The following is a 125,362-nucleotide window of genomic DNA, read 5'->3' as shown; positions in this document are numbered from 1 at the left end:
TTTTTTTTTTTTTCTTTTTTAAATACACATACAGTACCAGACATACTCTGAAAGACTGGAGGACACAGACAGGAAGACCCAGTGCTAGAGGCTAGAGATGAAAAGACAACTCATAGAAGGATAAACAGAGAAATATGACACAAAGTAGAATGATATTGGTATAGAAAATCCAAAGTTTGTAGAAGAACACTAAAGAAGAGATAGTTTTCTGAAGGAAAAGTTTACATGGAAGAGGTGATACCTCAAGGACAGGCCCTAAAGATAAAGAAGCATTTCAAGGTGGACATATGGAAGGACACATTCCAGATGTGGGGAATAGTCTGTACAAATGCAGAGGGAGATGAGGAGGAAGCTTCACAGTTTGTGATGAGAAATGAAATAGAACTAAAAAGGTAAATTGAAACTAGATTATGAAGGGGCCTCCAGTGCGGGCTGAAAAGTTTTTAAGCAAAAGAGTGATCTGTGTGCAACAGGATTATTTTGACAGCTGAATAAAGGATCTGCGTCCTGCACCTTCCCCCAATCCTTGTCATCAATTTGGAGGACACACACAAATTCTGCAAGTCTCCCACGGAAGGAAAGACACATATGGGTGGCAGGAATACAGAAAAGCAGCATAAAAAAGGGAGAGCTGTGCCCTCAAAGTCAGGAAGCTTGAGTTCTAGAATCAGCTCTCCTACTAATTAATTGTGTGCAGTAAGGGGAGTCACTCACCTTTCTGAATCGGTTTCCTCCTCGGTAAAATAAGAGGCTTTGAACTAGATGACTACTAGAGGTCCTTCCAACTATTAACACTCTACTGACCTTCAGGGAAAGAAAGGCCAGGACACAGGTGTGGGGAATGCTTAGAAATAACCAGGAAATAAAAAGAATAGGGCGAGAATCCTCCATACGGAAAAAGTGCGGCAGTTTGCAAAGTAGGAACGACCTGAAATCAAACTGGATCCCAACAACAGGAAAGGGAATTCCTGTGAAGGAGGAAGGGCCCCAAAGATTGAGGGGTCTCCATGAGGCCGCAGGAGAAAGAAGCTGTCAGCGCCGGGGCCCCCCGGGAGGTGGAGCCTCGGTCCCCGCGTGCATTGTCCCCGGGAGCCATGTTTCTTCCTGCCCGGCTTTCCCAGATGGCGGCCCCGCGGAGAAGGAAGCCCGGCGTTAGGGGAGGGCGGCTGCCCGGAAGGGAGGGCCGCCCCGCGGAAGGAGGGTGCGGGCCCAGGCGAGGCCCGGGCCGGCCGGGGCAGCAGCGCTCCCTCGGCGTGGGACAGTACGAGCGGCTGGGGGAGGGGCGAGGCCTGCGGGCAGGGCCGAGGAAGCGGCGGCCCGCGCTGGGAGACGCGGGCGGGGAGGCCCCAGCAGCAGAGAGAGAAGGACGACGTGGTCGGGCGGCCGCGGGAGCACAGACGCGGTGGTTCACCGGCCTTCAACCGCCCGGGGTCCCGGGAGCCCCAGGGCCCCACCAGGCACGGAGAGGATGCGTGGAGGGCCAGCGTGGATGGGCCTCCCGCCGGGGCCGAAGGCGGCGGCGGCAAGGGCCCCCAACCGCTGGGCTGCCGGAGCGCGGCGGGACATGCCTGCCCACCCCGGGTCAGCCCCTCACCCTGCCCTGGGCTCACTCACCGTTGGCCCGTTTGAGGGCGTTTTCCGGCCTCTGGAAATAGGCCGGCATCTTGGCGGCGGGGTCAGCTCACGCGGCGTTCGGCGGCGGCAAGGAGGTGCTCCTTGTGCCGGACCTGGACGGGGTACGCGTCCGCGACCTCTTCACCGGCTCCGCGGGCGGAGGGTCGGAAGAGGGGGGCGGCGGAGATAAGGGGAGAAGAGTCGGCGAGCAACACGCGCTCCGCCAGCGCCCCAGCCTGCCAGAGACGGAAAGGAATAGCCCACGTGACCCCCGCCGGGCGCCACCGCCTCCCAGGCCCCGGATGTGCCGGCGCGCCCGCAGTGTTCGACGCCTGGCCCCATCCCCGCGCCGCGCCGCACGCTGACGTGATGGCGTCACGCGCCTCTGCTTACGTGGCCGAGGGCCTCGGAGGGCTTCACGTGGGACTGGGAAAGCGTGGGTTGGCTTTTCGGGCTCTACTTTCAGGAGCGCGGGCTTTCATTTTCGTGACACTTTAAAAGCTCGTAGGCCGGCATTCGCAAAGAAACTTGTTTAAACAATCCCAAGTGTTAGATTAAACGGATGGAGGTGGTGCTTCAGCTAAGACTGCAACATATGTGTGCCTGTTTTAAACTACACGTTGCATTATAGTCATTGGTGTTATCTCTTCTAAAAGAATGTGAGGCTCCTTCAGGGCCTTGTCAAGTCTTTTTTATTTTATCTTTGTACGCAGACACCTTCCTGTCACGGTTTGGTTCGCGGTGCACCCGTAGGGGTGGGGTTCTGTTACCCCTAAACTAAAAAATCAAGTACTTTTTTCAATGAGAAGTCACTCTCCAAAGAGTGAATAAGCCCAGTACCCAAGTGTTTGAGATAGAGTGAGGAATGATGGACAGAAAGTAGTTTCATGTACAGTTCTCTCTTGTTCCACATTGTATATAGAAATACTTATTTTATTGGTCATTGTTAAGGTCAGAATAAAAAAAGTTTTTTGTAATTTTTTAAAAATTACAGTTGTTTTTTTTAAACAGCATTAGGCTAAGTGTTGAATGACCATTGTTTCTAACTTGGCTCTGCCCCTTACACTGTTGTGTGTTCTTGGCCTCTGGCTTCCTTACCAACAAGGGAAGGTGATAATGTTGGCACCTGAATGACAAGTGAAATAATGAAATATGAAAAAAATTTTTTAAGTACTTTAATAGAAATCAAAGGTGATATTAGGTGACCTTCACTAAAGTCCTCCTTCAATGTTACTTTGTGGTAGAGATGTGACTGTGGGGCAATGGAAAACAAAGTCTGAAAGATCCTACCAAGCTGGAAAGGCATTGAATTTGGATCCAGGAACAGACTATACTTACGTGATTGGAGGCCTAGTCAGCTCAATTTGAAGAGGCCCATCCCTAGACTCGTGGTAGAGTAATTAGTTTTTCAGTCACAAGAAATCTCCAAGACCATCTACTCATTCACAGAATTTGCAGTTGTTGATTCTACCTCTGCATCTTTTATATCCATCCCCTTCTTTCCATTTACGTAGCTGCCACCCTATCTCCCAGTTGGAAATAACCTCCCAATTGGTCTCCTGCTTCTAGTCTGACCTCTCCATCCTTCATAAAGCTGCTAGGTAATTTTCCTAAAGCACAGGTATGATTGTGTCATTGCTTTCCTCAAGAATCTTCAGTGACTCCCTTCTAGCTTGAGAAGTTACAGAGGTGTAATTCCCTAGCAACCCAAACCAAATTAAAATGGAACTGGGAAATGCTTAACAAAAATAAATAAAAATACAATACAACAGAGATAATAGTTAATTTGTGGTTTTCTAAGTCAGTATGCCTCCAGGGATCCATTTCTATTTGAGTTTGACAGCATTACTCTAGGATAAAAAATTGCTACTGTTTAGTCCAACTTTTCCTGACCCTATTTGGGGTTTTCTTGGCAAAGATGAAATAGTTTGCCATTTCCTTCTTTAGTGGATTAAGGCAAATTAGAGGTTAAGTGACTTGCCCAGAGTCCCAAAGCTAATAAGTTTCCCAGGCCAAATTTGAATTCAGGAAGAGAAATCTTCCTGACTCAAGGCGCAACACTCTATCCACTAAGTGACCCACTTAGCTGCCTAGGATAAAATACAGACTCTTTAATTTCACTTGAAAGACTCTCACTATATGTCTCTAGTTTAATTTCCCAGACCTACTTCACATTACTTCCCATCAAGGACTCTGCTGCATTCCAAGAGTGTGCCTATCGTTTACCCCAACTTAGTGTTTCCTCTCCCACCTCCAAACCTTTTCACTGCTGTCCTCTGTCTGGAATTAATCAATCAGCATTTATTAGGCACCTATATAGAGCAAAGACAGAGCTAAGCACTGGGGATACAAAAACAAAAAGGAATTATTCTGTTTCTTTTTGTGTACCTCTTAAGATCCTTAGCTTCCTTCTGGGTTTGACTGTTACACATTGTCCTACCCAGAAGGCTTTCCTGATCCTCCTAGTTCTTAGTGCTCTCTCTCCTCAAATTCCCTTGTTTGTTATTACTTATCTATTTACATATTGCATCCCAAAGAAGTCTGTAAGGTGCCTATAAGGGTCCATTTTTTAGTTGTTGTCTTTCTGTTCCCAATGAATAGTGTAGTAGTGGCTTTCACATACTTAATAAATGCTAATTGAATTGAATTAAATTTGAATTTCCTGGTAAACACCTAGCATATGCCCTTAGACAGGCATGAGATACTTGATAGATGTTTGTTGCATTGAACAAAATACAAAGTAATTGAAACTTACAAGTGCACAGCAGAGAACAAAAGAAAATTTACAAGGAAGCAAAGAAAAAATGGACAGCTCTCAACACAACACATGTAGTATTTATCATACATGCTTTCTTGAAATGAAAATTTATTGCTATATATTTTGAATCCTCTCTTATGTTCTGCTGTGCACGTGACATGTTTTTGTTTCCCTTTTCTTACTTTGTATTTAAGTTCAATATTTAAGTGTATAATATGTTTCTTTTTCTTTTCTCTATTCTGTATCGAGTTCTGGTGTTTGAGTCTAAAATTTTTTTAAAAATCTAAAAAAAAAAAGAAACTTACAAGAGAAATAAGGTACAGTGAAATCTTACCAATTCAGATTGGGAAATAATATTAATCTCAGCAAACTACGATCTATGTTCAATGAATAATAATAGCTGGCTTTTATAAAGGATTTAAGACAATACTAGAAAGTAGTTGCTATTATTATCCCCATTTTATAGATAAGGAAACTGAGGCAGACAGAGGTTAGATAACTTACCCAGTTTCACCTAGCTTCTATGTTTCTGAGGCAGGATTTGAATTCAAGTTTTCCTGATTCCAGATCTAGTTCTCTATTCATCATGTCACCAGCTGCCACAAATGAGTGTGGTATGCTGGAGTTGGAGAGATAAAAAAAAAAAAATAGCAACCACAGCTCATATATAGTTTACAACGTGTTTTCCTAAAAGCAATTCCTCTGTAAAGTAAGTTGTACAGGTATTAACTCCCTTTTAAGTAGGACACAATTAAGGCTCGGAGAGATTAAATGGGTTGTTAAATGTCATACAGCACATTACAGTCAGGCCTCACCTTTTCACCAACTGTCCAACATGTCTAAAATGCACACCCTTTGCACCTCCACCTCTTAGAATCTCTAGTTTCCTTCAAAGTTCAAATCAAGTACTCTCCCTTATGAAAAAGGCTTCAGTTAGTGTCTGCTCTCTCTCTCAAATTATCTCCTAGGCACTTACTAGTTTACCTGACATATACTTCAGTATGATGTACATTTTTTGAGAAAAGGTACTATTTTCCTTTCTTGTCTTTTTATATTTGTGCTTTGCACATAGCAGACTTAAATGCTTGTTGAATTGCACTGAATGAGTGGAATCTAACAGACACAAAATTGGGGTGGGGGAGGGAGGGGAGAATAGGTATCTGAGTTGGCTGGTTTCAATTGAATTGCAACTCCAAACCGAGTTTTGTTTATTTCAACTATTTCAACAGATTTAAATGAGTCCTAATATAGCAGGAACTACTGGTCTTTCTCTCCTTCGTATGCAGTAATGCTGAGGAAACATGTGGTTTACTCCTCCCCCTCTTACTTCTATGTTTATGGAATCAATCCCAGGTAATTTCATAACCTCAACCAGTTGTCTGAAAGGGAACTGAAAGTGACCTGAGACAATGGGAGAAAAAGTGGGTGCTCTTCTAATCCTCTAGAGTTGTGGGAGTCCTAGAGTTATGGGAGGTTCTCCACCTGAATGCTGGAGAAGAAAACATATCAGACTGTGAGTAATAACTATGATTCGTAATGGAATTGGAGAAAGGCAGCTTCTTGCAAAATGCAAGGGGTAGGGTTTCCTGACCCCAGTGAGAGCACCAAATTTAGAATTAAAACTGTAACTCATCTGTAAAAAGGAGGGATTGGGGGCAGCTAGGTGGCACAGTGGATAGAGCACCGGCCCTGGAGTCAGGAGGACCTGCGTTCAAATCCAGCCTCAGACCAAACACTTGACACTAGCTGTGTGACCCTGGGCAAGTTACTTAACCCCAATTGCCTAAAAAAACAAAACAAAAAAAAAGGAGGGATTGGAATAGATCAGTGGTACCCAAAGTATTTTATTCTAAGACCTCTTTCAACAACAAGGAAATTGTGTTATAGAACCCCCAGGGTCATTTACTATGCTACTTATGATATTCTGCAATTATTTACTGCTTAAGGTGTCACTAAAGAATGTTTAGTATGGTCCTCTTGGACTGTTGTCACAAACCCCTAAAGGGTCTGAAAACCACTAAACAGGAAACCACTGAAATAGATGATTTCTAAGGGTTTCCAGATCAAATTCTTTACTCCTATAATTTCTCCTGAAGATTGCAGTTCTTGCAGCTCAAACCATGACAATATTCTCCTCATGATGCAATATAGCTGTGAATCATGAAACACCACAGTCTCAGAAGAATGAAAATTGTAGGTAAAATGGAAAGATGCTTGGTGGCTGTTGTAAGTAGGGTTCAGTATATGACTAACAACTTGTACATCATAATAGCCTAAAAAGCCTTATCAGTGGCTTGTATGACTGCAAAAGAGGTGGGCTGGTCATATTGTGAGAGTGAGGAAGAATATATGAACAGCTAGGGCACTGTACTATGACCCATGAAAGAGGAAGAAGACTTTCTGTTCTTCAGGCAGAGCCTCTGTGGAGCATTTATGGAAGGTTGGGAACAAGAATCACACACAGTCAGAAGACATGAATGGGTTGAGATCTGCCTGAGTAGAGAGACATTCCTGATGACAGCTGGTGACAGCAAGAATCCATTGAACTATATATGTCTGTTTTTGCTTTTATTTTTTATGATGTCTTTTCTGCCATATATTACAGACTCCACTCCACATAATTCCTAAAACTGAACTCATAATTTGGTATTTGTGAGCACCTCCAACCCTGGGAAAAATAAACGAGAAGAAGTTTAGATAAAAGCATCAAGAAGTAATAAGAGGCTGTAGGAACTGTTTTATAGGACAAGATCAAGAGCAGTGTGCCTGTGATGATTAAGTCAAGATTAAAGAGATGGGCATGATATAAATATTTCATTACATGTAAGAACAATAAAGGAAGGAATATTACTTGTCTAAAAACAGAACAAAAATAAGAAAATAAAATGTAGTCAAAGAAACAATTTCATTTGCTTGAAGCACCACGCTTCTTTAACTCACCTGAAATCCTTGGGGTTCATTTAGTATTTTCTGAAGCCCCTGCAAAGAGATGGAATGCTCATATACTTTTGATAAAATGATGGTTCAACCTCAGATCAGAAAAGGGAGTTGCAACCATACATTTCTGGAGAGGAGGAGGCGGGGAGAGCTGGGACAAGAAGTGAGGGGGAAATGGAGATGCAAGGCCACCTCTCTCAAGCAGACACAAAATCTTAGCAACAAGAAGAGGGGAATGTCAGCAGCAATTGGACTGGGTTTCACAGAATATATGAAGGCATCTCCTCTCCAGTAGATTGCCATAGATTGCTAATTCTATTTTAGTTTTTAGGAGGTTACAACCAAAGATATGCAACCAACTAATACCTGGCAAGCAGAATAAACATGATGACATGCACTGTGGCTTTGGGTGTGGTTTGCAAGTTAAAGCATCAGTTAAAAAGATCTTAAACATTATGATTAGCAGGGAACTCTTTTTTGACAGGGCTATTAGATAGGTGGCTCAGGGAAATACTACAGACCTAGCATCACCTGGATTTCATCAGCACTTACTAGACTTATTCTGCTTAGGGTCAGAGGATAGAGCCAGAAACAATAGGAAGAGGTTATGGAAAGAAAGATCTCAACTCAGTACAGTATGAGGAATTTTCATCCTAGAAAGCAATGCAGCAATATAGGTTAGTGAACTGGCCTTCTGGCCAGGAAAATCTGAATTCGGGTCCTGTTTCTGACACATTCTGGCTGCATGAACCTAAGCAAGGGACTCAGTGTGTCACTATCATAATCAAATGTCTAAGATTCTTTTTTTATTTTTATTTTTGATTTATTTTGATTTATCAACAATCACTTCCATATGCTTTTGAGTTTAAAATTTTTCTCCCCCTTCTTCCCTACCACCCTCCCCAAGACAGCGAGCCATCTGATATAGGCTATACGTATACATTCCTATTAAACATATTTTCACATTAGTAATGTTGTAAGTAAGAATTAGAACCAATAAGAGGAACCACCAGAAAGAGAAAATGAAACTCAACAGAAGAAAAAAAAATCCATATGCATTCAAACTCCATAGTTCTTTCTTTGGATGTGGAGAGCATTTTCCATCACGAGGCCTTTGGAGATGTCTTAGATCCTTGTATTGCTGGGAAGGGTTAAGTTTATCAATTTTAGTCATTGAACAACGTGGCTGTTATTGGGTACAACGTTTTCTTGGTTCTGCTCACTTCACTCAGCAGCAGTCCATACAAGTCTTTCCAGGTTTTTCTGAAGTCAGCCTGTTCATCAATTCTTATAGCACAATAGTATTCCATTACATTCATATGCCACAACTTGTTCAGCCATTCCCCAATTGATGGGCATCCTCTCAATTTCAAATTCTTTGCCACCACAAAAAGAGCTGCTATAAATATTTTTATACATGTGGGTCCTTTTCCCATTTGTATGATCTCTTTGGGATATAGCCCTAGAAGGACTATTGCTGGGTCAAAGGGTATGCACATTTTTATAGCCCTTTGGGCATAGTTCCAAATTGCTCTCCAAAATGGTTGGATCATTTCACAACTCCACCAACAATGCATTAGTGTTCCAATTTTCCCACATCTTCTCCAACATTTATCATTTTCTTGTTTTGTCATCTTGGCCAATCTGATAGGTGTGATGTGGTACCTCAGAGTTGTTTTGATTTTTATTTCTCTAATCAATAGTGATTTAGAGCATTTTTTCATATGACTATAGATGACTTTAATTTCTTCATCTGAGAAGTGCCTGTTTATATCCTTTGCAAAAGTCTAAGACTCTTAACTTGCAGAGAAGATGCCAAATTGTATTGGTAGATTGTATGAAGAATAGAGCAGAAGGTGTACTTTAGGGATGAGTTAGAAATAAATTTGTTCAAGTGGGATAGAGGCTAGGTCTTAGGAGACCTTGCGTGCTAGCTAGGTGTAGAAATGTAGTCTTTAAACTGGAGAAATTAGGCAGCCATTGAAGATTGTAAGTAAAAGAATGATGCAATGGTATTCAAGAATAATCTGGTAACGGGATCTAAGATGTTTTAGAGATGGGGAGAAACTTGAATAAGGGAACTTTCTAGGTGGCCATTGCAGGAATCCTGTAATGTTGTGATAGGGATATGAATTAAAGTAGTGGAAGTAGAAAAAAAGAGGAAGGATAGATATGAAGGATATTTCAAAGGAAAAATCAACAGAAGTTTGTAATTTCCTCAACTTGGGGGACGAAAGAGCAGAATATAGTGATAGACTTGGAATCAGGAAGACCTGGGTTGAAAACTATTCCTAACATTTATTAGCTGTGTCAATCAGTCAATAAACATTTATTAAGCACCTACTATGTGCCAGGCATACATAGAAAGGCAAAAGACAATTCCTGATCTCAAGGAGCTAACTATCTGATAGGAAAGACAACATGAAAACGACTACGTACAAAAAAGCTATGTACAGGACAAATAGGAAATAATCAATTAAGGGAAGGCACTAGCATTTTGGGGAACTGGGAAAGATTTCCTATTAGAAGGGGGGATTCTCTCTGAGCCTCAGTTCCCTCATTAGAAAAATTGAGATAATACCTTACCTCACAGGATATTGTGAGTAAAATGAGATATGTGTTTTACAAAACTTAAAGGTTTATATAAAAGCCAGAAATCATGAATTGAAATGACTTTAAGGTTTACGAAAGTAGGAGTCTCTCTCTGAAGAGAGAGAGATTAAGAAGAACAAGTTTGTGAGGAAGATAATGAGTCCACTTTTGGATACAATGAGCATGAGATGATATTTGGTATGTTCTCTGTATCTCTTATGGGCACTCAAAAGGGAACTGTTGATATAACAACATTGCCCAAATAATTAAAGCTATTAACTTTAATACGTATAAGCCTGGCAACTTTTTGACATATCAGATAAGAAAACTATTTGCTGCTTATTATCACTGCATTTAGCACCCAAGGGCATAACTACTACAAGTCATATGTGTGCTCTAAGCAAGGTTTGAAATTTATTCTCTCTTGAGTTTAAAAATTATGTTCCTGTGTCTTACTATCTGCTAGAGGCACTTCATATAGTATTTCTGACTTGACAACACAAAATATTTATGAAGCATGAAAAACATTTTCTGGAATTAAAATATATATATTTATTTTTTAAAAATCATTTTAAAATGTATCTTTTGGCAACTTGCCCACCCCTTACTCTCTGCTGTACCCAAAGGTATGATACCAAGGAACTGGTAGATACTATAGAACATATTACTCCAGGTTATAAAGGTATATTCTCTACATTTTCAGAGAAGGCTAACGTGAGAATTGTTTTTGCCAGACTATGGAGATACATACCAAGGGATTTGTTTTAGAAGGTTGCTTGTTTTACTTTGCTTGTGCCTGCTATTTGAAAAAAATAAAGCAGAGCAAGAAAGGGAACAAAATTAAGAATATTGGCCTTGAACCAGATGAGCAAGGTTTGAGTTGTGACTCTACCTCTTGATAGCTGGATGACCTTAAACAACTCACTCCATCTCTGCAGGCTTCAACTTCTGCATCTGAAAAGTGGGAGTAATACTTTAATACTTTTAATAACCTGTACTATAGGTCATAAACTTTTCTATTCTATCTCCAGTACTCAGTTACCTAAGATCTGGGAAAAAATAAACAGAACGAGCAAAAAGAAATAGATGAACCCCATTGCACATGACTCCAACTACATAGTATATAGTCAACCTAAAATTTGACATATAACATCCAGAAACCAGAGCCAAAAGTAGCCAAATCTTGTGACCAGTCAGTCATAAGGAATGACCTACTTGACCCAGTACAGTAGAGAATTGATCCAGCAGCAAAGACACTGTGTCCTGCTTATGGGGGGGAGGGCAGGTAGTAATGGAACCTTACTCTCAGTGGGAATGTGTTAAAGACGGAACAACATATATATCTACAAGGGCATAAAGGTCTTCTAAATTCAGAAAGAAATAAGAGGGCAAGGTGATAGGGTTGGGAGAAGAAGATAAGAGAGGGACTCTTAGAGGGGTGGGTAGGTTAAGGAATAGGAAGGCAAGGTAGCCAGTAGAAGTAAAGTAGAGAGGTGAGGAGGGATAGAGTAAATAGGTGAGAAGGTGAGGAAAAATAGGAAGGAGGAAAATATAAAACAAATAATTGTAGCTTAGAATGTGAATGGGATGAATTTACTCATAAGACAGAAATGGATAGCAGATTAAAAATTTGAATTCAACAAATATGTTGCTTTCTGGAAATGCTATAAAAATGAGAAATACATGCAAAGATAAAGGGCAGGAGTAGCATTTAGTATGTAAAAAAAGCAGGGATAGTAATCATGGTCTCAGATAAAGTTAAAATAGATTTAATCAAAAGTGAAAAATAGAGAAACTTAGCAATGTTATTCAACATCGTTTTAGACCATTTAAAATACCTACATAATAAAAATGCCAGAGTGTATACCTGCCAAAACAGACACAGGAACTATATGAACCTAAACATAAAACACTTTTTATACAAATAAAATTAGATCTAAATAACTGAAACAGTATTTATTGCTCATGGGTAGGTAAAGCCAATATAATTTTTAAAATGGCAATTTAACCTAACTAATCTATTTATTCAATGTCATCCCAATGAAATTACTAAAAAATTAGTTTACTGAGTTAGAAAAAATAATAAAAAAGTTCATTTGGAAGAACAAAAGGTCAGGAACTTCAAAGAAACCAGGGGAAAAAAGATATAAAGGAAATGGATTCAGCAGTATCAGACCTTAAACTATATTATGAGGTGAGAGCATTGTTGAAGTGTAAAAAGAATAATTTTGATTATTTTAAGTTAAAATTTTCTTGCATAAATAAAACTTATGCAGCCAAGAATAGAAGGAATGCAGAAAATTAAGGGGAAAAAACCTTCATAGACAGTCTCTCAAAAAAGATGTGATTGGGTTGGAATATTGCTGTGGTATAGGAAATGATGAGTAGGTTGATTAAGAAAAACATGGTAAGACTTGGATTTATGAAGAAAGATGCTATGTACCTTCAGAGAAATGGATGACAGGTAAAAATAAGCATAGTATGGTCTTACATATATGTATATGAGTGTGTATATGTATACATGTATATATGTGTATATCTATAGATATCTATGTGTGTGTGTGTGTGTGTGTGTGTGTATATATATATATATATATATATATATATATCTCCACACTTAATTGTAGCCTTCTTTAGGGTGGTGGGAGGAGGAAGGGGGAAAAATAAAGTAAAAAGTGCTTAGCAGAGAACAAAAGAAAACAAAGAAGGAAGCAAAGAAAAGTTGAGCAGCTGTGAAAACAAAGTGTAGTTTTATTACATAGGTTTTCTTGAAATGAAAATTTATTGTTTTATATATATATATATATACACAGCAATATTTTTTACCTTTTCTTTTCTCATTTTGTATTTAAGTTTAAAATAAAAAAACAACAAAAAGTCAATTGATGTGTATGCCTGCACGCATGTGTGTGTGTGTGTGTGTGTGTGTGTGTGTGTGTGTGTGTGTGTGGAGTCTTTATCCTGGATATAAACGTATACTCTTTGTTAAGAGTAGTTACTAGAAGTTACTCTTTCTGGTTATTGCCCTTAATTTATTTACCCAGTAAAAGGCCCTTTCTCCATTTTGTCCTGAACAATCCCATTTCAATGCTTGCTATATAAAAGACCATTGCAAATAGTGAATAGTGAGTAAACACAAAAACAGACAGCAAACAGAAATCAGACAAGTTCCACAGACTAGAATATAGCAGAAAATACTTAAGGGTGGATGAGCTCTTTAGATGCAAAATGAGATTTCGTTCAACCAGTAGAGAAGCCTTGATCTTACCTAAGAGAAAACTTCCCAGGGGCTTTAGAGAGGCAACCTGGAAATCAAGGACATGTTGAAGTACCTGCTCTTCTACATGTCTGCTGCTTCTCAAAGACTTTTTGCTCTTTTGTTCCCCAAAGAGAGTCTGAAACCATCTGTTCTCTCCATTGAAGAAGGAATCAAGAATGTCTCTCCTCTCCAAAACTCTCTATAAGCCTCATGTAGGCACACAGTTTCCTGTCGTCATTGTCTCCACCAATTTGAGACCACAATCCAAGATAATTCCAAAAGACTCATGATGAAAAATGCTGTCCACCTCCAGAGAGAGAACTGATGAACTCTGAGTATGGATTGAAGCCTGAAAAGAGAGAGAGAGATTAAGGTTTTAGTCTTTACCTTGCCACTGGATCAGACAAGGGAATAAGCAGTTATATAGCACCTACATTGTGCCAAGCACTGTGCTAAGCACCTTTTACAAATATTATTTCAGCTAATATTATTTCATAGCTAGCTGCTATGATGGTGGCTAATAACTCTCTAAGCCCCAATTTTCTCACCTGTAAAGTAAGGGATCTATGCTACATGATTTCTAAGGCTCTTTTCCAGCTCTATAATCAATGATGTCCAAAGGTAGTTGGAGATTGGAGAGCATTTGGACTGTGTGCCAAGTTAAGTCAGAGGCTTACTCATACATTATCTCTCCTTGACCACAGAGGTGTTTATACAAGACTAATTCTATATGAAGACAAAGAAGTCTGTAATCTGCTATGGAGGGAATATCACTGAGAAAGATAACAGATCCTTTAAACATCTATAAGTACTATTCAGGAAGGGTATATGGGGTGTTCAGGGAGGACTAGCACCCCTGATCTGGGGATTTGCCAAACCCTTTTCAGTAAAAGCTGCTCATTTACCTTTGGTATCCATCTGTCACTCAACTCTTACCTTTGGCTCCAAGCAGTAGCATGAGGCAGTGGCCACACTCTGGTAAAACCATTTCAGTAGATGGGCTAAACCAGGTTGAGGGTAACCAAAAGACCTCAAACCAGCTGATGAGTTAGGCCGATGTCTATCCCAAGCATGTAAAGACTTCCTTGGAGGGAATGGGTGGATGAGAACAATTTGTTCCAATGGCTATGAAGAGAGCTGAAGCAGGTGCCATGGAGCAATTAGAGCTCAGTCAGGTATTAAAGATGCCAAAGTAGTCTATTGCATCCTGGGCCATCACCAGTCCTCTTGACTTTTGTCCTGCCACTGGACTTCAGTGACTCAGGAAGAGAGGGTGAGGGCAATGACATTGTGCAATTCTGCCTCACTTAAATCCTTAAATCCTCACTTAAATCACACACAAGTCAAGACATCCTCTGTGATGTCATTGGTCCCTCAGGAACAGGGAACAAGCCTTACTACAGACTGAATCTTCAACCTGACACCTTTATTTTGATTTGTTGCCAGCTAATGTGCTTTAAGGCAGGTAGGGTAGAGGAAGGGGCTAGAAGAAAGAATTCAAACCAAAAAGATTTATCATACTCTTAAATATTTTATTTTTAAAACCTGGCCAGGGTACAAACACCAATGGTGGACATTTTAGTTTTCCCTGGGATCCAATATTCTAATACTTAAAATCGAAGTCCTACTCAGTCCCCAATTTGTGCCTTCCATTTGTAGCAACTCAAGAAGGGAGCAGGATGACCCTTTACAAATTTCAGCACACTCATTTGCAGTATTTATTTGAGAGAATAGCCAGAAGATCTAATAACAACGGTGACAACAATAATGATAATTACAGAAGGGTTATCCTTAAGGAGCCTTATACTTAGCAATTAATGTATATTATGCAGGTGAACAGCAGAAGCCACATAGCATATTCTTGACGGCTGCAAATTTTAGCACCTATCAAATGCCTAGCAAGATGTGACTTAGTGGCTAGAATTATACATCAAAACTTTGTTGCTTTTTTTCCCACAGATTGACAGATAAATCCTCATGTTTCAGATGCAGGTTTCATAATGTCCCAGAGAATGCAACCAGTAACAGGACAGAAACTGGACCATTATCACAGACTTCAGAACTATTGTCCACAATTACCTAGCCAAAAAATAGATTCATTAAAAATTTAAGAGAAACATTTTTAATAAATGTCACCATCCCAAGTACCCCCAATCTCTAAGCTACATGGGACAAATATATAGAGATCCAAATTACATAGGAACTGACTGAGGCCCACGCATCCTGGTTGAATTGTTTCCTACTGGACTTTGTACTGAGGATGCTCACAGAGCACCCATAGAAGATGAGCTTATATGCTAATACTTTCATTCAGCTACAAAAACTAGTTGTTATCCTCCTGTGCAATAGTCCTTAGAATACTGAATACGAAGGAATAAAAGCAGGATAAAGGCTTATCCCAGGAAAGTTTCTATCATAACTTCATTGGAAAAAATTAGAACAAGGTAACACTGTGACTACTGCTATGATTTCTATGATGACAGCAATTACTACTACTGCTAAAGCAGGTAGGTACAGTGAATGAAGTGGTAGCCTCCAACCCAGGACGATCTGGGTTTATTGTCTAGGGATCTCCTCTGGCAACTTTGTAACTCTCAATACTATAAGTTGCAGAGAAGGTACATCGACAAAGAAAGTTAGTCACTTGGAACTCCCTACATAATGAAATCATTGATCTGGTTAATAATTATAAGAAGAGCAACAACAGAAATTACAGAGGGGAAGGGAACAAACAATTTATTTATTTTATGTTTAATTTGATGTTTTTTTCCCTAATTACATGTAAAAACAATTTTTAACATTTGTTTTTAAAAAATTTTTGAGTTCCAAATTTTCTCCCTCCCCACCCTTCCCATTGAGAAAGCAAGTAATTTGATACAGGTTATACATATACAGTCATACAAAATATATTTTCATGTTAGTCATGTTGTGAAAGAAAACACACACAATAAACAAGAAAAAAATAAAGGAAAAGTATGCGTCAATCTTCATTCAAATTCCATCAGTTCTTTCTCTGAAGGTATATAGTTTTTTTCATCACAAGTCCCTCAGAGTTGTCTTGGATCATTGTATTGCTGAGAATAGCTAAGTCATTCACAGCTGATCATCATACAACATTGCTGTTACTTGTACACTGTTCTCCTGGTTCTGCTTACTTCATATCAGTTCATATAAGTCTTTCCAGGTTTCTCTGAGAGCATTCTGTTCATCATGTTGTACAGCACAATAGTATTCCATCACAATCATATACAACAACTTGTTTAGCCATTCCCTAATTGATGGACATCCCCTCAATCTCCAACTCTTTACTGCCACTAAAAGAGCTACTAGAAACATTGTTGTACATATAGGTTCTTTTTCTTTTTGTTTTTTACCTCTTTGGGATACAGACCTAGTAGTAGTATTGCTTGGTCAAAGGGTATGAATGGTTATATAGCTACTGGGCATAGGCTATATGGGATACGGCATAGGGGAATAAGCATTTATTAAGTACCTACTATGTGCCAGGCACTGTGCTAAGTGAGTGCTTTTCACAAATATTCTCTTGTCTGATCCTGACTACCATCCTCCAAGGTAGGTGCTACTATTATCCCCATTTTATGGTTGAGGAAACTGAGGCAGACAGAAGACAAGTGACTTGCCCAAGGTCACACAGCTGGTAAGTGTCTGAGGCTGGACTCAAACTCAGGTCTTTATGACTCCAGGCCCTGTGCTGTCTCCATAGCGACACCTAGCTGCTCCACTGAGTGACCTAGAAGGAATCTGGACTTGGGGATTATACAAGGGACTAGCAGAAACTGCAACACATCACTACTGGCTACAGAAATTTAGCACCAATTGAATACCTAGTACGACATGAACTAGAATTGTGTGGCTAGAATCATACATTAGAATGTTGTTACCTTTTATACAAGAGACAGGATAAATCTTGCAACATAAGTATTGACCTCAAAATATCACAGAAAACTCAACCAATAAATTGTACTCCAACTAGACCATTATTACAGATCAATTCAAGTCTACATTGTCCTCCGCCATTGACTCTCTTGTCCTCTTTGGCCTACTCTGATGATGTAGCAGGGCCATTCTCCCACATGAAGCATGCTCAGAGTTGCCACTCCTGGTTCCCAGGACCACATGGAGTTTTGAGGATAGTTTGTGGTTATGAAGTGGTCCAGCTCAGAAAGGACTTTGCATTTCAATTTGAAGTAGTAAACCCTGAGAAATCCTTTGATTGTTTTCCCAACCTAGGGACAACAGATGGGTTTGGCTATCACCCTCTTGAGTGGCTAATAGTCCCTGTGCTTTTACTCTCTTGTACAGAGAGTGCCCTTTCTCCTCCCTCACCCCAGACCCACAAGGAGCTCAGACTCTACTAGATAAGGTTGGACCTGGGAATGACAGTGCTTCCTTTCTTTGTGATTCCTTTCCTGAGTAAGTAACTGAACACAGTTCTCAGGGTGAGGAATCCAGTCTGTCAGGTGACCTTGGGAGTCTGAGATTGGTTTGGAAGTCCTGGGTCCAATGAAAGGAAGAGTGGTATGGTGGCAGGGAAAACTTCTTCACTGGAGAAGAGGACCACTAACAACGGGTGTGGCTCAAGCCATTATGTACCAGAAGTGGTTTGGACAGTGAAATGTAATTAATTGGCCTTATGTTCTGATGAAGTTTAATTATCAGCCTCTCAGTGGAGTGTAGTTAAGTTTTTCAGTACTGGTTTGCTTGTTCTGTCAAATGCATGCTTCTGAGTGTCTTACGTTTAGCATTAGTTTTATGTGTAAGAATAAATTTCCTGTTTAGATCCAAATAGAATCTTGAGTATCTTTTTTTTTTTAATTCTTTCTTTTTTGGTGGATGCCTCAGTCTGTGAACAATAAATAAAACCATCCCCTTCCAAGGTATTGGGTTGGGGTTTACTGAGTTAAGCACAACCTGTCTCATTAGAAGCAAGCTTTCTTAGAAGTGAACTTCTTAAGAACAGAGTTCTAGGTGCAGAACAGAGTGGGAACAGTACTTTCTGCACAGTGGCAGTCGAGTAGTGAATTTTCCAAGCCTGTTTACATCTTCATTTACTCTCCTTTACTCTGGGTCTTTAAGGAAGAGAGGGCCTTCTCCTAGCCTAGGACTTTATTTCTGCAGTAAATATAATCCTCTCCCATCTCCTCTTCTAGGAGTGATTATCTTATCTGCAGTCTCTCCCTAGGTAGAGGTTGGCCTCTAGTCAGCAACTCTCAGGGTGGCAATTAGAAGCTCAGTGCCTTTATTCCTTTTTACAATTGCACTCCTTTCCCTCCCACAGGAGGGACCAGTAGCCCTCTTAATCAAAAGTCTTCCAGGCCTCTCCATTGATTATAGGAAGAGGGGGAGGGGGAACCCCAGGAGGGTAAGTGGAGTAAAGAGAGGCAGTCAAGTCAGAAAACATTTATTAAGTGCTTAAAAGGTATCAGATACTCAGATAAACCCTGGAGATACAAATAAAGACAAAAAACAAACCAAACCCAGTCCCAGCTCTCAGGCTCTCTCCTCTAAAGGAAGAGACAACTTTGGGCACCTCTGCCTCACTCATACCCAATTCATGCACAAATCAAGAAATCACCCTCATGATGTCATTGGTCCTCTTCAAGAAAAACAGATGAACCACCACCATCACCACCACCACCACTAAGGGTTTGGCATGAAGTCTCAACATAGAAAGAAGGACTTTCAGAGCAGGTGTTGTGAGTTAAACCTTGTCACACATATTTCTTACATGTGTGCCTCCCTACAATTACGGTCTAAGTTTAAGTTACTCCTTCCATGGATGCTGTGAGTATTTGTGGCAAGGAGTGAACCAGGTTTTTAGGAGAATACTTTATATTAACTGTCTTTACCATGTCATCTGAGAATAGTATTAACTGCCTTCTGGGGATCTAACATGTCAATTCAAGCAGAAATTGGGGAATGCTGCTATTTCTTCTTTTTCTTCTCCTTTTCCTTCTTCTTCCTCTTTGTTTCTTTTTTTTCCCAAAAAACTGGGACAATTTACTTTTTGTTCTGACCAATTTTCATTTTTGCTTTCTGAAATATAGCTCTGGAAAGACAGACTTTTAAAAAGCCCATTGTGTTTTGCCTTTAAACCTAAATCACTCTGGCTTTCATTGAATGGGCAAGAATAGCCCTAACCTAAGCCTCAGTGGCTCATTGTTTAGTTTTTGACGTGTAAGTAGCAATTGTTTTCTGTTCTGACTGAAACTCTTGAGAGTCTTTCCCCTCGGATTGATATCTTTGTGATGGTAAATTGAGCCATCTTTTTGTCTCAACCCTTACCTAGCCCTTAGTCATTGAATAGGTGTGGCCTCAGACAAACTGAGACCTGGGAAAGACTTTATTTTGGATTGGCCAAGTTCACCCACTGTGTCCTGGGTTTTGTTTTTTTTTTTTTTTATTAGAGAAGTTATCCTCCACATTAGTGGAGGAAAAAAGGGCTTTTTAGAAAAAGCCTTTTTATTAGAGAAGTTATCCCCTGGGGAAGAAAGGGCTTTTAAAGAAGTAAAATGATTGTTTCTCTTTTAAAAATCTTCCTGTGTACTTTATTAAAGAGTCTAGAAAAGCAGAATTTCATGAATTCTGTTTTTTAGTAGTACCTTCCTTGAAAAAAAAACAGGGAGAAAGACTTTATCAAAGTGTGTCTATCTTAAAAAACATGCAAAGTGCACTTTAAATGGGTGAACCCAATTGGCAAATTAGGCTAAAGGAATTTGATATTGTTACTAAACTATACTTTTTTGTTGATAAAATTTCAAATACATTATTACAACTACTAAACAGAATAATTAATTTTAGGTAAACAATAGGACCCTAGCCACCAGACTGTCATAAATTGTAAATCTAATAGAGGAGACTGATAATATCCCAACTTCTAAATCTCCTAATGACATAATAAGGTAGACAGTTAAAAAAAATAACTTCCTGTTGTAAGAGAAAAAGCAGAGAACCTTTAAGATACCAATTTCTATGACATTCCTGTGCCAGAGTTAGGCCTTGGCCATGAAACAGGTGGGTGAACATGTTTCCGGCATAAAAAAGGTTATCTTTGAGATGAAGATAGATGACTTTTTCTCCAAGGTCATCAATGAAGAAGTAGGAGGGACTTTAAACTTTGGAGTTGTGCTCAGTAAATTACATTTGAGTTTACTTGACTCTCACTTAAAAAAAAAAACCCAAAGGGGCAGCTAAGTGGCGCAGTGGATAGAGCTCAGGTCTTGGAGTCAGGAGGACCTGAGTCCAAATCTGGCCTCATATACTTGATACTTACTAGCTGTGTGACCCTGGGCAAGTCACTTATCCCAAATTACCTCATCAGAAAAAAAAAAACTAACCCAAAACCATAAACCTTAAAGAAACGGGAATGAACTGTGTATTTATAATCCCTAAGGAACAAAAAAAGGGTGACTGTATTATAATTAATTGATTTTGTATAATGAAAACCTGTGCTAAAGTACACAGGACAAAGATTAAATCTGTAGGCAATCTTGGATATGATTGAAAAATAAAGACTAGAATAATTAAGCAAGTAGAAGAAAGTAAAAGAAGTATTGGATAAGGTAACAAGACACATCCAGTTTTGAAGAGTTTTTATAAAATGAAAGAAAAGATGACAGTTTAAGCAAATAGGGATGAGAGAAGAATGCGTAGAGAGTTTAAAAAAAGTTGTAGTCTATATTGACACAGTGTGTATGCAGGGCTTGAAAGAAAAGGGGTTCAAGTTTTGAAAAAGGAGATTTGAGGAATGGTTTTGATCCTACTAAGAAAAAGAAAAAAAAAGGATTTGGGGAATTTTTTGAGAAATGACTTGAGGTACACTGGTAAGGTTTAGTTAGAAAAATAAAAGGAATTGATTTGGCTCTTTGGGTGATTCAAAGAAATAAAGAAGCAGTTATGTGGGCTTAGGGGCATTACCACGAATTTTGTTTAATAGGAGTCAAATAAAAACAATGGACATTTGTGAAAAATTAGGTTTAGTTATTGCCACTAGTAACAATAAAGAAAAAACTGATTTGGTTGAAAATTTTGTTTTGAAGCTACATGGTATTATATTAGAGAACATAATCAGTCTTTTTATCTGTAAAGAAGGTAATAAATAATAATATCCACCTCCCAGAGTTGTTGGAGAAATTAAGTGATTCTAACGTGCTTAGCATTAATGAACAATGTGTGTTTACTATTATTATTGGATTTTAGAGTAAATAACATTTTCATGTTGTCAAAGATAATAACATGAATAATTATCTAAGAAGTTAAGATTTTATCTAACTGAATATTCTTTAGATTTCTAGTTTTTCTGGTATTGTGGAATTTGGAAGAATGAGACATATGACTAGAAATGTGAATTCTTTTTTAATTAGGAGAATATGCTTTTTATGTGAAACTCATCCAAAATATTGCAAAATGCCGTCATAAAGGCCACTTCCCTATTGAGTTCTTAAAGTGAATGTAATATCTTTGAAAAAAAAATTTGTAATAATGAAGTACCTTTTGTCTTAAATTCTTATGATTTAATAAGAGGTTTGAGGACCACTCCCCAACCAGAGTTGTGGTCTAAATTTGTAACTGTGCTTGGTAAAGTTACTTTTAAATGGACTAAGTTGATGTCATTTGGCTAAAGTAAGTTTAGTATCTTATGAATTGGACTGCTAAAAGATGGCAAGATTTTTTTTTTAAACTATAAGTATTCAATGGGTTATATTTTCCTCTAACCTAGTCTCCCAAAGGGAAAGACTTCAGTCTTAGTACTTATAATTGCTCTATAATGCAAATTAGCAAGTGGTTCAAGTAATAACTGAGAAGTCAAAAACTAAGCATTCTAAAGTACTACAGAAAACAGGCCTCTGAAATTCTTTAAAGTAATCTTTAAGAACTAGAAAAACAGCTTGGCATGTGGTAAGCTCTATGTAAATGAACTATTGTTAATTTTTAATCAACTGTAATTGCTCCACATTGAATAACTTTTTACTGAGTTTTAGATGTCATCGGATGTGATTAATAAAATACCAAAGGAGATAGGATGGATGATTTTCTCTGTAATATAATTTTAAAAATGCATTCTATTGAATTGTTTTTTTCCTGTATTATAATATTTTTTTTAAACTGTTAAGGCAGGTTACTTCACCTTTTGATCTGAAAGCTGTTAGATCATAAATGTATTTGTTATAGAATGTGACAAACATGTTTGAAAACTGTTCATATTTAATGATATAATTTTTGTTTTAAATTAAGAAAATAATAATAATAAAAAATGACTTACTGTTGGGGAAAAAAAGCATAGCAAAGTCCTCTTGGGAGATCTTGAACTAAGCTATGAGATTTTACCAGCCCTGCTGACAGTGTATTGTGATATGCAGAAGTTCTGCAGTTTAAGGAATGTTAACCAAAAAAAGTATCACAAGATCATGAGATATGCCTTGTAACTGGATGTATTACAAGACAAATGAATATGCATGTGGAACTCCTATACAGGTACAATGAGCTCACAATCCAAACAGAAGCTTGCATATTTATGAAAGTGCAAAAGGGGAGAAAAGTAGACAGCAACCCCTTTGCAAATGGGAGTGGCATGAGAGGAGGGAAAAAGCAGTAGGGGTGGAGAAAGGATTAATCCCCTCCTGAAGGGGAGGAGAAAGACAGAAGAAAGGGAAGAGGAACATAAGAAAGTAGGATGGCAAAAGCAGCATTCTTTTCCCTTGGTAACTGCTAGACTATGAAGACAGAATGGTCTGCTTATCTACAAGGGTCCCAGTTGCACAGTTTTTCAGTCTGGTGCAGACTCACTGGCACCTGTCTTGATTCCCAAGGACACACAGGGAGTCCAACTTGGGGTGCAAACAACAAATGATGTCAGCTGGTGGTGGGGAGTGATCTTTGTCTTTTACACATTCAAGGACTCCTACATACTCTAGATCCAATGTGTCTGGAAAATATGTCAACTCAAGAAGACAAGTTCAGGGGGTGCCTTAATATTCCCCCCATTAGTCAAAGGTGAACCCTGCATATGCTGATGACCACAGAGTGTACTTGGTAAAACATTACTGTGGATACTACCTGGGAAGGGTATCTGAAAGCTAAGGGAAAGAAATACTTCCTAAGGATAAAGGTCAACAGACAGAAAGCTAACAAGAGATCTTTGGGCAATTTACATCTCGGAGGTGATACAGGATAATTTCAAACACGAAGTAAGATCAGAAGCATTAACCAAGTACAGGAACTAGTCAGAACTATTAACCAAGCACAGGAACTATGACATCTCTCAGCCAAAGGACAAAAATTTACGAGCTAAACTTTAAATAATAAGTGAGTTACATATAAGATCATTTATAAAATCATGTAATAATTAGTATGTAGTAAAGGTACATTTTTGAACTAACTATTCTTTGTGTATGACGTAGTGTTCACTGTATTCATGTAAAACTCCAGAATGCAGTATTTGTGCTCCTTGTCCAACTTATCCAACATTCAACCAGCTTACCTCTCCATCATTTCCTGTGATGGTTGCTCCCTTCAACTTACTTGATGGGTTACAGCTTGTTCTAGAATTTATAACTCTTATTGGCAAGCTGTATTCTGAAGCCCACCTAAAGTGGCCAGATGTACTTCCCCTTCCTTTATTTTATCTACAGAGCAGACCAAGGGGGAGTTTTAAAACCTATCATGTATTTATTTAAATATACTTTAAAACATATATGCAGGTGGTGAATTGTGCCTCCAACAACTATAACAAATATATGAAAACTTTATCTATTAATGAGTACTGTAGGAATGTGGACCAACACTTTTAATGATTATTGATACATGAAACAATAATTATATCATCCCTAACATATGATTAATGAAGTTTTGCTATTTAAGGCAGAATCTTGTGGGACTTTAATTTGATATATTTCTAAGTTTTGATTTCAGGTGTGTCTGACCTCTCATTCCAAAAAAATGTCAGCACTCTATGGGAGTGGCTTCTGTGAACTCATACCAGTGGATATCTGTCCCTGGGGAATAGTGTATATGTAGGGGTGACCTTAGGAAGACAAATGTAAGGACCCTCTTGACTCAATTTCCCATAAGACCTGCTTAATTCTGAACCTGGCTATGACATTCTGTCATTCAGTTGGCTGCCTATGACTCATACCTAATATCAAATGGGACTAACGAACACTATGAATGCTGCTATATCCCTTCCTTTTTCCTCTCCTAGCAAATTTCATTGATAAGGGCAAGTGTACAATGATGACTCATTTTTTCATTGCGATAAACATAAGAGATAAACCCTATTGATGACTTTTGATGGAATAATATGTGCTAGTATAGTACTACTATAGAAAAGAATCATTTTAAATTGTCCTTTGAATTACAAATAATAGAGACCATGAAGCCTTACAATTGATGAGGTATTTAGTTTAGAGGAGATAAATATAATAACAGCCTTTCATTGTATTAATATAATAATATCCTTAGTATGGTGGTGGGGGGGGAAATTGGTGGGAGATGTGAAACATGGTTTTCAAGATTAGATTAAGAATTTTACATATAAAATTACATTGATAATTGTGAAAAGGGTGAAAGTATTTTCTTCTTTGAAGCATCTATCTGATTATTTATTTTAAGAGAAAGAAAGATTCATCTTCCAATTCAGACCTTCATGAGAGATTGAAATTCTCTGACATTTCAGGTGAATTATGTATTCTTAATTTGATGTTCTTATATGTCTATTAATGAAATCAGAACCATAAGGCTTGAGCTAGAAAGTTGTATCAAACTATATTGAGTTTGTATTAAATCTTTCTACGTGCTCTTGGAATCAGAGAAGAGGATCTGGAAGGAAGAAGTCCCTTCAGAACTGTTATGAGAACTTGGCTTGTTCTAGAAACGCACATCTGTTGCTTCTTATATCCAAGAATTACAAAACAGGCTGAAAGAACTTCACAGCATGGGAGCTGCAGTACAAACTAGGCTTTTGGACTTTTACATCAAAAATTCCCAATGAACCAGTAGGGCTCAACCTGCCTGGGAAGGTCCTTGCCAAGTGTTTCTGGCAATTGCAATTAAGATCAAAGGACTCTTGGATACATTGTTCACACATAAAACCTGCCTCATAGCCATAGGTAGTTTAGTTTTATTCCTATCCCATGTTGCAGTAAGTTCTCTGAAAGCAGAAAGGGTCAGAAATTTATGGGTAGATGGATACTTTTCTCCTTGCCATTCATATTTGGTTTCATAAATTTTGGGTCATCATTTCTAGGATTGCCACAACAGGACCAGGCCCACAACAAATCCTTTTTCACTTTGTTTTTTTGAGGCTGATATTATTCTTTGCTATTTTCCTGGTTTCAAGAAAGTGGCATATTTGTCACTGTAAGTAAATAGCCCCTTGCTATACTGACTAACATTATCATTCTCCCTCCCTGTGTTCAACTCTGTGCTAATTGTTGTGGTAAAGCATACTTAAATTTGATTCCTAAATATGTTATGGTAGTTAGAGTTGATGTGTTAGTTAGAAATGATGCACCTCAGGAACAAGAATATGCTAAATTATATGATTTCTAACTTGCTCTTCTGCTTTTGTGATCATGCTTTCTGCCAATATAGTTTAGGTTTTAGGTAAGGTGACTCAAGGGAGATATATGTCTCAAGAATCAAAAGGGGTAATTGTGAAATATTATTCAATTATTATTTATTTTTAATCATATTTTTAATTACACATATAGTTTAGTTCTTATAAATCATAGTAGGTTAAGAAATATGTATGAGATTCTGTGCAGGCTGATAGGATGGTGGCTTTAGGAAGCCTGCCTGTTAGCTAACTTCTTTTTTTATATAGTTCTTGCATAGCTCAGCTAACAGGCTAAGTTCCTTATTTCTAGTAAAAGCAAAACTATAACTTATAAGTCATAGGGACTACAAGTCACCTGCAGCTGGAAAATCTCCACACCTTGAGTATTACTCACCTGTAAAAGCTCCCCATTCTTGTGGAAGTTTCCTGTTCTTGATTTCTATAATAACAATGGAAAGTCCCAAAATACTCCAACCCATCAGTTTCATTTCTGATATTCCTCATTTATGCCTATAAGAATGCTCTATAAACTCTGCTCAGGGCCATCAATCACTGAGGGGTTTTTTACTTTGATTTATTGGTAATTGCATACCTTGTCACTAAATCAATATGCTTGCAAGTTTTTGTGCCTCAGTTTCTTTTATTTCAGATAATTTAACAAGAAGGAAGGGGAAGGGGAAGAGGAACAGAGACAGGGAGAAGTGTAAAGGGATGAGGAAAAGGCATAAGGAGAAGGGAGGAAGGAAGGAGGAGGACGAATCAGGTAGGAGAAAGGTGGGAGAGGAAGGGGAAAGGACCATGAGAGGGGGAAGAGGAGGAAAAGGAGAAGAAGAGGAGGAAAAGGAGAAGAAGAGATGGAAGGGAAAGAGGAGAAGAAGAGTGGGGGAAAGGAGGAGGAGGAAGAAGAAAGGAGGAGGAAGGGAAGGAAGAGTCCCAGAGGTGAAAGGTAGTGGAGGAAGACAGAAAGGGAGGAGAGGTGAAAGCAGAGGAGGGGAAGGAAGGAAAAAGGAGGAGAGAAGAAGGGGCTGGCAGAATGAAAGAAAAGAAGGAAGAAGAGGGAAGGGAAAGACAGGGAGGGAGGGGTGAGGAAGAGGAAGAGGAGAAGGGGAAGGAAAAAGGGGAGGAGAAAGAAGGAGAGAAGAAGGGGCAGGCAGAATGGAGGGAGGAGGAGGAAGAAGAGGGAAGGGAAAGAGAGGGAGGGAGGGGGGAGGAAGAGGAAGAGTGAAGAGGAAGAGTAAAGAGGAGAAGGGGAAGGAAAAAGGGGAGGAGAAAGGGGGAGAGAAGAAGGGGCAGGGAAAGAGAAGGCAGGGGAGGGGAAGGGAGGAGGGGAGGAAGAAGGGGGAGGAAGAGGAGGAGGACGGGGGTAGGCAGGAGAATGGAGGAGGAAGGGGGCGGAGAGGAGTGAGGGGTGTAGTGGAGAAGGCGGGGAGGAAGGGTTAGGGAGGAGAAGGGAGGAGAAGGGAGGAGAAGGGAGGAGAAGGGAGGAGAAGGGCGGAGCGGGGCTCCGGCGGGGCGGGGCTCGACTCTGCGGGCGGAGGCGGCGGGGAAACATGGCCGCGGCGGAGGCGGCGGAGACTCAGCTGATGCTGGGAGTGGGTCTGATCGGTGAGCGCCGCGCGCCCCGCCCGCCCGCCGCGGGCTCCGCATCCCTCTCCCTCCCCCTTCTTTCCCCCCCCCCCCCCCGGGCCCCCGCCCCCCCCCGCCCCCCCAGCGGGGGGCCCCGGGGGGGGAAGCCCCCCCCCCGCCCCTCCACGAGGCCCGGTGTTCAATCCACCCCCCCGCCCCCCGCCGGGTCCGACCCGCTGCCATCCTCTCCGCTGCGGGGAGGGGTCCGTGCGAGAGGAACTGGGCATTTGGAAAAACTGGGGTCGGTAAAGTGCTTTGAGATCGCTGGGCCTTGTGTCTGTCTGCAGGGGAGGTGATCACATCCAGCCAAGATTTAATTAGGAGAAATGTGTTTTGTGGCTTCGGAAGGCCCCTTCCCCCCTTTCATCTTGATAGTCTAGGCACGGCTGTAGTTGAATGAATGTGATTTTCTGCTGCCGGCAGGCACCGAGTCACTACTTTTCATTAGGTATCTGGAATGCTTTAATTTATCCCGGACCCTCCTCCTTGCTTCCCCTTCCTTCCCCAACCTCTCCCCTGCTCAAAAAGAAAAAAATCTTTCCAGCGTAAGAATCGTATGTATGATGGAAGAAATATTTTTCAATTTTTGTGCTATTATTATTATGATTTATATTGTTATAAAACTTTACTACATACATGACCTTGGGCAAGTCACCCTCACCATTCTGGGCCTCGGTTACCTCATTTGTAAAATGATGCGCATGACATCTGAGGTTCCTTCCACCTCTAAATTTATGCTTCTACAAAGATTCCTTCCCACCCCCATTTGATAGGCTGAGATTTATAATAGATATGAATGAATGGAATTTTCTGCAGCCTGCTGTCAACTTATCGCTGCTGAGATTTAAAAAAAAATCTAGTTTAAGAATTGTACGTGATGAAAATTGGTCTACTGAGTTGTATTGAAGTCAAGTTGGAGAAAATATTTTTCTTCTGTTTGGTATTATTATTATTATTACTAACCCACATTTGCATAGTCCTTTACTAAGTGATTTCCCTAAGTCTACCCCCAGTCAAGTGGTAATTGGCAAATATTATCATCCTCATTTTATTGAGAAGGAAACTAGTCACGTGTCTAGAAAGGGACGAAGCTAATACTTTGATCTCCAGTCTTCTGACTTCAGGACGTTGATGGCCCTTTGGAGGTGGGGAGGGGGCTGTGTGCCAAAAGACGGAAGTGAATGGTTTACCCTATTACATACTTTCTAACTGAAACCCAAATCTGTTAGATTTCCATAAGTTGATTTCTCAAGTTTAGCGAAAAACCACTTTGGTGAAATTTATAGTTTGTAGCATGTTGAAATCTGGTTTTAACTGAAAACATTTGTCGAAGATGGCACACACCCAAATTAAAAGTTGATTTTGGGATCATCTTTGAAGCCTTTTTTTCTTACATAAATTCAAGAAGTTTTATATCTCATATATCCCTGAAGTTTTTATTTTGGATATGGTATTTTCTTGATTGCAGTTTTAGTATGAATGTGTTTGATTTGTTGCTGAAATATGAATATAATTTAACATGTTGACTCTAGGAATCTTTTATTATTTGTTGATATGCCTGAAAGTAAAAATTAATTTAAAAATAAATTCACTCATTTATTTTTTTGTCTTCTGTATCAAGAGTTTAAAAAAAAATGTATTGCTGCTTCCTCATACTATTTTTATGTATAGGCACTGAAATCAGCTTTTATGCTGTCTTGAAAAAAGAATGCTTAATTTGGAGTCGGGAACTAGATTCTTATCCTAGCTGCCATTTGCTCTCTGTGAGTCCGGGGGCAAATCATTTAACTTCTGTGCCTCAAATTTCTGTAAAAAACAAGCAGGTGACCTCTGAGGTACTGTCACTGAATCTATGATCCTAACTAGGACCTTTCTATTTATATGGGAACCTAAAATGATGATTGAATTAAAAACAACAACAACACTCCAACTTTTCAAATGAAGTACAGGGTATCAAATATAACTTGGGAGAGAAAAAAAACTTCCGTGGTAAATACTGGAATAGATTTTTATAAAATGTCACTTTAATAATATGGCTATGAATGGATGCTTTTAAATAGAACCATTGACTGTCAGAGCTGAAAAAGACTCTTAGAGAGCACCTACTCCAGGGCTAGGGAACTTGTGGCCTCCTAGGTCCTCAAGTGTGGCCCTTTGAAATTGTTGTATGAAGTTTGGATTCAGTCACAAGTCCGCACTTGAGAACCTAGAAGACCACATGTGGCCTTGAAGCCCAAGGTTCCCCACCCCTAAGTCCAACCCCTTCTTTTTAACCAATGGGTAAGCTGAAACCCAGGCCAGAAATTACTTGCTTACATGTTCAGAATTTCAGAGTTAAGTGGATAGCAGACTATTTGGGTAAACTGCTCTTAATTAACCAATCAATTCACTTCCTTAATGCTGTTTGACATTCTCACAGTGAACATCTTTCCACCATAGAAAAAGACACAAATGGAGATACTCTGTGGGTCTGGTGTTATCCTTCCACCACAGCAGAGTTAAGGGACATGCTTTTGAGAAAATGCTGCCTCACAGATGAAAATCAACAGCTTCACACCTTTGTATATGGCCAGTATAGAAGATCATGGTTCTATGTTACAACGACAGAAGTTCCAGATTCTTCTGTTTTACAAAAGGTATGATTGAGAAGTAGGTAGAAGCCAAAAGTCTTTTATATTTTCTTGTAATAATAATGATAATGATTGCTAGGCTTTATGTAATGCTTTAAGGTTTGCAAAACACTTTATAGATATTATCTCCCTTGATCCTCACCACAACTTTGTGAGGTAGGTACTATTATTATCCCCTTTTTAGAAATGAGGAAAGTGAGACCCACAGGTTCGGTGACTTGTCCAGGGTCACATAGGTAGTATCTGAGGCAGGTTTTGAACTCAAATCTTCCCGACTCCAGGTCCAGTATTCTATCTTCATGAGTAACGTAAATATAAAACCTGTAAATATTTCATCAACAAAAATATTGCCACCTTTTAGATCAAAGAAACTGAGTACCTTATGGATGAGTAGGAAAGATTCATAATAATGAGTATTTTTCTTTTTTTTTTTGTCTGAATCTGTGATTTTATTGGTGTGAAGAACTCTTCACGTGTAAGTGTCTTCCTTCAATGCACCTGGCCAGATAATTTGTAATTTCAGTCTTAATGAGTTGAAAGGTACAGTGACTTGTCCAGAGTCACACAGCTAGTATGTAATGGAAGTCACCTGACTTGTAGATGAAAACCATTTATTTACATGAGATTTAGTTTTCAGAGGCAGCTAAGTGGTACAGTGAATAGAGTAAGGGCCCTGGAGTCAGAAAGACTTGAGTTTACATCCAGCCTCAGATACTTAGGAGCTGTGTGACCCTGGGCAAGTCATTTTCCCTCTCTTTGCCTCAATTTACTCATTTGTAAAATGGGGGTAATAAGAGCATTTCCCTCTTAGGGTTGTTGTGAGGATGAAATGAGATAATAATTGTAAAGCACTTAGCATAGTGCCTGGTACATATTGAGCATTATATGAATGCTTATGCTCTTTCCCCTTCCCTCATTAGTCATATCATTTCATTATTCATTGTGCCTATTTGAAAAAGTTAGCATTTTCTTTATTACGCATTTTTGGTTTTATATCAAGAAACCCTGACATTGATTTAAAGTTTGCATGATTTTTTCCCCCATTCTGTTAACAAAAGTAATTTTAAGGAAAGGTAAAAATGTTTATGTCTCATATAATAAGGACATTTTTTTTTTGGAAATAATGAGATTTGGACATTATTTCAGATACAAAAAAACCTCATTATTTCACACTTTCCTATTTGCAAAATTCCTATTTGTAACATTTCTCCATGATCCCGTGCATACATGAGAAAAATATTAAATTACTTCAGATATTTTGTTTTAAACTTTAATGCTAACAGTAGCAATAAAGGATATTGAAAACAGAGCAAATAGTCATTATGGACTTTAATCATTTGAGAGGCAATAATGTTAGTTGGCTGCCTTTAAAGTGAAGTTGAACATCAGTCCAGGATGGTAGGAGCATAGATTTAGAGTTGGAGGAGACCTCAGAGGTCAAATCCAGTCCTCTTGTTTTATAAATGAGGAAACTGAGGCCCAGAGAGGTCATGTGACATGGCCAGACTCACACAAGTGTCTGAGCCTAGGTTTGAACCAAGATTTTCCTGACTTTTGCTATAGTGATATGCTGTTTCTAAAGGTACAGGTTACTTTCTAATACCTTGTCCCCCTCTTGCACCCAGTTGCTATAGATTGTAGATTTTGTGTGTTTTTGTTTTTAAATGAAGGAATTTCACTATAAAAACCATAGATCAAGATCTCTCAAAGCCCTTTTTAAAGAAGTAATGATACTGTCTTAAGTAGGCTTATATTAAATATTTCATTCATTCAGGCTTTCAAGTTACAGTAAAATCTGCCAAGTTAAAAAATACGGGTAATTTATGTTTGTCAAATTAGAAAATAGCAAGATTTAGCATAGGGGTTCTTAATCTTTTTTTTTTTTTAAATCACGTATCCCTTTGGCAATCCAGGTAAGCCTTTGGAACCTTTTTCAGCGTAATGTTTTTAAATATATAAAATAAAACACATAGGATCACCCAGGAAATCAATTATATTGAAATTTAACTATCTAAAATATATTTTTAAAAAGTTCATAGACTCCAGGTACAAAACCCATGGTTTGAAGGTTATTCTTATAGTTCAGAAGCTGATATATCATACTTTGGGTTATTCAGAAAAAAATTTTGTAATGGTTAGGCTGTTTATTAAGGAGACAACCGTGTGTACAAATTATTCTATATAAATATCTACAAATCAAACTTCATGTGATCTAAAAGGATGATGCATGATGTCAAAAACAGACACACGTACAGTCAGTTTGATAAGAAGTTAATTTAAGCATACATAGTCCAGTATTATAGATACACATATCCAGGGGCCACATACATATCCAATTAGACTTTCTGAAAGCATTTGTTATAAAAGCGATAAAATCAGTATGGAAACTGGCTAAGATATTCATGAGGAAATGTATTTTTTAAACATTTTAAATTAAATTTTTTCAACTTATCAAGCATTTTCTCCCTCCCACCTCTCTTTCTGGCCTGCTGTTGCTATACAGTCATGCCTGACTCTTTGTGACCCCATTTGGGTTTTTGGTGGCAAAAGTACTGGAGGGGTTTGCCGTTTCCTTCTCCGGCTCATTTTACAGATGAAGAACTGAGGCAAACAGGGTTAAGTGACTTGTCCAGGGTCACACAGCTAGGAAATGTCTGAGGCCAGATTTGAACTTGGGTTTCTGACTCCAGGCCTGCTGCTCTGTCCGCTGTATCACTTAGCTGCCTTTCTTTTTTGCCTATTGGAAAAAAAAATAAGAAAAGCAAAACTTTTGTAAACAATATGCATAATCAAGCAAAAGAAGTGTCCACATTGACTGGGGCCCGCAAAATGCACATCTTACTCTGCTCCTTGAGTCCATTATCCATCTGTTAAGAGGCGAATGACTTGCTTCATCATCTGTCCCCTGGAATTGTGGTTGGTGGTTTCATCAGAGTTTTTCAAAATTACTGTGGTTGGTGGTTTCATCAGAGTTTTTCAAAATTATTTTTCTTGATAATGTTGTTGTATAAGTTAGAGCTCTCCTCACTTTGCTCTGCATCAGTCTATATAAGTCGTCCAGTATTTCTCTGAAACCATCTCTTTCTTCATTTTTTATGGCATAATAGTAAATATACCATTATGTTCACATACCATAATTTATTCCATCATTCCCCAGTTGCTGGGTATGCCCTTAGTTTCCAGTTCTTTCTCATCACAAAAAACTGTTATTTTTATATTTTTTATATATTATATATTTTATATATACTTATATTTTATATTTATATTTTTGCATATATATTTTCTTCTTTCTTTGATCTCCTTAGAATGTAGAATATTTTACTTTGAATGGAAAATTGGATTTTATTTGGACTTTATATTATGGATGAACTATAGACAGTTTAACAAGTCTAGATGGTTATAGTGATATGTAGATTCATGAAACTTATCAAAGTGTGCTTGATGATATGGTGCAATCATTTGAGCATCCCTTTTTAAAGTATGGCAGGGATATAGGCTTCATTTAGCACGTTTGAGAATTTTGCTTGATGTTTCATGGTTTTAGTAAAAAAAAAAGTAGTCATATTAGTGAACATCATAATAAAATCTTGGTTTTGCTTGACATTATCAAGTCTGCTTTATTGAAAGTGGTTGAAGTTAGATCTGACTCCATGTATCCTTTGTATCCAAGTGAGACTTTTTGATGCTTTTTCTTAGAGAGTAAGTTTTTGAATGTTAAATATAAGAAATGTTCAGTTGAATGTTTACAGATTTTGTCTGTTTCTTTATATGCCTCATTGTCTCTTTGTTTTATTATAATAGGAACATTCCTTCCATTAAATGGTCTTTTAAAAAGTATATTTCTCTTTTTCTTTTGGACAGGTGACTCATTTTTCTATTGTTCTGACTGCCAAAGATTTTAACCCCGAAAAGTATGCTGCCTTTACTAGGATATTGTGCAGGTCTGTATGAAACTTGTATTTAATGCTAATCTACAAATAGGTATATATTATAGGAAATTACTCTTGGTAGCACAACAAACCTCAGCAGAGAAGAAGCCGATTTCAGGTCATCTTCCATGTCTGTCCTTCAATAATCCTGCTTTGTCCTATTTTCGGAGGATATCAGTGATCTAGAATATGATGGAATTCCCCTAAGGTTGAGCTGGAAGGGACAGTAGAGAGAATTTCAGTCAGGTTCGCCCACCCTCACACACTTTTAAGAGAAGAGGCAAAATAAGAGAACCACCTCATAGCAGGATCTTAAGGAAAAAAATTAAGTTCTGGGCTTTCTCTTAGAGTTGGTATTCAGCTGAATCTCTTGCATTTTCCTTTTTTTTTTGGTGAGGCAATTGGGGTTAAGTGACTTGCTCAGAGTCACACAGCTAGTGAGTGTTATGTGTCTGAGACCGGATTTGAACTCAGGTCCTCCTGACGCCAGGGCCGGTGCTCTATCCACTGTGCCACCTAGCTGCCCCGATCCTGCATTTTCTAGAGCTGCAGTCTTGTGCAAACACAGGTCTTCATAATGATGGCCCCAAGGAATCTTGCATAATTCTCAATCATTTAAGAAAGATTCAGTTATACTCGTTATTCCATATTTAGAAGAAAGTAGACTAACACTGAAGAAAAATTTTCCAACATCTAGGGCTGAAATAATAATAGCTAACATTAATATAGCATTTTGTTAACCAAGCACTTTTCATGCATTCCCTTATTGAATCCTCACTACAGGTAATATTATACCCATTTTGCCAGGAAATTGAGGATCAGAGAAAGAAGCTGATTTGCCCTTGGTCACATAGCTAATCCCCATGTGAGTGGTGGGCTTTGAACTCAGATCACTCCTCACTCCAGATTCCAGCACTCTTTTCATCAGACCTCCATTCAAACTCAGGTCTTCCTGACTCGAAGATCAGACCTCTGTCTCCTTGCCTCTTCTGGTTAAGAGATAGGGGAAGGTTTCAAGTAAAAGTGAAATTTAAGTTGGACCCTGAAGGTAGCGCAGAGATGGTGGGGGAACTGGTTATTGTTTATAAGAACACAGACTTATGAATGTTAGACATAAAAGGAGGTGGGAGGGAGGGGTCTCAGGGCGTGGAATTAATGTTGTTTTGTAGGACTTTCAGAAACTTTAGAGAGTTCTCATTCACTCCACTGCCTAAACTTAAACCACCTCATATATGAGGATAAAGTGCAATTAAAATGGTTGTTAAAGTCTTTAATAAGCTACTGGATGGTACCCAGGACAGATACTGGTTTGTTCTTTGCATGTTTTATTCTTGATGAAAGGACAGTTATTCTTTCTTTCTCCTTATAGAATGTACTTAAAACATGGGAGTCCAGTTAAAATGATGGAAAGTTATATTGCAGTTCTTACAAAGGGGATATGTCAGAGTGAAGAAAATGGCTCTTTCCTTAGCAAAGATTTTGATGCCCGAAAAGCATACCTTGCTGGTTCCATCAAAGGTAAGCAAAATGGAAAATTTTGTCTACTTATTATGGCTCTTTTATTACCTGAATATACCTTCACCAATTCATGAATTTCATGACTTTTTGGCTCCTAGTGGCTCATAGCCCATAATCCTTGTCTTTTTTATTTAAAAAAAAAAATTTAGTCTCCCCATCCCCCTACCTAGGGTCTCCTCAGATACCTCAAACCCATTATCATCTAGGATTCCATTGTCTCTTTCATCTCCATGGTTCTGTATCCTGCCTAGGGCCTCTATGATCTCTTCCTGCCCCAACTTTCTAACCTAGTTCCCTATCTTTACTCTCTGTGCTGCAGAACTAGAATTCCACACAAGAGGGCTGTAAATGATGGGGTTTGAAACTTCAGAAAAGCAGGGGATCGAGAACATTTGACTATGCAAGGCTTTGGTGGCCAAAATGTTCCCACAGGGTCAGTCCTGATGAAAATTGTTACTACTCTCTCACCTCTCCTAGACACCTTTTGTCTTATCTTGCTTCTTTGTGCCCATATTATTATAATACCCTGTGTTCCATTTCTGCTGTTCCCTACCAAAATGTTAATGCTGTCAGTCTAAGGTGCGCTGTCTTTCAGAGGTATTAGTGTTTTAGAAAGAACTCTTAAGGACCTAACAGCTTTTCAAGACTGAAAGGAATGAAGCTTTGGTAGTGGTGTGACAGCCAGTGGAGATGATATTTTGAAACAGGAGACCCTGTCTTGATACTCTTTCAAATCATATCATATATGTGTTTGCCTGCTCAAGCTGGTCTTGTAGTATGGAGTCATAAATTGGACATATCATGTTAATCTGGTATGGATGTATAGATGAAAGTTTAGATATTTGTGTAATTGCAAAATTTGATTAATAATTTGTCTTTGTATTAAAAAACAGAATAGCTTTAAGTGTATTTTTTTTAACAAGGATGGTTTTTTCCTAGTAAAAACTTTATTTCCTTATGTTATTTTAATGTAATAAATAAAAAATTTTTTTTTAAAGATGTAGTGTCTCAATTTGGAATGGAAACTGTCATCTTATATACTGCTCTGATGCTAAAGAAGAGAATTGTGGTCTACCACCCTAGAATAGAAGCTGTCCAGGAATTTACAAGGTATTGTACCCATGATTCAACATTTTTAAATAGATTGACAGTAGTACTGTTCAGAATATGGCTTGGGGCCTTTTACTGTGTTTTTGGTGAATGTTTGGAGTAAATGCAGTGTGTAGAATAGTGTTTGAAAGATCTTTACCTAGGCATAGAGCTGGAAGGGACATTAGAGAGCATGTATTACATTTGTGGTATTTAAAAAGGTTTAACAGACATAATTTCCAGGTGATTTAATCATTTTATTAATAATGCCAGCATTTAAATAAAAGGATGGTCATTTGGCCATCTCTCTTAGACCAAAGACCCCCTCATGGCAGTGGGCTCACATTTTATATGCTCTTGGAAGAGTAGGTGTTCCTCAGGGTTTGAGTGAGTCAGGGTTTACTGGCTAGATTTCTTTCTCAAAGACCATGCCTTAAATGTTCACTCTGGATCTCATGGATTGGACAGCAATAGGTCCCTGCCCTGTACAAGCACCACTTAATGGTTACTTTTTGGGTCCTGCTGGCTCAGAGTGAATGTAAATAGTAATTGTTTCTCTTTTGCCCAGCAAGCCTGAGGGTTTTCTCCTCCTGGTTTGATTTTTTTTTTTTCTTCATTAAAGGGGCCATCCCTTGACTCACTTTTTCAATAGCCTATTCATTGAATAGGCGCAGCCTCACTCAAAGTAAGAACTCGGAAAGACCTTACCTTAAAAAGGCCAAGATCCTGGGCCACCTCCAGTCGTCCTGATCTATATCTGGCCCCTGGACCCAGATGGCTCTGCAGGAGAAAGTGAAGCTGGTGACTTTGCATAGCTCTCTTCACTCAAATCCAATTCAGTGCAATTCATGTCATCATCTCTCTGATGTCATGGTCCTCTTCAAGAATGGAGGACAAACCACGACCATAACTGAAACCTCTTCCACAGGGTGCAAATCAGTGCTGACTGGTCAACAATCAGTGAGAAAGTGAATATTACAATGAAAGTCTTGGGATATGTGACTTTAGTCATCTAAATCTTAGTCAAAAGGACTTATCAATTTCTGTATCACCTGTCTGACAAAAGGGAGGCTACACATTTTCCCATACTTGTCTGGGTACACTCAATGAGCAGGAATACACCCATTAGCCCAAACTTAGAGTTTCTTTTACTGTCTGATTAGATCTTGGCCTGGGTAAATCTCTGCCTAAGATTTCTCACACTGGTTGATTTCAGGATGAGAAAGTAGAAAAGGGGGGAAAACTTAGTTATTAATTTACACAAGAGAAATAATTTCTTACACATTCTTCTTATGGTTTAGAGAGGGGAAGTAGGATGGCATGATTTAGTGGAAGGAACAGTAGATTTGGAGTCAAGAAATTGACATTTGAATCTAAGTTTTGCTGCCCACTTGCTATGTGAATGCCATCAAGTTATTTAACTCCTCTGAGCCTCAGTTTCTTTGACTATAAAATGGAGATAATAGTAATACATAAACTGCGTACTTCACATGGAAAATGCTATTTCCTCTATCAGGTCCTTTGAAGATGCAGTTATGTAAAAAAAAAATTTTTTTTAAAGATGCAGTTATGAACTTTATAAATTCCATACCTGGATGAAAAAAATCACATTTGTGTTTGCCTTAAACATAAATGATGAGAGCTTTTGGTGATCTTAAGCAAAGGAAACAGCTTTAAAAGTGGTTACATATGCTCTAAATCACTATTGATTAGAGAAATGCAAATCAAAACAACTCTGAGGTACCACATCACACCTATCAGATTGGCCAACATGACAAAACAGGAAAATGATAAATGTTGGAGAAGATGTGGGAAAATTGGAACACTAATGCATTGTTGGTAGAGTTGTGAAATGATCCAACCATTTTGGAGAACAATTTGGAACTATGCAGAAAGAGCTATAAAAATGTGCATACTCTTTGGCCCAGCAATACCACTTTTAGGGCTGTATCCCAAAAAGATAATAAAAATGGAAAAAGGACCCATAATACAAAAATATTTAAAGCAGCTCTTTTTTGTGGTGGCAAAGAATTGGAAATTGAGGGGATACCCATCAATTGGGGAATGGCTGAACAAGTTGTAATATATGAATGTAATGGAATACTATTGTGCTATAAGAAATGATGAGCAAGCTGACTTCAGAAAGACCTGGAAAGACTTGTATGGACTGCTGCTGAGTGAAGTGAGCAGAACCAGGAGAATGTTATACACAGTAATAGCCATGTTGTACAATGACTAACTTTGATAGACTTAGCTCTTCTCAGCAATGCAAGGATCTAAGACATCTCTAAAAGTCTCATGATGGAAAATGCTATCTATATCCAAAGAAAGAACTGTGAAGTCTGAATGCAGATCAAAGCATACTATTTGCTCATTTTTTTTCTTCTGTTTTGTTTTGTTTCCTCTTTCTTGTGGTTCCTCCTATTGGTTCTAATTCTTCCTTACAACATGACTAATGTGAAAGTACGTTTAATAGGAATGTATATGTAGAGTCTATGTCAGATTGCATGCTATGTTGGGGAGGGAGTGGAGGAGAGAGGGAGAGAAAAATTTAAAACTCAAAAGCTTATGGAAGTGATTCTTGAAAACTAAAAATACATTAACTAATAAAAAAAAATAGTTGTATAAAAGGGATGTATTTTAATACTTCCCTATTTAAAGGAAAATGACAATAGTAGAAATCCCCTAAATCCACTGACCTTTGAGAAGAAAGAATTTTTGAATGAGTAGCATAAAATAAGTTATTACCGTATTTAAAAATTTTTTAATTTAAATTTTAATTCTTTTTTTATAACATTTAAAAAATGTTATAAATTTTATAACATTTATCACATTCAAGATTATGCCTTTTCATTACTTTTAAAATTGATTTTTTTAATCAACAAAATCCACCTTCTGTATTCTTGAGAAAGAAAAATAAAACCCTTATTATAAACATGTAGAGTTAAGCAAAACAAATTTCTACTTTGGCCATGTCAACAAAATATGTCTTAATCTGCCCTGTCATTCCATCACCCTAAGTCACTCTAAGTGACTGGACTTGCTTAGCTATTGCAACATGAGTCTTCTGGAATGGTGGTTAGTAATTGCATTCATTGGAAGTTCCTAAGTCTTTCAAAGTTGTCATTACAATATTGTTGTCACTGTAAAAATTATTTTCTTGATTCTGTTCATTTCACTCTGGATCAGTTCATAGAAGTATTACCAAATTTCTCTGAAACCACCCCCTTTATCATTTCTTAGAGCCCAATATGATTCTGTTACATTTATATGCCATAGGTCGTTCAGACATCCCCCAATTGATGGACACCCCTCAATTTCCAGTTCTTTGCCTCTGCAAAAAGAATTGCCATATATATTTTCATACATCCTTAGAGTTTGTTTTGCTTAGGACTAGTTCCTCTCTTGATATACCCTTTCTCATTACCTTCCCCTCTCCCTTTCCTTTCCCTCCTGTTTCCCTGTTTTTTAAAATTTATTTCTATGTGCATGTGTGTGTGTGTATACATATATATAATATGTGTGTGTGTGTGTGTGTGTGTGTGTGTGTGTGTGTGTTTTTCTCCTTTAACTAGTTTAGGTGAAAGTAAGGTTCAGTGACCAACTCATCCCCTCTGTCTTGCTCCTTTTATGTGTAGACTTCTATTTGTGCACCCCAATTATATAATGTAATTTTTCTTATCCTATTCTTCCTTCCCTTCTTTTCCCCACCATACTCCAGTGCACTACTCTTCTTCCCCCTTCCTATCTTCCTATTCTTTTAAGATCATCAAAATATAACAGAACCACTCCCAGACCTTCTATCTAGTAACTCCTCTCTATGACCCCTGATGATAGAGTTCAGAGGTGACACAGGTATCATCTCCTTGTATTAGTTTGTAAACAGTTTGTCTTTGTTTAGTTCCTTGTGATTGCTCATTCACGTTTACCTTTTTGTGCTTCTCTTGAGTCCCATGTATTTATTTTCAGCCAGCCAGTCAAACTTTTATTAAACCTTTACTGTGTGCTAGGCACTGTGCTTAGTGCTAAGAATAGAAAAAGAGGCAAAAGGCAGCCTCTGCCCTCAAGGAGCTCACAAGTTAATGGGAGAGACAAGAAACAAACAAATGTGTACAAACAAGCCATGTATAGGATAAACAGGAAGTAATGGAAAGAGGAATGGCAGGAACATTCTAGGAAACTCTGGTCTTTTCATCAGGAATTCTTAGCAGTTCTGTGTTTCATTAAAAGTACATTTTCGCCCGTAGGATTATACTTACTTTTCTTAGGTTAAGTTATTCTTGGCTGTAAGCCTATACCCTTTGACTTCTGTAATATTGTATTCCAGGCTTACCACTTCTTTATGTAGTGTCTGCTAAATCTTGTATGATCCTGACTTGCTCCTTGGGATTTGAATTCATTCTTTCAGGCTGCTTTTTATTTGACCCTGAAGCTTTGGATTTGGGCTATAATGATCCTGGACATTTTCATATTGGGGTTTTTCAGAAGGTGACTAGTGGATTCTTTCTGTTTCGATTTTGCCCTCTGGTTCTAAGAGATAGGCAGTTTTCTCTTAAGATTTTATAAAAAAGCAATGTCTAGGCTCTTTTTCTGGTCATAGCTTTCAAGTAGTCCAATGATTCTTAATTTTTTTTCTCCTCTATTTGTTTTCCAGGTCAATCATTTTTACTCTGAGATACCCTTACATTTTCTTCAATTTTTTCAGGCTTTTGACTTTTAAAAAAAATATTTCTTGTTGTCTTACAGAATCATTAACTTCTATTTGGTCCATTCTGATTTTTAGGGAGCATGTTGCTTGGGTAAATCTTTGTATCTCCTGTGCCAAGCTGTTGATTCCTTTCTAATTCTTTCTCCTGTAGATCTTTTCCATTTTTTTCTCTCTAATATTCTCATTCATTTATAAAAACATTTTTAAACTCATGCTTTCTTTCTCTTTAAGGAATTCTAATTGAACTTCTAGCCAAACTGTTTTTCTTTGAGGCTTTGCTTATAGGTATTTTGGAGTCATTTTCTTCTGCATTTGTGTCTTGAGCTTCCTTGCCATCATAATAACTCTTTGTGGTGGACTTCTTTTTTCGTTTGTTCATTCTTCTGACCTACTTCCTGACTTCAGATTTGATGTTAGGGCTGGGCTCTGTGTACTTCTGAAGGAAAGTTTGGGCCACTACTGCTTTCTTGGGGATATTGAGTGTTGTGTTATTCAAGGATCATAGGGACAGCTCAGGCTGGGGACTTGCAGGCTTTTAGTGTTCCCAAATGTTCTACTCCAGGGCACAGTCTAATTTCTACCCTCCTGATCTGAACTCTACAAGCTCTTGACCTGTATTTAAGCCTTAAAAGCATACCTGTGGGCTTGCTTCTGTTGACTTACCAGTAGAACTAGCCACTTTCAACCAGCTGGAAAGTTCTGCTGTTTCAGAGTCATATCTGCAGGAGTTTTGTTTGGTCTGAGATTCCTGACCTGGTTTTTCTGCTGCAGGCTTCAGGCTAGGCTGAAGGATGAAACTGAGACCTTGCTTTGCTTTTTGGGTTAGAACCACATAGCTGCTCTTTGCTTCTGAACTTGCTTCTTGCTCTAGTATATAGCCTAGGACTCCCAACCACATCCATCTCATAGATAGCCACCCCTAGGCCTAAGTGCCTTTCTGAGCCATGGATCTGTGGACCAGAACAGGGCAATAAACAGTCCAGCCCCTAGTTGTCTTCTGTTCCTATACCGTACACAAGGTTAGGCCCCACTTGGCGGGATTTGGGACTCTGTCCTTGTGCACAGCCTTTCTCTGTGCTGGAATACTCGATGAGGCCGTGCCACACTAGACCCCATCCCCAGTGTTTCCATGCCTCTCTATCTCCCTATAGCTTACCTGGGCCTGAAAATGATTCGCCGATTTTATTTTTCCTTGTATTTCCTTATCAAGACTCAGTCTGGCATATTTTCTAGATCTGTTTGGAGGTATTGTGAGTTGGGGAACTCTACTGTAATTCTTCTTGCGACTCTGCCATCTTGGCTCTGTCTTCATACTTCTTTTTTTAAAGGCGTGCCATAGTAAACAAGATAAGCTATGTTACTCGAAGATTTTACTACTGAAATGAACATTGAACTTTGAGTTACCTACAGTAAATCTTATTGAACGGAGAAGTTTGAAATCTTACGTGACTTTAATTAGAGGTAGAGGAGGAGTCAGGTGAGCTAAGTTTTGGTCTCATATTGTTCATTTATTATTTTATTCAGCAAATATTTATTAAGCACTTGCTGTGTGCCAAAGAGCACTATGCTAGGTCCTGGAATGGGGGGGTGGGATATAGAGTTTGGATAAGACCTATTTCCTGCCCTGATGAAGCTTAAAATATAGTGGGGAAGGTAAAACACCAAAACAGATATCTATGATGTTCAATATTACATGACAGGCATATTTTTGTTATTGTTCAGTTGTTTTAGTCATTTCTGACTCTTTGTGACCTCATTTGAGGTTTTCTTGGCAGAGATACTACAGTGGCTTGCCATTTTTTTAAAATTAAATTAAATTTTTTTTTAACATGTGTTTTTAAAACTTTGGGTTACAAATTTTCTCCCTTCCTCCCTCCTCCCCCCCACTCACCCTCATTGAAAAGGCAAGCATCTCGATACAGGTTATAGATGTGTAGTCATGCAAAACACTTCCATAGTAGTCATGCTGTGAAAAACTAAGTATATTTCCCTTTATCCTATCCTACCCCCCATTTATTCTATTCTGTCTTTTGACCCTGTCCCTCCTCAGAAGTGTTTGCTTCTGATTATCCCCTCCCCCAATCTGCCCTCCCCTCTATCAGCCCCCTGCTTTCTTGTCCCCTTCCTCCTTTATTTTCCTGTAGGGTAAGATAGATTTCCATACCCCATTGTGTATGTTATTCCCTCCTTAAGCCAAATCCTATGAGAATAAGATTCACTTATTCCCTCTCACCTTCCCCCATTTCCTCTCCACTGTAAAAGCCTTTTCTTGTCTGTTTCATGTGAGATAATTTACCTTTCTCCTTCTCCCAGTATAATCCTCTCTCACCCCTTACTTTTATTTTCCAGATATCACCCCTTCATCTTCAACTCACCCTGTGCCCTCTATCTATCTATCTATCTATCTATCTATCTATCTATCTATCTATCTATCTATCTATCTATCTATCAATCTATCTATCTGTCTATCTACATACGTATAATTTTTTTCCCTCCCACTACCCTGATACTGACAAAGGACTCATGAGTTACAAATATCATCTTTCCCTACAGGAATGTAAACAGTTCAACCTTAATAAGTCTCTTATGATTTCTCTTTCCCGTTTACCTCTTCCATGTTTCACTTGAGTCTTGTATTTGGAAGTCAAATTTTCTATTCAGCTCTGGTCTTTTCCTCAAGAATGCTTGAAAGTCCCCTATTTCACTGAATGACCATTTTTTACCCTGAAGGATTATACTCAGTTTTGCTGGGTAGGTGATTCTTGGTTGTAATCCTATCTCTTTTGCCCTCCGGAATATCATACTCCATGAGCGGCTTGCCATTTTCTTCTCCAGCTTATTTTACAGATGAGGAACTGAGGCAAACAGGGCTAAGTGACTTGCCAAGCTAGTAAGTGTCCGAAGTCATATTTGAACTCAGGAAGAGGAGTCTTCCTGGCACCAGATCTAGCACTCTATCTACTTCACTACCTAGCTGCCCTGATAGGCATATCAGAGAGTTCTAAAACTAAGTGCTATGTGAGGTCCAAGGGGAAAAATTGTTTTAGACTGGGGGAGGGGAGATCTGGGAGCGTTATCCTGAAGTGGTGCCATATATTTTGGTATTTAAAGGATGGATCAAGCGGAAATTGTAGAGCTGGGCCAAGCAATTACACTCCAGATACAGGGAACAGCATAAATGAAGACAGAGCCTATGAGAGCATAGGGTATGTATGGGTACCAAAGAGCTTTCCAGTCACTTAGAGTATAGAGTACATGAAGGGGAACGTTGGGTAGAATTGTGGTGTGCCTGTAATGCCAGACCTAGGAATTTTTACTTTACTTAGTAAATAGTAGGAAGTTGTTGAAGATTTTTGAAGAGTGACATTGCCAGAACTATTTGTGATACTACACAGTTCTGCTACTAACCTGCTGTGTAAGTTTGGGTAGATTTCTTACCCTCTCTGTGCTTCCATTTTCTAATCTAAAAATGAGGGAAGTTGACCAGACCTAGACACGAGAAGTGACTTGTTTGGTCCAATACAACTAATTAGTCATAGAACCTAGACTAGAACTCAGTTTTCCTGACTTCCAGGCCACATCTGTTCCCTGTAAGTGACATTCAAACTCCTGCCTCCATTCCTTTTAAGAAATTTTTCTTGTGCCTGGAATGTCCTCCCTCCTCACCTCCAGGGCACAGAACCTTGAGCTGTCTTCAAGATGCAGTTCTCATTGGTCCCTGTCTTCATTCATGCCCTTCCTCATATCTGGAATATAATTGCTTCTCCCAGCTCCACAATTTTATTTTGATCCATCCTTCCCTGGGCCTTTCCCCGACTCACCCAGTGGTTAATGGCTCCCTCCTTACCAGTGATCTATGTTTATGTCATGTCTCCCCTGCCCCAGTATAACTGAAGCTCCTACAGGGCAAGAGCTGTCTTGTGTTTGCCTTCATATCCCTTGAAAAACAAATATTTTAATTTATAGGACAGAAGAAACACTCCTTTCCAAGTATGTAAATGAGAGGGTTGGCCTAGATGATTTCTAAGAACACTTTCCATTTTAAAGCTGTGTTCTTTTGAGGTGGTCCCTGAGGACTCTTCCAGATCTCTTTTATGCTTGGTATCAGGGTTTTTAATTAGTTCAGCTAACTTTATTATCTGAACTCTTGATTTGATTCCTGCAGGACTCTACCTGCCTTGGTATGGCATCGACAGGACTGGTCAATTCTTCATTCATATGTGCACCTTAATACTGATGAATTGGAAGCACTGAAGATTTGCACAGGTAGCAGTGATGTTTATCATGATAAGAAAAATGTTTCAACTAGAACCAAGGGATTATAACATAGAGTGTCTTTTATTTTTGTTAAATTCAGTTTGTTAAGGATTTTCACTTGTTGATGTAGGTCAAAATTTTGTCAGAGACTATTTAGTTCCTTTGGCCATTATTATTTTGTTTTGGCCTAATTTAAAAGATACCACATACATTTGCCTTAGGTTATTTTATAGTCTTTATATTCCCTGTCATACTATTTCATTCAAGAAAAGAACTAAACTTTATCTTTAAGATAAGGTTATTGGGCATATATGACTACTAATAACTACATCATTGCATACCATATGGTTGTTATTATTACAATGCTATATAACAACTTACATTTGTATAAGACTTTAAGGTTTACAAATATCCTTTCTCACAGTAGCCCTGTGTAGCAGCCATTTCAACATGATTCTGTGGTTCCAGTGGCTTCACCCCCTCCCCCAACATGTGATTTCATCAGACTATGGAATTCTTGGTTAGGAAATACCCACTCCCAATGCAAACCTACAACTCTTTTGCAATTTTTAGTCTTAGAGGGAGGCCTGGGGCATTAGGAGGTTATGACTTACCCTGGTTTGTTCTGCCAATATGTTTCAGAAGCTCATTCTGACTCTGGGGCTAACCCTCTGTCCACCAGGTCACACTGACTCTGTTTTCTGGTGATACTCTACATAAAGTAATACTAAGTGACTAAAGAAAAAAAAATATTGGATTTCAAAATCCAAAAGCCTACTAATGTTTGGGTTAGCTGGTTAAAAAGACCTACTCTGAGAGAGCTAGTCATTTGAATATGATTTTTTAAGAAAGCTGCCCCCCAAAAGAGAAATTTCAAAACAAACAAAAACCTTGTTTTTTCTTTCCATTGTCATCATTCTTGATATGAGTAGCTGTGCATTATTTTTAATTGTTTTCTAAATTACATTTTATTTTGCCTTCACAAAGCTCTACCTTCTTTCCCTTATCTGTCCCCAACTGAGAGAGCAAGAAAAACAAAACTGCAGTTACAAAGAAGCAAAACAAATTCTTATACTGACTATGTAAAAAAAAAAAAAGTCTGAATCTGCACATTGAGTTCTTTGCTTCTCTCAGAAGGTGGGCAGCACGTTTCTTCATGAATTCTTTGAAATTATGGTGAAATCTTGATATCAGAGTCCCTAAATCTTTCAGTTATTCATTTTTACAGTATTGTTGTTACTTTACTAGCTGTTCCCTTGGTTCTCCCCTCTTCACTCTGGATCTCTCCATACAGGTTTCTCTGAAACCATGCTTTTCATCATTTCTTATGGCACAGTAGTATTGCATCACATTCGTCTTCCATAACTTGTTCAGCCATTACCTGGTTGATGAACACCCCCTCAATTTCCTATTCTTTGCCACCACAAAAAGTGCACCTATAAATGTTTTCATATATATGTTTCCTGTTCCTCTTTTTTTTGATGTCTTTGGGGGTAGAAACCTGGTAGAGGTTTTCCTGGGTCAAAAGGTATGCACGGTTTAACATCTCTTTGGGAATAGTTCCAAATTGAATAGCTGTGAATTAAGGGAATGTCTTTAAGTTCCACTTTTGGTCCTCTACTAAATCTTGAAGTTGGGACACTTTGAGTGGCATGAATTTGTGAAAGGGCGTGGTGGGGCATTTCTAATATTATTCCCTTACTGAATAAAGCCGTTAGTACTGTAGCAGTTGCAGAAATTTTAGGCATTGTTCCTTTTAACTTGTTCATAATTGAACCGTTCTTTTCCCTGCCCGTCTCCAGTCCCTGAGTAACCTTGGTCTTTGTTGCACAGGTTATATTGCTGGATTTGTGGACCCTGAGGTGAGCAACAGGCCTGATCTTTATGATGTATTTGTGAATCTGGCAGATAGTGAGATTACAGTTTCTCAACCTGCAAAAGGTTAGTTCTTTGTTTTGTAACTTTGTTAACATAGGACACATGCCAAGAACAACTGTATCTTTCAGGTTGGTTCTTCAAGAAACAGTACTTCAGCAACTGTATGACTTGCTTTGTAGGTGCTGGAGAAATTTCATGTAATGTATTGTCTATATGACTAATAACTTCTGCTAGGCCCAAGAAGCTGGTGTGTCACTTGTCCTCTTATTCTCTACTAAGGGGGTCCCTCAGCTCTGCATCAATGTACCCTCTGTACAGGGTCCAGTCCCAGTGGAAGCCTGGTCTCTAATGAGAGGGGTTAGGAAACCTTAAATCAAAATGTTTTGCTCTTTAAACACCTTTGGAAAGTCTATTTAAAGGTTATTTAAAGGTTCATGTCTAGTGTCTCTCCAAAGAGGGGAATAGAAAGGTACTCATTGTATGATGTAGAACAGGTATTTATTCAAGAAACACAAAATGAGCTCTTACCAGCTTGTTTTTTTTTAATTAATTTTGAGTTATCAACAATCACTTCCATAAGCTTTTGAGTTTTAAATTTTTCTCCCCCTCCCTCCACACCTCCCTCCTCAAGATGGCATGCAATCTGATATAGCCTATACATATACATTCCTATTAAACATATTTTCACATTAGTGATATTGTAAGTAAGAATTAGAACCAATAGGAGGAACCACCAGAAAGAGGAAACAAAACACAACAGAAGAAAAAAAATAGCAAATAGTATGCTTTGATAGTTCTTTCTTTGCATGTGGATAGCATATGCCATCATGAGGCCTTTGGAGACATCTTAGATCCTTGTATAGCTGAGAAGGTTTAAGTCTATCAATACTGGTACCTAACTGATTATGTTATTAATACCCTTCTTGAGCCAAATCTGAGAGTAAGGTTCAGACAATGCTCATCTTCTTCCCTTCTTTCCCTCTGCTGTAATAGGTTTTTGTGCCTTTTCTGTAATGTAATTTACCCTTGTCTGCCTCCTCCTTTCCTTTTCTCTCAGTACATTTTGTTAGTTAGATCAGATTAATCCACTTACTTGGATCCATTTAACCCACTTGATTAGATTTTTTTTTATCATTACATCAAAGTCAACTTATATCCACCGCCTTTATGTATACCCTTTTAACATGGTGTAATAACAATACAGTTCTCAAGGGTTACAAGTGTCATCTTCCATTGGAGGAATGTAAACAGTTTGCCCTTATTAATAACATGTTGTTTCTTTCTGTCCTGTTTACCTTTTTATGTCTCTCTTGAGTTTTGTATTTGAAGATCAAATTTTCTGTTGAGCTCTGGTCTTTTTATCAGGAAGGTTTGGAAGTCCCCTATTTCGTTGAATATCCATCTCCTCCCCTGAAAGATCATGCTCATTTTTGCTGGGTAGTTGATCCTTGGTTGTGATCCAAGCTCCTTAGCCTTACAAAATATCATATTCCATGCCCTACGGTCTTTTAATGTAGAAGCTGCAAGGTTCTGTGTAATCCTATGGTTCCATGATATTTAAATTGTTTCTTTCTGGCTACTTGCAGTATTTTCTCTTTGACCTGCTGATTTTGAAATTTGGCTACTATATTCCTTGGCATTTTTCAATTTGAGATCTCTTTCCAGAGGTGATCAGTTGATTCTTTCTATGGCTATTTTACCCTCTGGTTCTAGTACCTCAGGGTAGTTTTCCTTGATGATTTCCTGAAAGATACTGTCCAGGCATCGTGATTTTTAGGTAGACCAATAATTTTTAAATTGTCTCTCCTGGATCATTTTTCCAGATCAGTTGTTTTACCAATTTATTCATTTTTCATTCTTTTGTTTTTGTTTGACTGATCCTTGCTCTCATAGAGTCATTAGCTTCCATTTGCTCAATTCTAATTTTTAACAAATTGTTTTCTTCTGTTAGATTTTGAACCTATTTCCCCATTTGGCCAATTGCATTTTTTAGGGACTTGTTTTCTTCAGTGTACTTTTTTCCAGTTGGCCAATTGTATTTTTTAAGGACTTGTTTTCTGCAGTTAATTTTTGTCCTTCCTTTTCCAAGCTATTGACTCTCTCCTGCATACCTCTCATTTCTTTTCCCATTTTTCTTCTACCTCTCTCATTTGACTTTTAAAATTCTTCTTGAGCTCTTCTAAGAAGGATTTTTGGGCTTCAGACCAGTTCATATTTCCTTTTGAGGTTCCGGATGTGGGTTTGTTGACAATGTTGTCCTCTTCAGAATTTCTGCCTTGATCTTCACTCTTCCCATAATAAGAATCTATCGTACATTTCTTTTTGCTCATGGTGTTTGCTTATTTCCTGGCCTTTAAAGAGATTGAGCTCTCTTGCTGGGGATCAGAAGGCACTGACCCAAGCTTCTTGTGTTGGGAGCCTAGGGCCTGGTCACTGGCTTTGTGTGCTGGGGCCTCAGATGCTGGCAATTGGAGGCTGTAGAGTTCTGGCAGCTTACCTGGTGTTGGGCTGGAATCAGCAACACTGCAATTCTCGGGGTAGGATTGGGTAGGGTGGCTCCTGGAGATTTCCTGCTCACCCAGGCCTTTCCTTACTTTCGCTTTCTTCAGTTCCTTTCAGATGGATGTTGTAGGATGTTATCTGCCTGGAGCCCCTTAGTGCTGCTTCCCTTAGTTTTGCTGAGGCACTGGCAGAGCCGGTTGTTGTAGAATGCCGAGGCACCTGGTGGTTTTCCAGGCTGGTTTCCACCAGTTCCGCCTCCCTCACTGAGGCACTTGAGGGTCCAGGTGTTGGTGTTTGCCTGCTCCACCACCTGGGTTTCAGGATCTCCTCCTGGTATGCTGAGGTGGGGCTTTCCAAGAGCTTGCTGGGACACCTCCTGTTCTGTACTGCTCCCCTTCCCCCAGGGCAACAGGGGCCTTTCCCATTAATCCCTCAAGCTACCTGGGCTACTGGACTTCTGCACCCCGTTTTTCTTCTGGTTCAGCTATTCCAGGGTTTTTCCTAGGGTGATATTTTCTGGGCTTTCAGAGGTTAATAAGGGTAGGTAAGAGTGACTTGCTTCTTACTCTGCCATCTTGACTCCCGGAAGCAGAAGTCCCTCTCATCAGCTTGTGTTAACAGAAAGATTTAGAAACTTATAACTATTGTCATGCTCAGTGTGCACTGACAGAATCTTACATGAGTGGTGGTAGTAGCTGCTGTTGTATTCTGTTGGGAGGTTGAGACATAAGACCATAAAAATGTAATTCAGTTACCAGGACTATCCACATTCCTCACTTCTGGATGAGGTATGTCAGATTTCACCCTGACTCTGCACCAGCCCATCACAGTAGGTGTCTTCTGGCAAGCTAGGCCAGGATGGGGCTCATTATCCAACTAGAGGTCATTTTCTTTCTTTTTTTTTTTTTTTGGCAGTTGGGGTTAAGTGACTTGCCCAGGGTCATACAGCTCGTAAGTGTCAAGTGTTTGGTCTGAGGCCAGATTTGAACTCAGGTCCTCCTGACTTCAGGGCTGGTGCTCTATCAACTGTGCCACCTAGCTGCCCCTAGAGGTCATCTTTTCTAACAGTGCTGTGGTAGTTACCAGGGACTTCTTCCAAAGCACATCAGGCAATCACTAATGACCCAAAAATCAGCAGGCCATTTAAACTCACAAGGTTGCCTGAAAGCTTGGTCTTGGCCATCTCAAGAACTACCTGTGATCTGGTAAAGGCACACAAAGTAGCCAGAGACTCAGGCTTAAGCTCACCTGAGCTCCCCTTCTTTGGATGCCTCATGGAAGCAATCAACTTGATAGGCTTCCTTCACTGGACATGGGAAGGCCCAGAGTTACAGGATGCTGACAAAACACATGTGGTGGAAGGAAGCTTGCAAACAAGCTCTGTGGATTCTTAGTGTAACATTGGTTACACGTCCATTATATTTCTTCCTCAGTAATTTAGCCTAGTTAGTAGAATGATGCTGATGGTACCCAATGAGTGTGAGTGCAGGACACCTGAGATTAAGCAGACTTCCCTTAGAATGATAAATTCAGGCTCATCAAATTTTCTGGTTACCTGAGGATTAAGTAGAAACATCTAATACAATAAAAGTTTTGGTTTGGTGGGTTTTAGTTGAAGTTTTACTCTGGCAGCTTCTGGGCATGAGAATGACAACCTTTTAAGTTATTTCTTCTTGAAAAATCATGGCTAATTGAAAGTCAGAAAAACACTTGGGACCACTTGAGTTGCTGAAGTATAACACCCAGGATTCTCCCTTTTACTTAGAACTATCTGGTTCTATGAATATGTTATCCCAGTTGGAGTCAACAGAACAGCATTTTGTTGTGACTGTATTTGGAGTGAAATACCAATGTTTCATAGTTAGAAGGCAAGAATGCTCATAACTGATCTGGTTCCTGTTGATTGTTACCTCCTGTTTTTAGGGGGCTTTTGTGCATTGATGGCACAGTGTGACTTCTGCAGAGCTGAGAAGAAATGTGTCTTTTCTAACACTTTTGCCAGTAAGACAAATTTTAACAGCATAAATTGTGCTTATAAGGTAATAAGACTGATTCCATAAGGAGCACAAGGACAGTATCTCGTTGTTTTAGAGCTGTGCTCCATGTAGTAATATTCAAGAGGCTTTGCTTGGTTTTATTTTAAGAAACAAGAAAAAAGGGATTTTCTACTGACAGCAAGCACATTTTTTCCTTTGATTATACATGGGAAGTCATGCAAAGTATATTTACATATTAGCCATGTCACAAAAGAAAACACACACACACACACAAATAAAGAAAGTAAAAAAAAATATACCTCCATCTGCTCTCACAGTTCATCAGTTCTCTCTCTGGCACTGGATAGCATTTTTCATCAAGGGTCCTTTGGAATTGTCTTGGATCACCATCTTGGTCAGAGTAACTTAGTCTTTCACAGTTGATCTTCCTTACAGTTTTGCTGTTACTGTGTACAATAGTCTCCTGGTTCTGCTCACTTTACTTTGCATCAGTTCGTGTAAGACTTCCCAAGATGAAATCATCCTGCTAATTTCTTGTAGCATAACAGTATTCTATCACAATCATATACCATGATTTGTTTAGCCATTCCCCAATTTTGGGTGTCCTCTCAATTTCCAGTTCTTTGCCACCACAAAAATATCTGCTATAAATAATTTTGTATGTTTTTTTAGTTTCTTTTTTTGATACAGATCTAGTAGTGGTAGAATTGCTGGGTCAAAGGGCATGCACAGTTTTATAGCCCTTTGGGCATAGTTCCACATTGTTCTCCAAAATGTTTAGACCAGTTTACAACTCCACTAATAGTGCATTAGTGTACCTATTTTTCCACATCCCTTCCAACATTTGTCATCTTCCTTTTTTGTCATGTTAACTAATCTGCTAAGTATGAGGTATTATCTCAGAATTGTTTTAATTTGCGTTTTTCTAATCAGTAGTGATTTAGAGAATTTTTTCATGTGACTATTGATTTGATTTCTTCTTCTGAAAACTGCCTGTTCATATCCTTTGACCACTTATCAATTTAGGAATGGTTGTTATTTTTATAAATTTGGCTTAGTTCCTCATATAGTTGAGAAATGAAGACTTTATCAGAGAAACTTACTATAAATTTTTTCCCTCCAGTTTCTTGCTTTTCTTCTAATTTTGGCTGCATTGGTTTTGTTTGTGCAAAACCTTTTAAATTTCATATGATCAAAGTTATCCATTTTACCTCCTGTGATCTTCTTTATCTCTTGTTTGGTCATAAACTCTTACCTTATCTGTAAATCTGACAGGTAAATTGTTCCATGCTTCTCTAATTTACTTATGCTATCACCCTTTATGTCTAAATCATTTATCTATTTTTGACCTTATCTTGGGTTATCTTGGTGTATGGTCTGAGACAATGGTTTATGCCTAGTTTCTGCCAAACAGCTTTCCAGTTTTCCAAGTGACTTTTTGTCAAATAGTTAGTTCTTGTCCCTAAAACTTAGCTCTTTGGTTTCATCAAACACTAGATTACTGTGGTCATTTACCACTGTGAACTGTGCACCTAATCTATTCCACCGATCCGCAACTCTATTTCATAGCTAGTACCCAATTGTTTTCATGATTACTATTTTCTAATATAGTTTAAAATCTTGGTATTACTAGGCTGGCTTTTTTCACATTTTTTTTCATTGATTCCCTTGATATTCTTGACCTTTTGTTCTTCCAGATGATTGTGTAAAATTATCTTTTCTAGGTCTATAAAATAATTCTTTGGTAGTTTGATTGGTATGGCACTGAATAAATAAATTAACTTAGTTAGAATTGTCATTTTTATTATATTGGCTCAGCCTACTCATGAGCAATTAACATTTCTCCAGTTCTTTGAATCTGCCTTTATTTGTGTGAAAAGTGTTTTGTAATTGTGTTCATATGGTCCCAGGGTTTGCAGCAAGCATATTTTTAAAGATTCAACTAATTTGTATTTTGTTTTCCCTTTAATTTTGACATGGAATACATGCATTACTTCCTAGCATGGTATTATTTTTCTGTGATAGCAAAAGTCTTTGTGGTTGTTATTTGTATTTTGAAAGTTTCCTTTACTACTTGTTATGTTTGTAGATATAAGGGATGATTATTTCCCTTATATCTGCAAATATAACAAGTACTTAAGGAATCTTATTCTGCAAATTTCCAAATCTCTTCCTGACATTACTATTTTTGGTATATCACAGAAGCCATGACAATGGGGAAACTACACAAAGAAATCGGTCAACTAATTGTTCAGTCTGCAGAAGACCCAGAAAAGTCAGACAGCCAAGTGATTAAGGTAATTCTTTTATTCTCTGAATCAGTCAATCCACAAACACTTTTAAAGTGCTTCTGATGTGCTCGGCAATGCAGAAGCAGAGGAGGAGGAGAAGGAATGAGGTAGGAAGAAAATTAGGAGAGAGTCCTGAGAGCATCAAGGAAGAAAGAGTAGTTAACACTGTCAGATGCTGCCGAGTATAAAGGAGGATAATGGCTGAGGAAAGGCCACCAGATTTGGGTTTTAAAAAGGTCATTGGTCATTTGGAAGGAGTCATTTCAGAGGAATGATGAGGTTAGAAGCTGTGTTGGAGGGGGTTTAGGAGAGAAAGTGGAGGCACTGCATGTAGATGGCCTTCTCAGTGAGCTTGGCTAAGGAGGCAGGAGGTGGGGGACGCAGACAGGGGAGGATAGCAGGGATGGAGGGATCTGATGAGGATCTTTGAAGATGGAGGAGGTCATGTGGCCTGGAATAAAGGATGAAATAGTAAGCAATGATGTCGGGGGTTGTGAGGTGAAGGATGGGCAGGTGAGAAGAGGAGAAAAAAGTAGTTCTTGGTAGCCTTGATTTTTTTCCCCCAGCAAAGAATGATGCAAGGGCCTCAGGTGGGAAGTTTGGGGGAAGGGATGCTGTTTGAGGAGAGATGAAAACAGGTTTGGAATAGCCATTGTGGAGAGCAGGATAGAGAAGATAGTCAACAAACATTTATTATAGATGCTTGCTATGTGCTAGGCACTGTGCTGAGTATTGAAGATACAAAGAATAGCAAAAACATGGTCCCTGTCTTCAGAGAGCTCACATTGTAATGGGGGAAATAACATGCAACAATTGTACATATAAGATAGATAGTGGAAATGGAAGACGACTTCAGAGGGAAGGCTCTAGCAGAGGTGAGGGAGAGGAGCCTAATGAAAAGGCTCCTTGCAAAAGCTGAGATTTGAACTGAGTCTGGAAGGAAACCAGGAGGTAGAGGTGAAGGAACGCATCCCAGGCATGCGGGACAGAAACGGGGCTGGGAGGTGTAGTGTTGTGTTCAAGAAACAGCAAGAAAGCCCACGTGTCTGGTTTGTGGAGCACAGGGATAGCAAGAGCGAGCTCAGTGAGGAGAGGAGTGACCTGGTCAGCACTGTGCTTCAGGAAGAACACTTTGACAGCTGTGATGATGATGGGTGACAGTGGGGAGAGAACTAAGAGAAGGAGACTAGGTGTGAAGCAATGGAAACATGTCCCGGAGCGGCAGCTCTGTGACTAGAGAAAGGGATATGCTGTGATGACAGGAGCAGTGGGACTTGGCTTGTTGATTCAGTAAGATTGGCTACACGTGGGGAGTGGGGGATAAGATTTAAGTTTGGCTTTGGGTGACCAGGAGGATGATGGTGGTACTCTCCACAGCAATAAGGAAGGTCAGAACTGCAGGGATGCCCGTCAATTGGGGAATGACTAAACAAATTGTGGTATGTGTTTGTGATGGAAAATTACTGTGTGAAAATTTGGAACTCAGAATCTTGTGGAAGTAAATGTTGAAAACAAAAAGTTAACAAGAATTTTATTTTTTTATGGTCTTGCTTTAAAATTTGTATCTCATGTCATACATGTTGCCCTATCGTAACCAAAACGTTACTGGGCCAGGTTGGTGAGACAGTGGAGAAAGAAATATGGGAAGAGAAGGTTTCAGAACTATGAACAACAGGAAAAAGATAGATTCAAGAGGCACTGGGTGTTGATTTTCTTTTTTGTTTTAATGCTGTCTACAGTTAATTTATTTTTTAAATTAAATTAAATTATTTTTTGTTAAATTAAAAAAAAAGAAAATTACTGTGCTATAAGAAATGATGAACTCAGTGATCTTAGAAAAATACAGAAAGACTTGCACAAATTAAAAAGAGTGAAATGAGCAGAACCAACAGAACATTATATACAGTAACAGCAATATAGTTTTTTTCTGTATTTTATTTTTTCCAATTACATGTAAAGATAGTTTTCAACATTCGTTTTTGTAAAATTTTGAGTTCCGAATTTTTCTCTCTCCCCTTCGCCCTCTCCAAGACAGCTAGCAATATGATATAGGTTGTACATGTACAATCATGTTAAATGTATTTCCATAGTAGTCATATTGTGAAAGAAGAATCAGAATAAGGAAAAACCATGAGAAAGAAAAAACAAATAACAAAAAAAAAAGTGAAAATAGTATGCTTCAATCTGCATTCAGGCTCCACAGTTCTTTCTGTGGATGTGGTTAGCTTTTCTATTATGAGTCTTTTAGAATTGTCTTGGATCATTGTATTGCTAAGAAGAGTTACCTGTCATAGTTAATCATCACACAGTGTTGGCTGTTGCTCTATATAATGTTCTCCTGGTTCTGTTCACTTCACTCAGCATTAGTTCATGTAAGTCTTTCCTGGTTTTTCTGAAATCAGCCTGCTCATCATTTCTTACAGCACAATAGTATTCCATTACATTCATATACCACAACTTTTTCAGCCGTTCCCCAATTGATGGGCATGCTCTCAATTTCCAGTTCTTTGCCTCTACAAAAAAAGCTACTATAAATATTTTTGTATATGTAGGTCTTTTTCCCTTTTTTATGATTTCTTTCGGATACAAACCTAGTGGTGGTAAGCAATATTGTTTTGAGAACAACTTTGAGTGACCAAATCACTTTATTATAAATACCCAAATTAACTGCAAAGGTCCTATCACACACACACACACACACACACACACACACACACACACACACTAATGGTAGTCACTTGGGGGGGTGGGAATAAAGGGGGAGAAAAAAAGAAAAAAAAGCTATAGTTGTGTATTTAAAAGGAATAGCAAGTTCTGCAAAATGCAGCTTCAAGTGCAAACCTCTTTTTTTCTATTACACTTTGTTATGGAAATGCTTGTTTTATTTCTTAAGTTCAGAATAAAAAAAAAGAAAAGTTCAGAAAAGGGGAGTTTTTTGAGGGAGGATCGAAGTTAGGGCCTGCTACTTAAGTAAAGCATCTTGAAATAGAATTATACACTCTTTTTTACATTATTTCTTAGCACTTTGTAAATATGACATTAAGCACAACACCATTAAAGAGGACCAATTCCATAGGTAATTTGCTTGTTGGGCGATTGACCCGGGGGTGTTAAAAGTGATATTTCATAGCATTACAGTGGGAGTTGGTTGTTATGTATTAGTAACATTATTACAAAGTAGTGGTCAAGGTAAATGTTACGTAAGATATGCCTAAATAGTCAACCATTGGTGAGTCTATAAGTTATCTGCATTCTTTTCTTCTTCCTTGCCTACTCCCAACCTCACCTCCCCTGACTGGCTCATTGCTTTATGACTTAATTAGAGAAAGTAGATGAGGAAAAAGAAAGGAAGTGGAATTGGTTGTTCTTATTTTATAGAAGAGGAAAATGAGACCAAGGAGAGGTTGAGTGTCTTACCTAAGGTCCTACATTTAGTAGGTGTTGAAGGTAGCAAGGGAATCGAGGTCTTTTCTGACTCCCCACTCTATCATTATTTGCACTGTACTTAACACCTCTCCAGCTTATCCTCCTCAGATTACCTACCATGTATTTACTTGTCTGTGTACATGTTGTACATCCCCTCACAGGAATGTAAGCTCCCTGGAGGGCAGGAACCATTATGTTTGCTTTTGTATGCCAGCACATACCCCAGCACCTAGCCCACCGGAAGAATTTAATACATGCTGGTGGAATTGCTGAAGTCACAGGACCTGGAACTTGACTATACAGAGCCCCAAGCTGGTCCACAGTCTAAAAGAGAAAACCCCCTTATTCCATTCAGCGCTAGTCACAGGTCAGATAAATATATTTAATTCTTTGCATGTGTGTACATACCCCCATACCCCAAGTACACACATGAACCCACATACAGACCCTAAGCACCCAGATACATAACACCACAAGCACACACACACACCCCAAGTGCACACACAAGCGCATGCACAGACCCACATCTCAATCACACACATAGGTGCATGTATATATACACACCTCAAGAACACATGCACGGATGCACATACACACACACCCTTCCCAAGCATATACACACACAGGTGCACATTTGTATACATACCCCAGGAACACACACACAGATGCACACACACATACACACCAAGCAATGCACACATCCGACATCCTCCAAAGTTGCCTCCCAGTTGTTAACTTTGGTAAAGAATTTGGGCCTCAGTTTTTTCTGTTCTAACGTACACATTTCTTTCCTCTGTTAAAGGATATTTCACTTAAAACAAGAGAAATCTTGACCAATCTGGCATCATTTGCAGAAGTTTCTGATGATGGAGAGAAACCAAAACTCAGCTTTGAGGCACTGAAACAAAAACGATTTCCACCAGCTACAGAAAATTTTCTGTGTCATCTTGCAGCTGCTGAACAAATGCTTAAAATCTGATTTCATGACAGACTGTGTAGCTGATGGTCAGTATGAAGCTCTTCTTTACTATGATGATCGCCTCATGTCAAATTCTAAAAGTAGCAAAGGAAAAATTCTATTTTTAATGATTTATTTGAAAGTTTTGACCTTTGATTTGTAATACACTGATGCGCCTCTGGAAACACTTCTCATTTTCTCTCTTCTCACGGTTTTATAAAGTCAGTAGAGTTGAACAAAATGGTGAACTACCGCAAATAATGTGACCACTTGGATCCTAGCATAAGAGCAAAACTAACAGATGCTTTTCAGAGTTACAGAAAACCAGAAAGCCTTCAATTTAGTAATATAAAAACAGTCCAGTTTATCTCATTACATAGCCATAATAATAATAATAATGATAATGGTTTATTTTCAGTAAGCAGCCTGAAATTTTGCTTTGTAATCTTCTGCGAAGAACTTGACTTCCTCATGAGGACCTCTACTTTCTGAGCCAGACAACAGAAATTCTGCAGAATTGTCTCAAAGATCATTAAAAAGACACTGCAGGAGCACTTTCTTGTATCAAAAAGTTTGTTTTCTTGGCCTTTGAGCATTTTGCCTGTAATATTGGGTTTGCAGAGATTTTATACTTAGGAGTAGACAACTTTAATAGTTCACGTTTATACTGTTATGGAATTAAGCATCTGGCTTCCTAAAGCCATCAGTATACTTCAAGTAACCTTGTGCTAGAAATACTCCTGGGGGAATCTGTATGTCATACATAGATGTCTGTGTGTCAGAAATAACTTTTATAGTCAATAAAGGAGTGTGAGAATCACGTCTTTGCTAGAGCCAAAACTTAAGGGAACCATTTTAAGGATTTTGTTATAGGTAATTTGGTTATTTTGTTATAGGTAATTTGGTTATGTGGCAAAGCAACTATCCTTGTTCATATACTATAATTTTTTTTTAATAATTGGAAAATTTTTTAAAATTTCTAAGTTAGCATGAATGTTCAGACTATGTGTGCCAGTTATTTTGTTTAATGTGATCATATATTTGCTTTATCTTAACATAGCACTGACATCTTAAGAATCCTTGCCAAGAAATAGACTCAGTAAGGAATTTAGTTAAAAGCTTCTTTCACTTTCTTCTGAGTGTTAGAAGGCTAATGTTAATCAAATGTTTCTTTGTTTTTTCATTTTGGTCTTTAAATTGAAAGGATGTTTACTAAGGAGAACCAAGTGAAAACTAAATCTGCACTTTATAAAAATGCATAGTATGAATAACATGTTTATTTTGTGTCTATTTTGTTCTGAGTCCAATTTGCTACTTATCAGTTTTTAAAACCACAGATTCATTATATTATTAAATGCAATTATTTTTGATACTTGATAAAGATTTGGGTGGTTGAAATCTCTCCTCCCTTTCATTTCTTATTAACTCCGACTAAATGTGGCATCATGAGTAGAATTATTGAAAAATTGCAACCAATAAGCAAAAAGAATACTTAAATTGGACAATTAAAACCTTATCGCTTGGTTTATTTTGTAATTTTATTCTGTAAATTATACCCCCAAAAAGTTGGGATTTGGAATAACTTTTCCCAGAAGTCTCCACTGCAATTTCAAATCAGACCATTTCTCTTTCAGAAACAATAGCAGCAAAATGTTAATGTTTCCACGTATTCACCTTTTCATCAGCCAAAACCTACATCATTTGAACATTCTATACATTCATAGTGTTCTGTTTATTTAACTCCGTTTTAGTAGAGTCATCACAGTATCATGTTCCAATTTTTTTGTTTTTGTTTTTTTTTATTAATTTATTTTTAGTTTTCAACATTTACTTCCATAAGCTTTTGAGTTTTAAATTTTCTCCCCCTCCCTCCCTGCTTCCCTTCCCAAGATGGCATGTAATCTGATATAGGCTGAACATAATATATTCCTATTAAACATATTTTCTTTTTAGTCGTGTTGTAAAGAAGAATTAGAACCAATTGGAGGAACCACAAAAAAGAAGAAATAAAACAAAACAGAAGAAAAAAAAATAGCAAATAGCATGCTTCAATCTGCTTTCAAACACCATAGTTCTTCCTCTGGATATGGATAGCGTTTTCCATCATGAGACTTTTGGAGAAGTCTTAGATCCTTAAAAGGCTGAGAAGAGCTAAGTCTATCAAAGTTAGTTATCGCATGATATGGCTGTTACTGTGTACAACGTTCTCCTGGTTCTGCTCACTTTACTCAGCATCAGTCCATACAAGTCCATATTCCAATGTTTTAATGAAGTGTAAGGAAACCAGATGATCCTGGTTTCTCAAAGGTCATGCTAGTGATGCTAGCCATGCTACAAACTCTGGTGGGTTCTAGCAATCCATAAAGGCTTCGGTATGGTCTTGGAGATAGACTGTTACCCAGGGATAATTCCAGGTAGGTTCAGAAAGGCTCATCACAAATAGATTGGCTAATTAAGTGATGAATTCTTTGACCATATCACATGGAATTTATAGCAGAATCAGCTGTTTGTGTGTAGTCAGATCAGCTAGTTAAAGACAAGGACAAAACCTTTGGAGAATTAGAAGAAAGATAAATATGAAAAGACACTATGAACGATTAAAGCAAATCTGTTCAAAGTAGCCATTGATGTCCAAAAATGGAAAGCAGGAAAGGGTATAAGTGTTTTTGGTAGAAATTTAAGCAGTGAAAAACCACAAGAAGACCAAAAGGACCAGGAAACCACCATAGCCAAGCCAATCCAATAAACATTTATTAAGCACCTCCTATGTGCCAGGCATTTGCTAAGCACTGGGGATACATTTAATAAAAAGAAAGCCAGCACATACTCAATATCCTTGACATTTAGAGGGAAGTGGCAGCCTAGAGCAACACCAGTGTTAGAGTACAAACTTATTTGTAAAACACTGTGATAGCACGGTGTCCTGGTGAGAGCTGGCCTCAGAGACCTGGGTTTAAATCCTGCCTCTGACACATAATGGCAAATCACTCCACCTGTCAGGTTCTCTAGACAATTCTAAAAGACAGATTAAGGGACTGTGCTGCATTTGTTAAGGGAATTTCCTCATCCTGGAGTTGCCTATATAAGTGAAATCACCGGTTAAATCCAGTCCAGTTGAGCATAGTTGAAGTTGATAGAAGATAGTTGAAGTATAGTTGAGACCAATATGTCGTAAAATAGCAAAAAACAGGAGAAGCAAAAATAAGTTAACAGAAAGCTTGGCAATGGGATTCAACTAATTTCTATCATGCTCAGAATATTTATATATTAGCAGGAGGAGAAAAGGTGATGGAATAGATTGGTCAACATTTGTATAGCAATCTCCTACAAGAGGGTCCCAATGGCCCTAGGTGCTAGAGCCTCCACTCCCTCCAATACTTTGTACTGATTTTCCATATATTTATATGTGTACATGTTATAGACTAGAATATAACCTCCTTGAGGACAGGAACCATTTCATTTTGCATCCCCAGTGAATAGCATAGTACCTGGCACATAGGCACATAATGCCTGTTGGTTGGTCAGCCATCAAAGACAATGAAACCATTTGGTTTCACATTTGGACACATTTGGACTGAACACCTCAGTCCCTAACATGCTTTATGAGATGAGCCAGGTCAGACTAAGTATTCAGAGAAAAATATCTGTGCCGGAGGAGAGATTGATTTGAAAACACTGGAGAATCATTTTGCCAGGTCTATCAGGGAGAAGACACCAAAGAATGGAAATCATTATGGATAATATTTACTATCCCAAAAAGATGATTGAAAGGACATCTAGTAATTTCTGGCCTATAAGCTTACTTTCTCATCTTTATAAAATCTTTGTGAAACTGATCTTCACTCAGTTGACTTAATGATACAAAGACTACAACACCCCATTTAGATAGCTTCAAACATTTATAAAACACCTGCTACGTGTCAGGTCCTGTGCCAAGAACTAGGAGTACAAAACCAAGCAAGACAAACCCTTGCCCTCAAGGACATGGCTGGGATGTAGCTTAAAAACCTGATTCCAGCCAGGACGAAGTAAAAGCTCACTTAACAGCTCAGTGGCCCAGGGTGGAGTCCAAGGATGGGAGGTAGGGAGATGGCAATGATGGCTGGAATGGAGGCAGCATGGTATAGGTATGGACAGGAAGTGGTATGGAGGCCTGGCTCAGCTGTTCAGTATTTTAAATGATTTCCAGCTATTCCTTGACACAAGACTTCATTTATTTAAAAATAAAAGTTTTGCAGTTTTGCCTTTTGTACTCCACTTTATTTTTAACTTAACTTCTCCCTTTCCTGAACCCTTGCTTATAAGAGAAAAAAATTTAAGGAAAACCAACTGACACACCAAGTGTGTCTCTATCCCATCTTCCACATCTGTCATTCTTCACTTCTCTACTTAAGGAGTAAGATATGTTTCATCATCAGTTCTCCAGGACAGAGGTTAGTTATAATTAGAGCTTGATCACTTTTCAGTGTTTATGTGTATACATATATATATATATATATTATATATATACACACACACACACATATATGTATGTATATATTGTGTACAGTATATTATTCTCCCTGGACTTTGCAAACCTTAAAGCACCATATAAATGTTAACTAATTTCCTTGTTTTTCTGAATTCCTTGACACTCATTGTTTCTTGTGGTGTGGCAATAGTGTGCTTCGGTCATTTACCACAATTTGTTCAACCATTCTCCATCAATGGGCAGCTTGTTTTCAGTTTCTTACTATTACAAAAAGTACTGCTATAAATATTTTGTTATACATGGGATACTTCCCTCAATCTTTGGCTTTGGGGGGAAGAGGATATATATGCAGCAGTGGAATTGCTAGATCAAAGGGTATATGAACAGTTTAGTGATTTTTCTTGCCTAATTCCAAATTATTTTTCATGAAGATTAGACCAATTCACAGTTGCACCAACAGTGTAATTAACATGCTTGTCTTATAGCTCCTTACCCCCAAAACCTACTATTTCCATCTTTTATCATCTTACTTTGAATTGCATGAGGAGAAAACTCTCTTTAAAACACACACACACACACACACACACACACACACACACAGTCAATCAATGTTCTCCTGGTGATGCTGTATGATTGTAAATCTTTGGAAGGATCAAAGTTTGCAGCAATGACAATCTAGTTATAAGAAGTGGCATAAGGGTAGCTATCCAAGGAATGTGTGGTCTGAAATGAATGTGGGTTGGTCCTGTAGGAAAAGTGAAGGATACCAAACAGCTCAAGTGCTATACTGGTACCCAACAGATACAAGAAGAACTAGTAGACGACCTCCAGCACCCTGGTCAGGACTCTCTGGAAGCTCTGTGGAAGAACATGGACAAAAATAATATAGGATGAGAAGACATAGAAGGCTTATCATCTGCACCATTATGTGAATCTCAGCACTGCCAAGATCACTGATATAATTAAGTATAAATACTGGGGGGGTGTGTGTGTGTGTGTGTGTGTGTGTGTGACCCTGACAATATGCTGGGTATATTTTACCTAGTATAACTATAGCTCTAGATCTTTTTTATATAATGGAAAACTTTTTGAAGCTTCTCTTGTTACTCATATTAAACTATTCTAGCTATGGTGAAAGTTATCCTCTGGATCATCAACTCTTTCTTTAAAATATTGATTTAAATAGAGTTCATCAGTTTGGCAAGGTCTCTCTTACATGATTTCACAAAAGACAACTTGTTCTATAGCATGAGTTGAGTACCTTTCTTTCCCAGAGAGAAGAAAACTTGCCTGTTTGGTTATCAGCTTGGTGAGTGTTTGGTGTTTAAGCATATTATCACATCTAATCTCAAGTCGAACAAAATCATAATTTAAAATAAGGAAATTAATGCCATTAACTGTATGTCAGGGATGGTGAGCATTACTAATCTACTTTGCAAACACTGAACAATAGATTTTATAAAAATTTTAATAAATAGTAATTTCAGAGGAGTATCTATAAAAGAATTCCATCACAGGACAGGTGCAACCTCTTGGGTATTGAATGTGTAAAATTGAACAAATTCTCTCCTCTCCCCAATCCTGGTTTTTTTTTTTTTTAATATACATACACACATATAAACACACATATATCTCCCGCCCAATGACAAAAATATACTAAATTTGTTTGACACAGTGATCTGATTCTGATTCCAGCCTCCCAGTAAATGGAAACTGCTAGAGACAAAAAATAATATTAAGTGCTGGCTGAGGATCCAGCTAAGGCAGAACAACGTTGTTCTTTCCTTCAAGCTGCCTTTTGGTGTAAAGTATCTTGATCAGCTAGGTCTCCAGACAGTGAATGAAAGTGACTTCAGCAACCCTTGAGGCTGTTCTATACCTCAAAAAAGATTGCTATCTGTGACATACAAAGACCCTAAAGCTTCACTGTCATCAATTTCACAAAGAGAGAAAAGGCATAGACATATAAGCCTGGAATCTTGAGAAAATAATATTTTAGGGGAGGGATTTTTGGGTACTCAGGTACTGCTCTAGCTTCCTTCTAATTCTAAGCCTCTGTGACTAAGTTCTGTGAGAAGACAAGCCATGCTGAAATTTCAAACTGGTCTTTAAAGTCCTCTATTATAAAAGAGATCTGTTTCCTCTGTCAAGGACTGGATTTCTGGTTCTAGAGAGGTTCGCTGTATCTGAAAAACAAAGACAAATTGGTAAGATTTATGACATAGTTTCTTTGTTGCCCTAGACATCTAGGTAAACAAAACAAAGCAAAACAACCTTGTTTTTTATAGAAATACTTTATTTCAAGCTTAGTCTTTTGCAAGTCTCACAAAGACACCATGACAGTGTTTTAAAACATACTAATTGAGATGCACCTGAAAAAAAGTTCATCTTAAAGCTATATTAAATTTTTAACTTTTTCATGTCTATTTGATAGTATTCCATACTATCAACTAGTATGTTTTAAAATGTCACAGTGTCTTTGAGAAAGAGTGTTCATCATTGTGAAAGACTAAATCTGAAATAAAGTATCACTATAAAGAATAAGGTTTTTTTTTAAAAATATCTATACCTATATGCTCTATCTAGGGTTCATTACTTCAAAAACTTGTTAAAATTTTTTGGGTTTTTTCTTGTTAACATAAATATATTTTACATATTTATATATAAATAGTATGTATATTACATATACATTTATATTTCATGTTCCAAACAAGAGTTCACCAGTAGGATGGCAACCTGCATGTAGCCTCCCCTGCTGTAGCCATCCAGGATCTTGGAAAAGTCAGGCTGCCCTCAAATGTGAAGCACTTTAGGTCACTGGCAAAGGCCTGGCTGGCCACATCCTAGAGTTCCTGCATGGTCCCACAGTAAAGCAGAGTAAGTCTGGGTGCCCATGGTTTGGGGCAATGTCTTGGGACAAAGATGACATTGATGGGCTTAGGTTCCTCCCAATCCCATCACAACCACCTTTATGTTCCTCTCTCAATGCACAGTTGCCATGAAACTCAACCACCACATCCATTCCAGGGGTTGCCAATCCATGTTCTAGGCTGAAAACGTTTTGGGGGTCTATAAAATCAGTGGTATGTCTGTCAGAGGCTGAATTACGGGAGAACTGCTCAAGAAGCAGTGAGTGACTTCTAAGGAGGGACAGGGTCAAAAGACAATAGAATAAATGGGGGGGCAGGATAGGATTAAGGGAAATACACTTAGTTTTTCACATGACTACTATGGAAGTGTTTTGCATGACTACACATGTATAACCTATATCGAGTTGCTTGCCTTCTCAATGAGGGTGAGTGGGGAGGGAGGAAGGGAGAAAATTTGGAACCTAAAGTTTTGGGTTTTTTTTGGTAGTTGGGGTTAAGTGACTTGCCCAGGGTCACATAGCTAGTAAGTGTCAAGTATGTGGTCTGTACCAAATACCAAGTATCCACTGTGCCACCTAGCTCCCCCGGAATCCAAAGTTTAAAAACAAATGTTAAAAAATTGTTTTCACGTGCAACTGGGAAATAAGATATACAGGCAATGGGATATAGAAATCTATTCTGCCCTATAAAGAAAATTGAAGGGGAAGGGGATGGGGGGGGACAGAAGGGAGGCCAGATTAGGGGAAGGGGTATTCAGAATGCACACTCTCTTGGGGAAAGGGGAGGGACAAGATGGAGAGAAAATTTCGAACTCAAAATCTTGTAGAAGTGAATGTTGAAAACCAAAATAAATTAAGAAAAAAAAGAAGAAGCAGTGAGTGACATGTAGTCACAGAGGATAAAAATGGAGGGAGAGGAACAAAGTCATCAACCTCTCTGACACCTGCACAGAGTCCCAGCTCATCTTCCTGTCATTGACATGGTGATCTGATTCCAGCTTCCCTATATAGGGAATAGTTATAACTAGAAATTGTGCTAGAGCAAAAAAAAATTATAGTAAGTACTAGTTGAGGATTTAGCTAAGGCAGAACAACTAAAGAAAAATACTTTGCAGGTTCTGTACAATTTACTAAATATTTCTACAGAACATGCAACAGTCTTAACAATAGACGAACACCAAAATGTTTGGGGAAGCTCACCCATTTGGGGTTTGCAATTTGGGTCTGTGAATTTGATTTTTAAAAATTATTTTGATAACTGTATTTCAATATAATTGGTTTCCTTTCTAATCATATGTATTTCATTTTACGTATTTAAACACATTATTCTGAGAAGGGATCCACAGGTTTCACCAAAGGGATCCATGATAGAAAGAAGGTCTCTAGTTTTTTTTTTGTTTTGTTTTGTTTTCGGTGAGGCAATAGGGGTTCCTCATCTGTAAAATGGGGATAATTATTGTATCTAATTCACAGGATTGTTGTGAGGATCAAATGAGTTAATACGGGGTGTCCCAAAAAGTCTTAGTGCAGTTCAAAGCTATTAGAGCTTAAAGTATAGTATAAGTATGTAAATCTGAGCTATTTTTATGGCAAAAAGTACTGGATCCACCTTCCTTTGCCAGATAATCACTGACATTTACAGGGATAAGAGATAGGAACTGCATTTCATTGGTATAGGGAACTTTCCAGGTAAGGAGACTCCCTCTAACAATGAAGGCTGGCTTCTTCTGGGCAACTTAATGTCAGAGAATAACCTAGAGCAAAGGGATCACACCCATGGCCCCTGGGCTGCATGTGGCAACCAAGCCAGATTAAAATGTGGTGCCTATCTGATTTTCATGTGCTGACATATTAAAAAAAAATTGTAAACACATGTGGTTTTCTAAATCAATATGCAGTCCATAGGCATCCTTATGCAACAAGAGGGGATTGACTTGCTTAAGTCCCATGTCTAGTTTATGTTGGAGGTAAGACTTGAACCCAGGTCTTCCTGGTTCTGGGCCAGCTCTCTATCCACTACAATACAGCTGCCTCTCTCTTTTTTTTCCATCTCTACTTCTCCCTAATAGTCATGCATGCATGTGCATATATAAATGTACACACGTATGTATACATATATGCATATACACACACTAGATATACACATATGTATCTATACTGATGCATTATATATCAAATTTACTATCTATAAATGTACTTTATATACTTTAAATGTACTTTACTTTAAATATACTTTAGTAAAAGTACTAAATGTACTTTAAAGTTTTCAAAACACTTTACATATGTCATCTCATTTGATCATCAAGAGTCATGTGAGGTAAGCAGGTATCTTTACCCTGATTTTACAGATGAGGAAACTGAGGCTTAATCAATAAGCATTTATTATGTACCTACTATGTGCCAGGAACTGATAACTGCTGGGGATTCAAAGGAAAAAAAAATGCAACAGTCTGAGAGAAGTTACTATGACTTGCTTATAGTTAAACACATAGTATGTGTCATAGATAGGCATCAAACCAAAGTCTCTTCTGGTTCCAAGTTCAGCACTCTTCACTATGCCACATGATCTCCCAGTAATGCTATATTTTATGCCTATCCCCTAAAAAGAGCACAGTAGTGTTACAAACGTATGCTTCCTCCCAAGGGTACTAATAAATTTTGGCTTTCCTCTTATACCCCATCCCCAACTTAACTTTGATGGTAGAAATAAATGACATAAAATTCAAGATCACCATAACATAGTTTTCAGGGGGCTGCACTATGGAAGAATTGCTGTATCAAGCCTCTATTATGGTCTTAGGCAATTAAAAAATGTAATAATGTCCAGGGGCAGCTAGATGGCAGAGTGGATAGAGCGTAGGGCCTAGATCAGGAAAACTTATCTTCCTGAATTCAAATCTGGCCTCAGATACTTACTAGCTGTGTGACCCTGGGCTCTGTTTGCCTCAGTTTCCTCATTTGTAAAATGAGCTAGAAAAGGAAATAGTAAACCACTTGTCAAGAAAACTCCAAATGGAGTCATGAAGAGTTGGACAGGACTGAAACAAACAACATGAAGCAATGACTTGCAGGTACAGAAGATGGAAATGGAGGGAGAGATACCTAGGAAAGTCAAAGGAATTTTAACATGCCACACATTTATTCATTTTAAAGTTTCTGATTCCTCCAATTCAAATTAGCAAATATTTATTAAGCTCCTGATGTGTAGAAGGTCCCAAGTTAATTGATGGGGAGACAATAATGAAATAAGATAATCTCTACTCTCCTGAGGCAGGACTCAAAAAAGGTCGAATTTAAGTAATTCCCATTAAATATTCAAAAGGGACTTACCTGTCCTGTCTGTGGAAATAGACAAAATGAAACTGGTACCATCAATCCCATTACCAGAAGAGTCACATTTAACTTCATGACCATCAGAAACTTCGGATTTTGATGAACAATGTTGGTCCTAAGGAAAGAAAGTTACACCTGCTAAACCTTGCTACAAAATTATATTAGCTTCTGAAGCAGGCACTTTACAGTCTGACATAATGATATCAGAGTCACTAGTTTTATCACCTTCATTGCTATTTTATTTGAGTCTGTTCCCATAGCCCCACCAAGCCCCACCAAATAATGTACACTGTGGTCCTAGAGTTATGTCAGGTAACCCTATGTTCTGACCTGCTGCCTTCTCCTTGCTCATCTAGCAGATGATGGGGAACACCTTTCTCAACTATATAGAAACCAGAAGGCCCACCCTGAAGGTGAGGAGGAAGGATGCACTGGGCGGAGCTCCAAATAATGAGAACCAGCAGGTTGGATGTTTTAAAAGGGTGTTGGCTCATTATAAAGGCAGAGTAGCCAAGGAAGGCACGGATGTAACTCAGGTTTCTAGCTACATTCTTTTAGGGACAAACTTTAGTAGTCAAACGTCAAGAAGGCCTTTTTCTCACACTTGTTTTTGATAAGGGAGGTAAGCCCATTGAGTCTGCTGTCTTCTATTATCACTCATACTGGTTCAATAAATGAAGACCTTGGGTCAAGACAAAAAATACAGGACCATGCTGAACAGTGGTCTTAATAGGATTTAGCTCTAGAAAAGCCTTTGGAGATCATATTGTCTCCAAAGTGAGGACTGGGAGATGGTGTGGGTATGTGGCATGACTCGTGATCCTGCCTCCAATTGCTAGTGCATCCTTCCCAAACTACCTTGCACTGAACTTCATTATATTTATTCTATTTATGTAAATAGACACATTACATACATATATAATATATATAATATGTATACACATATGTATAGATACGTACATGCATATGTGTGTATATGTATATTGTCTTCTTAATTAAAATGCAAGCTTCCTATGGCTGGGGATTATTTATTCTTTATATTTTTATCCCCAGTTCCTAACATGGTACCTGATACATAGTAGGCATTTAATAAATGCTTGTTTATTGGTTGTTTTGTTTCTAACAAAACCACATCTACCTGTATTCCCTAACTCTTCTCCCATTCTGCTCCACTCTTTATTGTGCAAGCACCCAAAATACCCGCTCTCGAATCAGACATCAGCCCCTCAGGGCAGTTGTAAGCTAACCACTACATAGACATCCACAGCAGCAGGTGGTACAGGTGCCACTGGGAAAATCTCACATATGCACAAACACACACACATACACCCCAGCTCCCCTAGCATACACATTCCCTCCCCTCACCAGATCTCCTCATGGCTGCAGCAAGTGCCTCTCAAAGAGTGACAAATGAGTAACTCTTTTCATTTTAAGTGGGACAAAGTAAATCATACAGGATAATCTGTCCTGGATGGGTTGTGGTTTTCATAACAATTCATTTTGTTATCTTCCTCCTAAACCCATCTCTCTTCCAAACTTCTTTGTTGCTGCTGAAGGCACCGCCATCCTTCCAGGCACCAGGTTTACAATCTTCACGTCATCCTCAGTTCCTCACTCTCCCTCATTCCACATAGCTAACCAGCTGCTAGATGTTGTTGTTTCTACGTCCATAACATCTCTCTATTCACTTAACCATCATCCTAAATCAGGGTCTTTTCATTTCTCAACTAGACTATTCCAAAAGCTTCCTAATTGGCCTCCTTGCTTCAAGTCTCTCCTTTTTCCAAATTATCCTTCACACAGCTGTTAAAATTATTTTCCTAAAATGCAGGTCTCACCATGTTGTCTCCCTACTCAATAAACTCTAGTGTTCTCCTACTGACTCTAGATCAAATGTGATACCATCTTTATCTTATCCTTATTAAATTTATATTTTGTGTAAGTTTTATAATACACATGTATTTTATAATACTTTAATTACTATATATACTTTAATATTATTTTTATTTTATTTATTATTTTATAATTTAATAATTATAATACTTTACTATAATAATAATTTAAAATACAATACATATATTAGAATACATACTCAAAAATTTTTTACTGGTAGGGATGTATAATTGAAAAACTCTGTAGAACATTGATATAATCTAATCTTATCATTTTACAATGAGGGATGTGAGGTCAGAGAAAAGAAGTGACTTGCTAAGACATCTAAATGTGACAGAGATAGTAAAGTGATAGAGCCAGGATCCAAACCCAGGTGTTCTGTCTTGAAATCCATGGTTCTATATACCCACTACCTCCCCAACCTCAAACTTACTCATCCCAATTTTAACTGGTTTTGCTATACTGAAGAACTGGGGGTGGTGGGGGAGGGAGGAGGATGGTATTGAAATAACTTTTTTAAAGCAGTATTTGTCTTTTTCTATAAAAATTGAGATTTAAGATTACTACTTTTTTGAAATGAGTCTTACTTAGACAGCAGTGAGTTAGCTCTTACCTTTCCAAAAAGTATGAAAACACATTTGAAAGAAGCATTGAAGTCCCAAAGAGCAAACCTCTAGACAATGCTGTTTCTCCAACTGCCTAAAGAAAGTGCAAAGTCAAATCAGGATGCTATAAAATTTTAACACTATTCTAAAATGACAAATTCGGGGGCAGCTAGGTGGTGCAATGGATAGAGCTCTGGCCTTGGAGTTAGGAAGACATGAGTTCAAATTTGGCCTCAGACACTTGACACTTACTAGCTGTGTGACCCTGGGCAAGTCACTTAACCCTCATTGCCTCAGCAAAAAAATAAATAAAGTGACAAATTTTAAGTATCAGACCCTTTATGTTTTTTCTTCCTCCAAAAACTTTTGGTTATAATGGTCACCACTAATTATAGCCTTCAAATGTGAAAAACAAAATGCCTTTGTGAAGTAAAGGCAACAAAGGAACTACACCATAAACATTAAAGTTTAACCACAGTGGTTAAAGCTCACAGCCTTCTCTTTTCAACAAAACCTTTTCAACACACACACACACACACACACACACACACACACTCATGTGTGTACACATGCACACACACACGACCACAAATTCCTACCTAAGAAGCAGTAAGAAAACCCTCAGGGTCACTTGTCTTGGGAACTTCTTTCTAAAAGATTTACTTAGAAGGGAAGGTTGGGATCATTTAAGGTCCAAAAAGCTTCTATTGGGATAGAGTAAAATCTTCCCAATTTGAAGTACAAAAGAGAATAGGGGGGCAGCTAGGTGGTGCAGTGAACAGAGCTCTGGCCTTAGAATCAGGAGGACTTGAGTTCAAATCTAGCCTCAGACACTTAACACTTACTAGCTGTGTGACCCTGGGCAAGTCACTTAACCCTGATCACCTCACCCCCCCCAAAAAAAGAGAATAGGTAGCGAAAAGCTACTGTTCCCCACCTATTGTGTTGGCCGTATAAACTAGCACTGCCTGATCTACCACAGCCTGGCACAATGCCAACTGTATTTGAAAAACAAAATTTCCTTGCACTTACAGAGATATTATAATTCACATCAACCAAATATCAGAACACAGAATGCAAAGTAATGTACTGGAGGAAGCTGGGAAGTGGATAAGAGGGATACGACTTCCTCTCTTCTCAAAACAGAATATTCAGTCCTTTGCCTGAAGTGTGAGTGGATAGGAGAGCTCTACAATTGTCCACCTACCTTTGCCCCAGCTTCTTGTGACAGTCCTACAACATTCCCATTCTTGTCCATGACACGAATTCCATTCTGGTACTCATGGCTTCTGCTCACCACCACATTAAATGCACTTAAAAAGGCTGTAGTATTCAAAAGCAAAGCAAAACATGGAGATTGCTTTCTAGTCAGCTAAATTTACCTCGGACATAATTTTGTCACACTTAGAACATGTCAAAATATTCCAAACAGAGATTTGCAGCAGGAATAACTGAATCTGCACTCTGGCCAACCTAAGAATTCAATGAAATAACTACTTAGTTTTCTTATGTGGCTTGTGTTTTTAGTCAACTGAAATATTTGATCATTTATCTTTTTATCAACCTTAGATATACTTCATTGCTAAAGAGAAAGAAAAACCTCTGAAGGACTGACAACACTTACTGAATATTATCCATATCCTCCCCCTCCCATGGAAAATCCATGGGATTTCTTTTAAAAATATGAATTTAGAGAGGATTCTGGGAAGATAGAGGAATAGATCAGAAAACTTTCAGCTCTCCAAATGTCCTAGACAAAAAGAGACAGAACCTTGCCTCAGAGGGAACATAGAGCAGTGGAAATAAAAAGTTAGAGTTAAGTAGTTGGTGGTGCAGTGGATAGAGCACCAGCCCTGCTGGAGTCAGGAAAGCCTGAGTTCAAATACGGCCTCAGACACATAACACTTACTACCTGTGTGACCCTGGGCAAGTCACTTAACCCCATTGCCTGGCAAAATACAGAAAAAAAGTCACTCCTTTAAATGTCAAATGGTCCCAAGCACAAAAAGAGTTCTTGGAGGAACTTAAAAGAAACTTTAAAAATCAAATAAAAGAGATCAAGGAAAAATTAGAAAAAAAAATTGAGCAATCCAAGAAAATTATGAAAAGAATTACTTGAAACATAGAACCAAAAACTTAAGGAAGAAAATAATTCCTTGAAAACCAGAATTGGGCAAAAGGAAGCTAAAGACATTCTAAGACATCAAGAAATAATAAAAATCAAAAGAATAAAAAAAGAAGAGAATGGGAAACATCTCAACAGAAAAAGAACTGTTCTGGAGAACAGATCGAGGAGAAATAATATAAGAATAGCTGGACTACCTGAAAATTATGATTAGAAAAAGAATCTTGTTACGATGTTACAAGAAATTATCAAGGAAAATTGTCCTAAAGTTCTAGAACAAGAAGGCAAAGCAGAAATAGAAAAAATCCCCGCCACTACTTGAAAGAGATCCCGGGAGGAAAACTTACAGGAATATCAAAGTTTCAAAGCTCCCAAGTTAAGGAGAAAATATTGGAAGCAACCAGGAAAAAAAAAAACAATTTAAATATCACGGAGCCACAATAAGAATTACACAAGACTTAGCAGCTACTATGTTGAAGGACTGTAGGTCTTAGAATACTATATTTTGTAGAGCAAAATGGCTAGGGTTACAACCAAGGGTAGCTTATCCAGCAAAGTTAACTCTAATCCTAACTGGGAAAAAAAAAAGGACATTTAATGAACTGAAAGACTGTCAGGCATTTGTGACAAAAACAGCAGAACTTAAGGGAAAATTCAACATATAACATCCAGGAAAAACATAAGGTAAACATTAAAGACCAATTATAAGAGACTCAATGAGATCAAATTGTTTACTTCTTATATGTAAAAATATTATCAGTACTCTTATGATTGTCATCATTATTTTGGTAGTTTGAGAAAAAGGCTTGGGCTGAGTTGTGTATGATGAAGTGACTAAAAAAAACAAAAACTGTAGGGAGAGATAAAAAGGAGTAATTATCTCATACAAATGAGGCATAAAAGGAAAAACTGATACAGAAGCTAGTGGAGAGAGATGGCTTGATGGAACCTTACTCTCATCGGGAATGGGTTAAAGAGGGAACAACATATATATCTAGAAAGGTGTAACAATCTTCTAAATACAGAAAGAAATAAGAGGGCAAGGGGATAGGGTAGGGGGAGAAGATAAGGGAGGGACTCTTGGATGGGTGGGTAAGAATAGAAGGGCAAAGTAGCAGATAGAAATAAAGTATAGGAATAAGGTGAGAAGGATAGTAAGGAAAAATAGGAAGGAAGAAAATAAACAACAAGTAATTATAGCTTAGAATGTGAATGGGATGAATTTACCTATAAAATGGAAACTGATAGTCGATTAAAAATTTGAATTCAACAGTATGTTGCTTTCAGGAAATGCTATAAAAATGAGTGATACACACAAAGATAAAATAAAGGTCAGAAGTAGAATTTATTATGTAAAAAGTGCAAGGGTAGTAATCATGATCTCAGACAAAGTTAAAGCTACAATAGTTTTAATCAAAAGAGAAAAACAGGGAAACTACACTATGTGTCAGCAATATTATTTAATATTGTTTTAGACCATTTAAAATAGCTAGACAATATAAAATACTTGAGAGTACCTGCAAAACAGACACAGGAACTATGTGAACATAAATATGAAATACTTTTTATACAAATAAAATCAGATCTAAATAATTGAAGTAATATTTGTTGTTCATGGGTAAGTAAAGCCAATAAAATGACAATTTTATCTAACTAATCTATTTATTCAATGCCATCTCAATTAAATTATTGAAAAATTATTTTACTGAGTTATAATAAATAATAGCAAAGTTCATATGGAAGAACAAAAGGTCAGGGACTTCAAAGAAAACAGGGAAAAAAAGATGCAAGGGAGGTAGGTTTAACAGTATCAGACCTTAAACTATATTATCAGGTGAGAGAATTGTTGAAGTATAAAATGTATAATTTTGATTATTTTAAATTAAAATTTTCTTATATAAATAAAACCTATGCAGCCAAGTATAGAAGGAATATAGAAAATAGGGGAAAAACTTTCATAGACAATCTCTCAGATAGGATGTGGTTGGGTTGGAATATTGCTGTAGTGTAGGAATGATGAGTTGCTTGATTTAGAAAAAAATGGGAAAACTTGGACTTCTAAAGGAAGGTGCTATCCACCTTCAGAGAAACAGATGACAAGTAGAAATAAGCATAGTAAGGTCTTACATATATATGTATGAGTGTATATATTTGTATGTTGATGGATATCTATGTATATATATCCACACTTAATTGTTGCCTTCTTTTGAATGTGGAGATGGGGGGTAGGGAGGAGGGAGGGGGAAAAATTAAGTAAAAAGTGCATAGCAAAAAAACAAAAGAAAACCTACACAGAAGCAAGAAAAGCTGAGCAGCTTTGAGAACAATGTGTAGTATTTATTATATAGATTTTCTTGAAATCAAATTTATTGTTTTATATTGATTCCTTTGTGCTGTGTGCATGACAATGTTTTTTTTCTTTTCTTGTTTTGTTATTTAAGTTTAAAATAAATAATACAATTTATCAACAAAAAAGAATTTAAAAATTGTTGAGGCATTTTTGTTTTTTACACCATAATTACTTCCCAAAATATTGCTGCGCACCCAAAGAGCCTTCCTTTTTAACAAAGAAATCCTACTTAGCAAAACTAACCAATACAATCGCTATAACTGACAGTCCATGTGACTTTCTGCTCTAGTACCCCTAGGAAGGAAGTGTGTTTTACCTATTCTCTGAAACCAAGATTATAGGACCATAGACAGAGAGCTGGGAGGGACCTAAGAGGCATCAATCAGTCCAACAGTTTCATTTTATAAATGTGAAACCTAAGGTTTAGATGATACGTCCCAAACCAGATAGGTGATAAGTAGCAGGGCTGAGATTTGTTTGGTCACTGCATTTAAAATTTACATTATCAAAAAGTGGGAGTCAGGTTAGAGAAGCAAGATATTTTCTTTCTACTATGATGTTGTGCAAAGTGGTGAAAGAGAAATAGCCCATAAAACATTTATAATCTGAAAGTAGGAAATGAATACAATCTGGGACCTGAGCAGGCAGGCTATAAAAGGTAGCTTTGTTCTGAGGTCCTTCAAGATTAGGCACACTATAGTTAGGAATGGAGCGAAGTATCTGTGCAAAGGAATAGGGAGGAAGATGTTTCTCTTTTCATGATGACCCAAGGTAGGTAAAAACCAGCCAACTGCTATATGTTTCCAGTTCTCATCTACTTACCCAGAAGAGGGATAGGCAAGATTTTGGTAACAACATTCTGAACAGCAGGTCCTTTTAATGTGTATCGATTCATCATCAAAAGAGGGGATATCTAGGAAACCAGAGAAGAAATATCAATTCATTATAATTTGACGTACATTTATAATGTACCTACTCTGTATAGAACGTTGTGCTAGGCATGAGAAGAGTTACGAAGCTGAATAATATACAGTCCTTGCTCTCAGGGGCCTTACAGGTCTAGTGTGAATGGGGTTGGGGAAGGGATTTAGCACATACACAAATAACTACAATACAAAACAGAGCCTGATAAATGGAGAAGCAAAACACAAAGTGCTGTATGAGATTTGAGGAAGGCAAGCTCATCTTGGTAGAGGGGTCAGGGTCACTATTAGAGGTTATATTCAATTGGCACTGAAAATGAACTGCACACTTAGCAAGGGGCTACCAATTATAAAAACTTAGCTAGTCTATTTCAACATGGAAGCCACATGTGAAGCCAGTTGGTTAGTATACTGGTGGAATCATTAGAATTATAATGTGATCATCCTATAATTGCACTATTGACTTATATGTAAAGATCAAGATTTCAAACAAGACAATGGAGAAAACAGTAAAGTACTAGATAAATTTGAATTATTAATATTGACTGTGATTTATGACTTCAAGAGTTCTGAGAAATGATGACAATGACATTGGGTTTGTTTTTCTAGTCTCAATGCAGATTTGGAATTTACATTTTATTGTACAATTTAATTTTAAATTCCTTTCCCAGGGTCACACAGTCAGCATGAGTCAGAAGCAGGATCAGTTCTTCCTGCCTCTGAGGTCAATTCTCTGTCCCCTATGCTCTCTTGTCTCTCTCTTATAACATTCCTGAGATCATAAATTGCATAAGTTACTGAACTACATTAATAGAGGGAGTTTGCCGCTAGATCCAGTTCCCTGTGTTAATGAAATCACAGAGGAAAAAATAAGTTAATCTTACCTACGTAGGGATGTTCAGAATGCTCTCATATAGTAAAGAGAAAAGTTGCAATTATGATTTTATGTGTGCATAGAAAATAAGGACTAAACATTTGTGTAAAAAGTTCAATTATGACTAAATATTTTATATTTTTATTATTAACTTAGAGTTTTCAAATGAATTAAATGAACCCAATTTCCCAACTGATAACAATGTCCCCCAAGTACAAAGGAAGCTACCAAATCAATCCCAAAGGTGACATTTTCCCTAACCATGACTTTTTCTTTTTCAGTCCAGACCTGTGATTTCATTCGCGTAGGGAATTTTCCATGTGAAACCTTCTTCTTCTGATGCATTTTGGCAATGGAGAGATTAAATGACTTGCCCAAAAACACATAGCTAATAGATGTATGAGTCAGGTCTCTTGGACCTTATTACCTCTTGCAACTCTGGCATAATGTAAGAATATTATTTAAGCTGTCTGGAGATAAACATCATGATAAATATGAAGAATTATGTCAGTTTTACATAAACATCTGGTTTGAGAAATCAGAATGTAATTCAATGGGTCTTAAAAAATACCTACTCCAAAAAATGTTGTAGAAATAATTGTAGTCATCCCAAGAAGTTGTTGTTCAAGAGAGTATTTAGCCTAAAGGGAAAAAAAATCAAATTACAGTTTAGTGAATAACTTATTCATTATTTGTGGATTATACTAAGTTCCCTAAGGGATGATGCAAAAATAAGAGGTTAATTGCTTACTTACATGAATTGAATTTCCATTTGTTATGCTGAATTCAGTATTATATGCATGGATGAAAAACTGCAGGAAATAATGTAGAGGTATTATATTTTTAATTCAAGCATAAAATCATTTACTGATCATAAAATAGAAACAGCTGTTACCTGAGGGAAAAGAGCAGCCTTTATTCCTTTATATTTTTGCAGAAATAGGAATACCTTGCATGAGGGAAACAAATAGAAAAGTGAGTTCCTTTTACCAAACCCTGCTCACCTCAGCTGGTACATGGACCAGACAGTAAGGGGTTCATTGACATTGTGCTGTACTGGAAAGAACAAAGATTTGCAGTCAGAAGACTTGGGCACAGGATTTTACTCCCTGTGTGACTTTAACTTCTCTGACCTTAGTTTCCTTACCTATAAAATGAGGGAATGGACTAGATGACCTTGGGTTCCTTCAGCAATTCAATTCAACAAGCATAGTGTCTATGTTCCAGGAACTGAACTAGCCTTAGGGGTTTAAAAGCAAAACCAAAAATAGTCCCTGCCCTTGAGGAGCTTACAGTCCACTTTTAGCCCTAAGTTCTATAATCAATCTATAATTTGATGTGGCTGAGTAGATCCAGAAGATCACTAGGATGATAGGGCAAGGTGAGTAAGATGGAATGGAAGACTAACCAACAAAGGATATTTATTAAGCGTCTCCAATAAGCAAGACAGTGCACTAGGCACTGTAGGGGAGAAAATGAACAGGACTGTTTTTGCACTCAAGGTATTTAAGTCTAGTTGAAGAAATGTTAATCAACAATCGATAAACATTTATTATGCACCTACTATATGCCAGGCACTGTGCTAAAAACAGTGTTTATTATATAAACATAAAAGATAACTAGCAATATATCATATAAAGTTAGAGTTGGAAAGGTCTTTTTAACACATGAGGAAACTATGGTCCCAGAGTGAGACTGTGACTTATACAAGAACAAACAGAGAACAACAGAGGCAGGGCCTAAACCCCAGGCCTCCTCAGTTCTAAGCTAAGCTTCTTTCCATTATACCATAATTGCCTCTTAGAAATTACCAAACTTTAGATAACTATTCATTTTTTTCTACATATTTTTAAAATTCATTTTTAACATTCACTTTTAAAAATTTCAAATTCCAAATTCCCTCCCTCTTGCCCCTCTCCTATCCCTTGAGAAGACAAGCAGTAAGATATTGATTATACATGTGAAGTCATGTAAAATATATTTCCATATTAGACTTGTTGAAAAAAAAGCAAGAAAAATAAAGTGAAAAAAGTATGCTCCAATCTTCACCTAGAATTCATCAGTTCTCTCTCTAGAAGTGGACAACATTTTTCATCATGGGTCTTTAGGAATTATTTTGGATCATTGTCTTGATCAGAGTAGTTAAGTCTTTCACAATTGATCATCCTTGTAGTTTTGCTGTTACTGTGTACAGTGGTCTCCTGATTCTGCCCATTTCACTTTGCATCAGTTCAGATAAGACTTCCCAAGATGAAATCATCCTGCTCATCATTTCTTCTAGCACAATAGAATTTCCTCACATTCATATACCACAACTTATTCAGCCATTCCCCAATTGATGGGCATCTCCTCAATTTCCAATTTTTTTGCCACCACAAAAACAGCTGCTATAAATAATTTTGTACATACAGGTTCTTTTCCCTTTTCTTTGATCTCTTTGGGATACAGAGATGATAGGGATATTGCTGGGTCAAAGGGCATGCAAAGTTTTATAGCCTTTTGGGCATAGTTCCAAATTGTTATCGAGAATGAATGGACCAGGATAACTAGTAATATCTTAAGTTTCTATTTTCCAATGTGAAAATAAATAGTATGTGGAAATAATTTAAAATTATGCACAATGGTGATATCTTTAAAATGTCTATTTTTGGCTACTTACCAAAGGTCCAGTAATAGGAAAGAAAGCTAATGAAGAAGAAAAGTATCATTAGTATAGGTCAAATGTTTTGTAATTAATTGATCATATAAAGGAAAAGTGTGGGAAAGAATAATTAACCTGAAAAAAACTTTTTTATTTCTACCTTGGTTACAAATTTTTTTCCCTAAAATCATTGAACATTCAATAGAATTTTGGAGCTGGAATGATCATTGGGGATAATTTAATTCAATGCTGTCATTTTACAGATAAGGAAATTGACGTGAAATTACATCCCCAATGTCACACAGCAAGTTAATGACAAAGACAAGATTAAAAGCTAGGTCACCAGTTTCTCACTGGGTTCAGAGTCAAGGGGTCTTTCTACTTATTAGCAATGTGACTTTGGGTAAACCAATGAATATATTTAAAGAACAATAACAATATAATAAAAATTAATAATTTTACTTTTTATTATTCTGAACTTAACAAAGACAAACATTTCCATATCAAAGAAAAGAAAAAAAATTTATATATGAAACTATGAACCTCTATTATATACAACTTCCTTTTTTTTTCTTTTTTTAAAGCACATAATAAAATCAACATGTTTTAAAGCTGTCCTACTTGTCTGTATCTCCTTCTGTTTTCTGCTGTACACTTTAAAAAATGCTTTCAGGGACCCTTTTCTTCCTTTCCTTCTAGTGGGGCATCATTATCAATCACTAGCTCCCTTCAACCTCCAAAATTAAATGAAACAAAACCAATCATAATTTCTAAAAAAAAAAAAAAGCATAATCAACAAAAGCAAAGCCACATAATCGCCATGTCCAAAGCTATCTGTCTCATTTCATACTTCTAGTTCATCATCTCTGTCAGGAAGTGGGTAGTATACTTCATTACTAATCCTCTGGAGCTGTGACTAGTTATTGCATTGATCAGAGTTCTAAAGTCTTAAAATTGTTTTTTTTTTAAATAATATCGTAGTCGTGTAACTAGTTCTCTTGCATCTGCTCACTTCACTCTTCCTCAGTTCATACTAGTCTTTCCTGGTTTCTCTTAATTCATCACTTTCATCGTTTTTTAAGTTACAACGATATTGCACTCATATAATATAATTTGTTCAGCCATTCCTAATTGATGAGCATCTCTTAGTTTCCAAATTTTTGCTACAACACAAAGTACTGCCATAAGTATTTTTGCACATATGGGCTCTTTTCCTCTTTTTTTGATCTCTTTGGGGGATATTCCTAGTAGTGGTACTGCTAGGTCAAAGATATAGTGAGATTAGTGACTTTTGGGTTATAGTTCCCAATTGTTTTTGAGAAGTGACTGGACCAATTTTCACCTGCATACAGCACTGTTGGAACCTCAGAGTTATTTTAATTTGCATTTACAAATTATTAGTGATCAGAGGCATTTTTTTATATGGCTATAATTTCTTCCCTTGAGAACTTTCTTTTCATATCCTTTGACTATTTGCTGGGTGACTAGCTCTTGTTCTTTTATATTTGAACCAATTTCCTCTACATCTTGGATAGCAAACCTGAAGAATATCAAAGAAATTTGCTGCAAAGGTTTTTTCCCCCCCCCAGTTAACTGTTTCCCTTCTGATTTTGACTAAATTGAATTTTCAAAGAAGCTTATTAATTCTATACAATCAAAATTGTCCATATTATCTCATATCATTCTCTGTCTCCTGTTTGGCCAAGAACACCTCCCCCTTCATAGTTGAAGAATGTTATCTCCTTCCCCTGTTCCTCTAATTTTTATGATTATATAGGTCATGTATCTATTTGGAATTTATTGTGATATGTGATATGAGATATTGGTCTAATCTAATTTCTCACATCTTACTGTCCGGTTTTCCAGCAATTTTTGTCAAATATTGAGTCCTTACCCCAGAAATTGGAGTCTTTGGGTTTATTAAACACTATACTACTGTGTTCATTTGTATCAACACATCAGGTAAATTTTTTAATGAGTACCAAATAGTTTAGACAATTACTGTTTTTTAGTTATAGATCTGGTAATGCTAAGCAGGCTCCCTCTTCTTTTTTCTTGCTTTTTATTATGTCCTTGAAATCCTTTACCCTTTGCTCCTTCATATGAATTTTGTTTTTGTTTTTTTTTAGCTCTACAAAATAATTTTTTGGTAGTTTGATTGGTACAACATATCATTTCACATCTTTACGTCTGATTTCTCATCTATAAAATGAGGATGATAAGAGCTACTCAGTCTATTTCAAAGAATATTATGTGACAGTAGACATAAAGTACTTTGTAAGCATTAAAGCGCTATATACGGGGAAGGTACCCTGCTGCCTTTGGACCAGTAGGAGTCCACTTTCATTTTCCTAAGTCCAGTATAATGAAAACAATGGAATCATTTTGATGATTCAGGATTGGGCAGTGCCTCATGGTTATCATTCTGAACTGACCCTATAATGCTTGGTGTGAGGAAATTACTTTGCAAACCTTAAAGCGCTTTCTAGAAATAAGCTATTTTTATCTCATTCTTCTCATTGTTTTTGTTGGGGTTCAAGCAGAAGCAGTCTTGGGACAGGTTACTGTACTGCTATTATTCTTTACTATTTAATATTCTATGGACTATTGTATAGGTGGATAAGATAAGTGACTCTTTTGGCTTATTAGGCTCACTAAAAGTGTCTTTGGTACAATTTGAGTAGCAGGCAGGATAATAGGGATGAAATGCACTTCCTTTGTTCTAGATTTTAATTTCTTATGCCAGGTCTCTATGGTTTGAAAACTTTTTGTCCCATGTAGCTTGGAATTTTGGTATGCTGATATTCACTAAAAACAATGTTCCTAAGTTTTTCTTGGTCAATGTGATGTCTGGGCAATTGTGAGCAACTGTTCAGTTTGTGATACAGGTCTATGCCCACTACAGGTTATTGGTTGAGTTTTCCAAGATATTTTTAGGTCCGTGTTTGTAGTATGTGAGTTTATTTATCTAATCAAGGGTGGGGAACTTGCGGCCTCGAGGCCACATGTGTCCTCGAGGCCGCAGGCTCCCCACCCCTCAGTCTGTTATTGTCCTTGGTTATTCATCTCATTCTCATCTTTTTCATTATAGTTGAGAAAGAATCGATACTAGGAGAAACAAAGTGATATACTACTTTTTTTTTTGGCCAGGAAAATGGGGTTAAGTGACTTGCCCAGGGTCACATAGCTAGTGAGTGTTTTGTGTCTGAGGCTGGATTTGAACTCAGGTCCTCCTGAATCCAGGGCCCATTTTAATGCTCAATCCACTGCGCCACCTAGCTGCCCAAAGTGATTACTACTTTTAAACATTTATAATATCCTCTGGACTATTACACATGTGGATAAAAAAACCGTGGGTTTTTTTTTAACTAGATAGAAGTATTAGAATGTATGCTCATATAATTATCATCCCTATTACTATTATTGTTTAGAAGAACAAGTAAGCTAATCACAACAAACAAGCTAATGAAGCACTTACTATTAATACTGTTAATGAAAATATAATTTAACAAAGAATTTTATTGAAAAATATTCCTTTTTAGGATATTCTTAGAGAAACTCTGGTGTGGAGGAATAATAAACCTTTTACCATCCAGTAACAGAGGAAAAAAATGCAAAGAAAGACAACTCCTTGATTATAAATACTCTGGAACAACCAAACTCAGTAAAAGTTTTAATTTTATATTTTTGTAAAAGAGTCAGAATTTGTCTTAAGCTACCTAAGTCTCCATCTAAAGGTTTTATTTAAATTATGGTCCTTAAGTCTTAAGTCCTATCGTCCTTAAGTCTTTTTTTTGTTTGTTTTTTGGTATGGTCCTTAAGTCTTAAGAGGAAAGTTCACAGCAATGTTAAATTGTTGCTTTTGAGAAGGCAACTCTGAGATGGATGAGATGAGACTCTTATTAATAAAACGTTTTAGACAAAGGCCTAAGATGAGTGCAGATTATTCCCAATAAGTTATATAGGTATATAAAAATATTCAATCAGAATTAGTATTTGTTGTTGTTAATACAGGAAATTATATTAATACATTACATAATATATCTATATGTCATTATTATATCATTTATTATTAAATTTTAATTGTGTTAACGTATCAAAACCAAATGCAGATTCTCACTGAACATTTGAGTACACATACAGACACACGCACACATACACACATACAGATGCACACGTGCTATTTTCTGTATGCCAAATATCCCCAGGTCCTCTAACTATTCGCATAGTTACTAGCCCCTTCCTTATAAATCCTTCATAAGAAGGAAATGAAAATTAGGTGGGCCAAGTTTTTTATTTTTAATTTTACCTAGGATTCAGTGCTTGCAACAAGACTTTTGAACATCTGCTGAGGAACTCTAACCAACTCACCTGCAGGCCTAAACAACATAGGAATTACACTCCCAGTCTCAGGATGCACTGTTGCCTTTAAGAGAACAAACAATTAAATGTTTTTTCTCTGAAAGAAGTTATAACAATTACAAAGATTATGTCAATAAAGTTTTTCTTAAACTTACCAGGCTCTGTTTCCAGGCTTTTTGTATCTAACCCAATGAGAAAAAAAAAATTAGTTTTATCTTTTTAAGGACGGGTTTACAGTCCCTTTGCAGTCTTCTCTCTTGGCATTTTCGTTACAGTCTGAATAACTGGCTGCCTTTTGCCCTCCTCAGAGACAAGAAAGGAGTCTTTTTTTTTCCTGTTGCATTCAAAGGAGTCAAAATCAAAGGCAAAAGCATAATTTGAGCAAAGCAACAGGATCAGAATGTAATAAACCATTCTTTCCAAAGAGAAAAGGAAGAGCTACAGTTAATAATTCTTAAGCCCAGTCCAGATTTGGTTGGTCATGGGGGAATTGTAAAGTTAATTACTAGCAGGGAATCCTTCTTTAACAGAGTATAATGTCAGGTACTCAAACATTTTGCTTTGAATTCCTCCGACAAACAGAAGAAATACTTTTGGCATTAACCAGGCTATATAAAAGATTTTAAGCTGATGGGAAGCCTATAGACCACACCTCTCACATTCATCTCTTTTTATCAACTCACACAGTTACCACAATAGTTCACTACAGCCCTCATTACTTTGCACTTGGACGAGAGATTCCCAAACTGATTTGGCCTACTGTCCCCTTTAAAAAAAAATTTCTTAGCACCCCCCTGAAATCTACTTTCTTTAACCCTTTAACAGTTTTTTTACATCATTTCAAAAAAATATAAATTTTTTAAAATGATGCCTTTTAAATTTAATAATTTATTATAAATTGCTTTTGAGAAGGCAACTCTGAGATGGATGAGATGAGACTCTTATTAATAAAATGTTTTAGACAAAGGCCTAAGATGAGTGCAGATTATTCCCAATAAGTTATATAGGTATATAAAATAGTGTAGGTTTTTTCCTGCATTGAAATTTTGATGATGCAATATTGCATCATGGAACCATACAATATCATATTGTAAAAGTCATTACATGCAAATATTTCTGCTGATGCATGCTCAACTTCCCAACATGCCTGCCTGCCAACACTTGCTTGTTAAGACTTATCAGCAGACTTGACCACTGATAGGTTGTAAATTGCATTTTGTGGGTTTATTTGGAAAATAATGTAATCACTACGACTTTAACTCTGTTACACAACAGATGAAACATGTAAGAATGGTTTTTCAAAATTTTCTTCTGTTCTTTCCTTATGTTTCCACTGCCCCTTATTTTTATTCAATGCCCCCAAATCACACCTTTGGCTACTACCAACCCCCCTTGGATTGTTCCAGCACCCTTCCCTGGGGGCAGTATCACCCACTATGGGAACCCAGTGGCCTCTTTCTAGATCTCCCTGCCTCAAATTTCTTCAATCCATTCTCCCCACTGCTGCCAACATGGCTTTCTTCAAATATAGGCCTGACCATGTCATCACCCAACTCAGTAAACTCCATTGGCTCTCTATTGCCTCTAGGACGAAATATAAATTCCTCTTCTTGATTTTTAAAGCCCTTTGGCCTATATTTGGCCTATATTTCCAGCCTCATTATATATCATTCCTCTTCATGCACTGACTTTCTCTCTATTCCTTATACATGGCACTTAATCTCCCACCTGCATGCATTGGCATTGGCCATTTCCCATGCCTGGAATACACTCCCTCCTCACCTCCACCTCACTGAATCTCTCACCTCCTTTAAGATGCAACTCAAGCATCACCTTATACATGAAGCCTTTTCTCATTCCCTCTTCCCCAAATGCTGGTGGCTTCCTCCCTAACTACCTTGTATTTATTTTTAATATATGTCTATATGTACATTTTCTCTCTGGAGAGAATATAAGCTCCTTGAGGGTAATGACTTTCATTTTCTGTCTTTATATCCCCTATACCTAGTAGGTGCTTCATAAATGCTTGCTGGTTGAGAGTGACCTCTTAAACATGAAGGATACATATGCAGATAGACAGAGAGGTAGATAGATAGACAGATGGAAAGATAGATATTACTGAACTAAGCTGTTCACTGCTCACCCCCCAATACACCCTGAATGAATTTGCTCTAGCCCAAGAAGTGGGGTGGTGTGGCACATGGGGAAGGTAGGAAGCCCTACAAGAGGAGTGTCAAAGTAATGAGACAAGGGGGGTAGGGTCCAAGCAAGGATTATAATGTGGAGCAGTGGTGACCCCCACCCACCATGTTAATGCTTTGGACAAAGCTCCAGTTGCTCCATCGTTTTATAGCTCTGAAAAGAGTTACTATGGATCAGGTAAAAAGAGTTTTACCTATGACCTTATCATTTTGACAGAGAGAAAATGTTTTTCATGGGTTAGGATTCTGGTACCTTCAATTCAGCAGAATCCTGACATACAGGACAAATGTACTCTTACAGTGCTCTGCCAATGATGCCCATGACCTTACTCATGGTATTCACATCAGGCAGCACATTTTGTCAGTCCATTTCTTGATATGATCCTAAAAAAAAAAACACTATCCTCATAGATTCCAGGCCTCTGATGGTTGTTCCCTACCCCATATAATCCCTCTTCTGGGTTTCTCCAGACCCCTTCTCCTGGTGGATAGATGAGGGTGGGGAGATATCTCTCAAATACACAAAACTGAAATGTGATTACCACATATATTTTTTTTTTACTGATTTATAGAAATTTTAGACTAAAGTTTAATATTATGCAGGATAGTTAGCTATAACTACCAACTGTAACACAGAGGACAAGCTTCACAAAATATAGCCTCAAACCAACATTTGATGATAAATTTAACTGGATGCAGGGGTTTCTTTTTTTTGGGGGGGGAAGGGAAATAAACCCTGGAACACTGATCTGGGAGAAGGGGATAGAAGTCTATCCCTTCTACTGAGGGAAGGTGGAGTTTATTAGTTGGGGGAGGGATGGAGATGGGAGTATTTCTATCTATTAGCTCATTATTATAGTTTATTATTTTTGGCAACTGGTTTTCAAGCTCAGTTGTTTCACCAGTGCTAAAAGAGTGTAAGTATTGTTAACACCATCTTTACTTTCATGCTCAGGACCAAAGCTTTTGGTCATGTAATTCTAGTTTTGGCTCTCTTGTATAGCAGACAGGAACAGTATTTATAGCTGATTTAAAAAAAATGATAAATGTCTTGCAAATTATATGTACCTAATAAATTTTGTTGGATTAAATTTTAAATGGTGTCTGCACTTATTTCTATAAAAAGGCAAATGTCAGGTTTTTAGGTAGGAGTATAGTTTATTATAACACTGTATCATTGAAGAAATCAGATTTGACTTTTGGTTTACAGGACATTTTTCAGGAATGAAAATCTTTTCAAACTTTAAGGACTGCCTATATTCTTTCTTTTTAAAAATTAATTAATTCATTTTTAGTTTTCAACATTCACTTCCATAAGATTTTGAGTTTTAAATCTTCTCCTTCTCACTCTCCTACCACCTCCCCAAGATGGTACACAATCTGATATAGGCTCTACTTATACATTCATATTAAGCATATTTTTCCATTATTCATGATGTAAAGAACCATTAGAACTAATGGGAGGAACCACAAGAATGAAGCAGTAAAACAAAACAACAAAGGAAAAGGTAAGCAAATAGTATGCTTCCATCTGCATTCAGACTCCATAGTTCTTTCTCTGGATGTGGATAGCAATTTCCATCGTGTGTCTTTTGAAGTTGTCTTAGATCCCTGCACTGCTGTGAAGTGGCCAGGACTGCCGATACTCTCAATCAACCTCTGACTTAAAAGAAACACTCTATTTATCGGTGGTCACCACAAAAAAGAGTAATGGCAATTGCAAGACCTGTTTCACATGTCCATAGATGAGCGCTAACCACTTATAGTAAGAGAGAAGTTTTATTTAGTTTTAAAACTGAGATTTTTTTTCTTTTTTGGTGAGGCAATTGGGGTTAAGTGACTTGCCCAGGGTCACACAGTTAGTGTTGTGTGTCTGAGGCCGGATTTGAACTCAGGTCCTCCTGACTCCAGGGCTAATGCTCTATCTACTGCATTACCTAGCTGCCTCTAAAACTGAGATATTTTAATAAATAAGTCATTAAAAAAATGATGCCTTCATCATTATCTATAGATCAAACCTCAACCAGATATGGTCTTCAGAGAGATGCACATGGTTACCTTGACTCAGTGATTTCCAGGTTTTTGACACATAGGCTACTATATACCTTTTGGTCCTCTATGTGATCTTTAGGTGTCTGTTCACTCCTTAACAGTTCTCTTGCAGCTTTTATCTTTTCCTAATTTAAGAAATAACAATATCAAACAATTATGTCCATTATATTCCACATATTTCAAACATCATAAGATCACAGATAGTCAAAACTGGAAGGGTTGCTTAGGGTTCACCTAGTTGTCCCAGGGCAGCTCAAATTTAATATATCCAAAACACAACTTTATTATCTTTCCCCCCAGACCCACTCCCTTTCCTATTTCTGTAGAGGACAATCCCATTTGTTATTACCTAGCTTCTCAACCTCAGAATTCTCTTCAATTCTTCCTTCTTCCCAATATATTGATTCTATTCCCACTATATCACTCGAATCCAGTTCCTTCTCTCCAGTCACATGATCAGAGTATAGGCCCTCAGCAACTCTTACCTGGACTACTGCAATAGACTCTAATCCCTCTCCTCTCCAACGCATCATCTACACAGCTGCCATCAAAAATTTTTAAATATATTTTTTTCATTAAATATTTCCCAGTTATATTTTTGTAATATATTTTATTTTGTTAAACATTTCCCAATTATGTATAAAAAAATTTTTAACATTCATTTCTAAAAATTATGAATTCAAATTCTCTCCCTCCCTTACCCTTTGAGAAGGCAAACAATAGATCAATGCAAATGCATGAAGATGGGAGATTAATATATGTGAAGTCATACAAAGCATATGTCCATATTAGCCATGTTGCAAAAGAAAACACTTCACAAAACCCCCAAGAAAAATAAATTGAAAAAAGTATGCCTCAATCTGCACTCAGAGTTCATTAGAGCTGTCTCTGGCGGTAGACACCATTTTTCATTGTCTTGCTCTGAGGACCTAAGTCTTTCACAGCTGATGATCTTTACAATATTGCTGTTACTGTATACAATGTTTTCCTGGTTCTGCTCATTTCACTTTGCATCAGTTCATATAAGACTTCCAAGGTTTTTCTGGAGCCATCCTGCTCATTTTTTCTTACAGCACTCTAATAGTTTCCCATCACAATCATATACCACAACTTGTTCAGCTATTTCCCAGTTGATGGGTATCCCCTCAATTTCCAACTCTTTGCCACCACAAAAATAGCTGCTATAAATATTTGTTTTTGTACAAATAGGTCCTTTTCCTCTTTCTTTGATCTCTTTGGGATATAAATTTAGTAGTGGTGTCGCATAGCTGCCGAACTGATATTACTAATGCATGGCTTTGACCATGCCACTCTTTTGCTCACAAAGTTTCAGTGGCTTCCTATTGCCTCTGGGATAAAATAAAACTATTGACTATTTGAAGCCCAGACCTCTTTTACATCATAACTCCTCATATATACTACGCTCTGCGCAAACTGGTCTACTTGCTGTTACCCATGGACAACATTCCGTCTCTTTCACAGGCTGACCTTTCCCATGCTTGTAATGATCTCCCTTCTTACAACTATCTTTTAGGATCCCCTCCCCTTTAAGCCTTAGCTCATGCTGCCTCCTACACAAAGCCTTTCTTGTTCCCCCCAGTTGTTACGTTTTCTCCACAATTAATTTGAATTTATTTTGCACATATTTTGTAATCTATTTGTGTACATTTAGTTCTCCATGTTTCTTCCCCAACCCCCACCCCTGCCCCCTGGGGGCCTGGTTGTAAGCTCCTTGAGGGTAAGGACTATTTTCACCTTTTTTTTGGGGGGGGGAATGTATCTCAACACCTAATATGGTGGCTGGCACATATTAGGCAATTAATAAATGCTTGTGGACTCAGTGGTGCCACTGATATGCACATACCCCTTTCTGGAAAAAAGGTCTCATGTACGCCAAAATATTAATAGCAGTACATTTTGTGGCAGTACGTAACTGGGAACAAAGTAGACCCATTGATCTGGGGAATGGCTAAACAAATTGTGTAATATGAATAGACTGGAATATTAATTTGTCATATGGAACAATGAATATGAAAATTTCAGAGAAGCATGGGAACACTTATATGAAGTGATGCAGAATGATGCAGAAGCAGGAAAACAATGTATACAACTATAACAATGTACATAGAAAGAACAAAAACTCAACACTGAATATAGTTATGACCGTTATTGTTTCTACAGAAGAGAAAGTTCACTTCCCTTCCTTTTTTAGAGATGAAGGTCTACAGATAAGCCACATTTCACATTCTTTCAGACTCATTTAACGTGTTATTTTAGTTTTGCTGAAGTGTTTTTTTCCCCCCTTTTCCCCCCCTTTGTTATAAAAGATATCTTGCTGGGCATTGAGGGAGGATATATTTGGAAAATAAAAAAGATGTAAAAACAAAAGAAATTAACATGCCTTATCAATACATCCAGCCACCCCTTTTTACCTATCTTTTTTCTTTTATTTTCTTCAGTATTTTTTGGGTCTCATTTAGCAAGCTGTTGAATTGTTTTTCATGATTTTCTTGCATCACTCTCATTTCTCTTCCTAGTTTTTCCTCTACTTCTCTTACTTGCTTCTCAAAATCCTTTTTGAGCTCTTCCATGGCCTGGGACTGATTCATATTTTTCTTGGAGGCTTTGGATGTAGGGTTTTTTTTTTTAAATAAGGTATACTCATTTATGGACATTCCAATCATGAGTTTCACCCTACCAAATCTTGGTGATACATGCAGTCAAATTTGCCAATTTTCATTAGAACCTCTAGCTCATCTTGCTTGTTGCCCAAATTTTGTGCAACTGCATTTAGACTTTTGAAGCTATGGGTTTAACCACTAGCTCCTTTCTTGAATTTCGCCTCTTTTAATGGTCTGGGTGTCTCAAAGCTACTCTTATTACATTGTATCTACATGCATTCAATTTCCTTCTTTCCCCTCCCCAATGGATAAAATAGAAAAAGTTGTATAGTTGTTATTTCCTGTTTTTTGTCCAATAACCTAAACAGCCTCTTAGTCTGGCAAGCTAATGCTAAGATAGATAAAAATACAATACAAGTATTTTTTTTAAATGAGAAACAAATGTATCCTGTGGCTTCAGCTGGGCTTGAAGGTAATTGTTAATAAGTCCTACCATAAAAGTATAGCTCTGAATTAAGAAAATACTTACATGAGAGAGCAGTACATTTGTTGGGTCTAGTATGTCAAGCCAGTGAAGAAATCTTTGGACAAAAGACTACAAAGAAAAAACAACAAACAACAGACAAATCAAAACAAAAAACAGATCAGAAAAGTATGGTAATAATAATAGCCAACATTTACATAGTGCCTACTATGGGCCAAGCACATTACAAACATTAGCTCATTTGATCTTTACAACAACCCTGGGAGGTAGTTGCTACTATTACCCCTATTTTACGGATGAAAAAACTGAGCCAAATAGGTTAAGTGACTTGTCCCAGAGTGGTCCTGACTCCAACCCCAGAGCTGTATCCACTGTATCACCTAGCTGCCCAGACGGCGTTAATGGCATTAGGAAATGAGCAGATGAAGATATTTCTTGACTACTGTCAAATGTCTACACTGAAGTGCCTGGACTGTGCATGGATGGCATGATCAAGGTCAGAGAGAGCCTCAAGGATCCCACTGGAAGTCTGGAAGCAAAGAAGAAATTTTTTCCTATTTCCTTTATCTCTAAGCTAATACTAATGCTTACTTCGCAGAAGGTAGCATCTGGGAGTAAATTCTAAGGGAGTGGAAAAAGGGGAAATCCCCAACATCCTAAGACGAAGGATTTACTAGGGAAGGGTGATGGTGTACCCAGCTGAGTCTAGAAGAGGCGCTATCTGTCACAGATGACAGATTTTGAACTGGACATTTGTGTCTTAAAGCTACCTAGTCCAATCTCATTTTACAGATGAGGAAACTGAGGTCCAGAGCGAAGGCTCTAATTTGTACAAGGCTGATATATGACAATTGCCAGGGTTCAAATCCAGGATCTATTGCTACAAATCGAGTACTCTTTTCACAGGACCACGCTTGGGAGGGAGGCTTCTAAAACATTTACTGGTTCTTTAGCCAAATGGGTTGGCCCAAGCCTTAGCCTGTCTTGCACACTCAGGGGATGAGGTACTCCCTCCCCTATCCCCCACAAACTGCTGACTTATGCTGGTGTTGACTCAAGGCGAGCAAGGGAGGCTGCGGTGGTGCCCTTGACACTGGCCCCTAATGGGTCCTCTCATGCAAACTGCACGGGGGCTGAAATGATGGCCCCTCTGCATGCACCACTCTTTCCCATCGACAATCCCACCCTGTCCCGGCTCGGCATCTGCTCCGTACTTGGCTTTCTCGGATCCAGAAGTGCAAGTTCGGCTCCATGAATGGCTTCCTCAGATTGCTAGCTAGCTAAATCGCTGGGCAGCTTGCGCCGGAAGGCGCGGTGGTGAGCATGGGGGAGGGAGGGCTGTCCTCATGAAGCCCGGCCCCTTCCCTTCCCTTGGCGGAGGAGGTGTGGCTCACATAGCTGCCCAGGGCTTCATTCCAATTCCCCATTCGGCTTCGCGGCTGCTGCTCCGGTTTGGGCAGAGAAACCGGGAGGAGTGACTTGCAACCTTTATGCCTCAGGGCAAATCCGGAAACACTGATAACATCCGCGTGCTTTTCTATTCTACACCTCGTATTTTTTCCACCTCTGGTTGTACGCTACTCAAAGCTGCTCAAAGTCACTGGGTTGGGAGGCCCCCTCAGTTCACCTACTCCATCCCCCCAACATATGCGAAAGTGGTTGTCCAGCCTCTGCTTAAAAACCTCGTCTCCCAAAAGGCAGCTCGGTTCCATACCCTCAGTTTGAATGTCGGAGTCGGAGCAAGAGGGATGCAGGACTTCGTCCTGTCCCCAGTGCCAAGGTAGGAAATTTCAAGGGAGTGGATAGCACCTTCCTAGAAGTAATTCCTCCTCTTCGGGCTTTGGTGGCTGTTCAAAGGCCTCATCCACCTAGGTCCTGGCTCCCTTCCCCAACCCTGCCCCCCTGCACTGCCACCTTCCACTTTTCCTCTCACAGGAGGTAAAGAGCTACAAGGTCAAGATAGTTTAAAATTTCTTTATTCTTGATTAAAGAATGTACACTGAGTTATTCCTCAGCTAGAAAAATAAATGTTCAATAATAATTTCCAAAGCTGCATTATATATAACCCTGGGACCAAATATCTTTTACAATCAAATTAAATAGTATTTGAAATGTATCAAGACATAAAGCTCACTCAAACTTCAAATAATAGTAAAATGAACCCCTGAATTAAAAATCTCTGATTTGCCCACCATGATTAACTACTTTATCACTTTTAAGTGCTGGATTTTTTTTAAGCAAATATACTTCATACTTGTCTTATACTCAAATGTGCCATGAGTCAAATTAGACCTCTGAAGTGAATGAAGACATTCACTTTATGGAGAAAAAAGACTATAGTTTAATAATTTTTAAAAAAATCTGCAAAGGGATACTTGGTTAAGGGAAAGCAGCCTGTTTACCTATAACTCAAGGTCCTCAAAGCAACCTGATTAAATGTTTGCCACACCTGTTTTTTGGCACATAAAGGCAATGAATAATTTCTTTAGCCTATAAATTAAAGAAGGGAACCTCTAGGTTCCAATAAAGACATCAAATATATGGTAACTGTAATTTGTAAAGGAGAACTATGGGAAAAACAAGTATTTGGTAACTATAGGATCCTTTAAACTAGCAACAACTATTAAGGTTAAATAGTTTTATGAAAACTGAGCATTTTGGGGCATTCACAGATATAAGCATAACTTGTGCATATTCTACAATTCTATACGCAGTAATTTTTTGCATGTTATTGTAGATTCCAATTTATGGTTTCTTCATAATTTAAAAAGCCACGAAGGTCTTCAATTCATGGTATCCTTTATTTATTCACTTTCTCAAAGTACTCTTTGGAAGCATTTGGAGACGGCTTGATCTGAAAACACACAAATTTATGTTGTATGATTAGGACTTATTGACAACCTTACATTCTTCTCAAAGATTCAATTTCTAACTTCAAACCTTTAAAAAGTGATTCAAAGAGCAAGAAAAACAAAACTTTTAAGTACTACCTCATACCTACCAAATCCACAAAAAAGGAAACTGACAAATGCTGGAGGGGCTTTGGGGGAAAAGGTACAAAGGGGTACTGTTGGTGGGGCCATGAAGTGGTCCAACCATTTTGGAAAGCATTTTGGAATCATGCTTAAAAACTTATTAAACTGTGACCTGGCTATACCATTATTAGCCCCTCCTCTCAAAAAAAAGAAAGAGGAAAAGACACTATCTGTAAAGCAACAACAAACAAGTATTTATAGTAACTCTTTTAATGAGAGTTAAAAATTGGAAACTGAGGACCGGTCTTCTGGTGGGAATGGCTAAAGAAATTGTGATATTATTGTGCCTTAAGAAATGATGACATGAACAATTTTATAGGAACCTGGAAAGACTTTTATGAACTAATGCAGAGTGAAGTAAGAAGAACCTGGAGAACAATTTATACAATGATATAATATTATTGGGGGAAAAAAGTCTTTCAAAGACTTACTTTGACTAATGCAATGATAAACCATGAGTCCAAAAGAATGAAGATGAAACACTATTCACCTCCTGAGAAATGAGAACTTAAAATGCAGAGAGGGACATACATTTTTGCACCATGGCTAACATGGGAATTTGTTTTGCCAGACTATGTAGATATGTATTGAGGGATTTTTGAAAATATGCTTAATGGGAGTTGGGGGTGGGGAGATAAGTGGAAAGGGCAGATTAATTTTTTTAATTACTTGAAAGATCAAAAAAAAAACTTAAAAAGAAATAAAAGAGAAAATAATAGCTTAACATAAAGAAAGTTACAGCAATATTTTCCAAGACCACAGTAGGGAATCCTGCCTGCTTCCTGGTTTCCACAACATTATCTATGATCAAAATTCAGTCACTTTATATAGAATCTTAATTTCCATTCCTAGTTATTTGATATGTAGCCTCACTTTTCTTGCCCTTACAGATTTTCCAGCCAGGGCTCCTGGCAGCAAAGAGATCAATGAATTCCATTCTTTGTGTATTTCTGAATGCCAAAATGAATTTTAAAACTAGACATACCGTAGGCGAATCTGGTGTCCAATTTGCTGGACAAACCTCTCCATGCACTTCCACAAACTGGAATGCCTTCACCAAACGAAGAGTTTCTTCCACACTTCGACCCACTGGGAGATCATTGACACTCATGTGTTTGATAACTCCATTAGGGTCAATTAAGAAGAGACCTCTGCATTGAAAGAATTACCTATTAGCATTTGGGCAGAAAAGAATTGGTCTCTCAGAAATGAATTTCCCTGTCCTTTTGATGCCTGCAATTCTCAGTCAATTAATAAGTATTTGTTTTGTGGCTAATATATATACAGGATATGCTTTTAGCAGGAAATTAGAATGGATGGCTACAGAAGAGGTTGGGATTCAATTATAGAGACAACAGTAGAAACCAGGGAAGTGGATGAAATTACAAAAGGAAAGAATATGACAAAAAGGGGAGAAGACCAAAGAATAACCTTGGGGGAATACCTTTATTTAATGAATAGGTCAGTCAGGGGAATGGAGAGAGGAGAACTAAGAGAATTCACAGAATAGAAAGGAGGCATGGTATAGTGGAAAGAGCAGTGGAGTTATCCAAACACTTGGATTGGAGTCTCAGCTCTAACAATTATTAGTTCTATGACCTTGGACATGTCTTTTAACATGCATTCAATTCAATCTAAATTTATTAAGTGTCTACCAGTGCACAGTGAAGGTGAAAACAAACAAAATTAATAACAGTCTCTGCCCTCAAGAACATTCTCTTCTGTTGGAACCTCAGTTTCCTTATCTGCAAAAGGAAAATGAACTGCCTACCTCACAAGATTGCTATGAAGAAAGCATTTTCCTCATTAGAGGCAGTGCTGCCTGTGAATAGAATGCTTGACTTGGAGTCAGGAAAACCTGAGCTCCAATTCTTCCTCAGACATGTACTAGCTGAGTAACCTGGGTGAATCACTTAAACTCTCTCAGCCTCAGTTTCCTCAACAGTTAGAATGGGGAAAGTAATAGTACCTCCCTTCCAGGGTTGTTGTGAGGACTAAATGAGAAAGTGCTTGTACTTTATAAACCTTGAAACACTTTATAAATATCAGCTGTTATTTTTATTGTAAACTACAAAGCAATATATAAAAATGGGCTATTATTATGAGCTGTATCAATACCACCACCTTACACTTATCTAGAATTTACAATTTTTCAAGTACTTTCACAAACATTATTTTACATGATCCCCACAATAACTCCATGGGTTTAAGACACACCTCAAAGGCTACCTCCTTCACAAATTCTTTCTTGATACAAATCACATCTGGTTAGACAGGGAGACCTCCTCTGAACCTTCATAGTACTCATTTATAGCATTTATCACTTTCTGCCCCCTAGTATAGCTACTAGTTCTTATCTTTTCCCACTAAGTAAGCTAACTAATCTTTAGTCTCACCAGCATTTGACACTTGATGAATAAAATGATTTTTGAAAGATTAGCATTGATCTTGCTGCGTTATTGTGAGGATACAATGAGCTAAGATTTGTAAAGTGCTTTGTGAATCTTACAGCGTTATATGAAAGCTAGCTATTGTTATTATTAGCAATAATAATAATAATAGATTTTTAAATGCTGTATCAACTTTTATACCTGTAAGAATTAGTGTGGCATTAAGTTATACAGGCAAGTTAAGGTTAACAAGTAACAAATGGTTACCTTAATGCAAGGCCAGGTCCTTCAAGCAGAACACCATAGTCCCGGGAAATTTGTTTGGTTAAATCTGATAGGAGCGCAATATTCATATGGCCTAAACCACCACTCTAATTAAAATTTTAAAAAATCAGTATTATTACATGACTTAACCAACACTCTTGATGCTAGAATATAAAAATTATAGATTAATAAATACATTTACTATTTTAAGGGGAATTCCAAAAACATAGTAAGCCCTCCTCCCTTTTCAGATACCAATTGTTAATTAATGTTTATAAAAAGAAATTCTTTCCAGTTTGCCTCTATGTATAACCTTCCTTGTCAAAATATTATTGGGTAATACTGTGATTTAGAAGGCTTACATAAAATTATCTGACCTTGGAAAACACATGACCTCAAAAAGATAATGATGAACTCATCTATTTGAATTTATAAGAAAAGAAATCCCAAATAACCAAGGTCATAATGCCCTTACATAGTGCCCTTATTTAACAGTCAGTAGGAAACAATTTAAAACTTTAAAAATTATTAAAATATTATTGCATAGATGAAATGATTATATAGCATTTCCCTAAATCTTTAAATTATCCTCTAATTGAAGACTTGTGCAGCAGAACATAAAATAGGAGGAATACTGAAGTAGCAGCTTGTTATTAGTAATTGTAAGAAAAAGCAATAATTTAAATCTGGTAGCTTAGCTAGAATTTGTTGTTCTAAGTAGATTCTGAGGAAGGTTCTATTATTTTTTTAATTTACAGAAAAGTCTCCAACACCTTACAATACTGAAATTACGTTGAGTATTTGTGCCTATGAGAAGAGAGAAAGGAAACAGGAAACTTTTCCTCCTTAATTTACCTTTATCTTGCTCTCCTGTACTTTTTGTATTTTTTCCTGTGCTAATTGAAGGTCTTTGGATTTAACAAAAGAGGTTTCTAAATATTCAGAGTAATTTATACAATTTGGGAGATTTCTATGAATTTGACAAGTAACATTTTTAAGACTGTCAACACACTCTAACAAAAAATTAGAGCGGCAATGCTTATGGTGGTCTCACGGGCCCTTTTACTTTCTATCCATCCAAGTCTTTGGAGGACTGTTTGAGCAGTGGTTAAATCTATGGTTCAGTCATACCTTTCTTGGTGTATTTATCCAGGCAAGATGGCTAAAGTGGGAATCCACTGAAACCGCAACTACTTCACAGTTCACATCACGAAATTCGTTAGCTTTGTCACTAAAAGCAACAATTTCTGTTGGACACACAAAAGTGCTAGAAGGGGAAAAAAAGGTGATTAGGACAATCTTACATGGACCTTAATGAAATCAGAATTTGAACACAGATCCTCTGACACAAATCTAGTACTCCTTTTTTCCACATCGTACTGTCCCCTAAAATTTGGAAAAGCTAGAAGGGTTTCCACTAGTTTATGATTTACACGGTTATGGCAGTTCATAAAGATCATTTATGAAGGGGTCGTGGAGTTGTGAAGTATGTTTTGGTAGAATAAGGGCTCACATCGATGAAATGATGGATCATTTGAAGTAATGGATAAATTTTGCATAAATAATAAAAGTACTTAAGTTTTAGAACTAATTAGAAATAGGAACTTTTACAATGATACTTTGGCATATACAAGTTCAACTCCTTTAAAACTATAATCATTATATGGAATGATTCTCATTCCTAAGTGTTATTACTTCTTAACTAGTAACAGACTCAAGCTGTACCCAAGGACATTCCAGATAAAACTCATAAGGAATTCCTCACTCTGGAAAATATGAGAAGGTTCTAATAGGATAGAGGAGACTCTCTGCTGACCAAAGCATAACATAAAAGCATTATGGAAATTATACTTACAAATCAAGAGGATAGAAGAAAAGCACCAAATATTTGCCTTTAAAGTCATCAAGGCTTATTTCTTTGAATTCTCCATTGACAACAGCTGTACCCTTAAAATATGGTGCATGTTGGGTTACAGCAGGCACATAAGTTGAAGAACCTTAAAAATATTTATATATATAAATTACTATTAGAGATCTGAGTTCAGGTCCCACCTTTGATACATACTGGCTGTGAATCCAAAAGTCACTTAACCTCTCAGTGCTTAAGGGAACCATTCATTAATAATTAATACAGCTACAACTCTTCCTTCCATAAATAGGTACACACATATATGATACTAGACAAAGCTTCCAAAAGATTTTTCCAAGGTATTTAAAGTCTGACTTTAGGAACTTTTTACATAAAGACTGAACTTACTAACCTGCTCCTGCACAAGATAAGTAGATTCAGTTATATTATACTTATACATACACATTTTCAAAGCCATTAAAAAATTCTTTATATTTTTGAAATTCGATTGTAGCAAAGCTCATAGCCTATGGCATACAATGAGTCTCAAAATGAATTTCTATTTTATGTTGAATATGATGGATGTTTGCAAACATTTACAATATAAATAACAAAATGCTGAACCAAAAAATATTAAGAGGGCTCAGCTGCCTTCTACAAAAGAACCTGTAACATCCACCCAAGAAAACTGACATTTAGAAATGTGTCATTTTCTACTTTTGTCCCAACAATGGAGCATAATGGAGAGAAGGACTTACTGGTGCTGAAAGAAAATTTTGAATGGGTAGCACTCATGGGCATTATGTTGGCTGGGAATGTGTTTCTAGTAGCAACAGGCCTAAAGGCTGCAGAAATGCCCGAGGGAAACGAGTTCACATGCCGAGCAACCTGTTAAGTGAAACATTATTTTTCTTATTGCTAATTAAGAAAACACACACACACACACACACACATACAATTCTGTTGTAGGGCTAGAATCAGGAAACCAGTAATAACCTAGAGAAAAGTGATTATAGGGGACCTAACATCTCTAAATGCCCCTGGCACCACTGAGCAATTCTAATTAGTAAAAAAGAGCTTATCTTTTTTCAAATCTCCAAACTTTTAACATCTTTCTGCCATACAAGGTGAGGCAGAGAAAAGGGATTTATTACAAGAGGGGTTTTTTGTTGTTCAGTAATGTTCCACTCTTCCTGACCCCATTTGGGGTTTTCTTAAGCAAAGATACTAGAGTGGTATGCCATTTCCTTCTCCAGCTCATTTTACAGATGAGGAAACTGAGGCAAACAAAGTTAAGTGACTCACAGTGTTACCCTGTTAATACTCGTCCAAGGCTGGATTCGAACTCAGGAAGGAGTCTCCCTGACTCCAAACCCAGAGCTCTAGCCACCGTGCCACCTAGGTGCCCCTAACAAAAGGGGTACAGCATTACCAATAGACAGCGCCTGCTAATCCAGCACTCCAGTCTAGAGCATTTTATTTATTTAGGCAGCCTTCTAGGCTTTATATTCTGAACACAGGCCTATTTCTAATACAAACAATAGTTTTAATTAGGAAAAGACCTTTCCAAAATTCCCTTGAGGGCAGAAATTGTCATTTTGTATCCTAGGCATCTAGCACAGTGCCAGCCATATACTGCCTGTTGAATTAAACCCTACCAACAGGCGAGAAAAGGTCAGGCATTTGTCACGCTGACCTATCTGGGCAGTCCCTTGCAAAAGGATCGTTAGCAGCAAAAAGGGAGAGAAAAGAGATAGCAGCAGCTGTAGATTGTGTCCATGAGAGAGAAAATGAAGGGGGAGGGGAAAGTTAAGTAAGAGGTCGTAAATTGGATTAGGAGAACGGAGGTAAAGCAAGATTGGGCTCGGGTGCCGACTGAGACACAAAAAGGATGAATAGGCATTGCCCTGTGGCATGGGGAGGAATGAAGTGGCATGGGGGGATGGGCACTATTTTGAGAGCTAGTCATTGCTCTGGGAGCTAGCGGAATGGCATGTGGGGGAGGAAGGAGAGAGGGGAAAGGGGACGGAATTGGAAGGAGGGGACTGGCGCTGCCTTAGCAGAGGGCCGCCCTCTGTTGCTGGCATGCAGGCAGGTGGACAGCGCAGGAGGTCTCTATCTAGTGGCATGGGGCGGGCAGCGACCCGCTCAGCCTGTTCTGCAGCCAGGCCCCAGGGCTGGACGTTTCCTCGGCCGGAGGAAGGAAGCGTGAACCTGTATAGCAGGAGAGACCGTCTCCCGGACCCACGCCGCCTCCATCCCTCGCCCCCGGCCACTCACCGAAGCCCGAAGTAACCTTCCCAAGGAAGCCGCCATCTTCCAAGTGTGGGGAGGGCCTGAGACTCGCGGGGAAACCTAGGAGAGGCGGGGCAGGGGCGTGGTTTTGGGGCCAGGGGCAGGGCCCAGGGATGCTGCGGGGTGGGTGCCGGGGTGTGCTCAGATCCACTGAGGCCAGGCCACCAATCCAAGGTTAGAGGAAGGCCCGAGGGTCAGAGAGTGAATGCAGGATGGAGCAGGTTGGGGTGGGCTACGGGCAGGACACACTGGAGAAAGGGACACCGAGCTAGGACTAGCGCCGGGCCAGAGAGCAACCCATCCCAGGGCCGGAGGGTGCGAGGAGGGGCGTGGTGGCCACTAGCCGCTGGAGGTGGGGCCGAGGCGGAAAGAGAGCCCAGGTCTCTGGGGGGCGGGTCCAGAATCCTGGGACTGGGTTGAAGGTAATTGGGTGAACCTGACCCTGGAGAGGGAGAAACTGGAGGGGAAAGAAGAGGCTGTTTCCCGCCTTTTTTCTAGAGCTGCCCTTTTCAATAGGCCTCTCCTTATCTTAAGTCCCCTCTTCTCCCCCAAGTCTTCAGGTTGCCCTCCAGCCCCTTGTCTCTCCTTTTCCAGTTCTGCCAGGCCACAACACTGCCTGCCTCACACTTTTTTGACTACTTCCTGAACTGCAGACCCTCGCACAGAGTAGGTAGTCTATAAATGTTTGGCAAGATGAATTGTATTACATTGTCTTTCATAGTTTCGCGACTGTGAATTTTATCTACCGAGGAGATTGTGAAGTCTGCCTGTCAAGTAAGCAAGTATTCAGTGCACACTGCCAGGGCCTTCGGGGATACAAAGTATAATTATAAAAGTGTGTCATTCATTACCACTTGGTTGCCAGACCCTTCTCTAAATGGTGATCCTGATTAAGTTTCTTCCCCGTTCTGGGGTTCAGGTTCCTCATAAGTGAAAGAAGGGACTAGATAATAATTAACAAAACAATAATATCAATATTTACATAGCTCTTCACAGTTTTCTTTAGCAGTTCTCTGAGGTAGACAGATGTCAAAGTGCCTTTGTATCAAAATTTAATTCAACAAACATTTATTAAATACCTATTATATACAAGTCCTTGTGCTAGATTCTGTGGGGGATGCAAAGAATAAGAAACTAGGATGACCAATTTATTGCCTTTCTTTAAACAACAACACAAAAACTTTCAATTTGTAATTTGTCCTTTTGCAGCAATTCCTTAAGTGATTTGGCACTGAGTTCACAAGACTTTGATACTATTAATTTTTCTTTTTTCCCAAGGTTTTTAAAACTTAAATTTTATTTTCCAATTAAACCATAATTCACTTTCTCTCCCTCCCACCTTCCTCCTCTACTGAAAAAGAAAGAAAAATAAAGCCCTTTTAACATATATATATACATATATATATAATCAAGCACAACAAATACCTGAATTAGCCCCCTCTCCCTCTCTCTCTCTGTATATATATATATATGTGTGTGTGTGTATGTGTGTGTGTGTGTGTGTGTGTGTGTGTGCGCGCATATATACATGTCTCAATCTGTACCAGATGGCTCTGGAGGAGAAAGTGAGGTTAGTGACCTTGCACAGCCTTCCCTCATTCAAGTCAAAGTCACTTACAAGTCATGTCATCTCCCTGATGTCATGGTCCTCTCTGAGAACAAAGGACAAACATAACAATCTGCACTCTAATCTATCACTTCTCTGTAAGGAGATAGGTAGCATGTTTCATCATGAGTCCAGTGGAATCTTGGGTGGTCATTGTGTTGATTAGAGTTTCAAAGTTGTTTGTATTTATAATATTGTTGTTATTGTATAAATTGTTTTCTTGTTTCTGCTCACTTCAATCTGCATCAGTTCATACATATCTTCCCAGGTTTCTCTGAAACCACTCTTTTTGTTATTTCTTACAGTACCAATGGTATTCCATCCTATTCATATGGCATAACTTGTTTAGCTAATCCCCAATTGATGGGTACTCCAGCAGTTTCCCATTTTTTTCCCACCTCCAAAAAAGAGCACTTTTTATATATTTTATAAAGGCAGCTGGCTGGCACAGTAGATAGAGTGTTAAACTTGGAGTCAGAAGAACTGAGTTCAATCCAGCCTTAGATACTAACTATCTGTGTTAACATAACAAGTCACAACTGCCTCAACTGTAAAATGGGGTTAATAATAGCACCTCCCTCCCAGGGTTGCGCTTAGCACAGTGCATAGCACACCATAGACACTCTCTAAATGCCTTATTCCCTTTTCCTTCTTTTCTTGTGGGTCTTTTTCCTCCTTCTTCAATTCCTTTGGTATATAGACCTAGTCGTGCTATTGCTGGGTCAAAGGGTATGCACAGTTTAATAACTTCTGGGGTATAGTTCCATATTGTTTTCCAGAATGGCAGGACCAGTTCATAGCTCCAACAATAGTGCCTATTTTCCTACAGCACCTTCAGCATTTGTTATTTTCTTTTTTTGTCAACTTTGCCGGTGTAATGGATGTGAAGTGGAACTTCAGTGCATTAATGTTTGACCAGCTTGGCTAGCAGCTTATTATAGAGGCTAGTTGCTTCTTACTTATGTCATATTATGTGTGTGTGTGTGTGTGTGTGTGTGTGTGTGTGTGCCATCCCTTCCTCCTCCTACCCCCCCTGTCCTTTTTGGTAAGTTTTGATTTTGTTGACTTTGCCTTTGCAGTTTATCAGGGGATATATGATTGTACAAAAATGGAGAAAACATAAATGATAAGGGGGGTTTGAGGCCACTGGGTGTGCTTATAAGAGTTTTGAGATGCTTCCTACATCCCCTCAAAGGATACAAAGTACTATGAGGATTGAGAGGAGGAAATGACTTTTGAACTAAGCATTAAAGGATTTCAGGAGGAAGGAATGGAGTATTCCAGCCTTCCTACTGTCTTCTCTCTCCCTGGCCTATGAATCATTTTGGATAATCTGTCCTGTCTGTTCCTTGTTGAAGACATTCAGTCCCTATTCTTGTACTGTGTCCCTACGTCTCCTGTCTTCAAACACAAGTATGGATTGTCACCCATACCTGAAAACCTTCCAGATCTCTGCCTCTCAGAACCTTATACTTTCTTCAAGGCTCTGTTAGTGCTACCTTTTCCATATGTCCTTCCTTGATCTCCCCAGATAGAAGAGAACTGTGCCTTCTCAAATTTTTATTAGCACATCTTTAGGCCTCTCTTTTGTTCAACTCTTATCGTATCCTACACAGTATCAGACTTATTTGTGGACTCATATTCCCCCTTTTTCTCCACTGAAATTCCACTCTGGTTCATCACCCTGGTGTGGAAATTATACCTGTATTCTCTACACCAGGGCACAAAGTCTGGCAGGTACTAACTACTGTGCTAGAAAGACCTGGAGTACAGGTCCAATGACGGACCTTATGTCTGTTGCTTGAGATTGGGCTACCTACCTGGACTCAGGGTGATGAATTTTTTAGCTATAGCACCCACTTAAAGACCATTTATTAAATTGTAGAATCCAAGAAGGAGAATAACATGAAAAAAAAAAGGATGGAGTGATAGGTCAGGCCTTATTGCAGTAAGCAAAGATTTTGCATTTTACTCAATAGACAACAGGAAGTTCCCAGAGATTTTTAAGGAGGAGAGTGACGTGTGTTAGAAAATAGATGCCTATGATCAGACATTATCTTTGTGGGGAAAATGAACTATGTAAGTTGATTTTGGCTGTTACTGAAATGGATGTAGATTTCAGGGTTTTTTAGGGGAAAGGGGAGAGATATTCTAAAACAGCTGGCTTGCTTTTATTTAGGCCCTGTTCTCTGTCGGATGGAAAACAGTTACCTTCTACCTCTTAAATCTGTCCCTTGTGTTTTTGAGATTTCGGTCTAATTTATGGCTTCTATCTTAAACATGGGTTGCCTTTATTTATCTACTCTATTTCTTGCTTTCTCCCTTAATATAAAGTTAGAACATTCTGTGATTCAAAAAAAAATCTCAATAAATCTCAGCCAATAAACTAGTTTGTCTTGGTTACAGGCATTCTCATCATCTTCTACAAGGCATTAAATTATGAGTCTTAAGCCAAGTGAAGAGGCCAAATAGGTCAGTCAGCTCCTGAAGCTGGATTACCAGTAAAACATGAGACCATAAATTAAGGGCTAGAAGAGACCTTAGTGGCCATTTGGGCCAATTCCCTCTTTATAGATGAAGAAAGTAAGACCAAGTGAATTTAAGTAATCTACACAAAGTCAAAGTCCCAAGTAGCAAAGCAAGCATTTGAAGCCTGGCCCTTTGACTCCAAAATCACTGTGTTTTGTTTTTTTTCTCCAGTAACATGAGGATGAGCTCTTACTGGTTGTCTCTATTAATGACGGAACACTGAGGCCAAAGGGTTGTTGTGAATTCATGGAAATCCAAAGTTCAGAGTGACTTTAAAAGTCCTTCTAGGCCAACCTGTACCTGAAGGAGAATCTTGTTGAGTAGTTTATCCCACCTCCATTTGAATACCTCCAGTGACCTGGAACTCACTATTTTCTTAGGTCAGCCTATTCCATTTGTGGACAGCTCTCCTTGTTAGGACATTTCTCCTATCTTGAAACAAAATAAAACTCCCTGTAATTTCTACCAATTGGTCCAGTTCTGACACTTCGGGCCAAACTGATTAAATTGGACATGTCATCTGTATGAAAGACCTTCAAACATTTGAAGACAGAATAATACTCTCTTCTTTCAAATTTCCCCACCCCCTCTTCTCCAGTCTAAAAAAACTCCAGTTTTTCAGTTAATGCCTACCGTGATATAATTTCGATTCCTCTGCCTCCCAGGCTAGATATTAACTTATCCAAGGTCACACAATGACTCAGTATCTGATCCCAGATTAGGATCAAGAGACCCCAAAATGCTGCCTTTTGTTGCTCTGTCTACTAATCTATGCCACTTGTTCATTTATTTTATTTTTTTATTTTTAGGCAATTGGGGTTAAGTGACTTGCCCAGGGTCACACAGCTAGTAAGTGTCAAGTGTTTGGTCTGAGGCCGGATTTGAACTCAGGTGTTCCTGACTTCAGGGCTGGTACTCTATCCACTGCGCCACCTAGCTGCCCCTGCCACTTGTTTAAAAACAAAATGAACCAGGCTCGGAACCCTAGAAGAAACCTCACAAGGACCTTTCTAGACAGGTCACAATGGCCTAGTTAGAATTGTAAACTGAGTGGTTACCTATAAAAACTGAACTTGCTCTTGACATTTCTCCTTTGTTCCTTCTTGAAGCCGTTCTCTGAAAAACAAACAAAAACACACACACATACACACATACACACACACACACACACACACACACACACACACACACACACACACAACCCTGGGCTTGTCCTACATTACCCAGTCCTATAGGGTAATTAATGGAATTACTGGTCATTAAGAATCAGCATCAAGCTTTAAAAATGTAACCAGCAATGACTTACATTATTCCTTGTAACTGAAAAGGAGAGCAAAACTCATTCCAAAATGAAAAAGGATTTTTAAAAATCTGACTTTCTACAACATTCAGGGCAATGACCTAAGATGTTTCCCCAAAGTAAATAAAAAAATGAACTGACTTTGTCTCCATTTACCTGAAGAGCAGAAAAATGACTGAATTCTCTCTCTCTCTTTTTTTTCTGAGAGAATTAAATAGAATGACAAATGGAAAGATGCTACTAGTCTATAGGTTTCTTTTCATATGGAATACCTTTGTAATTGTAAATCTAACGGCTTTTTCTCAATCATCATCCTTCATGACCTCCCTTCAGCCTTTGACCTGTCAATCACTCTTTTCTGGATATTTTCTCCTATAGATTTTTGTGATACTGTTCTCTTTTGATTCTCCTCCTACCTGTCTGACCCCTTCTTCTCCAGTTCCTTTACTGGATCTTTATCCAGGTCATGCTGACTATCAGAGGTTGTGTCTTGGGCCTTCTCTTCTTTGGCTCTGCTATTTTGCCTGATGATCTCATTAGCCCCTGTGGATTCATTTATCGTCTTCATGAAGATTATTCTCAGATCCACTTATCCAGCCCTTATTTCTTTCTTGAGTTCCAATCTCCCCACACCAAACTGTCTCTTGAACATCTCTAATTGGATATTCCATATGTCATATTTAAAAAGTTTGAGAGACATAGTTTCTGTGTAATTAATAATTTTATTAATACAGTTAATTTTATTAATAATATTAATCATGGCTGTGGGCTCATGGCTTATATGCCCTTGGAGAAGTGGGTGTTCCAGAGGGTGGTAATCAACTCTGATTGGTTAAGAAGTAATGAGAGAGAATGAATATTACAATGAGGGGCTGGACCTATTCTAATGAACTTTGATTATGTCATTTACTTCTAGATTACCCTCAGCCTTGGGCAATCTAATCAAAGAATTTATCCCCACCCAAACCTGAGTAGACCACAATGGGCAGGAATTCCCTTAGACTAGATTCCTTGTAAGGTTGAGGGGGGTCTGACCAAGATTGAGGAGAAAGTTAATTCAACCTTCAGAGACTGAGTTTTTAAAATGAGGACTTTAGAAAAAAGGGGATCCCCAAATCATTGGTTATTAGTAATCATTTCTCTCACATAGACACTACAAACTCAACATATCCATAGCAACTGATTTCCCCACCCACCCCCCCAAAAATTCTCCTCTTCCAGACTAACTACCGCTATCATCCTCTTAGTTATCTAAGCTCAAAACCTAGGTATCATCCTCAGCTTTTCACTCTCACTGACCCCAGGTACCCAATCTGTTGTCAAATCTTGTAATTTCCACTTTTATAACGTCTCTCATACATATCTCCCTGGCCCCCCATCACCCCCACTCACATAACCACCAGACTAGTGCAGGCCTTTATGCCACGTTTGAACTACTGAGTAGTCTTTGGATTGGTCTTCCTGCATAAAGTCTTTCCTCACCCTAATCCATCCTCCACCCAGCTGCCATAATAATCTTCCTAAAGCGCAAGTCTGATGATGTCACCCCCTACTCTATAAATTCCTATGGCTCCCTGTTGCCTCCAGGATCAAGTATAAAATCCTCTGTTTGGCATTTAAAGCCCTTCAAAACCTGTTCTCTTCGTGCCTTTCCAGTCTTACCCTTTAGTCTCCTCTGTGTACTCTGTGACACAGTAGTACTGGCCTTCTTGTTTTGTACACGACACTCTATCTTCTAATTTTGCATCTTTTTACTGGCTGTCTTCCATGCTTGGAATGTTTTCCTTCCTCTCCTCCATTCTCTGGCTTCCTTCAAGACTGGTTCTTTTTGAGAATGAAGGACAAACAACAGCAAAGACAACAAGACTGCTTAAATCCCACCTTCCGCAAAAGGTGTTTTTTCACCTCCTCTCACCCCAAAGTGTCTTCCCTCTTGTTTGTGTAGTTGTTTGCATGTTGGTTCTCCCATTAGAATGTGAGTTTCTTGAGAGCAGGGACCATATTTTTGACCTTCTTTGTATCCTAGCACTTACCACAGTGCCTGGCTCATACCATGGTAACTGCTTCATAAAAGATTGTCGACTGACTGGTGGTTGGGAATGCCATAAGAAATGGCAAACCACAGTTTTCAATAAGTTCTTCAGTTTTTTTTTTCTGCTGCAGAAAGCATTCAGCTCTGTTTTTTACATGAAGGAGTACAAGAGGTATATCAGCACCTCCTGCCTTTTTACACAGAAGAGAACTGATTGATAAAAGGAGAGGAATATTTAATGATCCCCACTGCCTACAGGATAGCATCCACATTCCTCTTTCTGGACCTCAAGGCCTTTCAAAACCTGGCTCAACTGGCCTCTCTCACATTATCCTTTACTAACCCTTAGCCAAACTGATTTCTACTCAGTATGTTCTCATATCTAAAAAAATTTGTGTTTTATAGATCTGGACTTTTGTTGATGCCAATTCTCTCTGTAATGGCCTCTTTCTACCCATATCTTTCCCATACTTTAAGACTCAGCTCAAGTCCTGTTTCTTCCATGAAAATTTCTTCCTCATCATCCTACCTTAGAGTTTTCCTCTTCTAGATCTTGATAGCATTGAACTGTTTGTAACACTCATGCAGCTCTTATATAGAGCCCTGAGATGTTTCTTCTTCTGTTGTCTTGAACTAATATGTAAATCTCATTATAGTCAAGTGTAACACACACCCGCAATCCCTGTACTAGCAGGGCTAAGGCTGGTGGATCTCTTGAGCTCAGGAGCTCAAGCAGCCACCTACCAAAGCAGCCAGGTTTGCACTATTTGGTACTAGTATGTTGAGCCCCCAGGACTGGGGACCACCAGATTGAGAGCAGGTCAAAAGTCCTATGCTGATCAGAACAGGGTTAGACCCATGAGTGGCCCCTGCACTTCCATTTTAGGCAAGATAGGGAGACCAAATCTTTAAAAAAAAAAAAAAAACCTCATTATATTATTCATTAGCTATTTCATGTGTCTGACTTTTGTCTTTCCAACTAATTTGTTAGATCTGTGAGGGAAGAAAGAACCCACAACACCTAGAACACAATCTTGAACATAGTAGATTTGATTAATTTGTATTTTAATAATCAACCATATGTCCCATCTGGATGTTTTTAATTTCCCATATAACTTTGATTTAAGACCTGTCCCAGCACAAATACATACCAGTGTATATACGGTTAGGACTTGTCTTTGCTATTTGAGTTTGGTAGTGTAACAACCCCCTGCCGTGGCTAGGTGGCAGCCTCTCTATACAAAAGCAAATTTACAAACACTGAATGGAATATTTTGGTAAACTGTTTCTGTGTAAACCAGCAAGAACTCATTCTGATGACACATTACCCTGGAACACATTAAGATGGAGACTTTGAGCTTTGATGAAAAGATCCTAATACAGACATATATACATTGCTTTAGTAACCTTAAGGAGCTATATAAATGCTAACGATGATGATGATGATGATGTGGAAGAAAGCTATTCAAAACCTTCTGCTTCTATTCCTTCATAACTCAAGATTTTCTTGGTGTGAGTATTTCTCCACTGACACCATCACCCATCACCATCCTTCTTTCTGGCTTCCTGAGCTGCTGTGGTATAAAAAATAAAATGATCACCTGGTTTCTAGACTTCTGGCTATGAGTATTCCATTATACAGTAAGATAACTTTTACACCATATGGTGTTTTATACAGTTGTCAAAAAAAGAGGGCAATCAGTAAAACATTCCATGTCTAGAATTCCAAGTGCAATCTCCCAGTGAACATGCGATTGACTAACTCAGAAGTGAATCAGAAAGCAAATGTGTTCTATTCTGGTTGGCTCAGTTGTATATTCAAAAGTCTTATAAATAAAGTGGCCTCTCTTAGGAGAATATTCTATGATGCTGGAAGCCTACTTCTGGGATTTGAAAGGACGTTAGACTTAAAGTCTGTAGGGCTCAGTAAGGTTAGATGTGTGAATCTTGCTTAATGATCAGCTAGGCCCCTCCCTACATGTCCTCTTCATCAGAATCACCCAGTTATAATGGATCATTAGAGAGAAGGGTGAAGGTACTTCTGGCCTCTTTCCATTTCAATGTGATATTCCTTTGTTAGGATAATAAGCAACATTTCTATTATAAGTGTCCATTTTCATAGAAGTAAAAATTAACTTTTTCATCATTTTATAATAGTAGTCATCAAAATAAAACATAAATGAATGTCTTGGTTACTTTCTTAATCTTCCTTCACTGGAAATACTTTGCTTAAGGAAGACTGCTGAAAGTAGTTTTGCTTTCTCTAAAATGACCAAATGAAATTTCTGATTCTTGCTGTGTAATCACAAGCCCGGTCATTTTTTCCCACTTAATCAAATTCTATCAATTTTGAATCTACAATTCAGGATAGTGTAGTACAGTAGAAGGGGTTCTGGTTTAGGTCTTGGTCCTACCATTTACTACCTATGTCACTTTGGGCAAGTTACTTTATCTTTCCGGGTCTCAATTTCCTCAACTATAACATGAAGGTCTTTGACTAGAGGATCTCAAAGATCCCTTCCTTCTCTAAATGATCTTATCAAATTGGATTTTTTTTTTAGAATTGAGAAGGATTTAGAGACTATTTATTCCAAGCTCCTCATTTTATAGATGAAGAAACCAAGGTTAAAAATCATGAAGTAGTTCAGTCAAGGTCACACATGGAAGGGTATGCTGAAATTGAATGTTAATGGGAAACCAGAAATTGGTGAAGGGACACATAAATTTTAAGTCACAGAAGGTGTGAGAAAGGAACATTCTGTAGTGGAACACAGACATCTTGAAATAGGGTAATGATCCCAAGTGCCTTAATATGTTTATGGCCTTGATCATAAAACTAGTTAGTGCTTAAAAAAGTAGAAAACTCCATGATGAGATTTACAGAATTACAGACTCTTCGCATTTGAAGGGGGATTCAAGGGGTATTTCATCCAACCTATAAGTGAACAAGAATCCCCTCTATAACACATTGGATGAGTCTGCTGAAGACCTCTAGTGAGGGGAATTTGAGGACCTCCAGAAGCAATCCATTCCATTGTTAGGAAGCTTTTACAAGAGCTATAACTAGATCTGGGACATCCTCCCAGGGTGGGAAATTTAGATGATATCAACAGCACAGTCTTGGTGTACGCTTCCTACCCTAGTCCCTGCTATATTCACAGATCCCCTAACAATTAGTAGTCTTTCAATAGTAGAGAAACCTTATGGTCTCCCAGAGTAAGCTTCCTTCCCCTTCTTCTACCCCAAGAGACGCCCCTCCCCAACAACTTTCATCCATTGCTCTGGGACCAAGTAGAACAAATCTGTTCTCTTTTTCATGGACAGCTTTTCAAGTACTTGAAGACAGCTATCTTGTTTCCCACGTTTTCACTTTTCCAAACATCTCCATTTTCTTCAAATGATTCTTTCATGACATAATCCCAAGATCCTCACTCTTCCTAGGTATCCTCTGGTCATTTTCCATTTTTATCAATATCCTTCCTAAATGGAGGTGGCTGGAGTCAGGAAGACCTGAGTTCAGCTTCAGACGCTTACTGGTTATGTGGCCCTGGACAAGTCATTCAATGTCTGTCTCTCTTGGTTTCCCCATCTGTAAAATGGGAATAATAGCAGTACTTTTCCCCAGGGTTGTTGTGAGGGTAAAATGAGCTAATATTTGAAAGGCACTTTGCAAACCTTATATCTCTATTTAAACATTAGCTATTATTGTTGTTTTTGTTGTTATTATTAAATGTGTTGCCTGTAACTGAACACAGTGCTGCCCAGATGGTCTGATCCTGGCAAAGTACATCAGGACTACTACTTTCATTGTTTTGAATACCATAACTACCTTAATGCAGCTTTTCGTAGTAACTGATCCAGGGCTAGGACTCATTTCTCCTAACTCCCAGTCCCAGACATTTTTTTTTTAACTGTCATACTGTATATACAACACCTTAGTTGTATAATTTCTTTGGAGTATTTTATAGTATTTTTTTGCATTTCGTTCATTCAAACTGGGCATTAGATTCATTCATCCAGCATTTCAGAGTGCCAACTCTGTGTAGCATACTGTTGTGGGCATTGAAGGACATTACAAAATTTAGATAACATGCTCTCTGCTCTCATAGAGTTTATAGTATAATCAAAGGAGCAAGACACCAATACAGGTAACTAGAGCACAGAATATTAAGTCATAATTATATTAGACACTTGTTAATCAAGTGTTGCATGAGGTCCAAGAGGGAAGATTGTCATCCACCAAAGTTGACAAGGGTCATAGAAAGGTTTATTGAGGAGACAGGATTTGAAATGGGCTTTAATGGATGGGCAGAAATTTAGTAGGTGAAAGTGAGGCTGGATGTGGAGAAGGGTGTTCAGGGAATAGGGAAGAGCCTAAAGCTAGAGAGAGAGAGGTACATTGATCCAAGACTGTGAAGGGCCACAGCAAAGGAATCACGGGATCACAGAATTTCAGAGTTGGAAGGGACCTCAAAAGCCATCTAGACAAACTCTGCTATGATCTTGAGAAAAGGGGTAAATGAAGGTGCCACAGACAGAACTGAAATCAGAATAAGGAGCAAGTTACTTTCTCATGAAGTTTAAAGTGAAAAGGAGGAAGGGAGGTAAGTTAAACTTCAAGCACTTGAGAGGAGATTGTTGCTTTCTTGGTCTTTGTATCTCTGGTGTCTAGGCCACTGCCTGGCACAAAGGAAGTGCTTCAATAAATGCTTGCTGATTGATTGATGGTTATTAGATGGAATAAAAGAATAAAATTAAAGTTATTCCAGAATTAGATGGATTTGAACATGTTTTTGCCATCAAAGAAGAGGGGACCAGTGGAAAAGGAAGGATTGCAGATTTCATGAGTTGAGGACTGGGGTGGTGATGGAGGGGTGTAAGGAAAGATGACTGATAGAATTTGGGTCTTCAATGCTCTACTTAATTTCCACTTTGAGTCTGTGATTAGTTTAACAAGCAAGTTGAATGAAGAGATGGGGCGGGTTTGGAAGGAGAAGCTGCATTCAGAAGCACAGTTAGGGCCTTGAAGAGTATTCTCAGGTTCCAGCAGGGTGCCAGCTCCTACCACAAGCAACCTCCAATTTCCCCATTTTTCCTTGAGAATGCTCAATCAAACAAGACTGAGGGGATTTTGATAGTGAATGGCTCTAGCTTGAGTCCATGAGAGTTAGAGGCTGCATAGAAAGGGACATTGAAGTTAGAACCTGTGGATTCCAGTGTCAGCCTCGCCATTTACTTACTGTGTGACCTTAGGTATGTTTCTGGATCTCACTTTTCTCATCTATTAAATAAATCTAGATGAGCTCTGAGATCCTTTCCAGGTTCATGAATCTAGAAATAGGCTAGAGTTTATGGGGACTTGCTCTGTGGAAGTTACAGCTGTTACGGTTGCCCTTTGGACTTCAAGAATTGCTGTTCCAAAAAAGTACTGATTGAGGACCTGATAATTTTTTCCCAAAATATTTGAAAGGCTGCCATGTGGCTAGGGCTTTTTTTTTTTTTGTCAGTTGTTCCAGAGGGCAAAACTAGGAACAATGTAGGAACTTTTAAAGAAAGCAAATTTAAAAAAAAAATCAATCTAAATAAGAACTCATTGGGGGTAATAAAGAAAAACAGCATGGTAGAGTGGAAAGAGCACTGAACCTAGAATTAGGAAGAATCAGGTTCAAATCCTGCCTCAGATACTTAGCTTTGTGACCCTGGGCAAGTCGCTTTATCTCTATCTGTCTCACCTGTAAAAGGAGGATAGTAATGGAACCTTTCTCCCAGGGTTGTTGTGAGGAGAAAATGAGATACAGTTATCCTTTCCACATCTCGGGGATTAGGGGCATGGCACTGAGATCTGTAAAATCTGCTTAGAATTTTTTGGCTCTCATACCAGAGAAGAAGTTTGAATTTTTTCTTTTTCTTTTATGGGGTATTGGTAGTACCTATGACCAAATATTTGGTCATAGGCTCTGTGTTATCCGCTGGCCTTCAAGAGTATTGTCTGTAGCTTCCAGAAAACTCCCCCCAAACTCTGATTTAATTTCTTATGTGGATCCAAGATATATCAAAACCTCCAAGGGGAAAGGATAACTGTATTTGTTAAGTGCTTTGCAACTCTTAAAGCATTGTATACAAAGGCTAGCTTTATTCTGCCTATCTCACAGGATTGTTGCAAGTATAGCATAGATTCTCTTCAGTTTTGGAATCCATTGCTACCCATGTTCAGTTTGGGTACGTTTTGCTTTACTTTGAAATAATACTAATTCTGCAAATGTTTCCTAAGCCAGAATCCAGTGTCTTCTCTACTAGCAGACCAGTCAGAAACCACAAATCAAATAGCAATTATCTAATTGAGACAGACTATCAAAATAAATAAGAAGGGGGGTGGGAATCAAGCAACAGAATCATTCTCAGTCTCAGCACACAGAATGGGTATAATTGCTCACCAAATCCCAAGCTGGGGGTGAAGGGAAAACTCCAGGACAAATCATGCTTCAAGGTTGAGGGAAGTTTGAATTGAGGTAGAAACACTTTTCACTGTCTTTTCTCCCGGCAACCACTGTGCCTCACTGGCTCTTGGCTCTGTCTCATAGCATGCCCTTAGAATGGTCCTAGAATTCTTGGTATTCCCATCTTACTCTGTATCTGTCATCTGCTCTGGCATTAATTTTATGGTTCTTTTGCAAGATTGTCCAGGTTGTCCCTCTTTTGTTAGTCAGGTCCCATGCAGCTGACAGATAAAAGGGTTGTTTAAGCATCTGCCTGGTCTTACCTTACCCTCCTCAGAGAAAAGTCCCCAGTCTTAACTTCTAACTGGGTTAGGGTCAGGTAGCCTTTCATCCCTTCCTTGCTCTGGCATGCTGGACAGGAGGACCTTATTTAAAATCCTACCTTTGAGACTAGGCTGTGTAAAATGGGCAAGTCTCTTAATTTCTCTGAGCATCAGGTTTCTTCTATGTAAAATGGTGTTTACTTCCCAACATTGTTGTGAAGCTCAAATGAGATAATATGTGTGAAGCACTTTGCAAGTTTTAAAGCATTCTATACATTTTCCTGTTTTCAATCTGTCCCTTTCTTCTGCTCTTCAGCTTCAGCTTCCACTTAGTCCAGGACCTCTGTGGCATCACCCAGGAACGGTTCCCCTGGGTTCAGGAGACGTGGCTGAGGAATGGTTTTACTTGTCCAGGAGCTACTAAACCATTCTGTTGCTGCCTCTTGAATTCAGTCAGCTTAGATCCTTGCCACTCTTGCTTTGACCCAGGAACCAAGGCTGCTTGGAGCTCCCTGGCTTTACTGAGGAATATGGTTCCTTTGGTGAATATGTTTTCCAGGAGCCAGTTGCAGGCGATATTAATGTATTGACTTTGGTATAGAAAACCAAAGTATGTTTGTGACTTACTAGGTTCTCTTTGTCGACCTTAGCCTGCTCTCCAGCTTCTAATAGCAAGTCCAAGAGCATAGCTCAGGTGTATATAAACTGGTCAGGAATCCAGGAAGTACTCTTTAAATGAAATATTAAAGGGCCAATGAATACCCAGGACAAGGCAAGTTCAGACATCATCAAAGCCAGAATATTAAGACTGTTAATACAAGGCTAATCTTGACAAGAAAATGTCCCAGGCTGGTCTTGCTACAGTGAGTAATCTTAGAGCTGGAAAGAGCCTCAAGACCTTCCCTCACAGCTGGTAAGGTACTATTTCCATTTTATACATAAGACTCGAGAACCTAGAGCTAGTATGTAGCAATGTGGCTAGAACTTTGGTTTTCTATAGTCACTGCACAACCTCCCACCTTAAGATATCTCACATCTGACCAACTTCAGTTATATATTTCATTTGCCTGATCCACATGGAAAAGTCTATGAAATGAACAAAAGGCTAATGGAGGTCAAAGAGAAGGCGAAGTGTGATGTGATATAAATGCATGGTTTTTCACTGCCAGAACATTTTCCACATTAGAATGCATGGGAATTTTTGCACTGTTCAACCCAACTGCACATCTTGTTAGAAACAACTGCACAAAAATAAATTATTACTTGATATTCACTCATTAATTAAAGTTGTTTTCCAATTCTGAGCCTCTAGTTTCAGGATCCTCCTTTTAAAGCCATGGTCAAAGGGTCTTGACTGAGGCAAGACTGATGGACCTCCATAGAAAGAAAATCATAGAAGAAAGTGGTGGAAAGGATATTTGGCATGAGTACCATAGATAGAGGAGCAAATACTCTAGTGTCCTCTAGGTCATTCTGATCCTTTTGAAACCGTAGAGGAGACTATTAGGAAAAAGACAATTAATGTCATCCCAGAGCACTGGAGATCAAAAGGGATGTTAGATTTGCAAAGATAATATGATAAAAGATAGGAGGTTTTTTGTTTTTGTTTTTGTTTTTTTTTAAAAAGACCTTTGCCAATTTGGAGCCTGATTTGACAATCATTGACATAGGGCTGACTATAAATAGGAGGGCTCAATTATCCATAGATAAACAAGGCTTCTATTTATCACAGTATTTTTCCTGAAGCTCCAGAATTTTGCTCCATTCTTTAGCATGGAGTTCGCAATGTTCTTTGTGATTTCTTTCAACATCAGAAGCAGAGAGACAGTTTTAAGTTCAATAGATGGAAGAAATTCCTAACAATTAGAACAATTAGAACTAAAACAAATGGAATTGGCTACCTTTTACAGGCAGTGAGCTCTCTGCCATGGGAAGTCAAAGAATTCTAGGGTTTTAGTTCTGAAAGCGACCTTAGAGATAATCTGTGCATACTCCCTCATTTTACAGATGAAGAAACTCAGGCCCAGATGGTTTAAGTGAACGGTCACAAAGATAATAGCAAAGCCAAGATTTGAACCCAAGCTCTCAAACTTCAATTTTTTTTACTACACAATCCTACTGTCCAAACAGAGAGTAAATGACTACTCTTGTGTTGTGTGTGTGTAGGATGGTATTGGGAAGGTCCAAATTTCAATTCCATAAACATTTATTGGACACTGAATATTTTCAGGCACAATGGTAGTTTGAAGGGTGGAAGAAAAGAAAGAAGCCACAAAACTTAAATAAGACATGTTTTTGTTCTGATAGAATTTAAAATCTAGTAGAACTATGAAACAAAATGGGGCATCATAAGTACATAAAAGAGAGGCAAAGTATTTTTTAAAATTCAGATTCAAAATTTTAATTTAAAAATATTTTATTTTTTCCATTTACATGTAAAACCATTTTTCAACTTTCATTTAAAAAAATTCTGAGTTCCAAATTCTCTCTCCCTCCATCCACCCATCTCCTACCTCCTCATTGAGAAAGCAAATGATTGATATGTTATGCATGTGTAGTCATGTAAGACATTTCCATATTAGTCATGTTGTAAAAGAAAACACAGACAAAAAAAAAGCACCCAAGAAAAATGAAGAAAGTAAAAAAGTATGCTTCAATCTGCATTCAGACTTTAACAGTTCTTTCTGTGGAGGTAGATAGTATTTTTCATCATAAGTTCTTCAGAATTTTCTTAGATCATTGTATTGCTGAGAATAGCTAAGTCATTAACAGTTGATCATAGTTCGGTATTTCTGTTACTATATACACTTCTCCTAGTTCTGCTCATTTCACTTTACATCAGTTCATGCAAGACTTTCCAGGTTTCTAAAAACATCCTGCTCTTCATTTCTTATAGCACAATAATATTCCATCTCAATCATAAACCACAGCTTGTTCAGCCATTCCCCAACTGAGGGGCATTCCCTCAATTCCCAATTCTTTGCCACTACAAAAAGAGCTGCTATAAATATTTTTGTACACATAGGTCATTTTCCTTTTTGTTTTGTTTTGATCTCTTTGGGATATAGACCTAGTAGTGGTATTGCTGGGTCAAAGGGTATACATGATTTTATAGCCCTTTGGGCATAGTTCCAAATTGTTCTCCAGAATGATTGAATCAGTTCACAACTTTACCAACAGTACTTCAGTGTCCCAATTTTCCCACATCCTCTCCAAATTTCTCATTTTCCTTTTTTGTCATGTTAGCCAATTTGTCAGACTTTTTTTAAAAATTCTGATATACTCTGTTTCTTTGCTGATTTTTTGTTTTTTTTGGTGAGGCAATTGCGGTTAAGTGACTTGCTCAGTCACACAGGTAGTGTTATGTGTCTGAGGCTGGATTTGAACTTAGGTCCTCCTGACTCCAAAGCCAGTGCTCTATCCACTGCGCCACCTAGCTGCCCCATGCTAGCCAATGTGATAGGTGTAAGGTGGTACCTTAGAATTGTTTTAATTTACATTTCTGTAATTAATAGTGATTTAGAGCATTTTTTTTATCTGACTATAGATAGCTTTGATTTCTTCATCTGACAACTGTTCATATCCTTTAACCATTTATCAGTTGGGGAATGACTTGTATTCTTATAAATTTGACTCAGTTCTCTATATATTTGGGAAATGAGGCCTTTATCAGAGAAACTTGCAGTATAATTTTTTTCCCACAGTTATGATTACTAATTGTATATTTCCCTCCATCCTATTTTTATTCCTGTTTATCCTTCTCTCTCTCCTTTCACCCAATTGCTCCTCAAAGTGTTTTGCTTCTGACCACTGCCTTCCCCAATCTGCTGTTCCCTCTATCAACACCAACTTCCCCCCCCAATACCTTCTTTTATCTCCTTCCCCTCTTACTTCCTTGTAGGGAAAGATAGATTTCTATACCCAACTGAATGTGTATGTTATTCCCTCTTTAAGTCAATTCTGGTGAAGGTAGGGTTCAAGTGTTGTTTTCTCCTCCATTGTAAAGGCTCTTACCTCTTTTATGTGAGATAATTTACTCCATTCTACCTCTCCCTTCCCCCAGTGCATCCCTCTTTCTTACCTCTTAATTTTATATTTTTAGATATTGTCCCATCATAGCTGATTCACACCTGTGCCCTCTCTCTATGTACACTTCCTTCTAACTGCCCTAATATTGATAAAGTTCTTAGGAGTTACAAGTATCATCTTCTCATAGAGGAATGCAAACAATTTAACTTTATTGAATCCCTTATGATTTCTCTTTCCTATTTGCCTTTTTATGCTTCTCTTGAATCTTGTATTTGAAAATCAAATTTTCTGTTCAGCTCTGGTCTTTTTTATCAGGAATGCTTGAAAGTCCTCTAATCATTAAATATCCATTTTTTCCCCTGAAGGATTATACTCAGTTTTGCTAGGTAGGTGATTTTTGGTTGTATTCCTAGCTCCTTTGCCCTCCAGAATATCATGTTCCAAGCCCTTCAATCTCTAGCAGAAACTGCTAAATCCTATGTTATCTTGACTGTGGCTTCACAATATTGGAATTGTTTTTTTCTGGCTGCTTGCAGTATTTTTTACTTTACCTGGGAGCTCTAGAATTTGGCTGTAATATTCTTGGGAGTTTTCGTTTTGGAATCTCTTTCAGGAGGTGAACAATGTTCTTTCGATTTTTATTTTACCCTCTGGTTCTAGGACATCAAGGCAGTTTTTCTTAATAATTTCTTGGAAAATGATATCTAGGCCCTTTTTTTTATGATGGCTTTCATTTAGTCCAATAATTCTTTTTTGTGTGTGTGTGAGGCAATTGGGGTTATGTACTTGCCCGTAGTAACACAGTCAGTGAGTGTCATGTGTCTGAGGCCAGATTTGAACTCAGGTCCTCCTGACTCCAGGGCCAGTGCTCTATCCACTGCACCACCTAGCTGCCCCTAGACCAGTAATTCTTAAATGATCTCTCCTCCATCTCTTTTCCAGATCAGTTGTTTTTCTGATGAGATATTTCACATTTTCTTCTATTTTTTCGCCATTCTTTTGACTTTGCTTTATTATTTCTTGCTGTATCAGGGAATCATTAGCTTCTACTTGTCCAATTCTAATTTTTAAGGAATTATTTTCTTCAGTGAGCTTTTGTACCTCCTTTTCCATTTGGCTAATTTTGCTTTTTAAGGGGTTCTTTTCTTCAGCAAATTTTTGTACATCTTTTTCCATTTGGCCAATTCTGTTTTTTAAGGAGTTCTCTTCAGTGGATTTTTGTGCTTCTTTTACCATTTGGCCTATTAAGGTGTTATTTTCTTCAGTATTTTTTGGTTTCTCCTTTACCAAGCTGTCGACTTTTTTTCATGAATTTTTTTGCATCACTCTCATTTCTTTCCTCATTTTCCCCTCTATTTCTCTTATTTGATTTTTAAAATCCTTTTTGAGGTCTTCTAGGAATTCTTTTTTGGCCTGAGACAGATTCACATTTTTCTTTGAGGCATAGATGTAGCTGTTTTGACTTTGTTGTCTTCTGAGTTTAAGTTTTGATCTTTGCTGTCACCATAGTAACTTTCTATGATGATTTTTTTTTGTTGTTATTGCTCCATCATTTTTCCAGCCTATTTCTTGACTTTTAACTTTATGTTAAAGTTGGGCTTTGCTCCTAGAGTAGAAGGAACATTGTCCCAAGCCTCAGATTTTTTTGTGTTGCTGTTTTCAGAGCTAGTTCTGGGGGTCTGTAAGTTTTCATTTCTTGCAATGTGATATGATCTCAGGAGAGGTGTGGTCACTGCTCTCCTGGCCTGTGCTCTGGACTTTGAGTGACCACAAACACTTTTTTTCTGCCCTGGAACTATGATCAGGGTCCCTGCTCCCCTTCATACTCTAATATGCTAGTGTTCTTTCTCACCCTAGGACTGTGACTGGGAACCTTGTGTTGGCAAGGCAACAGAGTACTGTACCCAGTGCCAATAAAGGATCCCCTGTAATCTCCTTCTGACCAGATGACCATCTGTGATCTGAGAGTTCTGGAAGTAGCTGCTGCTGCCGCCAATTCATTTGTCCCCAAGACCTGCTGCTGGCTTGCCAGGTTGGCCTTTGCTGGACTGCATTCTACTTTCACCCCAGTAGGACAGACCTTTCATGCTGACTTTCTAAGTTGTCTTGAGCTGGGAAATGTTTTACCTGGTCCTTTTGTTGGTTCTGTCACTCCAGAATTCATTTTGAGGAGTTATTTTAAAGTTGTTTGGAGGGAAATTTGGGAGAGCTCAGTTGAGTTCCTACTTTTACTCTGCCATCTTCCAAAGTGTTTATAAGGGTTTGTTATTTGAAGAAATGAGTAACTGCAGAGTGAGAGGAAGGAAAGGTCATTTAGGATATAGGCATCAGGTAAGACTTCTTGGAATAGGTCATTTGAACTGGCCCTTAAAGGATTTATAGGATTTCAAAAGACATAATTAGATACAGGGGAAGAACATCATTATAGACATAAATAAGAAGAGAGCCTGGACCTGTGATCTCGCTGGTACAGGGAATTCTGGGGTGAGGAAACTCCTAGCAATGCAGATCAGCGACTCTCTGTAATTTATAGTGTCATGGAGCTCCCTAGAGCACTAAGTTGTGATGTGCTTAGGGTCACACAGCCATTTGTGACTCTCACAGTATTTGTGAGAGGCAGAACTTGAACCCAGGTCTTCCACTTCCAGGCCAGTTCTCTTTTGTACTGCCTAATGGAGTGAATAAAGGCTGATAATACAGAAAGTGCTCTGATGTATCGAAATATGTGAATAATTGAGTGTGGCAGAAGCAGAATATATGAAGTGGAGTAGTGAAGTAGATAAGGTGAGGGACAGGGTAGTTCTGGATTTTGCAAGGCTGTGAATGCCGGGCTGAAATAGGGGTTTTGCTGGATCAACTCCGAGGTTCTAACTTGTTTGATTAATTCTGTTTTAATTTTATTTTTTTTTTTGGTGAGGCAATTGGGGTTAAGTGACTTGCCCAGAGTCACACAGTTAGTGAGTGTCATGTGTCTGAGGTCACATTTGAACTCAGGTCCTCCTTACTCCAGGGCTGGTGCTTTATCCACTGCCACCTAGCTGCCCCCAATTCTATTTTAATTTCAGAAGCTTTTTTACTTAACTCTCCATACACTTGATACTCCAGTAAAACTGAACTGCTGTCTGCCCCCAACACACAATACCCTCTACTTCCTGGGAGTCTTTGCAACGTCCTTCTTCTCAGCCCTCACCTTTTGTATTCCCACATTCCTTTTACTCCTCAATTCCAAATGTTACCTCTTCCTTGACGCCTTCTCTGACCCCCTTCCTGGTAAGTAAATCTTCCTCTAAGGACCTCAGAGCACTATTTTGCACCCTTCCAAAGCCCTTTTCGTGTAAGTTCTCTTCAGGGCAGGGGCAAATTCTGTTCTTTCTTTATTCCTCTCTAGAGTGTGGCAGTATCTGGCAGCGAGAAAGCCGTTAGTAAATTCTTGTTAATTGATTATATCATAGTTATCTGTGTCTCATTTCTCACTAGACTCAAAGAAAACGGAGACCATCTTATCTGAATTTTGTATTCCCTCAGTGCCTAGCCAAGTCCCCTTTACATGGTGGGAGATTGATAAATATTTGTCGAATGAGTGAATGAATGAACAAAGGAATGAATTGAATTGTAAAGAAATTTAGAACTAACGCTAGCTGCTTGGAGGTGTTAAAACAAGTATATAACTTGTGTCAGAGAAACACTACGCTAGTTCTTAAAAATGACCGTGGGCGCTTTTTTGCAAGCCCTGTGCTGCTAAACAATCCAGCGCAGAAAGTGAGAATCGTAATTCAGCCAAGAAGTTTCAAAGGCAGCGGCCACAGGGCCACTGAGTTCTCTTTGCGCCACTGGGTGGCGCTGGGATGCCAAGCCTGGCCGGGCCACAGACGCTGCAGGCTGTGAGCTCAGCTCTGAAAGGAGCCCGTCTGGCTCCCGGGTGGGAGTCACGTTATCCACCAGTGAGAACGGAAAACGCCGGCAATTCTCGCCCCAGCCAAAGCAGAGATAGCAGCGGGCCTGTCACCTTTCTCACGGACGCATTTATAGATCTTTTTTTCTTTTCTTTTCTTTCTTCTTTCCATCAAGCATCAACACGCACTGACAGGAAACAAAGTACTTCGCGCTTTTGTCAGCCATGCGCCACTGAGAGTGGATCTGCAATAGGACGTGTGAGTGTGTGTGTGTGTGTGTGTGTGTGTGTGTGTGTGTGTAAACGTCTGAAAAAAGAATCAGACGGCATCTTGCGCAGAGCCCAGGATGGCTGGGCTGGCTGCCTGGTTTCCCAGCCAGGTTTACTGGATCGCTTCTTGCATGTTCTGGAGGAGTCGGTCTCACGCACAGTTCGTTTGCAGTAGTGTTAAGAGCCGGAGATCTGGGGGATGGGGAGTGGAATTCAGTGCCTTCCTGCCTTCCTTCTCTGTAGACACGCAGACACCTGCATTTCTCACTGTGCAGCTCACTCCAGACCCCTCGTATCCAGTGGGAAATTAAAAACCGAAAGCCCAAATTCGAGAGCCACCCAAAGTCCAACGTTTCACACGCACGATTAATAAATGTTAGCTGGTACGGTTTGACCTTCCTCCCACCCCAAAGAAACTTCAAGTGCTGGCACAGAGTCTGCAAAGGGCTTTTGGCAAAGGCTGATGGGGTTTGGCCTGTGAGCGTATTTGGTTAACTCTGCTTTCCCACCTTTCGACGGCCCCTGCTTCTCTCATCAGATCTCGAAATGAGAAAAGCAGGAACCCGAAAAGTTCTCGACTTTTTGGAAGGAGCGTTGGGAAGAGGAGAGAGAGAGAGAGAGAGAGAGAGAGAGAGAGAGAGAGAGAGAGAGAGAGAGAGAGAGAGAGAGAGAGAGAGAGAGAGAAGTTTTGCGATTTAAAAAGATCTTGGAATCCTTTTTATTTGCCTAGTACCTCCGCCTTCTCCCCTTTTCCCCTCTCC

At 38.3% G+C, this 125,362-nt stretch overlaps 4 protein-coding genes across 6 annotated transcripts in view; 1 reads left to right on the top strand and 3 right to left on the bottom strand.

The window, feature by feature from the left end:
* The window catches only part of EIF3A (eukaryotic translation initiation factor 3 subunit A), a 42,510-nt gene extending 40,661 nt beyond the window's left edge, over positions 1–1,849 (bottom strand). Inside the window, exon 1 of the mRNA XM_027851542.1 lies at positions 1,615–1,849. Coding sequence (XP_027707343.1) covers positions 1,615–1,663 — 49 coding nt within the window. The 5' untranslated portion in view covers positions 1,664–1,849. The remainder of the gene's footprint in view (positions 1–1,614) is intronic.
* A 25,424-nt stretch (positions 1,850–27,273) lies between these two features.
* On the top strand, positions 27,274–64,078 carry FAM45A (family with sequence similarity 45 member A). 3 transcript variants are annotated; one of them, XM_027852103.1, is made up of 10 exons: positions 27,274–27,342; positions 29,803–29,999; positions 33,855–33,934; positions 35,292–35,440; positions 36,439–36,550; positions 45,403–45,503; positions 47,328–47,435; positions 54,074–54,168; positions 58,391–58,593; positions 63,819–64,078. In XM_027852103.1, the coding sequence occupies exons 1-9, from the start codon at positions 27,288–27,290 to the stop codon at positions 58,565–58,567; spliced, it is 1,074 nt and encodes a 357-aa protein (XP_027707904.1). In that variant the 5' UTR covers positions 27,274–27,287; the 3' UTR covers positions 58,568–58,593; positions 63,819–64,078. The 3 variants fall into 3 exon arrangements, with proteins under 3 accessions (XP_027707904.1, XP_027707903.1, XP_027707902.1); XM_027852102.1 differs by lacking the exon at positions 63,819–64,078 and adding an exon at positions 58,965–59,923; XM_027852101.1 differs by lacking the exon at positions 63,819–64,078 and having other exon boundaries at positions 58,391–59,923.
* A 5,143-nt stretch (positions 64,079–69,221) lies between these two features.
* Positions 69,222–93,664, bottom strand: SFXN4 (sideroflexin 4). Its single transcript, XM_027851961.1, is given in 14 exon segments — positions 69,222–69,334; positions 71,726–71,795; positions 71,797–71,811; positions 72,925–73,040; positions 77,015–77,105; positions 78,565–78,630; positions 78,745–78,801; positions 78,885–78,938; positions 80,649–80,674; positions 85,002–85,056; positions 85,148–85,174; positions 89,299–89,370; positions 92,396–92,461; positions 93,565–93,664. Coding segments are annotated over 14 exon segments (789 nt in total). The 5' UTR covers positions 93,604–93,664; the 3' UTR covers positions 69,222–69,299.
* A 1,468-nt stretch (positions 93,665–95,132) lies between these two features.
* PRDX3 (peroxiredoxin 3) lies at positions 95,133–102,241 on the bottom strand. The gene is made up of 7 exons (XM_027851791.1): positions 102,169–102,241; positions 100,647–100,776; positions 99,895–100,036; positions 99,171–99,306; positions 98,043–98,146; positions 96,371–96,536; positions 95,133–95,204 (listed from the first exon to the last, which is right to left on the bottom strand). Exons 1-7 carry the CDS (start codon positions 102,202–102,204, stop codon positions 95,151–95,153), a joined length of 768 nt encoding a protein of 255 aa, XP_027707592.1. The 5' UTR covers positions 102,205–102,241; the 3' UTR covers positions 95,133–95,150.
* Positions 102,242–125,362: the final 23,121 nt, after the last annotated feature.

The sequence above is a fragment of the Vombatus ursinus genome, unplaced genomic scaffold (assembly GCF_900497805.2).
Source record: "Vombatus ursinus unplaced genomic scaffold, bare-nosed wombat genome assembly UNPS02009205.1, whole genome shotgun sequence".
In the NCBI taxonomy this organism is placed as follows: Eukaryota; Metazoa; Chordata; class Mammalia; order Diprotodontia; family Vombatidae; genus Vombatus; species Vombatus ursinus.
This window is presented reverse-complemented; position numbering and strand designations above follow the sequence as displayed.

What these genes read in the sequence shown, in the direction of transcription:
- FAM45A (XM_027852103.1), top strand. Translation starts at nt 27,288, where the DNA reads ATGGCCGCGGCGGAGGCGGCGGAGACTCAGCTGATGCTGGGAGTGGGT. An exon ending in ATTCTTCTGTTTTACAAAAG is followed by an intron (nt 30,000 to 33,854) that starts GTATGATTGAGA and finishes TCTTTTGGACAG; the next exon opens with GTGACTCATTTTTCTATTGT. An exon ending in CCTTGCTGGTTCCATCAAAG is followed by an intron (nt 35,441 to 36,438) that starts GTAAGCAAAATG and finishes TTTTTTTTAAAG; the next exon opens with ATGTAGTGTCTCAATTTGGA.
- PRDX3 (XM_027851791.1), bottom strand. Translation starts at nt 102,204, where the DNA reads ATGGCGGCTTCCTTGGGAAGGTTACTTCGGGCTTCG. An exon ending in GAAGGTTACTTCGGGCTTCG is followed by an intron (nt 100,777 to 102,168) that starts GTGAGTGGCCGG and finishes TTCACTTAACAG; the next exon opens with GTTGCTCGGCATGTGAACTC. An exon ending in AAAATTTTCTTTCAGCACCA is followed by an intron (nt 100,037 to 100,646) that starts GTAAGTCCTTCT and finishes AATATTTTTAAG; the next exon opens with GTTCTTCAACTTATGTGCCT.